Source organism: Oncorhynchus kisutch, linkage group LG3 (genome assembly GCF_002021735.2).
Source record: "Oncorhynchus kisutch isolate 150728-3 linkage group LG3, Okis_V2, whole genome shotgun sequence".
NCBI lineage: Eukaryota > Metazoa > Chordata > Actinopteri > Salmoniformes > Salmonidae > Oncorhynchus > Oncorhynchus kisutch.
Window position 1 is genome coordinate 19,510,305 of NC_034176.2, and position 144,179 is coordinate 19,654,483.

At 43.2% G+C, this 144,179-nt stretch overlaps 5 protein-coding genes across 10 annotated transcripts in view; 3 read left to right on the forward strand and 2 right to left on the reverse strand.

Annotated features, from left to right (window-relative positions):
- Window positions 1-2,407, forward strand: part of LOC109876851 (AN1-type zinc finger protein 5-like) — a 9,353-nt gene extending 6,946 nt beyond the window's left edge. Inside the window, exons 6-7 of one of the 2 annotated variants that reach the window (XM_020469220.2) lie at window positions 262-375; window positions 772-2,404. In XM_020469220.2, the coding sequence (XP_020324809.1) occupies window positions 262-375; window positions 772-920 (263 nt within the window). In that variant the 3' untranslated portion in view covers window positions 921-2,404. Of the gene's footprint in view, window positions 1-261; window positions 376-771 lie in introns of both variants that reach the window. The other variant, XM_020469214.2, reaches the window with a different exon arrangement.
- Window positions 2,408-6,066: 3,659 nt separating this feature from the next.
- Window positions 6,067-26,808, reverse strand: LOC109876868 (guanine deaminase). 2 transcript variants are annotated; one of them, XM_031818521.1, is made up of 15 exons: window positions 26,705-26,808; window positions 25,325-25,472; window positions 21,703-21,791; window positions 21,408-21,579; window positions 19,155-19,242; window positions 16,705-16,810; window positions 13,353-13,380; window positions 13,051-13,158; window positions 12,801-12,908; window positions 10,256-10,353; window positions 9,764-9,831; window positions 7,536-7,682; window positions 7,030-7,151; window positions 6,798-6,825; window positions 6,067-6,599 (listed from the first exon to the last, which is right to left on the reverse strand). In XM_031818521.1, exons 4-15 carry the CDS (start codon window positions 21,567-21,569, stop codon window positions 6,529-6,531), a joined length of 1,134 nt encoding a protein of 377 aa, XP_031674381.1. In that variant the 5' UTR covers window positions 21,570-21,579; window positions 21,703-21,791; window positions 25,325-25,472; window positions 26,705-26,808; the 3' UTR covers window positions 6,067-6,528. The 2 variants fall into 2 exon arrangements, with proteins under 2 accessions (XP_031674381.1, XP_020324816.1); XM_020469227.2 differs by lacking the exons at window positions 25,325-25,472; window positions 26,705-26,808 and adding an exon at window positions 22,415-23,301.
- Window positions 26,809-26,833: 25 nt separating this feature from the next.
- LOC109871545 (uncharacterized protein C9orf85 homolog) lies at window positions 26,834-38,741 on the reverse strand. The gene is made up of 4 exons (XM_020462436.2): window positions 38,398-38,741; window positions 38,078-38,184; window positions 30,141-30,254; window positions 26,834-27,240 (listed from the first exon to the last, which is right to left on the reverse strand). The coding sequence occupies exons 1-4, from the start codon at window positions 38,497-38,499 to the stop codon at window positions 27,030-27,032; spliced, it is 534 nt and encodes a 177-aa protein (XP_020318025.1). The 5' UTR covers window positions 38,500-38,741; the 3' UTR covers window positions 26,834-27,029.
- A 132-nt stretch (window positions 38,742-38,873) lies between these two features.
- On the forward strand, window positions 38,874-55,034 carry LOC109876887 (alpha/beta hydrolase domain-containing protein 17B). Of its 2 annotated transcripts, none has more exons than XM_020469240.2 (4): window positions 38,874-39,288; window positions 43,571-44,049; window positions 52,449-52,628; window positions 54,032-55,034. In XM_020469240.2, exons 2-4 carry the CDS (start codon window positions 43,583-43,585, stop codon window positions 54,255-54,257), a joined length of 873 nt encoding a protein of 290 aa, XP_020324829.1. In that variant the 5' UTR covers window positions 38,874-39,288; window positions 43,571-43,582; the 3' UTR covers window positions 54,258-55,034. The 2 variants fall into 2 exon arrangements, with proteins under 2 accessions (XP_020324829.1, XP_020324835.1); XM_020469246.2 differs by having other exon boundaries at window positions 43,574-44,049.
- A 17,070-nt stretch (window positions 55,035-72,104) lies between these two features.
- On the forward strand, window positions 72,105-119,229 carry LOC109876907 (cell surface hyaluronidase). 3 transcript variants are annotated; one of them, XM_020469253.2, is made up of 24 exons: window positions 72,105-72,319; window positions 78,306-78,642; window positions 78,885-79,025; window positions 79,219-79,786; window positions 88,466-88,635; window positions 89,396-89,584; window positions 91,341-91,510; window positions 92,829-93,038; window positions 93,461-93,666; window positions 96,706-96,775; window positions 97,742-97,870; window positions 100,899-100,987; window positions 101,560-101,691; window positions 102,081-102,116; window positions 102,242-102,397; window positions 113,241-113,418; window positions 114,827-115,042; window positions 115,165-115,376; window positions 115,619-115,801; window positions 116,219-116,441; window positions 116,567-116,668; window positions 116,948-117,093; window positions 117,386-117,492; window positions 117,713-119,229. In XM_020469253.2, the coding sequence occupies exons 2-24, from the start codon at window positions 78,318-78,320 to the stop codon at window positions 117,904-117,906; spliced, it is 4,152 nt and encodes a 1,383-aa protein (XP_020324842.1). In that variant the 5' UTR covers window positions 72,105-72,319; window positions 78,306-78,317; the 3' UTR covers window positions 117,907-119,229. The 3 variants fall into 3 exon arrangements, with proteins under 3 accessions (XP_020324842.1, XP_020324845.1, XP_031674411.1); XM_020469256.2 differs by having other exon boundaries at window positions 72,119-72,319; window positions 78,309-78,642; XM_031818551.1 differs by lacking the exon at window positions 72,105-72,319 and adding an exon at window positions 76,443-76,493.
- Window positions 119,230-144,179: the final 24,950 nt, after the last annotated feature.

Genomic DNA, 144,179 nt, shown 5'->3' on the forward strand with positions numbered 1-144,179 from the left:
CTGTCTCGAGCCATAAACATATATTTTTTTAACCGGTTTCCCCTTCATCTATGAAGATTTAACAAGTGACATCAATAAGGGGTCATAGCTTTCACCCGGTCAGTCTTTCATGGACAGAGCAGGTGTTCCAAATGTTTTGTACACTCAGTGTATTTAGACCCTGACTTAGTCCTTGCACTAGAGTGCTAACACACAGGAACTCTTCATTTGAATCTCCAGACTGAAGTGTATATTTAAGTGCTTTTCTGTTTTCTCCTTCAGTTGTGACTGAGCCTACTGCTTCTAGCCCTGCCACTGGTGACGAGGCTAAGGGAGACACCCCCAATCCCAAGAAGAATAGGTGCTTCATGTGCCGCAAGAGGGTGGGCCTAACAGGTGAGCGTGCCATAGCAGAACGTGGTGCTTTTTTAAAGAAATGGGATGACAGGATTGAGCAATGTGTACGACGTAATGCCGTTTTTGCTGAAGAGATTGGCCATGTTCCAGGCCTCATACACTGCGGTCGCACATATGGACTATTGATGGGGTTCATGCAATGTAAAACACTACTTGTACATTTGTGATGGTCTCAGATCTTTGACTGTATATGTAGTGTCTGTGGCAGGAACCCCATCCATGTCACGTATTGATCTAATAATCTGCACAAGTCAAACTGCAATGTAGGCAGTTTAGAATAACTCTTATTCCTGTGTCTGGTCTTAGTTTTTTTTGTTGGTGTTTGGTTCCTACAGTGGTTTCCCTCTAATCTCTGACCTTTTAACTCTACCCCAGGGTTCGATTGTCGCTGTGGGAACCTGTTCTGTGGGGTCCATCGGTACTCCGACAAACACAACTGCCCTTACGACTACAAGGCGGAGGCAGCTGCCAAGATCCGCAAGGAGAACCCTGTAGTGGTCGCCGACAAGATTCAGAGAATATAGGGTTAAGAACCATCCACACAAAGACTGAAGTATGATTGGACCCTCGACATGAACATTGGCATGAGTGGCAAAGGGATATCGGACTCATTTTTAAAATCACAACCTTGAGAAAAGTGGAAGAGACCTTGCCTGAGGGGGAGATGCATGAGCGATCACTATTTGTCTTGTTTTTTTATTTTTATAATATATTGTTTGTTTTTCCTGTATCTTTGCCGATATTCAGTTTGTCTTTTTAAAAAGAAGCCCAGGGTACCTGTCGATGAGACTTAGTGAATGTTGGCGATGGATAGAAATGAAATGAATATAGCCCCTGAGCTGTTTGGCCACTTTGTTGCCAAATGGACATTTTGTCAGAAGTTGTATTCACGTGCAGTATCCCCACGTGTTCAGTTGTTACCATTTCTCCTCTCCGTTCATATCAGTTGGTTGGGTCAGTTGACTGAAAGGTATGACCTCTCGAACTGCAAAGCTGTTCCAAAATGCATGTGGTTATTGTTTCAGAAACTTCTGTGACTGCTTCCTTGCCACAGTGCTCTCACAGCTGCTACCACAGCGTGCATGCAATTGCAAACATATTCATGGGAAAACAGCTGTTCACTAATGTGTTGAACACAAAAGGCTACATGGAGGAGGGCTCTGTCTATACACGGTGTTGTACCCTTGCATGACAAAGACACGTAAGCTTCTCAAACAGCAGCAGGACATGTTTCTCCTTATCGCATTGTGCGTGTGTAGCCTGCTCTTATCACTCTGTTATTGCCAGGTGAGGGGGTTACCTTGATAGGCCATTTTTTAGGTAACCTGGTCATCGGGCACCGTATCCTTTTGACTTTCATTGTAAGAGGTGTGAGAACGGGGACAAAAACGCATAATTAACCAGCTGTCATGTGGAACTGAACTTTATCAGAGTCTCCCAACTGGCTCTCATGCAGACGGTTGCGGACCCTGGTGCACTACCAGTATTTTATCTGATATATGGGGGTATGAATGGGATAGCGCAACCCATGCAGTTATGTAAAATATCTGACTGAATTGCCATCACTCGACTAGTGCTAGGTCTTTATTTTTTATCCTCAGACATTTATATTTACTGACATTAGCACATTCAGTGTAGTTGCAGAGTTAGGCTATGTGAGCCAGCCATGCTTGTGTGTGTTAAGAGCGAGTGAACACATGGTTGTCAGTGTGTGTGTGTGTGCCCCCCCACCTTAGTCTGAAGCAATATGGGTTAAACAGCACAAGCTACAGGAGCATGCTAGAGCTACGGTTTGAAAAACAGATTCCAGAGTTAGACAACTTCTTTTCAGCTTTCTATCGACACAGACCCATAGTGGATCTTATTCTTGTTCTCCTGTAGGGATGTGAGGTCTACTTTTCCCCCCTTTTGATTGTTTATATGCAAATTTGTACAAAACGTATTACATATCTTGCTACCCAGCATTACAGCAGCATTGTATCATGTAAATAAAGACTGTACAGAGACAATACAAGGCCTGGTATTGGTGGTTTGGATTAGAGCTTCACTTGTTCAACGATGTCATTTGGATCAGGATCCCCCATCAGTGTATCTGTTTCCTATTGCTCCCGTGAGCTCAACTTTGCTATAGCATTACAAGTAGAGGTTGGTTAAGGAAACATGATTGCCTGGGTAGAGGTGAATGTGTGCCAGTCACTGTTTGGAGGCACACCTGTCACATGCTTGGGGCAGTGTGTTGGCAGATGGTGTCACGCTGGCAGCTGAGGCCGGGAGAGGGTGAGTAAGCCCCCCCCCCCCAGTACCTCACCGTCACCCCTCTGTCTGAGCAGGGAGGAGGACAGCTGATATGGGACAAGAGCGTCAGAACCAACGTTCTGTTCAACCTGACTCGGGAACAGCTGGGGAGGTTCCGTAGCCTCCCTCTGAGGGTTGGGACAGAGACCCATCTACCCCCTGGTGAACCCCTAATGTCTTGTCTGTCACTTGCCATGTGTTAGTGTGCACATGTCTGGAAAGCTGGCTCAGTGTGACAGATGTGGATTTAACATGAATGCACCTTAGTCTGTGGGGAGTTAAGAACACTGAGGGGACAAGGGGAGAGCTAGGGGAACTACGGTAGGAAGGAGATTGTTCCAAATCAACCCCTAGCAGTTGATAAGCAGTATGGTAATAGCTTCATCTTGCATTTTAGATTAGAAGCAATATGACATTTCCACACGGCTATCTATACAATCCTCTCAATTCTACAGGAGGGTTTAGGGATTGGATTTTAATCCAGGGTGAGAGCAAGCTCACAAGGAGGGCAATAGGGGGAAGTGGCAGGCCTTTGATAGGGCGAGCTCACGTGAACGTAGGGAATGGACATGTTTGAGATTGGTTGACCCAAGGTACCATCACTGAACTCTGAGCCTGGTCCTAACGATAACACTCCCTTACCATACAGAACACTAAACAAACAGTAATACTTGCTCACTGCCCCATTCATCCTTTTGAACCTGTTCTACTTCCTCTCCCTTAACAGGCATCCCTCACTTTTGCCCAGGATGGATAAAGAGAAAAAGGAGAGGGAGTCATGAGTTTAAGCATGCTATTGACCCAGGTTTAACATTACGTGTCAGTAGCCATCTAGGAAGCTTCCTTTCAGTCACTGGGAGAATCTGTTGCATTCTCGCCTCCTAAAAACCCATTGGGTGAGAGCCAGATGTCCTTCCTCTGACCTCCAATGGGGTGAAGAGAAGACTACGCAATTAAGATTCTCCAACTGAAATTATAGGAGTGGTCACAGGATGTGTCATTGAGAGAGAGAGAGGGGAAGATTGACAAAAGGAGAGCATGTAGACAAATCAGTGGATGAATGATTGAAGAGTTGGTATGCAGGAATGGGGAAAAATAACCAATTCTGAAAATCAAGTGTTGCATTAACATGATTCAGAGGTCACAGCTTTTCACTGACTGGGAAATAAAGGAACGTGCTATTCGTCTTGACATAGGGAAGATCTCAATTGCATACTCATCTCCTCAAAACCCATTGAATGAGGTCTGACCTTATCCTCCAATCGGTTTTGAGAAGGAGATGACGCAAGGATATTGCATTTGAGATCTTCCCTAGTTTTACATTACTACCTTTGAAACTGGTAACCAGGGTTGGGGTAAATTCCAATTCTCTTCAATGTGGAAAAATTGGAATTCGGTTTACTTTTGAATTGACTTGGAGTCATGGCAGCAGCGAAAGTCAAGTAATAAACCACCAAGTCACCAACTTTAAAGGTGAAAATATATTTGAATGTATTGTAGACTCAGTGCAGTATTGTCATTTTAGAATTCAATTTCATGCAATATAAATGAGTCATTAAAAACCTACGACAAAGAAAATCTTGTTTAAAAAATGTATTTTTATAACGAACTATAGTGTTCAGTGGATATCTACAGTATTCTATAACAGTGGTTCCCAAGCTTTTTTGGTTATCGTTAACTGAATTTTGCTCTGCCCTGAAATATGGTCTGAGTCTTAAGTAACCCCTGTGGATAGACCAAGTACCCCAGGTTGGGAACCACTGTTCTACAATATAACATAGTATGTGTGAATGAGGGTGCCTGTTCGATGTAAACACATGTCCAAGTGATGATACGTCGCCTCCTGGTGTCTATCCTCTGTAACTCTCATCTTGTCCGGGCTCCCTGCCCAGCAGCCGCTCAGTTCCAGGCTGCTCAGAAGCCTGCTGGCGGTCATCAGGCCCGACGCCGTCTCCATAGAGACCACTACGGGACCAGGTTGAGGTGGCAAACTGGTCAAATCGTGTGCACATTTAGAAATTAACAGATTTGGCAGCATACACAATTGCTTCCAGTTCCCGTGATACTCACGCAGCAAGTTAAAAGGGGCCCAGGATGCATCTGAAGGAGTACTGATCCATGTAGTTGTTGGCATTGTCTTTGACCCATACTTCCTTCATGTTCTCCGCCAGGTCATACCTATGATAATCTAGACACAGCTGGGTCAATAGGGGAGGGTGATCATCATCCTAGTCCTCAAATCTTCCTCACTCCCCGTTTCTCAGCCCTGAGCTCGATCATGGCACGGAAGAGACCTCTAACTCAGCTGGTGTTTCGCTGATTCGAGAGATGTCATCTAGAATAATGGCACTTGTGTTCTTGCAGGTATTGAAAATATATTACTCTCTAACAGCATAACTTTCCAATAAATCTACAGTTTACACAAACACCTTTCAATAGCCTTACACATTACTTCATACAGACAAGTCCATAATATAACACGTATCAACTGTAGGCTACAATAAACTTTTGACTTTAGGGCTACCGTTGCCAACAAACAGCACATTCATAGACCAAACCTACAATTAAGTGATAACGCCCAAGAAGCCAGTGTTTGGAGGAGCTAGACAATAACACAGCTAACACACTTAAAACTGGGCCCAGAAAGACTACAAACTGCACTTTAGTTTCATTTGACTTTTTTTTTTTTCAATCTACATGTATTTGTACTGTACATATCCATTAAAAGTGCCAGCTGATTCATGATTTCAACTGAGAAACGCTGTCTGTCTCATCCTGACTCCGTTCATTACTATGGGACAGCTGGAGCTCGAATTTGAATATTGAAACAATGTTGCACATGTCAGAGACAGACTGCAAAGTTTATACAATATATCTGCTGTTGAAAACGAAATGTTAGTCTAAAGGAAATGTGGAGATTAGTGGATTGCGCAGTCGGATAGAACAGAGTAAATAGGCATTTTAACGTCAGATTTAGCTGGTGGTAACTGGTGGAATAGACACCAGCTGGAATGCGGTTTTAACCAATCAGGATTAGACCCGTTGTAGGCAATAAACTGCTTATTTGTGGGTGCGAAATTCAAACCCACTATCCTTGCGTTGCAAGTGCCATGCTCTACCAACTGAGTTACACGGGACCAGCCTCTCTGCAGGTGGGTCTGGAGGCATTGTATATTTTAATAGAATGTATTGTTTTATTATGGGGAACTTATCAATAATGTGTTAAATGTAAAGAAACAAGAGACAAATTTAGACTTAAAATCTTGCAAATACTCTAATAAAATATTTCTAAAATCTTTTCCCTTTCTAGTTTGTAGCTTTTGTTACAAAACTCAGCACTGTAGCACAGAACAGCAGTGACACAACAACATAGGATAAAACCAAGTACATAAAATAAATATTTTAATACAGTCAATGATCATAATCAACAAGGATACATTATACATTTATTAGAATGTCTCCTAAAGCTACATTGTGGGTTTTAGGTTTAAGAAGAATTTAAACTGGACACATACAAAGCTACACACACATTCAGGAACACACATTTTCCTCGACTTAGAAATGTAAAAAAAGACCCAGGTGCATGGGAAACAATGTAACAACTTAAAAGAAAACCATAACCTGCACACTGCTTTTGCAAGTATCACTTAACAGCAATACCATCTATTGGATTGTACTGTATGTAAGTACATAAGATGATTGAACACGCATCATAATAATCCCTCAGGTTGAACACATTTTCAAATCACCTCGTATCATGTTACAAAAGCAGTCAGGTAGACTGGTAGAGGGTTCTGACTGGGACAGATGACAACAAGCCAACAACAAATCCCAAATCTATGGTCTCTCTACGAATGGGACCACTCGCTTCCCTGCCACGTACACCTCCACAATATTACGATCATCCCCTGAAGAAGGAATAGAAAGGGGGAAATAAAAAAGACCTTACACTTAAAAACCTCATCAAGAGTTTTGGAAATCAAGGACCTAGTTTTTAGACCCGGATGGGGCAATACTTCCATGGCACGTTATAGCCCCAACTACCAAACTCTGAATACATGCAACCTATTGTGTGAGAGAGACAGTAACAGAGATGAAACACTTACCCAAATTCAAGAACTTCTCCAGGAGCACCTGAAATCACATGGAGCCAAGATGAATGTCATGTCCAGTGAGTGAATCAGTCACTGAGTTGTGGAGTAGAATCCTGTCATTTGGATTTAAGTCTGATACGAGTCACACATTTAATAAGACCTGGTTTGACTTGGTTTAGATACAATGACTCAATATGTCCACACCACTGGAGGCCAAAAGATTGCTCTATGTATTGGTCTCTACCTTAGGCCCCTCCCCGTGATTGATGAGGTCAATGGGTCCTCCTGCCGCATCCGTGTTCACCCGCAGAGCGTCAAAGTCTTTTCCCACCTCAAAGTTTCCTGTATTCTCATCCAGGGACAGGGCTACAAACCAAACAATCAAGCCAGAGCTCAGAATATGAATACATTATTAATAATTGATCAATAATGAAACAAATAAACCATTGGGTGCATTCAAATGTTTGACTGTAGCGCAAAGTGGATATACCTGCACCGTCATATTTCAGAAATGTCTCCTATGTATTTTATTGCAGTTTAGATGATTGCAAACAATTGTTTGCTTGACGTCCCCCTGCAAGACAGTTTGTCGATGTAGCGATGCTCCAGCACAGGCTTTTGTTGTAAAGTAACTTTTGAGCGGATGCATCTGTATTAATTCATAAATCATGTATCCGATCATTCATGTATTGATTTAATGACGGTGATAACAGCCCTTCCACCTCACCCCCCTCCAGACAAGTCTCCCACCTTGGCTGCCTCCCAGTGTGGCCAGTCTGAAGACCTCCTCGAAGGTGAGCGTGTGGTACTGGGTGTCCTGGATGGTCAAGGCTTTAGAGGTGTCCAGTGTTCTCCGCACAGCATCCAACATAGAAGGAGAGTATCCTCCTGCCACATCTACAAGGCCAGACATAGATACACGCACGAGTGCATAGACAGATATAAGCATGTTTTCTTAAAACTATACTAACGGGAGATTACATGCACCTGTGTGCTAAAATAAACTATCAGATCAGTCAAACATTAGTGTCAAGCCAGTTTGATAACAGAAATCGTCAACTTTCGTCTAGGTTCTCTAATGCCGAATGTAAAAAAACAAATTGTAAGAATATGAGCGTAAGCCTATATTTCATAAAACGTTTAATCAAAATAATCTGTCACTTGAAAAATAAATCTTGAGGAGCACTTGGACACATCAGATCATATAACGCAATCACGATTGCCTTGATTTAGTTGCACATTTCTAACATGGAAAGTTCAGGTACAGTTGAAGTCGGAAGTTTACATGCACCGTAGCCAAATACATTTATACTCAGTTTCACAATTCCTAACATTTAATCAGAGTAAAAATGCCATCTTAGGTCAGTTAGGATCACCTCTTTATTTTAAGAATGTGAAATGTCAGAATAATAGTATAGAATTATTTATTTCACATTTGATTTTTCATTACTTTCCCAGTTGGTCGGAAGTTTACATACACTCAATTAGTATTTGGTAGCATTGCCTTTAAATTGTATAACTTGGGTCAAACTTATCAGGTAGCCTTCCACAAGTTTCCCACAATAGGTTGGGTGAATTTTGGCCCATTCCTCCTGACAGAGCTGGTGTAACTGAGTCAGGTTTGTAGTCCTCTTTGCTCACACATGCTTTTTCAGTTCTGCCCACAAATTGTCTATCGGTTTGAGGTCAGGGTTTTGTGATGGCTACTCCCAATACCTTGACTATGTTGTCCTTAAGCCATTTTGCTACAACTTTAGAAGTATGCTTGGGGTCATTGTCCAGTTGGAAGACCCATTTGCAACCAAGCTTTAACTTTCTAACTGATGTCTTGAGATGTTGCTTCAATATAGCCACATCATTTTCCTCCCTCATAAAGCCATCTATTTTGTGAAGTGCACCAGTCCCTCCTTTAGCAAAGCATCCCCACAACATGATGCTGCCACCCCCGTGCCACCCCCACAGTTGGGATGGTGTTCTTCGGCATGCAAGCCTCCCCCTTTTTCCACCAAACACCATGGCCAAACAGTTCTATTTTTGTTTCATCAGACCAGAGGACATTTCTCCAAAAGCGACGATCTTTGTCCCCATGTGCAGTTGCAAATCGTAGTCTGGCTTTTTTAAGGCAGTTCAGGAGCAGTGGCTTCTTCCTTGCTGAGGGGCCTTTCAGGATATGTCGATATAGGACTTGTTTTACTGTGGGTATAGATACTTTTGTACCCATTTCCTCCAGCATCTTCACAAGGTCCTTTGCTGTCGTTCTGGGATTGATTTGCATTTTTCGCACCAAAGTACGTTCATCTCTAGGAGACAGAATGCGTCTCCTTCCTGAGCAGTTTGACAGCTGGTGGTCCCATGGTGTTTATACTTGCGTACTATTATTTGTACAGATGAACATTGTACTTTCAGGCGTTTGGAAATTGCTCCCAAGGATGAACCAGACTTGTAGAGGTCTCTAATTGTTTTCTGAGGCCTTGGCTGATTTTAGATTTTCCCACGATGTCAAGCAAAGAAGCACTGAGTTTGAAGGTAGACCTTGAAATACATCCACATGTACAATTCTAATTGATTCAAATGATGATAATTTGCTTATCAGAAGCTTCTAAAGCCATGACATCATTTTCTGGAATTTTCCAAGCTGTTTAAAGGCACAGTCAACTTAGAGATGTAAACTTCTGACCCACTGGAATCATGACACAGTGAATTATAAGTGAAATATCTGTCTGTAAACAATTGTTGGAAAAATTACTTGTGTCATGTTCAAAGTAGATGTCCTAACTGACTTGCCAAAACTAGAGTTAACAAGAAATGTAGAGCAGTTGAAAAACGAGATTTAATGACTCCAACCTAAGTGTATATAAACTTCCGACTTCAACATTGTAATAGTTTTTTGGGATACAGTACACAGATTTTTTTTTGTAACTATATAGAACACTGTGTTCTCAGGTAAAAGGAAAATTATCTGTTTTGTCATGACTCACCTGTGCCAAGCCCTAGCTTTACTTTGTGGTTCAGAACCCTGCGGACATCTAGCATACCACTGCACAACCTGGAGAGGAAAATTTAGGGAAATGAGAGAGAGAAAAAAAGAAACAGAATATGGACAGGTGAAAGACAATGGTTGAGGATTTATAAATAAATCAGATTCTTATTTTATATAATTTTACCCTATGCAGTTAAGAACTCAGCAGTGATACTCAATATCATATCAGCACTCAAGATAGCATCAGAGTTATCCTCAGTGAACAAGTTTCAGATAGATACCAAACATGGATAATATAGGATTATTCAATAGTCGGTCCTCTGGATACTGCAACTGAGATACATTTTGGCCCCTCAGGGCGAAGGGCTGACTACCTTTGCCCAGGAGTACAAGGAAGACCAGGGACAACTTCCCATGCAACTTCAGGTGTCAGAGAGCACCTAAATTAAGGCCGAGCCTAGACTTTAGGTGTGGAAGGAGAAACACTTACGAGATGTTGGAATTGGGACAGTGAGCGATGGACGCCCCCGTCTCCCTGAACAGCTTCAGCTCTCCATCGGTCAGGTGACAACCATGAGCCATCACCGTCTGGGAACCATCATCATCAATATCATCATTATCCTTACTACCATTACCACATCATTACACAGTGCATTGGAAAGCATTCAGACCCATTAACTTTTTTTTTTAATGTTGTTACGTTACAGCCTTATTCTAAAATGGATATATTATTTTTCTCATCAATCTACACACAATACCCCATAATGACAAAGCGAAAAACAAGTGTCTTTTTTCTGTTTTTACAGAAATACCTTATTTACATAAGCATTCCGACCCTTTGCTATGAGACTCAATTTAGCTCAGGTGAATCCTATTTCCATTGATCATCCATGAGATGTTTCTACAACTTGATTGGATTCCACCTGCAGTAAATTCAATTGAATGGCACATGATTTGGAAAAGCACACACCTGTCTACATAAGGTCCCACAGTTGACAGTGCATGTCAGAGGGGAAGAAAACAAGCCATAGAGCTCCAAAACAGGATTGTGTCAAGGCACAGATCTGAGGAAAGGTACCAAAACATTCCTGCAGCATTTAAGGTCCCCAGGAACAGTGGCCTCCATCAGTCATAAATGGAAGTTTGGAACCACCAAAACTCTGCCTAGAGCTGGCTGCCTTGCCAAACTGAGCAATCGGGGGAGAAGGACCTTGGTCAGGGAGGTGATCAAGAATCCGATGGTCACTCTGACAAGAGTTCCAGAGTTCCTTTGTGGCGATGGAAGAACCTTCCAGAAGAACAACCATCTCTCTGCAGCACTCCAACAATCAGGCCTTTATGGTAGAGTGGCCAGACGGAAGCCACTCCTCAGTAAAAGGCACCTAAAGGACTCTTAGACCATGAAAAACAAGATTCATTGGTTGGACGAAACCAAGATTGAACTTCTTCGCCTGAATGCCAAGGGCAATGTCTGGAGGAAACCAGGAAATGCTCATCACCTGGCCAATATCATCCCTACGGTGAAGCAATGTGGCAGCATCATGCTGTTGGGATGTTTTTCAAATAAAATTGTTTTTGTCACATGCCAAATACAGATGTAGACCTCAGTGAAATGCTTACTTACAAGCTCTTAACCAACAATGCAGTTAAGAAAATACCACGAAAAAAAGTAAGAATAACAAATAATTAAACGAGCAGCAGTAAATAACAAGTGTGGCTATATACAAGGGGTACTGGTACAGAGTCAATGTGCAGGGCCACTGGTGTCGAGGTAATTGAGTTAATATGTACTTGTAGGTGGAGTTAAAGTGACAATGCATAGATAATTACAGAGTAGCAGCAGTGTAAGAGGGGGGGGGGTGCAATGCAAATAGTCTGGGTAGATATTTGATTCGCTGTTCAGGAATCTTATGGCTTGGGGGAAGATGCTGTTTAGAAGCCTCTTGGACCTAGACTTGGCGCTCCGGTATCGCTTGCCATGCGGTAGACAGATCAGTCTATGGCTAGGGTGTCTAGAGTCTGACAATGGGCCTTCCTCTGACTCCACCTGGGATAGAGGTCCTGGATGGAAGTAAGCTTGGCCCCGGTGCTGTACTGGGCCGTACACACTAGCCTCTGTAGTGCCTTGCGGTCGGAGGCCCGAGCAGTTGCCATACCAGGCAGTGATGCAACCTGTAAGGTTGCTCTCGATGGTGCAGCTGTAAAACCTTTTGAGGAAATGAGGACCCATGCCAAATATTTTCAGTCTCCTGAGGGGGAATAGGTTTTGTCGTGCCCTCTATGGCAGGGACTGGGATACTAGTCAGGATTGAGGGAAAGATGAACAGAGCAAAGTACAGAGAGATCCTTGATGATGTCCTGCCCGGTCTGGAGTAAGGTTATCAGACTGGGGCGAAGGTTCACCTTCCTACAGGACATCAACCCTAAGCACACAGCCAAGACAATGCAGGAGTGGCTTCGGTACAAGTCTCTGAATGTCCTTGAGTGACCCAACCAGAGCCCGGACTTTAACATCTCTGGAGAGACCTGAAAATAGCTGTGCAGCGATGCTCCCCATCCAACCTGGCAGAGCTTGAGAGGATCTGCAGAGAAGAATGGGAGAAACTCCCCAAATACATGTGTGCCAAGCTTGTCGCATCGTACCCAAGAAGAGACGAGGCTGTAATTGCTGCCAACGGTGATTCAACAAAGTACTGAGAAAAGGGTCTGAATACTTATGTACATTTGAACAGTTTAAAAAAAATGTTTAATACATTTGCAATAACTTCTAAAAACCAGTTTGTGCTTTGTCATTATAAGGTATTGATTGTGTGCAGATTGATGAGATTATAAAAAAAAAAAAATGAAAGGCTGTAACATGGAAAAGGTGAAGGGGTCTGAATACTTTCCGAATGCACTATTCATCATTATCATTTTCACCATCACCAATATCATAATGATCCTTAGAACTGTCGCCCCCATCATTATCATCATTAGCAATATTATGGTTTTCATTATCAATAGAATGTCCTCGTGGTGAGGTGGTGTGTGCTAACCTTGTCTGTGAGAAGGTTGTGTCTGTGGTAGACATCGGTGTAGGAGTCGTAGTCTGGGAACAGCTCCTTCACCAGACTCACCTCCTCCTTTGTCTCACTGATGTGACTCTGAGGATCACAGAGAAGATCAATTAATTGTTTGAATGCTCAGGTGATTATCAATGTGTATGAAAGCAAGAGAAAGGTAGACAAATAAAGTATCTTCAAAGCAACACTCCATGGGATCCTCTTGACTCGGAGCAAGGCTCACCTGGATGTGCAGGTCGTTGTTCTGGGCGATCTCTCCCAGGTGGCCCAGCAAAGTGGCGGAGCAGGACGGGGCGAAGCGCGGGGTCACCACTGGCCTCACAAGGGGGTACTGCCCCAAACAAGACAGAAATACACCCAGCGAGAAACACCATAAAAAAGCTCCTTTTACAGATTCTGATCACAAATGTGCTTGTGCCATTTTGGTTTTGTATTGAGGGAATGGGATACAATGCCTACATGGGTTTGCCACTGACTTGTACATGTTCTCTTAGATTATGTTCTAGTGAGGTAAAGGAGTCTTACCTTCTTCTTCAAGAGCTCACCAATGAACCTAGACCAACAAAACAATATATCAAAGTGTTTTTCCTTCCTCAAAAGAATGCTGTATTCAGAGACACCTTGGTGTTTACACACCAAGTAAACACTTGCCAGGAGTTGAGACTGCTGAGGTGTAGTAATTATGACTTGAGACTGCTGAGGTGTAGTAATTATGAGTTGAGACTGCTGAGATGTAGTAATTATGAGTTGAGACTGCCGAGGTGTAGTAATTATGAGTTGAGACTGCTGAGGTGTAGTAATTATGAGTTGAGACTGCTAGGGTGTAGTAATTATGAGTTGAGACTGCTGAGGTGTAGTAATTATAAGTCGCGCAAATGTTGCACCGTTGCAAAATTGAAAAATCTTCGACCATGAGAAAAAAAATGGTGCATCATACACCAATTACTCCAAACGGTTGTTGTTTTTACAACAAAAACATGTTTCTATTGTACAAATTCAGGTAGGTCCCTCCCTCCCCGTTTCGTTCGGTTTGCTTCCTAGGGGGAAATCTGACCCAAGTTAAGCGTGCGTATATGGAACCTAATTCCGTTTTTCTGAATTTAAGCATGAGAAAATGAACCATCTATTTGTTTGAGGTGGAGATCAAATAAATTGTGTGGCGGAGGTGTGTCTACAGATACACCGTATTCTGACCGTAACTTAATTCCCTCATAAATACCCTACCTTTACACACTATGAAACAATTAATAAGGTCTAGCAACCTGTCGGTTACAAGCGGAACATCTTTTTTTCTGATATCAATTTATAAGTTGCACTGCAATGGTGTTATTTCTAATATATATTGATGAGAGCTAAGTAAATGAGTAAACTGTTTGGATAATGGGATTAGAAATATAGATGAATTGTTTTGGATATATTTGACCGTATGATCGCTGGAGACTAATGTGAAACCAGTCATATTGCAGCAAACTGAAGCATATCAACATACCACCTCTTCCACAATAAAGTCTATGAAATGCTGGACTAATAACTAGGGAAAGATTTGGGAGACCCACGCTATAGGCTTCTGTAGCCATAAGCAAATAACAGTATAGCGCCAAACCTACAGAGTTAATTCCTTATTATATCGTGTTTAATATTAGCCACTATTGGTAGCCACCGTCAGTTATACCCACATGCATTTATATCCGTTGTGACTTTAGTGTTAGTTTCCTTACATTTTGCATCATTCCATTACACTGTTCATTTACCTTTCTTTCCTCTGTCACGTTCGTGTGGTTGTTCTTGAGGATCGCTAGCAATAGTAGATCATATTAGTTGTGCATTCATTTGGGACATGTCGCCTATTTGAATCATTATGCAATGCAGACTGAAGTCAAGAACGAGCCAGCCATCTGACGCAATGATGTTATTCTTAGTCATTGGTTCAATTTTTATGCAAAAAAGGCTTGGAGCATTCAAGAGAAGTACACACAATGTAGGCTTCCATAACCTGCTTATACATAGAATATAATACAATAGAATACAATATTCTAAAATAGTAAAGAAAAAGTTCATCACCCTCTTCCTCCGAGGAAATTATTTTCCGTGACACCTTACGGTTACGGTCTTGAGTCATGAGAGTCAAAAGGCCACTGTGAGTGTTTTTTATTTTGATTAATTTTACTTAACTAGGCAAGTCAGTTAAGAACAAATTCTTATTTGTAATCACTGCCTACTCCGGCCACACCCTAACCCGGACGACGCTGGGCCAATTGTGCGCCGCGCTGCCCTATGGGACTCCCAATCACGGCAGGTTGTGATACAGCCTGGAGTCAAACCATGGTCTGTAGTGACGCCTCTAACACAGATGCAGTGAGTCCATAAACTCTCCCTGTTCTAATCGTTTAGCTATTTATGCATACAGCTTGCCCCCCATTTATAAACTCACTGTCAACTGTGTTTACTTTCAGCAAATTTAACAAGTGTAAATATTAGTATGAAAATAATATTCAACAGAGAAACTGAACAAGTTCCACAGAAATTGAATAATGTGTCCCTGAACCAAGTGTGGGCCAAAATCAAAAGTAACTGTCAGTATCTGGTGTGGTCACCAGCTGCATTAAGTACTGCTGTGCATCTCCTCCTCATGGATTGCACCAGATTTGCCAGTTCTTGTTGTGAGATGTTACCCCACTCTTCCACCAAGGTACCCGCAAGTTCCCGGTCATTTCTGGGGGGAATGGTCCTAGCCCTCACCCTCCAGACCAACAGGTCCCAGACTTGCTCAATGGGATTGAGGTCCGGGCTCTTCGCTGGACATGGCAGAACACTGACATTCCTGTCTTGCAGGAAATCACGCACAGAACAAGCAGTATGGCTGGTGGCATTGTCATGCTGGAGGGTCATGTCAGGATGAGCCTGCAGGAAGGGTACCACATGAGGGAGGAGGATGTCTTCCCTTTAAAGCACAGCTTTGAGATTGCCTGCAATGACAACAAGCTCAGTCCGATGAAGCTGTGACACGCCGCCCCAGACCATGGCAGACCCTCCACCTCCAAATCAATCCCGCTCCAGAGTACAGGCCTCCTTGTAACGCTCACTCCTTCGATGATAATTGCAAATCCGACCATCACCCCTGGTGAGACAAAACCTTGACTCGTCAGTGAAGTGCACTTTTTGCCAGTCCTGTCTGGTCCAGCAACGGTGGGTTTGTGCCCATAGGCGATGTTGTTACCGGTGACGTCTGTTGAAGACCTGCCTTACAACAGGCCTACAAGCCCCCAGTCCAGCCTCTCTCTGCCTATTGAGGACAGTCTGAGCACTGATGGAGGGATTGTTCGTTCCTGGTGTAATTCGGGCAGTTGTTGTTGTCATAATACAATAAAATCCTGTACCTGTCCCGCAGGTGTGATGTTCGGATGTACCGATCCTCTGCAGGTTTTGTTATCCGTGGTCTGCCACCGCGAGAACAATCAGCTGTCCGTCCTGTCTCCCTGTAGCGCTGTCTTCGGCGTCTCACAGTATGGACATTACAATTTATTGCCCTGGCCACATCTGCAGTCCTCATGCCTCCTTGCAGCATGCCTAAGGCACGCTCACGCAGATGAGCAGGGACCCTGGGCATCTTTCTTTTGGTGTTTTTCAGAGGCAGTAGAAAGGCCTCTTTAGTGTCCTAAGTTTTCATAACTGTGACCTTAATTGCCTACCTTCTGTAAGCTATTAGTGTCTTAACGACCGTTCCACAGGTGCATGTTCTTAAATTTTTTATGGTTCATTGAACAAGCATGGGAAACAGTGTTTAAACCCTTTACAATATAAAGATCTGTGAAGTTTAGATTTTTCCAAATTAACTTTGAAAGACAGGGTTTCTTTTTTTGCTGAGTTTATTACCTACCTGTTAGTTTCCCCTTCGGACTCCTCTGGCGTCTCTTTGTAATGTGGGATAAAGTTGTTTGTGTCCATACACACCTTGCCCACAAGGGCACGCTGTCCAAAATCGTCTGCAATGACAAGAAACATTGGCAAAGGTAACCAAAATCGATATGATGAGTAGCACTTGTCATGACTGTATCAGACTGGACTCAGAAGTGACCTTTGTGATGTTGTTCATTAGGCATCGTGGAATAACTTACATAATAAACTAAAGCTAACATGCGCACGCGTGGTCTGGTCAGCATGTTGATTTTGTCCAACCCACACCTTATGCTATCAGGAGACGTAGGTTGACGTAGGTTAATATATCAAAATGAACCTCTGAACCAACAGGTTTGGATAGGTTACTTTCTAAATGTAATCCTTTACAATTACTAGTTACCTGACAAACATTGAAATCAGTAAAGTAACATTGGAATTATACAAACTCAGTAACGTAATCTGATTACTTTGTTACTTCCCCTTAAGAGGCATTAGAAGAAGCCAAAAATTTATATTACCAATTGGACGACATCTATTGCAGGATAAATCAATGTTAGAGTTTACATAGCTTGCCATGGGTTAGAAGAAGCCCATCTTTTTTTTACTAAAGAAAATAATAAGATTAGGCTATATCTTTACATTAAAAACCTAAGTCAGACAGATTTCCAGTAATAATTAATTTATTACCCATTGATCTTCAAGAATAGGACTTGGAAATATAAATTAGCCAAATTGTTATTAGCCTACCCTATTGTTTATATGATCTTGTTTTCATGGAGGATTGATTGGTCTCTGTTTCGAGAAATATTGCTCATAGAATGACATGCTTTGAGCACTACTGAAAAGTGCTATTTGCATGTGAAAAATGTATGCCATAGGCTGCATTTGCTATAAGCCTATTGTTTAAATTGTTTCTTGGTGACACTTTGAATACTCTTTAATTTGAGTCTATCAAAAGGGACCGAGTTTGAGGATCTGTCCGTTAGACCTATGGACATAGGTTTTTGAATCAGCACGAATTAGATATAGCAATAAAAGCCCCACAGTATGGAGCACAATAGCACGGAGGAGTTGGGAGAACCTCCATCAAACTTTTATTCCTAAGGATGGGATCTGCACTATGCAGCTGTTGCAAGAGAGCATTTTTAACTGGCGGTCCACTGGTCGCAAAAACAACGCTTGATAGGCAGTCTGATTCACATCAATGCGCTATGTAGATATCAATAAGTGATATCTGTATCACCAATAGGCTACACCACTGCTGTTGTCCTTACCGCCAAGTGTTCTTTCAAGTTGGATAATCTTTGGATACGGACAGCAGTTGAGCCATTGGAACTCTTTTGGTGTGTCATCATAGTTGTCTCTGACTTGTGGTCAGACTTGCTCAGGCTGAACAAACTTCAACTTTTTTCAATGCTGATTTGGATTTTATTGAAATAAAAATGTTAAAACGTGTCAAAGGATGTTTGCGAACAAATCTTTGATTTTAAATGTAATATATATATATATTTAAGTATCTGTAATCTGATTACAATATTGTTTGCTGGTAACGTAATGGATTACAGTTACTCCAAGCCTGTGAACCAACTACATTCAATTTGGGGGCAATTTGGGGGGTTTATGGCAATTTAGCTAGATAGCTTGCTGTTGCTAGCTAATTTGTCCTGAGACAAACATTGGGTTGTTATTTTACCTGAAATGCACAAGGTCCTCTACCCCTGACAATTAATCCACAGATAGAAGGGTAATCTTTGGACGATTTTTAGGAGGAGCGATGCAACCACCAAAGGATAAACATACAAGGCATACAGTTAGTGGATGAGAAAGTGACAAATTCTACTTACTCTTCCACATACAAAACCCTATGATAATTTCTTGTTCTGAGCTGGTGTTCGTAAAAGTACTTTTCTTTACAGTGGGTAACCATAATGACAGCATGCAGCAAATTAACAAAACGTTCACACTAGATTCCCCTAACTGACAGCTCACACTGACATAAGAAATGAAACATTGCCAATTACTTAACTACAAAACATAAAGCATGTGCGTCAGAGGCTGGCCTAGCGGTCAAGACAGCCGCCTCCAGATGACTTGTATCCTCCTGCAGCGAGTGTTAGAAACCCCACACTGCCATCTTTGATTCTGTCTATCCCCTGCTATCGGTCTACCTACTTTCCTGTGTAAAGAAAACATACGAAAGAGCAGTGCAGTTCAAGTTCCCTTTTAAACAAGAGACTGGGATTGATACTATTTGACATAACTTGCTCAGCGGAGGCATGTGTGTATTCCAGGTACAGTTGTACACTTTGTGACTAAGGTTAATGTTTAGGTCCAGTTCAATAACCTCCTATACGCTAACTATATAACATGCCTGGGTCCTTGTGCAAGTGAGCAGTAGAGTGTGTGTGTGTGCACTGTTTGTGTTCTCACTTGCGATTTGGCCCAAAAGGAGAGAAGCATCGGTGTGTATGGTGGCAAAGTAGCAGGCCGTAGTCGTACCATTTCTCAGGGTTCTTTTCTGAAATAGACAGGTATTGCATTAGTATTCAGACTGTATTCACACCCCTTTCTCACTGCAATGTCACCTGCCCAAGCATGTGTGTAACAATGTATCTGGATTTCAGGTGTTCTATGCCACTGTCCCACTCTGTGAGCTTTCCTTTTGGTAACCAAGGAAGCAACCTTAAAAGGCATAGGGCCAATTCCAACCTGAGTTAAGCACGAGGAAATGGAAGGTAATTCCCTTTTATGCACTTCTCTCTATGCGTATTCTGACCCTAAACTGAAGCATTAGAATATCATGCTATTCACCCGCTATTCGTTTTGGGCGGAGATCGCATAAATTAAGTTGTGGCGGAGGTGTGTCTACAGATACACCTCATTCTGACACAATTCCACCACTTTACACATAAGGAAACCATGGAAAAAGGTCTAGTGAACCTACCGGTTGGTTCCAAGTGTAAAAAGCATCAACCTAATTTTTTTCCAGATAGAAATAACACCATTCTCCATGCACTGTAATTCACAATTTGCTAACAGCTAGGTAAATTAGTAATCCGTTTGGATAATTGTAAATAAAAATGACACTTTTTTTAGACATTTTATCTTAAAGGCACTGGAGACAAATGTGAAACCAGTCATATAGCAGCAAACTTTCCCACATTACATTTTATATACTGTGCTATTACACAGAATAAACATTTTACAGCCTTTTAACTTGCAGGGATGGGCACTCTCGAATGTCTCAATTATAGGCTACCCCGACTTTGTTTCCTACTTCTATCATGTTAAATATTAGCCACCATCAGTATCGACCGTCAGTAGGGCTAATAACCACACACATTCAACTGTGAATTTACTGTTAGTCCCCTTCAGTTGGTATAGGCTATATTTTCATTCCATTTCTTAATTTTCCTTCATTTGCATCCTCTAAACGCCATTACAGCCATGTGGTTTTTTTGTTGCTGAGGATCATTAGTAAAGGTTGATAATAAAACAATTAATGACAGGTAGGCTAATATAATCGGTATGGCGCAGAGGGTAAACTAACAGTTTGAACCCGACGGATGTTTGAACCCGACGATGGCGCAGTACTTTTCATTATGCAATGGTTAGTGCAGGCAATATAAGAGGGTATAGCCTACTATAGTACACTATTCTCCCTATTTTAATTCTATGTACACTAATCTCCCAATATTGCCATGGGTTAAAAAAAACTTGCCAATTTTCAGTATGAATCAAACCACTTAGTGCATAAAGGCTCTCCAAACCAGTTTATGATTCTTAAAGACTTTCCTAACCCTAAATAATCTACAAAACCAGAGCCTTTAAAAAAAAATCGGAGATGAATATGCATATATTTAGATGGTTTTCTTTCATTGATTCCTGATATTCTGAACCCGTTCTCTCCATATATTCTAGTGTCTGTCGACAAACTTCAAACTAAAAGGTATTTAAAAGGGATGGTTTAATTAAGAAAAATGTACTGAAAACCCAATTGAATGAAAACTGAGAAAATATGTTAGCCATCAGGTGGAAGGGTTTACATATATTCTCCTCGTGCAAGTGAACTACATCTGAAAAGCCTGTTACGCACCTTCATAAAGGTAAGTCTGAATACCAAATACTGAGAACATTTAGGAAAGGCGGAATTTCTACGTTGGAATCGAGCCCATAGTGCAGTGATAGTTTTTGCTTCAAAGCTGGTTTGTTAAATAAGCTAAAACTTCACAAAAGTAAACTAATCACGTTATTAACCTTTAGCCATTTGTTATTGGCCTTCCTATGCCCCGACTTCCAACGAATTACAACACGCGCGTGTTCCTCTCCCTGCGCAGCAGTGAATTCCGAAAAGCGAGATAAATGTTTACTGCTCCTGCATGTCCTTTGTCACTGCCATATTAACCTCTGCCACACAAGGCTTTAAAATGATAAAGTTAGTCTTACAAACATTTAGAATAGGAAATGGGAATAAGAATTGTCTAGGGTCTTCTATGCTAATCTGAAATCTACTAGTGGGTTGTGTTCATTTGGATGTGCAATGGCATACGTTGTAAAACATTTAGTGAGTTTCTTATTAGACACGTTCAGGTAGTCCCTTCTCTGTTTGTTTTCTTGCATTCTGAATAGGGCACTGATGACTTCTATGGGCTGAGGTGTGTTCGTGTGGCCCAGACAGCTCACCACAACATGGGTGTAGACGTTGCGGGCGAACTCCAGGTCTTTGTAGCAGGCCTCCACTGGGAAGGTGTACATGTTGAGCCACTGTAGCAGGGGCATGTCAAGGGCTGTGCCTGCATAGCTGTACTGAGATGCGTGGATGTGGGTGTCCACCATCCCTGGCATGAAGAACTCACTACAGACATCGATGACAACAAAATGGGCTTTAGGGTAATAACTGGGATGTGTTCTGTCACAAACGGATGTAGTGAAGTATTTGGAATCAGTGTTACTCTCATAGGAAGGACTCTTCACTCACTGCTGTCCAAGCTGTGTAACAGCAAAGGCCTCAAAACCCCACTTCTGTGACAGACGGTCCACTTCCTTCCCACTCCCAATGAAAGCAATCTGTCAGCATGAGAACCAAACAGAGATTAGAGCAACAGAGCCAGCTAGACTCAACAAGGTGTTCAATTCATTTAAATATAATTTATCCATATACTGTTAAGTAAGCTATTGTAACAGAGGCAGTTAAGAAATGCATTAGATAACACATCAAAACCCTCCATGGGGGGTTATAAAGTCTGACTACATTTCACACAGGTCCTTTGGAGCCTATACATCTCCCGCTCATGGGTAACCCTAGTTATACTCGAGTTAAACATCGTGTATAATAGATAAAAAGACAAACCAGTTTAATTGTAAGAAAATGTTATTTGTGTAGATCACACAATGCTAAATACAATTTTGGTTTGGGGGTATGTGTGTTTGCCAAAGTTTGCCAGAGTATTTTGAAAATATTTCCAGAGCCTATGCATGTTTGTAAAATGTACAGACTCGGACAACAAATACATAATGGATACAAGACTAGAAAAACATTTAAGCGTATTATGTAAATTAGGCTAATCAAGTTTAAAATTCAAGTTATTTATGCCTACATACCTTTGCCTGCCCATTTCTAAATTGTCATAATGTATGCTGCTCGTAAGAGATATTAAAATACAGTTTCACAATTTCCTTCTGTGACAGACCTTTCCCTCGGTGTCGACTCCCAGTAGCCCATCCTCCAGAATTTCCACGGCTGTGTGATAGGTGGCGTGCACAAATGTTCCCCTGTAGACGTGCGCAATTCCCGCAGCGGATTCGTTGGAGCTCATCTTTGTTAAATGGCAAAGAGCAGGTTCGGGCAGTTTGATAATAAAATTAATCGCGTCAAAGCTTTATACTCGCCGATGATAGTGGGCAGTTTTCTGCGCACCAAGGAGGGACTCCACCTGTAGGCACAGTGGGACTAGCCAATAAGCGTGCGCCCGCTAGGACAGTCATAGCGTTTTTTTCTCTCCACATATTGAGGGACATGATTAAGTGCACCGGGCTATGGCCGGTGACAAACGGATAAAAGCGGCGAGGGAGGAGCGCCCGTCTCAAATCGAACAGTATAGGCTAATCTGCTCCACTCGGTAATGTTGTCAACAAGGCAGCATGATGCATTTTTCATAAACGTACATATATTTTCCATAAAATATAATCCCAATGAAAACTAGTTTGAAAATGCTAAGGCAGTTTAAGTGGTTATCCTAAGCAATCTATTTTGCGTGTGAGCACAAAATCCTACACACTCTACAGAACTTTTGTTTTGAGTCGATTTCGCAGTCCAAAACGGGACACCTGGCTCACACCCGGGAGACAAAGCGGTTCCAAAACGAATGCAATCAACGCTAACGCGAATCACCCAGGGCAGAATCCCCTCGTTCGTTTGTTGACAGATCGCCAGGATGTAGTCTCCTTACAATAAACAAATCCTTGTACAATGAGGCTATTAAGACATTACACTCCCAAATCAACATCTAACCTACAACTATTTAGCTTACACCGCAAGAAGTTGTTCAAATTATGTTGATTGTGAAATAATGAAACTTATGCCATTCATTTTGTTATTATTAGCTTATAGCAGGCTTATCAAAATAGGTTATTATGCATGAGCAATGGTGCACTAATCATTTTCGTATCATAGTGTCGCTCTCCAGTCTCCGTAAGCAATTTTTGGAATTGCCTAGACGTGTTCTCCACGTGGTGCGTAGACATGGTAACAGGTGAGAGGAGAGTGAGGTATAGCCTATATACTATAGACTTACCTCGATCACTCCTAGGGACTCGATTTTTTTTTTAAACAAAATTGTAAAATGGGAGGAGAGGTAAAGAAATACCTTGAATAATATTCACCACCTTTGTTGCAGAAGCCTAAATTAGTTCATTAGTCAAGTTTGATTTTTAAAATAGGCTTATACCCCCATAATCAACCACAAAGACCAAGGAGCTTTTCCAATGACTTAGGAAGGGAACCGAATGATGTGTTAAAGACATCGAATACCCAGTTAAATGGTCAAACTAATAATTAAATGCCAACTACATAGTTTGAAAAACATCCCAATGGTAGCCACTTGGTTTCAAAAGGATATCACTTATAACTGCCTTGTGAATTTAGTTCATATGACTAAACCCGTCATAACTATACATTTTAGGTTACTTAAACATGTTTGTAAAACAAATTATATTGCTTCAAAATATGTTTGAAACTATCAAGAGATTGGTATCCTACCAATGACTAATAGTACTTGATATGGCCCAATAGGTCATGTAAATTAGCCAATATCTTCAAATGAAATGACACAAAAGACAGATATTAAGCAACTTATGTCATAATCCAGACCATTTCAAACAGTTTCTGGTTCAGCACTAAAAGCTCACTGCTTCAACACTCAATCTCCCTGGGCATTCCAATGTGAGAGTTTGGTCCAAAGTTTGTTTTGGATCTTCTAGGAATTAAATTCATAGAAAGGTTCATTGGGGAGGGGTGTTGGGCATACATTTAAAATCTGCATCCAAAACAATTATTGAGAAAACAATTCAAAGTAGCAAAGAGCACTCAACAAATGTGAGACACTTAGTCAGACTGCTAGGGGGGCCTTGCTGAAATAAATAATTTGCACAAACCTACAAATTACTATATGGGTTCACTAATACTATTAGAAGGCTCAGTGCACTACTTCCAGAGGCTATGCTTGGAGTTTAAAATGTCTAATGAATAAAATAAAAAGGCACTGTTAAGTTCCACAATAACAAAAACAAATGTTACTCCAGTGAAAAAGGGCCACTGACAACCAAAACAAAGCGGGTATGGTTTTAAAACGGCTTGTGAAAGGCATCCATGGGGGTTCCTTACTCACTGGGTGCTGGCCAAGCAAACTCAAGTAGGGTCTTAAACCCCGCCATGGACTCCCACTAGATCTGCATGATAGACGATCTAAAAAACAAAAACATTTAGGGAATAAAAAAACGTGGAGCGAGCCAAACAGGGGAAACAAAACAAAAAAGGCTTTAACTTAAATAGCTATGTAGCTCTTTAAACATCTCTTATGCCAACTGAAGCATGGGCTGTACAGCTCTTGAATATCACCTGTGCCAACCAAACTCGAAATCGAAAACCAAAGCCTGTAACGGTGCCTTTTAGAAACATTGGTTATATTTTTTTATCATTCATAAATGTAAATTACTGTAGTTACTGTAGTGTTTTAAAGCAGACTGTGCTCAAGGAAGGATGGAATTTGCATATTAGACTATGCTTTCAAGGTAAGGAAACAGTTTGTTATTTGGGTCTGTCCCCTTAAGTTAGAGCATGTCACTGGACTTTTGATCATGCGTTTTCGATTACGTAAGTTTGAAAAAGCAGAACAAACCCATGTGAGCATTACTAAAGGCACTAAATAAAACCCACTCTGAGATCATCAATGAATTCTGGTAATAGCACAGTAACAAGTTAGTATGACTCAATGTCCCCATAGCCTTATCCTGAAAGTGAGAGAACTGAGAGACGATGTCCCACCATGGCCAACAGAGGGAAGCAAAGAGCTTAAATAACAATATATAATAACCTCCCTTACCCTCAGAACTGCCTCAATTCGTCAGGACAAGGTGTTGAAAGCGTTCCATTGGGATGCTGGCCCATGTTGACTCCGATGCTTCCCAAAGTGGTGTAAAGTTAACTGGATGTCCTTGGGGTGGTGGATCAATCTTGATGCACACAGAAAACTGTTGAGCATGAAAAACACAGCAGTGTTGCAGTGCTTAACACAAACAGATGCGCCTGTCACCTACTGCCATACCCAGTCCAAAAGCACTTAAATCTTTTGTCTTGCTCATTCACCCCTTGTTCGGCACACATACACAATCCGTCTCAAGGCTTAAAAAGGGCACAAAAAAATATCTACAGCATTGAAGGTCCCCAAGAACACAGTGGCTTCCATCATTCTTAAATGGAAGAATTTTGGAACCACCAAAACTCTTCCTAGAACTGAATGCCTGGCCAAACTGAGCCATCGGGGGAGAAGGGCCTTGGTCAGGGAGGTGACTCTGACAGAGCTTCAGAGTTAGTTTGTGGAGATGGGAGAACCTTCTCTGCAGCACTCCACCAATCAGGCCTTTATGGTAGGTAGTGTGGCCAGACGGAAGCTACTCCTCAGTAAAAAGTACATGCCAGCCCGCTTGGAGTTTGCCCAAAGGCACCTAGAGGACTCTCAGACCATGAGAAACAAGATTCTTTGGTCTGATGAAGCCAAGATTGAACTCTGGCCTGAATGCCAAGCGTCACATCCCTATGGTGAAGCATGGTGGTGGCAGCATCATGCTGTGGGAATGTTTTTCAGCAGCAGGGACTGGGAGACTAGTCAGGATCGAGGGAAAGATGAACAGAGAAAAGTACAGAGAGATCCTTGATGAAAACCTGCTCCAGAGTGCTCAGGACCTTACTGGGGCGAAGGTTCAGCTTCCAACAGGACAACAACCCTAAGCACACAGCCAAGACAATGTAGGAATGGCTTCAGGACAAGTCTCAATGTCCTTGAGTGGCCCTGCCAAAGCCCGGACTTCAACCCAATTAAACATCTCTGAAGGACCTGAAAATAGCTGTGCATCGACGCTCTCCATCCAACTTGGCAGAGCTTGAGAGGATCTGCAGAGAAGAATGGGAGAAACTTCCCAAATACAGGTCTGCCAAGCTTGTAACACCACACTCAAGACTCGAGGCTGTAATCACTGCCAAAGGTGCATCGACAAAAGTATTGAGTAAAGGGTCTGAATACTTATGCAAACGTGAAATTTCTGTTTTAGTTTTTTATAAATTTGCAAACATTTCTAAAAACCTGTTTTAGCCTTGTCATTATGGGGTAGTGCGTGTAGATTTAAGGGGGAGGAAAACAATTTAATCAATTTTAGAATAAGGCCGTAACGTAACAAGTGGAAAGAGTCAAGGTCTGAATACTTACCAAACGCACTCGTTATCTTTTTTCAATGGGAAATGCTGCGGGGTCACCATAATGCTTGTCAATTGTACTTTAAAACACGACAGGATAACGCTTCCTTAAACCTATCAAAACATGACAATTGAAATCCCATAGGACTTATTACAAAACAGTTCATTGAAAGCGGGCTTTGTTCATTTAATGTTCTAACCCCAAATACAAGTAGGCTATTGTATGAGAGTGGTGAAATCTACAGTGAAGAGGCTTCTATGCAAAAGTATGTATAATCAGAGGAAATGTATATTAATACAGTAGAGGTACAGTTATGGTGGTCTTGGTTTGGCTGTCTTTAGTCTTTGAAACTAACATGTGCCACATCGGCGATAGGGGCCTTGCCTCCTGCATTCTCAAGACCTGAGTCACTGGCAAAGTCCTCATAGTCACTGCTCAAGTTGCCAAAATCCTCATTGTCAAACTCATTTAAGTCTTTCTTCCTCAGAGTGCATCCTGTCTTCTTTTGACTGGTGTCTTCCTCCTCTTCCTGCTTCGGTTTGTCAACCCTATTAGGTGAAAGCAGAATGAAAAAAATCATGAAAAATTTAACCCTTTAGATTTTTACAGCCTGAAAGTAGTAGTCCAACAGCACACGTTGTTATATAGATACAAAGGCCTATTGAACTAACAGTGGATCGGGATTAATTGTAACACATTTGTTTTACTTCTTGGTCAGTTGAGTTCAAAATGTGATACTAACAACGAGATTTGTCTGCTACAAATTGATGTACAGTTGAAGTCGGAAGTTTACATACACCTTAGCCAAATTAATTTAAACTCAGTATTTCACAATTCCTCACATCTAATCCTATTAAAAATTCCCTGTCTTGGGTCAGTTAGGATCACAACTTTATTTTAAGAAATGTGAAATATCAGAATAATAGTAGAGAGAATGATTTTCAGCTTTTATTTCTTTCATCACATTCCCAGTGGGTCAGAAGTTTACATACACTCAATTAGTATTTGGTAGCATTGATTTTAAATGGTTTAACTTGGGTCAAACGTTTTGGGTAGACTTCCACAAGCTTCCCACAATAAGTTAGGTGAAATTTGGCCCATTCCTCCTGACAGAGCTGGTGTAACCGAGTCAGGTTTGTAGGCCTCCTTGCTCACACATGCATTTTCAGTTCTGTCCACACATTTTCTATGGGATTGAGGTCAGGGCTTTGTGATGGCCACTCCAATACCTTGACTTTGTTGTCCTTAAGCCATTTTGCTTCAACTTTAGAAGTATGCTTGGGGTCATTGTCCAGTTGGAAGACCCATTTGCAACCAAGCTTTAACTTCCTAACTGATGTCTTGAGATGATGTGGATATATTAAAGCAACATTTCCCTCCCTCATGAAGCCATGCATTTTGTGAAGTGCACCAGTCCCTCCTGCAGCAAAGCACCCCCACAACATGATGCTGCCACCACCGTGCTTCATGGATGCGATGGTGCTCTTTGGCTTGCAAGCCTCCCCCTTTTCCCTCCAAACATAACAATGGTCATTATGGCCAAACAATTAAATTTTTGTTTCATCAGACCAGAGGACATTTCCCCCAAAAAGTACAATCTTTGTCTCCATGTGCAGTTGCCAACAGTAGTCTGGCTTTTTCATGGCGGTTTTGGAACAGTGGCTTCTTCCTTGCTGAGCTGCCTTTCAGGTTATGTCGATTTAGGACTTGTTTTACCATGGATATAGATACTTTTGTACCAGTTTCCTCCAGCATCTTCACAAGGTCCTTTGCTGTTGTTCTGGGATTGATTAACACTTTTCGCACCAAAGTACGTTCATCTCTAGGAGACAGAACGCGTCTCCTTCCTGAGCAGTATGACGGCTGCGTGGTCCCATGGTGTTTACACTTGCGTACTATTGTTTATACAGATGAACATGGTACCTGAAATTGCTCCCAAGGACGAACCAGACTTGTCTACAATTTTTTTTCTGAGGTCTTGGCCGATTTCCTTTGATTTTCCCATGATGTCAAGCAAAGAGGCACTGAGTTTGAAGGTAGGCCTTGAAATACATCCACAGGTACACCTCCAATTGACTCAAATGATGTCAATTAGCCTATCAGAAGCTTCTAAAGCCAAGACATCATTTTCTGGAATTTTACAAGCTCTTTAAAAAGGCACAGTCAACTTAGTGTATGTAAACTTCTGACCCACTGGAATTGTGATACAGTGAATTACAAGTGAAATAATGTGTCTTTAAACAATTGTTGGAAAAATGACTTGTGTCATGCACAAAGTAGATGTCCTAACCGACTTGCAAAAACTATAGTTGGTTAACAAGAAATTTGTGGAGTGGTTGAAAAACGAGTTTAATGACTCCAACCTAAGTGTATGTAAACTTCGACTTCAACTGTAATCATCATTTTAAAGGAAACAGAATGCATAATTTTGTCTCAAACAAGGAGAGTTACAGTATGTTACAATTGACCCTCAGTTGTAACAGTGTTTGTGGTAAAATGAAACATTAAAAAATATCCTATAATTAACACGTGCATTTCAAGAATGAATGCATTTTTATTGAACATAAAACTATTTTGGGAAATACAATTTGCTGAGCGTGGCAGTGACTTGCCTCTTCACATGACTTTGTAACTAAAGTGAGCATGTGCACGGTGAATCACATGATTCTAGCTCGTTCCTGATTGGCGATATTGAAACTGACAGGCTATTTCCCCGGTTTTCCCTACGCACTCATATTATTAGGGATTACTACTAGGTTACATTTATTAACAGACCATTTCAAATGCTAAGATGTGTTTGGATCTGATAACATGGGTTATCAGTCTACTCCGTGACACCCAGAGAACATTAGCATTGTAGCTCTTATTGCTGGACTCTGAAACAACCCTAATTGCTTCATGTCAAGTGCAGTGAAAATAAGTTTAGTAATCGGAACAGAACTTTTTGCCTTCACCCCCATTTATTTATTTTCTATTTGTTAAGCACCTTGAAATGCATTTGTTGTAAGAAATGTGCTATAGACATGCAAATAAAATTTCATTTGATCCAGATTTAAAGCGCTAACATGAGTACTCAAACAAATTCATGAGTACTTGACCACGAAGGGTTTTCACCACTGAAGGCCATTTAAAAATGGCCAGAATTCTCAATCATTTCATAATAATCTGTGTTATCATGACTTATCTGACAAAGACTTCTGTATAGTCGAAACGCTGTAATTATGGTGTTGATAGCGGTCATTCAAAACAAATTACATGCTAAATGAGAACATATTCATTGTAAGCTAAATAATAACTAAAGGTAAATGTGTACTATTTGTTTTCACCCAGTAGACGGCAGTAGAAACATACATCCCTGTTCCCAAGCAACACCTCTGCCAGCTTAGCCCACTACTTGTGGGCTTTAGACTCACACATACACCATAGTGTAGGAAGTAGGAACACTCACGGAATTACGATGGTCTCTTTCTTCCCACACTTGGCACAAAGCTCCAGCTTCAGGGCACAGGGTTTACAAATGACGTGATAAGCATCCTTCACGGTCTTCTGAGAACATTTCACACTGAAACACATAGAAACACTCCCTGAATACCCATGTCCTCCTCTCACACCCCTTCACTAGCCAACATTCCACCCATACATATCCCCAAAAGCTTCCCTTGGTCTTCCTACTAAAACAATTAAATTGGACAGGCATGTTTGGTTTTGATTTGGAGTGGTAGCATCTAACAAGTGCATTTAATTCTTTCATGGGCACTGCAAACGACGACTTTCCAATCAGAACCGTCTACAGATATACCTTCCAACACGGGACGTGTACTGGTAAAACAAGTAGTCATTTGCTGAGTACTTAACTCCAACACTTGTGTCCTAAGACGGAATGTTACTGTTACAATAACAGTAAGTACAGTTATTAAGTACCACTGGTATCCTTGCAGTTAAGAGTGTTAGGCCAGTAACCGTAAAGTAACTGAGTAACGGTAAGGTAACTGGTTCGAATCCCCGAGCCGACTAGGTGTAAAATAACCCTAAACCTTGATCTAGGCACTTAACCCTAATTGCTCCTGTAAAACGGTTGGGGTAAGAGTGTCAGCTAAAACTAAAATATAAAACAATCAACTGTACGTCGAGCTTTGTAGGGCTAGATATGTATGGAACGCCGTTTGGGTCTTCGCGTGTCAAAAAAATACACACGTCAAATAACTGTTATTTGACGTGTCAAATAAGCTTTTTGACCAATCAGGACCTGAATATTTGTTGGTCATAACAATTCATCAATACGTATGCTACGATGCTGGTGAAGTTCTCTCGCGCACGTTCTTCCCCAAAAACATAGCAAAACGACACGCTGTTTCAGTAGCTTATAGTTAGCCAGCTAACCATATAGCTAGGTGTCATCTAAAGTAACCCTAATTTATAAGACAGTTCATATTTGATTTAATTTTAAAAATGTTACCTTTATTTAACTAGGCAAGTCAGTTAAGAACAAATTCTTATTTTCAATGACAGCCTAGGAACAGTGGGTTAACTGCCTGTTCAGGGGCAGAACGACAGATTGTACCTTGTCAGCTCGGGGGTTTGAACTTGCAACCTTCCGGTTACTAGTCCAAGGCTCTAACCACTAGGCTACCCTGCCTAGTGGTTAGACCCATCTATGTGAAGCTAGCCACAATAGTAGACTTTGCAGTTAGCCTTTAAAATAAAAGTATGTCATTGCCAGTGATGCAAATGAATATAAACATAATTATGCCATAATTGAATAGATCATAATAAAGGTTGGAATGTTATATAAAAATCAACCAAATACTATTTGTTCATTTGACAAAAAAATCTGTTGAAATCACACTGGATGTATTAGACTTTGGAATTGTAATGGGGGCATACTTATTTCACTGTACAGCCTTACCTACAGATTGTGGATCTGATAACATGGGTTATCAGTCTACTCCGTGACACCCAGAGAACATTAGCATTGTAGCTCTTATTGCTGGACTCTGAAACAACTTCACCGAGTCACATTTGTCAACCTACTAGGTGTATTGAACATTCGTTTTCAACTCTCCAGAGACAGACAGCAGGAGCGGGAAGAGATGCTATGAATGATCGGCTATGAAAAGCCATCTGACATTTACTCCTGAGGTGCTGACCTGTTCTACCCTCTATAACACTGATTATTATTATTTGACCCTGCTGGTCATCTATGAACATCTTGGTCATGATCTGTTATAATCTCTACCCGACAGTCAGGAAAGGACTGGCCACCCCTCAGCCTGGTTCCTCTCTAGGTTTATTCCTAGGTTCCAGCCTTTCTAGTAGGGAGCTTTTCCTAGCCACCGTGCTTCTACACCTGCATTGCTTGTTGTTTGGGGTTTTAGGCTGGGTTCCTGTACAGCACTGTGTGACATTGGCTGATGTCAGAATGGCTTTATAAATAAATTTGATTGAGCCCCGATGAAAAACAATACTGCATGTTTGAGTCTGATAACTGAGGACGTTGGGAAAAAATATCTTGGGTATTGAGTAGACTGATACCCAATCCTTAGGTAAAGCTGTACAGTGCAATATGAATGTCAATACACACAATAAACTGACTGGGGAGGTGATTTCACACAGTCACAGTCCCACGATAAGTGCTACAACAGTAAAATTTGGATAAACTCTTCACAGTTGTGTTCTGTGGGTGTCACCAAGTAGACTGATACCCCATTTCATTGCTTCACATTCCAACCTGGTTTTACATGATCTAGTCTAAATATGGCATGACTCCACCAATTGTAAAATTCTGCATCACTTTCAAAGAGGTGCTTTTATTCAGAAGGCAAACTGCAAATTCCACTATTGTGCCTACTCCTTATTGTGGCTAGCTTCACAACATATAACCCAGTCCGGTCAGCCTCACTAGCCAGATGAAGCTAGCTGGCTGCTTATAATGTTAACCATGTTGCCCAAAGCTAAGTAGTTGGCTAGTTATTTATTTTTATGAACCGAAGTTCAATTTCAATTGGCGAACAACAAATGGCTACCTATCTAATACTTACAAGGATTCCTAAATCATTGCTAAGAATATTGAAATGACTGCAGTTTCTACTGGTCATTGTTTTCAGGCTGGTTGTATTGGTGCTAGCTAGGTACCAAGCTAAAGCTAGCTAGCTACCCCAGAAGTAGCGGTGGAACAAATAATGCCTTATTACCACCACGGTATTGTAAACATTGTTCGTGGACCAAGGTAAAGACAGATTCAGGATGGATATTCACCTGTAGTTTCCTTATGTCCACCAACAGCAGTTAGGGACTGTCAACATAGTGACAAATCACATTATTCAAATTGCAATAGCTCTAACCATTACTCCTAAAACTTTCAAACTGGTTCTAGCTAACCCGATCGCATAGACACACATTGCACACACTTTTTTTGTTGATTTACATCTCACACTAATTGAAATAATTTATTTAATTTTTCAAATGACAATAGCTCCTTGGTCATGTGACCTACTGACGTCAAACAAGGTTCAGAATGTACACTCAGTGGGCCTACACATTTCACACCCTTTAGTTTGTCCATTTTCATCTCATGCAATTTCACATGAATTTAATGATATTAGAAATATTGAAAAACAATAGCTCCTTGGTCATGTAACCTACTAACTTCAAACAAGGTTCAGAATGTCCACTGACTACACTTCTGTATTACAAACCCTTTGTAGTTTGTCCATTTATCTCACGTTTTTACATTAATTTCTCACACGTTTTAATTTCAACAGCTCCTTGGTCATGTGACTTACTGACCTCAAACTACTTTCAGAATGTCCACGGACTGGCGGGTTGAGGCATCTAGTGAGGTAACATGACCAATCCAGGAGAAGCTGACGGGAACTCCGGGTAGAGTTATTTTCTTTGTGAAGGGCAGGGCGCCCTGGAATGGTTTTGCCCCAAGAGAGGGGTCCATGCCCTGGAAAGCGTTGTGGTGTCCTGTGAGCTCTCGGTCCTGGAATATGGGGCTTTTGGTCAAGCATGAAAATGTGAGGGCGGTTCCACCAGACAATGATTTGCTGTAGGGCTCTTGTAAACTAATCCTTACCTTGACAGGAAGCCAGAGAATGATGGCGCGAACGCATCCCTGGCTTTGGCTGGGAGGGTGGAGTTAAGTCCTGGGAGACTGAAAGTGTACTACTGACATCAGTCAGATCACAGAGTAGCTGTGGTGAAACATTTAAACACACGTCCCCTGTATACCTAGCTAACTCTAAACCGCAAAGGTTTGAATCCAACGTTGGTTTCGGCTGGTCCCGCTAACAGTGGAGCACTAAATAGAGATGGAATGTGCTTAGCAGTTATGAACACTGCCAGGTCCCAGGTCCGCCTGGGTGTGGGACTCTACACATTCTATGTGGGAGCTCTCCTCCCACACTCCTTGGAACATGTAGTGGAGATGGCATGTGCCTTACCATTAGCTGACACTACCAGGCCTCAGGCTTGCCTGAGTGCGGGACACCACACATTGTAGGTGGGGAGGTCTCCTCTACGCTCACTAGACTCGAGGTGGAGACTAAACACATTGGCCCCGCAGTGATAGGGCATTGCATAGATCTGGCTCATGCCCTACGAAGTGGGGAGAGGTATCTCCAGCTTGAGGGAGCCCTACGCCTGATGTGGGTAGTACCATCCACACCCAGCGATTGTTTTTGTGAACCCAAAAAATGGATGGAAGAAGCCTAGGTTCCTACTGGGCATGGATCACTGAATGTCAACTTGATTACATTCAAAAGGAGCGTACTCACCTGTCGCGGTCGGACTCAAATCACCCATGAGGTGACTGTGACCCCCTCATGTGAAGTGAGGAATATTGATAAAGTGCTGGTAAAGGTGGTTCCTATGGCTGTGTCCCAGGCGGCTGACTGGGAAAGTAAATGATTGAAAGGGGATGATTATTTTCTGTTGCTTCTTCCGACAGACGGTTGATGGTGCCGCTAGATACTGCGACGGGTATTTGGTTTTCAATCCTATAAGTATTGCACTGGCACTTGATGTCGATTGGGAGTATAAAAAAAGAAGAAGTTAAAGTCCCCTGAAGGTTTGTAGCGGCAACTGATGTCCAGTTTGTAAGACAGAAAAGCCTCTGATACCGCCGGACGTGATTCGACTGGATGTCAATTTGATGCTGACTGTTGCATGCTACCCTTCGCGGTCACACTCACACCACCTTCGGAGTGTAAACAGAAAGACATAATTAAGAGTCTTGAGGTAGCCAAATGCCTTGTCATCTAATTAGTGACGCGCATGAATGGATGAACGAGATTCCACTGTCCCTACCTATTATCTAGCGAAACCACAGCCAAGGGAACAGGCGTGACGGAATCAGCGTGGAAAGAAGACCCTGTTGAGCTTGACTCTAGTCTGGCACTGTGAAGAGACATGAGATGTAGAATAAGTGGGAGGCCTCGGCCAGCGGTGAAATACCACTACTCTAATCATTTTTTCACTTACTTGAGGCAAGCCCTGAGCGAGCGCTCGCTTCTCCCCACTCCGGGGATAGTCACAGGTGGGGAGTTTGACTGGGGCGGTACAACTGTCAAACAGTAACAGGTGTCCTAAGGCGAGCTCAGGGAAGACAGAAACTTACCATGGAGCAGAAGGGCAAAAGCTCGCACGATCTTGATTTTCAGTATGAATACAGACCGTGAAAGCGGGGCCTCACAATCCTTCTGACTTTTTGGGGTTTGAGCAGGAGGCGTCAGAAAAGTTCCCACAGAGATAACTGGCTTGTGGCGGCCAAGCGTTCATAGCGGCATCCCTTTTTGCGCCTTTGATGTCGGCTCTTCCTACTACTGTGAAGCGGTATTCACCAAGCGTTGGATTGCTCACCCACTAATAGGGAACGTGAGCTGGGTTTAGACCATTGTGGGACAGGTTAGTTTTACCATACTGATGTGTTGCTGCATTAGCAATCCTGCTCAGTACGAGAGGAACCGCAGGTTCCGACATTTGGTGTATGTGCTTGGCTGAGGAGCCAATGGTGCGAAGCTACTATCTGTGGGATTATAACTGAACGCCTCTAAATCAGAATCCCCCCTAAACGTAACAATACCGTAGAGCCGCAGATCTTCGGTTGGCCGGGGACAGCCTGTCTCTTTTGGCAGGTGAGTAGAGCCGCCCGTGACGGGTTGGGGTGTGGCCGGATGAGTTGCCGCCCCTCTCCTGATGCGCACTGCATGTTTGTGGGGAACCTGGTGCTAAATCACTCGTAGACGACACGATTCTGGGTCAGGGTTTCGTACGTAGCAGAGCAGCTCACTCACTGCGATCTATTGAAAGTCAGCCCTTGATCCAAGCTTTTGTCGGGGATGGAAGGCCTTTTCCTCCACCTTTACTTACGGGTTACCAGGTTCATGCAGAAGGTCCAGGGGCCAGACAGAGTGTGAGAGCTCAGGTGGGTAGAAGGTGTAAGACATTGGGCTCTGGATAGATAGGGGGCTAGGTGGTGGTCGCCCATCCACCCGGGCCCGTCCTCTGGTGGGAATGTGACTCAGGTTGGGACTCGCTGTGGAAGTCAAAGTGTCACCAGGTGCACGAGGAGGCCTCCCAAGGCGGGGGGCACTCACGAGTCCTGGTGACACTTTGACTTGGACTACCTCGGACCTCAGACTCGGGGGGCTGTGGAGGTTGGAGTGGGGACTTAAGTCTCTGAGCGGGAATAAGCGGGCGGATTACCAGGAGCATGTGGTTCCTGACAGCGGGACTATAGATGTCTTAGTAATTCCAGGGAGAAAGCTATACTCAGGCTGACCACACCACTCGCGCCGCGTGTGCATTGCCAAGGGCTAAAATAAAAGTATATTTCTGACACCGATCACGCTTCAAGTACTGCCTTTCCCCTTCTCCTCATTGGTTTATAGAAGCAGGTACCCACATGCCATCTCCTCATTGGTTATACCCACGTGGGTGATTGAAAGACAACTGTGTTGCCGGTCGGTGTAGTAATACTATGAAAGTTTAGATGCCAATCACCATATAAGTTCAAAGATGAAAAAGCCTGGAAGGAGAGATGACTAGAAACGATTCGGTTGACCGTTTATGTGTGGATTCATTGTCAGAATAGAGGACCTTGTGCATTTCAGGTAAAATAACAACAATGTTTATATCCCAGGACAAATTAGCTAGCAACAGCAAGCTAGCTACATAGGACATATTAGCTAGCAAGTGCAAGCTAACTAAATTGCCATAAATGTTTAATGCTTTTTGACCTGTCCCCAAATTAATGTAATTGGTTCCGAGTTCATTTTGATATTTTTACCTGCGTGTCGTGATCGCGTTTGGTGTAGGGGGACAAAATAAATGTATGCACGATGGCGCACGGTTTGGGGTCCGTGTAAGGCCAAGGGAGAGGGGTGTTGACCGGGTAGGGAGAGCAGGTGTGGAGGTCTATAGTTCCAGGGAGTAAGCAAAACACTCAGGCTCAGGGAAAGGGCAGGAAGTGTAGGCCTAGAGGCCAGGAGTCACCAGGTCAATGGGGCCCTGCCTGGAAGTCAGGAAGGCCTCAGGGAGAAAGGCCCAAGTGAATAGGGGTGTAAGTGACACTGTCCTTCAGGGGAACAGAGCAGGCAATTCATGTAAAATTGTGTGAGATGAAAATGGACAAACAAAAGGGTGTGCAATATAGAAGGGTAGTCAGTGGATATTCTGAATATTGGTTGAGTCCAGTAGGTCACATGACCAAGGAGCTGTTGAAATGACAAAGTTTGAAAAATTAATGTAAAAACATGCAAGGTGACAATGGACAAACTAAAGGGTGTGCAATGTGTAGGCCCACTGAGTGTAGATTCTGAACCTTGTCAGAAGTCAGTAGGTCACAAGTCGCCCAAGGAGCTATTGAAATTAAAATGTGAAAGTTCTCACTTTGTTTACACTCCATAACCAATTCAACTGGGAATACAAAATGCTGCTCACATTTCCACATGTTTAACAGATTTGGAAAGGAAATTAATGTCCAAATCGTGAAAATAAGACCTGTGCGATGTTGTGCACAATTTTTCCAACTGTCATACTTATTTGGAGTCTGGCTCAAGTGTGAATATCCAACCTGAAAACAACCAGCGTGTGCTTGTTTGTACAGCGTTGGCAGTGCTACTGATAGTTGTTGTGGCGCTTGGCTTGCACATGCAAATTCAGCACACACAACATTCTATAATAGAATTGTGTTATGAGTTATATTTTTTGACACGCAAAGACCCAAACGGCGTACCATAGATACGTGGTGTAAATGCATGCACCTTGGTACATCCTACCTCGATTTGGCTCTATTGGATCAAAACGTTCTCAAACGATACTGAGTGCATATATATTTTGTGTGTGTGTGTGTGTGTGTGTGTGTGTGTGTAACGTACTAACCATGTTCGGGGTTGGGTGAGGGATTTGTATTTGCTGTACTTGACTTTCCACTCAATAACTTCCTTGCAGCGTTGGCACAACCCGTCGTGGACCTTTGAGTTTGCTATCTGCAACAATATCAGCACCAGATTTACACAGGGAAAAGTAAAACAGACCTAAAATCAGCCCAGCATTATCAATACGGATGGTAGACATAGTTGACAGACAGAATGAAACCAAATGGTTTGCTAGCTAGCCAACTGTTTTGCTAACATACTGCCATCATGTCTTGTACTAATGACGGCGCTATTTAACGTTAGCCAGTCAGTCATAGACCGTACCTTTACTTGAACACTTGCTCCATATTTGTCGTTCTTGTAAGCAGTCGTGTTTTGGTGCTTCTGTCCTCGCGAGCGAGAAGCGTTGCCTTTTTGAGAACTCATTTTGCTAAAATCAGAACTCAGATCCCACAACACATGGCACGACAAAATAACCCGGAAGAATATGCCTCGTCATGAGTGACGTCGAATAAAGAGTTACAATTTAACTTTGCAAAATCTCAATATCAACGTTTGATAGCATAAACATCCACATGTGAATATAGTATTGTTTTAATTGAAATATCGTATTGACACTTTCTCTTTTAGATAACGTATTTCCCTTATCCCAGTCCGCAAAAAAATAAATAATTACGTCATTCTACACCGAGGTAACCGAGGTAACGCCTTGAGCAATCTGAGAAATCTGATTGGCCTTTGTTAGAAAATAGTCGTTTCTAATTGGCTTTCTTATAAGCCAATCCAATCATACTGGCGTCACTACGGTTTCGATGTTTTTTTTGTTCCGTTTTCCGTACAGAAGACAGTCAGCAAGCAACAGTGGTTTAGCTACAAGTATTGAACCTGTGACTGAAGTCAACATTATATAAGATATTTGGTTTACATGTGTCTTGTGGAAGCATTTAAGTTAATATCCGGACCACATGGACAAGACTGAGTGTCAAATATTTGGAGCTTGGTTTGGGTAGACAGTAGTCGTGTGTAAACGTCAAGAAGATTCATAGCTACCCTGCTAACCAGAGTGGACGAAGGGAAGATAAGCTAAGGCATTTTCGAGTCAACCTGCCTGGTTAACGTTAACTACTTGTACGTGTTATCTGTCTACGGCAGTTAGCTAGCTAAGTTACTCGCCAGAATCATCGAAATACTAACTACAATCCGCAACATTACCAGGTATGTGTGTGATCCTCTTCGGGTAGCCTAGCTAGCTACTAGCAAAAATGTTCTATCGACTATTAGCTCATTAATAACGTCAATTATTGGCTGTTAGGAAGTACTTCTCTTTCGTTTAAGGGTGTGGCGTAAACATATTTGATATAATGCATCTCAATCACTTCGCGTGAAGAAGGGGGAAGGAGTTCCCACAAGTCGTTTGGCGATCCGTTACTTTACTCAGAGCAACGATTACATCCGTAACACAACGACGTGTTTGCTGTACCTTTGCCGACCACTGTTTACATTTCAGTCATCATAGGCTGGTAAAGATGGCCCTACGATTTATTTTCTTTAACGTTAATATATAATCGTTACGAATCATTTCTGGTAAGCACCCCCAACTAGGAAGATTAATCAGGCGGTATATACCAATTAATTTTGTATTACAGCCTGATTAATCAGACTATTTGACAGGCGTTGATAAATCTCCAGTACCACCGTAAACTAACGTTGTAGCTAAATGTATCAGGATGTCTATAACCAGGCCTTTTGGATAGTCTCTAAAACAAACCCTAGCTGATGTGTAACGTTATGGGGTCCCCTAGAATCGGAATTGCTTTTATAGATGTGTTGGCTGACTAGTCATGAAAAAGATTTGTGCGCTTCCATGGGGTAGAACTTTGCCTGTTCTGATTCTGGATGGCCAGATTGCTTGCAAGAAAGACAAGTGAGTGCTAGGGGTGGTGCTGTGGGATAATTTAAAATACCCCCCTAGGAGAGAAAGTCAGTTTTGTCAGTGTGGAGAGCCTCCTTGACACAGAGAAGAGCAGTTTCGGTTGAGTCAACAGTCTTGAAGCCTGACTGGTTAGGGTCAAGAAGATCGTTCTGAGAGAGATAGCAAGAGAGGTTTGTCAGAGACGGCATGCGTTTTTGGAAATAAAATAAAGATGTGATACCGGTCTGTAGTTTTTGACATCAGAGGGGTGGAGTGTTGGTTTCTGGAGGAGTGCCTCGGGCTATTTTGAAGTAAGAGGGGGCATAGTCATTGGTCAGCGATGGGGAATGGGAGAACGTCTCCAGACATGGTCTGGAAGAGTGGATGAGGTCAAGCTGGCAGGTTGTCGGGCGGCCGGACGTCACTAGTCGCGGGGGGAGAAAGAGTTCAAGGCGTAAGGTAGTTCTGTGTGAGCAGGACCAGTGGACTCAATAGGCTGAGTGAATGAGGAGTGGCTTTCGCCAACCTTCTTTTCAAAGTAGTTGACAAAGTTGTCTGCAAAGGGATTAGGGAGGGGATGGAGGATTAAGAAAGGAGGAGAAGGTGGAAAATAGTTTTCTAGGGTTCGAGGCAAAAGCTTGGCATTTAGAGTGATAGAAAGTGGCTTTAGCAGCAGTTACAGAGGAAGAGAAGGTTCCTCCATTTTCTCTCAGCTCCTTGCAGCCCTGTTCTGTAAGCTTGCAATGAGTCAATCAGCCACGGAGCAGGAGTGGCGGGGACAGTGCAAGTCATAGGATGAGGATAGTAGGGTCGAAAAGGTGAAATCGGGGAACAGGGGGGAGAAGGATTTAGCAGAAGAGAGAGATGGTAGGATAGAAGAGGAGAGTGGGAGCAAAGATTGTGGTGGCGCATGACAACCTGAGTGGCTAGGAAGGAGATAGAAAAGGAAACAATTTAGTGATCTGAGACCTGAAGGGGGGTTGCCGTGACGTTAGTAGCCGAACAGAATCTAGTAGAGATGAGGTTAAGCGTATTGCCTGCTTTGAGTGGGAAGGGACTGGGAATGGGTGAGGTCAAAAGAGGCAAGGAGGAGAAATAAAAAGATGAAAAGAAATGAGTCGAAGGCAGACGTCAGGAGGTTGAAGTCGCCCAGTACGAAGAGCGGTAAGCCATTGTCAGGAAATGAGCTCAAGCTCGTTAAGGAACTCTCTCTAAGGGCACACAGTGGGTGATAGATGACAACAATGTTAAGCTTGAGTGGAGAAAATAGAAAATCTCAGCTTAGGAGGAATGAGCAGCCCTGTGCCACCACCGCAATGACCAGATGCACGCGGACTATGAGAGAGAACTAGCCAGATGAAGCGAGAGCAGCTGGAGTAGCAGTATTCTCTAGGGTGTTCCATGTCTCCATCAGGACCAAAAAGTCTAGGGACTGAAGGGCAGCATAGGCTAAGATGAACTCTGCGTTCTTGACCACAGATAGGCAGTTCCAAACGCTGCCGGAGACAAGGAATTCCACATGGGTATTGCGCGCAGGGTACACTAAATTAGAAGGGTTGCAGCCAAGGGGTGGGGAGCATCTGTAAAGCCTACAGGGAGAGGAGCAAACTGGGATAGAAAACACACACATAGTTGCCAAAGCTACAATGGAGCAAAATGGGATCTGAAAGTAACTAGGTAAGATATTCAAGTGAGGGAGTGGTGTGGAGCCTTCCTCTCTTTCTCCTATAACTCAGCAGAACTGTCTTCGTTTCGGCGACGGTCTTAGTTTTGACGACGAGACAGCCTCTGTCACTGATTACCTAAACCACAACAGTCACAAATTGCCCTGCCCCTTTAATTAGAGGTCAACCGATTATGATTTTTCAACACCGATACCGATTACTGGAGGCCAACAAAAAGCCACTACCGATTAATCGGCCTTTATTAATAAAAATAAAAGTTTTTGTAATAATGACAATTACAACAATATTGAATGAACACTTATTTTAAATTAATATAATACGTCAATAAAACGTCTTCATACAGTTCGCAACGAGCCAGGCGGCCCAAACTGCTGCATATACCCTGACTCTGTTGCAAGAGAACACCTAGTTAAAAGAAATTCATGTTAGCAGGCAATATTAACTAAATATGCAGGTTTAAAAATATATGCTTGTGTATTGATTTTAAGAAAGGCATTAATGTTTATGGTTAGGTACACATTGGAGCAACAACAGTCCTTTTTCGCGAATGCGCACCGCAACGATTATATGCAACGCAGGACACGCTAGATAAACTATTAATATCATCAACCATGTGTAGTTAACTAGTGATTTATGATTGATTGATTGTTTTTTATAAGATAAGTTTAATGCTAGCTAGCATCTTACCATGGCTTCTTACTGCATTCGCGTAACAGGCAGGCTCCTCGTGGAGTGCAATGAGAGGCAGGTGGTTAGAGCGTGGGACTAGTTAACTGTAAGGTTGCAAGATTGAATCCCTGAGCTGACAAGGTAAAAATCTGTCGTTCTGCCCCTGAACAAGGCAGTTAACACACCGTTCCTAGGCCGTCATTGAAAATAAGAATGTGTTCTTAATTAACTGACTTGCCTAGTTAAATAAAGGTGTTAAAAAAAAACACAAAAAACGGCCAAAATCGGTGTCCAAAAATACAGATTTCCGATTGTTATGGAAACTTGAAATCGGCCCTAATTAATCGGTCGCCCTTTACCCATAATCCTATTTGATGTGTCAACGATCAACAGACAGTTCTGTGCATTAGTTCACACACCAAGTAGGCTACTGGGAAGACAGGCAGCACTTCAAGTAGATGGCCCTAGCTAGCAAAAATATAGTACTAGACAACAACAGATGAAGTCAAAAAATTATACTTATCACTCCTGGAGAAAGCAGAAGTCCTCTAGCTATAGAATGAAGCATTCTATAGCAATGGACCGAATTTAGGATTGACACTTTGAGGCAGACAGAATAAATGTTTATCAGTGCTATAGCTGTCGAATGATCTCAGGGCCAAGGGAGGCCATGCATGCAGAAGGGAATCGATAGTGTATGTAAAAAACCAGCTCTGTGTTAAGGGCAGGCCTAAGAGGAGTTCATGTGCATTTCCCACTTGCCCATATGTCTAAACACAGTAATGATATTTTCTAGCTTTTTCTCTCGCTCGATTCCCGAAGCACTAACACATTTTTAGCCTCAATGTGTTTAGATAAGACTATATCTGATAAGGAGTTTCTGTTTAAGCTGAGGTGAAGTCTGGTTATAGGCTTTAACGTATGTGGCTCAGTCTGTTGGTCTGTTTGTGGGAGGCATGCATCAGTGGTCGAGACTGCCGTGAGTCGCAGCTGTGTGTCGGTGTGTGTCTGAGCATATTTTTCAAAATGGCTGTCAATAACTGCGGGGGCTGGAAATGAGACAATTAACCTAACCACACGTACAGACCGCACACACATACCTTAAACCCTCTTTCATTTGTCCTCAGTCTTGGTGAGATCAAGCTAATGTAGGCTATTGAATGTGCCATGTCAATAATACCCTATTAGTAATAGTGAATGGTAATGTCTCCTCTCATTCCCCTTCCCCCAGTAGTGTTTGAGGATGAACCACCTGTCCCTGAGTGAGCTGTGCTGCCTGTTCTGCTGCCCTCCATGCCCCAGCAAGATCACCTCCAAGCTGGCCTTCCTGCCCCCGGAGCCCACCTACACCCTCATGTGTGATGAGAGCGGGAGCCGCTGGACCCTGCACCTGTCTGAGCGCGCAGACTGGCAATACTCAGCGCGTGAGAAGGACGCCATCGAGTGCTTCATGACGCGCACTTCACGCGGCAACCGCATCGCGTGCATGTTTGTGCGCTGCTCACCCAACGCCCGCTTCACACTCCTCTTCTCACACGGCAACGCGGTGGACCTGGGCCAGATGAGCAGCTTCTACATCGGCCTGGGCTCACGCATCAACTGCAACGTCTTCTCCTACGACTACTCGGGCTACGGGGCCAGCTCTGGGAAACCCTCCGAGAAGAACTTGTACGCTGATGTGGACGCCGCCTGGCATGCACTCAGGACACGGTGAGTAAGGGGACGAGGGAGGAGGGCAGATGTGATAGTGGAGGAGTGAGATTGCAAGTAAGTGGCTGTTTGTGACGTTGATGTGTCCTACCAAGAGTTGCTGACTATCGTTCCACCCAAGCTCGCACCATGACTTAAACATCCTTGGTTGGAAAGCGAAGTGGAGAAAGCATTTATTTTTCGTTACATTAAATGATGTTTGAAAATGTGTAGGCTAGGGGCTTTCTCCTCAACCTTCTACCCGGCCGCCCCCAAGGCAATGGTTTTCTGTTCATCAGATCCTCTCCCCACCCCTCTGGCCATCCCATCCATCCATCTATCAATGAATCGATCCCCACATAACCTCTAGTTCTCCAACACTCCTCTCTCTCCCTCTGATCTCGCTTCTCTCCTCCATTTGTCCTCTATGACTTCCCCCTCTCCTGTTTTATTTTCTCTTGCTAGCTTTTACTGGCAGCTCTGCTCTAGGTCCCAGGTGGGGTTCCAGACACACATAGACAGACACACATAGACAGACACACATAGACAGACACACATAGACAGACACACATAGACAGACACACATAGACAGACACACACAGACAGACACACACAGACACACACAGACAGACACACACAGACAGACACACACAGACACACACAGACAGACACACACAGACAGACAGACACACACAGACAGACAGACAGACAGACACACAACAGACAGACAGACAGACAGACAGACAGACAGACAGACAGACAGACACACACAGACAGACAGGCAGAGCAAGTGAGTTTCCCTCTATGGATTCTACCCTTCCCCTCTGTCCTGTCCTTCATTCTCAGCTGAGTCTTTTATGTGTGTGTCCGAGCGTATGTGAGATGTTTAGGCTACGTATTGTTTATGCACAGTTTTGGGGATAAAAGTGAATCCAGACTTATTTCCTGCATCATGACAACAAATCAAAGGGACAAACAAATGAGTCAGAGAAAGGATGGAACATTCAAATACACAAACAGGAAGAGGATAACTAAATTGCCCACTGTGATGACATTGACTAGAATAAGTGTTTCTCCATACAGTAGGCCCCTTTGCCCCCATGGGACAGGTCTGAGAGTAAAGTTAAACAGGAAACCATTTCCATACAGGGACTAGCCGACATACAGACAGACATACTGTAGCTGGGGCTGAGAAACATGTATGCCTGCTACCATCTGTGTGGTTCTCCTGCAAATCTCATATCCATTTGACTGTAGCCATTCTCTTCTGTTGCTGATCTCCCCCCTACACATATTACCTGTGTGTGTGTTGTACCATTTTCCTCGTCTTAGCCTACTTGTTCCTTCTGCACACACACACACAAGAAACAACCACAGTCCTGTGGAAACACACACACACTGTCACCCGTGACTGTTTCAGAAAATCAGATTTAAAATGTAATTTCGTCAAAGCACAACAGAATCAGGCTTGATCTAATTATCCCACGATAGAGGATGCATGTTGTGGGATGGGGGTGGGGTTAGAGAGAAATGGGGGTGGGGTTAGAGAGAGATGGGGTGGGGTTAGAGAGAGATGGGGTGGGGTTAGAGAGAGATGGGGTGGGGTTAGAGAGAGATGGGGTGGGGTTAGAGAGAGATGGGGTGGGGTTAGAGAGAGATGGGGTGGGGTTAGAGAGAGATGGGGTGGGGTTAGAGAGAGATGGGGTGGGGTTAGAGAGAGATGGGGTGGGGTTAGAGAGAGATGGGGTGGGGTTAGAGAGAGATGGGGTGGGGTTAGAGAGATGGGGGTGGGGTTAGAGAGATGGGTGGGGGTGGGTTTAGAGAGGGGTGGGGGTGGGTTTAGAGATGGGGTTAGAGGGGTGGGGGTGGGGTTAGAGGGAGATGGGATGGACGTGGGGTTAGAGGTGTGGGATGGGAGGGTTGGGGTTAGAGAGAGATGTTAATGTTTTTTATCCAACTATTCCATCTTCAGATGATTTCATTGGATTGTGAATTACACAATAATTTTATTGCTATGGTAGACAATAGTTTTTGTATCTTGGACACACTGACCTGATTTCTCTCCTCCTCTCTTCATCCCTTTGTCCTCTATGACCTCCCCCTCTTCCCTGCTTTGGAAATCTGATTCATATGCTGCACACTGATTTCTGTTTGAAGCAGCTACTGTCTCTGTTACCAATGAATGGATATTGGGCGACAATTCCATTGACTGATTTTCAACACAGGGTGAAAGAGGTCATCTCAAACTTCTCTAGACACCATTCTCATGATGTGTCATTGTCACAATGTAAGAAATCAACATTTGAAGCATATTTCTTGGACAATTGTTTTTTTGGATGACAGTGTATGAGAACTAAGTTTTAGATATAAGTTTTGTTCCCCAAAAATTGGAATCTGCATTGGACCCAAAAAAGGCATATTGGGTTGTGCTCTGGCTTTGTGTGTGTGTGTGTGTGTGTCCTCTATTTAAAAATGAATACAAAATATGGTTTTTTTCTCATGGCCCAACATATAGGCTAGATACCTGTTAAACAACTGAGGAAGGTGTCAACTTAATATCACATACACAAGTAAATGCCTTTCTTTCAAACCCAACAATGCAATAATCAACAACAATATAATACTAGAAAAACAGGAGAAATATGAAGCCCCCAACAACTTACTATTGGAATGGGAATATGATTGCATAGTGGTTCCATAATGTGATGTGGCTAATTCAGTCGGCCTAAATGACATACAGGAACTAGCCTTAGATATTGAAATGATCACGGACTCTCAGTTCTTGCATCCATAGATTAATTTTATGCAGGCTACACTTTTTGAGAATAGTTACATTTCTACAAGCACCATCCCTCCGCTTTTAACCCAGTGGCGGAACTGCTTTAGACTGAAAAACAAATGAAGGATTGTTATTAACTGTGGCTTTGGGTGGGTTGTCTGGGTTTGCATGGCTGCACTACCATTAGCTATTAGAGGTGTTTTGTGTGCAAATTTTCTGCTCACATTTAATTGTGCAGTGTAGCTACATAGATGGGGATAAAATATTCAGGAGGCCAATATTGAACTCAACATCACAATGTGGCTTATGGCTTCAGACCGTAATGTAACAGTGATCGGCAGAGCTTTCTCTCTGGCAGAGTGTTAAACTGCCCGTCAGTGAGGAGTAGAGTCCCTGCCTGTTTCCATGCATGAAGGCTACAGCAGTTTGGATGTCTGTGGGACAGACTTTGCATTGCAAATTCCATAACAAATCTCCAAGTACGAAGAATGAAGCAACATGAACAGTTATAGTACTGCCGTCCCATCTACCAGCGTCGGCTCACATTGGTTAGAACCAGAGGGGAGAACCGTGAGACAGCACAACATGGGTGGTGGGGTTTGTAGTCCATGTTGATTGACAATAGACTAATTTACACTATCAGGTGAGATGAGGCTGTGCTACTTTTAATTTGGCCCAAGGCTTAGTATAGCCCAGCTCTGTGCCCGATTCGGGTGCTTCCAACCCTGCACGTTTTCAACTGGCCAGGGCTTGGTGTCTCCAACGTCACATACTATTCCACCCAAAATCTATGCCAGGTTCTGCCCCACTTTGTCACCCATCCACTGGTAATCCAAAGATCCATGTCATTTCTGTCCCATAATTGCCAAACTGACTGACACCCTCAAGATAGAAGCTGACCCTAATGGCAGATCCAAGATCATCCCACCCTTCCCAGAAGTATTATATGTAACCATAAAGAGGGCAAAAAGACACCTCAGATCAGCGCAATGGCAAACTTCTACCTCCACCTTGCTGCTTCTTAGCCATGCCACTGCCAGACCCAATTCTCAACGCAGCATGTGCTCCTATTCTCCATTCTACAGGGAGCCCTGGCCTCCTTTATTTAACACTCAAATGGTTCATCTTGGTGCTGTGTTTCACTGCCCGTGTTTGACTTGAATTCCAGAGACGTGTCTCTCCATGGGGTGGCGCACAATTGGCCCAGCTTCGTCCGAGTTAGGGGAGGTTTTGGCCGGCAGGGATGTCCTTGTCCCATCGCGCTGTAGCGACTGCTGCGGCGGGCCGGACACATGCACGCTGCACGGTCGCCAGGTGTACGGTGTTTCCTCAGACACATTGGTGCGGCTGGCTTCCGGGTTAAGCTGGCATTGTGTCAAGAAGCAGTGCGGCTTGGTTGGATTGTGTTTCGGAGGGCACACGGCTCTCGACCTTCGACTCTACGGGAGTTGCAGCGATGAGACAAGACTGTGACTACCGATTGGATATGACAAAATTGGGGGGGAAAGTAAAAAATATATATATATACATATATATAAGAGTGGGGAAACCCATACATCGTTTCTGACACACAGCTTTTTTTCCGCACAAGCCAAACACATCTCATATAGACTATGACCTGTAGTCAGCCACAGGTAAAACAGTCACAGGTAAAACATGACTGTTTTACCTGTGGCTGACTACAGGTCATAGTCTATATGAGATGTGTTTGGCTTGTGCGGAAAAAAAGCTGTGGGCCTACTGACTTTGAACGTGAATTATTTATCATATCTAAAAGCTCTCTCTCAATGTCTCCCCTTTAGCATCCTGCCGCTGTCTGTTTTATGTGAGTGTGTTTCTCTTGCAAGTTAAATGAGGGCTGGAGATGAGGCTGTGGCGGTCATGAAATGTTGTCAGCTGGTTATTGTCATGCAAAAGTCTGCCTGTATCATGGTAATTTACACTTAATTATCATAAAGATGTTTAGCATCTCCAGGCCTGCATGCATACAAGCCATTGATGTGCGCCTTTGGAACGTCTACATTTTAAAAAGTCTAATATACACAATCATAATAAACCCGTGATTTATTTTAGCTAGCTCATACATAGGCCTATGCTGATGCGTAAGCTCTAATATGCATATGGTGTTTTGAATTAGTCATCACCTTAGAAAGCGCTGTCCATTTTAGTTGTTAGGCTTTGAAACAACATGTTTTTCACTCAGTTTCAACCTGTTGTTGAACTTGTTCCTCAAATTGACCAATCACTTTGAGGTGAGTTTTAAAAGCAAGATACTGTTTTAATGATGTGTTTGAGTTTAGGTTGCATTTGCGTTGATGTCAGAGAGGAAAATGTGTTGTGTTTGCACACGCTCGTGTTCCTATGTTCTGGTGCAGGGGGAGGTCCTGTCTTACCTGCGTGTTCAGGTGACTCAATCATGAGTCAGCAGGTGTGTCCCACACCGTCAGCAGACACACTTTATTGGTACATACAGTACTGTACAAAAGTTTTAGGCAGGTGTGAAAAAATGCCCTAAAGTAAGAATGCTTTCAAAAATAGACATGTTAATAAATTATATTTATCAATTAACGAAATGCAAATTTGGTGTGACCACCCTTTGCCTTCAAAACATCATCAATTCTTGTAGGTACACTTGCACAAAGTCAGGGATTTTGTTGGCACATAATCAGGTGTATGATTAAACAATTATGCCAAACAGGTGCTAATGGTAATCAATTCAATATGTAGGTTGAAATGCGATCATTAACTGAAACAGAGAAACAGGGGGAATAAAACTGGGTGAGCAACAGCCAAACTCTGCTAACCAGGTGAGGTTGCTGAAGTCCTACACCATGGCAAGACTGAGCACAGCAACAAGACACAAGGTAGTTATACTGCATCAGTAAGGTCTCGCCCAGACAGACATGTCAAGGCAGACAGGGGTTTCCAGATGTCCAAGCTCTTTTTGAAGAAGCACAAAGAAACGGGCAACGTTGAGGACCGTAGACTCAGTGGTCGGCCAAGGAAACTTACTGCAGCAGAGGAAAGACACATCATGCTTACTCCCTTCGCAATCAAAAGATGTCCAGCAGTGCCATCAACTCAGAATTGGCAGAAAACAGTGGGACCCTTGTACACTCATCTACTTTCCGGAGAAGTCTGGTAAGAAGCGGCCTTTATGAAAGACTTGCGGCCAAAAAGCCATACCTTCGACATGGAAAGCGACTCAACTATGCACGAAAACACAGGAACTGGGTTGCAGAAAAATGGCAGCAGGTGCTTTGGACTGATGAGTCAAAATGTGAAAGATTTGGCTGTAGCAGAAGGCAGTTTGTTCTCTGAAGGGCTGGAGAACGGTACACGAATGAGGGTCTGCACCCAACAGTGAAGCATGGTGGAGGTTCCTTATAAGTTTGGGGCTGCATTTCTGAAAATGGAGTTGGGGATTTGGTGAGAATGATTGGTCTCCTCAATGCTGAGAAGTACAGGCAGATACTTATCCATCATACAATACCATCAAGGATGCATCTGATTGGCCCCATATTTATTCTGCAGCGTGACAACGACCCCAAACATCATTGAGTCTATCTGGGATTATATGAAGAGAGAGTAGCACCTGAGGCTACCTAAATCCACAGGAGAACTGTGGTTAGTTCTCCAAGATGTTTGGGCCACCATACCTGCCGACTTCCTTCAAACTGTGGTTAGTTCTCCAAGATGTTTGGGCCACCCTACCTGCCGACTTCCTTCAAACTGTGGTTAGTTCTCCAAGATGTTTGGGCCACCCTACCTGCCGACTTCCTTCAAACTGTGTGCAAGTGTACCTAGAAGAATTTATGTTGTTTTGAAGGCAAGGGGTGATCACACCAAATATTGTTTTGATGTATGTTTTTCTGTTCAATCACTTTGCATTTTGTTAATTGATAAATAAACTATTAACATGTATATTTTAGAAAGCATTCTTGCTTTACAGCATTTTTACACACACACACACACACACACACACACACACACACAGAGAGAGCACACTATTTGTGGAACTAAAAGGGTTGGGTTTTGTCAGTGGGAACCTGCTGTGAGGGATGTCCACTCAAATAGAATAGTGCTGTTCCATTTTCTTTTCACTTGGATCTGTTCCAGCAGTAAATCCTTCCAAGTCTAATATTGACGTGTAGCCTAGTAACAGATGTCCAATGAGGTTTCAGACAGATACTCACTGCAGCCTCTGCCCCAGGAAGTGAAAACAACAAACTTCCTGATCAATCATATTATTGATTGGAGACAAAATAAAGGTCCCGTCAGCAAACACACACACACACACACACACACACACACACACACAGTAGTGCCCATGGCAACCAACACAGTAAGTAGTTTGTAATGTAATTTGGTATAGTATGGTTCGTATTGAGTGTAACTCGATTTTCAGTTCCGATTGACATGACTGAGGGCAGGAGAGAGAGCAGTGATTAACGTGCTATTAACGTATGTAGCAGCAGGTCCTCTTCAGTTGAAAATATGACCCAGTATAGAACACGAGACACAATTATCTTATAGCCTAGCTGCTTCCCCCTTGTTGACCTCTACTGTCAGTGGTTCTGGTCTTCCCCTATTTCTTCCCTTTCATTTGCTCTTGCTCTCTCCCTCGCTCTCTCTGCGTTATAGATTGGATTGGTCTCGGGGAATAAATTGATGATTGGGTAGTGGAGAGCTTATATAACCATGGAGCGTGCTCAGTGAGGTAAAGTGAGTTCATGCTGAAATTGACCCTAAGTTTGCCTGGATGCACACACAGACACACACACACACACACACACACACACACACACACACACACACACACACACACACACAGTCACTTACATTCACCTGATCCACTAGTGTTACAGTCCCTGGCTGTACTTTATATCATATGTTTTACATGAACTGTTATAAACATTACACACTGTGGTTTGACATGTTAGGTTTTGGCCAACCTGCTATAGCCTGGCTCGCCTGTTTGAGGTAATGCTGCTGCTCAGAACAGTTGCCGGCAAAGAAGAGGCTGAATTTAAAATTCCTCACCCACATTTGAGGATTCTAGTTCTTAATATAGTCTAGTTCCTATGGGCCCTGTGCGCCTACTTAGTCCACTCTGTCATCAGAAGGTTTTGACCTCTTGGGACCTCCTGTGAACCTCCACGCATCATATGTCTGTGCTGTCACTCTCCAACCAGTTGGATGACCTACCCTTGTGTCAGTGTTCTACAGGCTGGGCTAGGTAGAACTGGTGATGTTTGTGTGATCAGTCCTGCAGCGGTTTATAGCTGGGAAAGTCAGCTGACTGACTGTGTTGGTCACATTCTCCATAATCAGCTGTGGAATGCCTTTCTCTCCCTCTCTTTTTCTATCGGTATCTCCTGCTTGTCCCACCACACCCCTCGTTGACACGTCAATGCTCCCACACCGACTGATCCTAGACATAAGCTCCCTCCTGACTACTGGACTTCTGACCTGAGTGGGGTGACGGAATCTTGTTAATAGCGACTGACTGACAAACTGTCATCATCCTTCTCTTGGTCTACATCATCATCGACATCCTACCTTGTCATCGTCCTTACTCATAGTATCAGGAAATTGATGCTGTGTTGCTGATGATAATGTTCTGTGTCTCTGCCCCCAGGTATGGTATTAGGCCAGAGACTGTGATCGTGTATGGTCAGAGTATCGGTACGGTCCCTTCCGTGGACCTGGCGGCACGCTACGAGAGCGCTGCGGTCGTCCTGCACTCCCCCCTCACCTCTGGCATGAGAGTGGCCTTCCCAGACACCAAGAAAACCTACTGCTTTGACGCCTTCCCCAAGTGAGTGACACACACACAGATCATAAAGCAGTCATGTTTGAGTCACTCTTAACTCAAATGATCCATCTGGTGGTCCTTGGTTGCTGCCAGGTTATGGAGAATCGTAGGACTGTGACTGTCATGGAATTTTGGTCAGCCAAATGACCATGGTCACCATTATAACCGTTCAAATAACCTTTGGCAAAGTGCGTATTTAAAAAAGAAAGACATTTTCTCATCTCCTCCACTCCTGACTGCATGTGCTGCCATAGAAATAGGATGAATAGAACAGGTGTCCCCGTTCAAGTCAATGATGGCATAATGGGTGGACTGGTGGCCATTGCAAGTGTACCCATAGAGCAAAGCAGGAAATAAAAGCAGGAAGTATACTCCTCAATGTGTGCTGTGATTAGTTGATTCAACTCAATTGGCATTGCACAAAATACATTCCATTGCATGACCCACATCAGATAACCTCTATGGGATCGGTGTGTCGTCCCCCTCCCCCCCCCCCCCCCCCCATGGGATGGTTGAGCTAACGTAGGCTAATGTGATTAGCATAAGGTTGTAAGTAACAAGAACATTTCACAGGACATCTGCTATGTGCAGAAAGATTAACAAGAATTTAAGCTAACTGCACTGTCCAATTTTCAGTAGCTATTACAGTGAAAGAATACTGTGCTATTGTTTGAGGAGAGTGCACAGTTATGAATTTGAAATTGTATTAATAAACCAATTGGGCACATTTGGGCAATTTTGATACAACATTTTGAACAGAAATACAATGGTTTATTGAATCAGACTAAATGTTTGCACACACACTTATGCCATCTAGTGACCAAAATCTAAATTGCGCCTAACCTGGAATAGTACATTATGGCCTTTCTCTTGCATTTCAAAGATGATGCATTATATTTTACCAGATCTAATGTGTTATATTCTCCTACATTAATTTCACATATCCCCAAACTTCAAAGTGTTTCCTTTCAATTGGTATCAAGAATATGCTTATCCTTGCCAGGCCCTGAGCTACAGGCAGTTAGATTTGGATATGGGGGGGGGGGGGGGTCGGATTCTCAAGAGGTTTTAAAATAATTTGAATGAACATTCTACCTTACCATGGAAATTATTGCATCACAATACTAGGCAGCCATTAATTGTATTTTTTTAGATGGTTATTTTATTTTCATAACCGTTGGCTATACAGTAATTGTGCCAGCCGTAGAGAATTGCACTGTTGACAAGTCTAAAAGGGTAAACTGCCTGCCGTTGAAATTACTACATTGAGTTATTTTAAATCCTATTCCTGTCATCTGTTTATCATTGCTCGGAAATTATACTTGCCTAACAGTTCCCTTCCTCTTTCCTCTGTTCTTTCCCTCGTGTGTGTGGTGCGTCTGCCCATCTAAACTCGCCTCCCAAAGTATTGACAAGATCTCCAAGGTGACTTCTCCAGTGCTGGTAATTCACGGGACAGAGGATGAGGTGATCGACTTTTCCCACGGCCTGGCGCTGTACGAGCGCTGCCAGAGGCCCGTGGAGCCCTTGTGGGTGGAGGGCGCCGGCCACAACGATGTGGAGCTCTACGGACAGTACCTGGAGCGCTTGAAACAGTTTGTGGCCCATGAGCTCGTCAACTTGTCAACTTGACTTCACCCCTCAATCACACACCTGCTGCAACTGTGAACTTCTGAAATACCCACCCTTTTGTTTTTTATTTTGTTTTATAATTTGGAATTGCACTGTGTGTGTGTGTGTGTGTGTGTGTGTGTGTGTGTGTGTGTTGGGGGAGTCGGACGGACGATGGACAGATATGTGCTCAAGAGGATTGTGTGTTTTGTGCATAGAAGAGCAGTGGATTTTGTGTGTGTGTGTGTCACACATTTTCTGCCTTTCAGAAGAATGCGGTCCTGGTCCATTGTAAGGATTTTTGAGCATATCTGAGAGGTTTGTGTGGAACAGCCATGTTGGATGGAAGACTGGACCTCAACCCAGTCCATCTTGACTAAGGAGCCAAGTCTGATTCAATGTAGTCAATGTGGATATTTTGTTATTGTGTATTTGTTTCTATTTTAAGTATATAAAGTTTGCATGTATCACGTGACTGAGAACTGTACGAGACAAGTCTGACATTTACGATGGCAGTGCCAGTGTTGCCAAAAGTTCAGCGTATTGAAGAAAATGGCATGCAACTATATTGTATGTACAACACCCTAGAAATATCTCCAAAGTTGTATAAGCTGTACAAAGTTTTTTGTTATTGTTATTACTATGTTGTTTTTCATGTATTCTTTCAGTAAGCTACTACGACTCCATCGTAGTATGAAGAACAATGTTTTTTCAGACCAGTGACATGCTGGATAGTTCCAGTTAAAGATGTATAATGTACATGTAACATTAATAATAAAGCTTATTTACCAATTCAGAGGAATAGTATTTCTAGATATTTCTTTTGTATACAAACTGCCTGTACACCTGGTAGCTCTTAAACAAGCTACGTCATAAAGAGTCGTGCCACTGATGCCGTAAGAAAGCATTGAAAAACAGTATAAGTCATTAATGATTGATTGGGAAGTGTTTTGATGACAGTTTTACCGAGGACACAACTGAACGATTTCTTCTTTTTGCACACTTTTTGCTTTTGTCTTAACTCATATGATAGCCTGGTATTTTGGAGCCTTTGTTTTCTTTGAGAAACACTTAATGCTGAACAATGTGAAACATTTACCAGTCACATACTTTATTGTATTAGTAGGGCACTGACTAAGCCTATAGAAGCAGATGTTAAGTGCTACTGCATGCTATAATAGGCTATAGTTTTCTTACTTTTAGCTGGGTAAATGCTGTCTAGCTTAAGCCCATGGGTGCTACTGAAAACCTCCAGGTCTGATGAACTGAAATATTTTGATTGGGTGTTGTTACTAGAGTAATCAAAGATTGTTAGGATTGGTTGTTAGTACTAATACTTCCATCCATTTTGACTTTATAGATAATGTTTGTACTGGACATTGTATTTCTTTCACTAGCCTCTGTAATATGTACATGTAAGTTCTTAGTACTTTAAGTGTTCATATGAGAATTAGGCATCCATCTGTGGTGAGACCATTCTGAATTATTCCGATGACTGTTGAACTCAATCTGGTCACCTAGACCAATGTCATTTATTATTTTCTAAGAAGATTCATTACTGAAGGAAATTATATAATATGTTCTTGATAATAGTTATAATAAAATGGATATAGACAATAAAAACAAAACAAAAAATATGCCTGCTCTTTTTTGCTGGTGAACTGAATGGGTAGATGGCAGGTTTCAAGTTTATTGTCCCAGGGGACACTTTGTTTTTCAGCATAGGAGCATAAATAACAACATTGAACATACATAGCCCACCTAAAATTTAGCCCAAACAACTACCTCTTTCCCAACTGTATTTAATTTTTATTTATTTATTTATTTTGCTCCTTTGCACCCCATTATTTTTTTATTTCTACTTTGCACATTCTTCCATCGCAAAACTACCATTCCAGTATTTTACTTGCTATATTGTATTTACTTTGCCATCATGGCCTTTTTTTGCCTTTACCTCCCTTCTCACCTCATTTGCTCACATTGTATATAGACTTGTTTATACTGCATTATTGACTGTATGTTTGTTTTTACTCCATGTGTAACTCTGTGTCGTTTTATCTGTCGAACTGCTTTGCTTTATCTTGGCCAGGTCGCAATTGTAAATGAGAACTTGTTCTCAACTTGCCTACCTGGTTAAATAAAGGTAAAATAAATAAAAAAAAAAAAATATAGAATCCACATAGATCACAATGAGACACAGTTGTAGGTAATACAATGGGCTATTCCATCAAGTCATCTGCCTGACAGCCAATTATATACAGTAGACTTCTAGTGATCGACATTAGCAGCAGTGCACAAGTATAACAATCAAAAGTTGCCTAATAAGTGAAGTGCTCTGTGCATTCTTCGATCTTCTCGTGAACAATGTGTCAATGTACTGACAGAAAGAAAAAACATCATCCTCCTCATCCCTCACCTGCCTACCTCTCCTCTGTCTTCAAAAGGGCAATGGTCATAGGGGTAAAGGAGTGCTTGGGCCTGTTAGTCTTAACAGTGGGGAATCTAAACCAGGAGCCAGACCTGGAACTCATGGTGTAGGGGGGTAGGCATAGTCAGACAGGATGAATTCTGCCTTTCTGTTGTACAGATCAGACAGACTATTCTGCTGGACTCCTGTGATCTTACTGCCCACTTTCACTATTTCTAGCTAGCTATTTTTTACTTTTACACCAAGGTTGCCGTACCAGCAAATAAAATAAAATGTTAAGACAGACTCTATGTACGACTTACAAAAGACTCCTTTCTACCTGGAACTTTGCCAGTTGTCTGAGACAAAAAAAGGCGTTGCTGGCCCTTACACAACATGTCAGTGTTAGACTCAAAGTTATTATCAATAATTTGTGCCAAAATACTTGTAGTTGTCTACAGCGTTTACCTTCTGGCCCTTGATGATAGTGTTCTGAGGGGTAGGGGGTTGACACCTGAAATCAATACACATATAATTGTTTTTTGTCACATTCAGTTGTAAGAATACACTGTCACACCCATGTACAAAATCATTAACAACAGGGCCATGTGCAGTTTCCTTATCATGAAGGAGACTGACTATTACAGAGTGGTCCGCAAACTTCAGGATGTATCTGTTCTCGTTCTGGCTACGACAATCATCAGTGTACAGGATATATTGTAGAGGAATGGCGAGAGGACACACCCCTGGGGTGAGCCTGTTTATGATGATAGCTCCCCTGACAAGCACCCATTCACCGTCCTTCACCCTCTGGGTTCTTCTGTTGGTTAGAAAGTCAAGGATCCAGCCCACTATATGAGTCTACACCAAAATTATTAGTGAGTTTGTTCACTAACAGATGGGGCTGAATGGTATTAAAAGCAGATGAGAAATCAACAAATAACAGCTTGGCATGAGTTTTGGTGCTCTATATGTTTGCATAGAAGATCAAGTAGGGTCTCAAGTAGCATCCTGTACACCCAGCTTAGCCCTATATACAAACTAAAACGGATCAAGATGGTGCTGTGTCTTGTCCAAAAGCCTTCTTAATCAGTTTCTCAAAGGACTTCATTACCAAGGAGGTCAAGATGACTGGTCTGTAGTCATCAAGACTAGACAGACTCACAAGATGACGTGCACCATTGTGTAATAATGCTTTAATCACTTATTGAGCTGATTGTGACAGCTGGTGGTGCATGGCACACTGACTGTGATAGTCGATGCATGGCACACTGACTGTGATAGTCGATGCATGGCACACTGACTGTGATAGTCGGTGCATGGCACACTGATTGTGGTAGTTGGTGGTGCATGGCACACTGACTGTGATAGTCGGTGCATGGCACACTGATTGTGGTAGTTGGTGGTGCATGCCACATTGATTGTGATAGCTGGTGGTGCATGGCACACGGACTGTGATGGCCGGTGCATGGCACACTGATTGTGATAGCTGGTGGTGCACGGCACACTGACTGTGATAGTCAGTGCATGGCATACTGACTGTGATAGTCGGTGCATGGCACACTGATTGTGGTAGTTGGTGGTGCATGCCACATTGATTGTGATAGCTGGTGGTGCATGGCACACGGACTGTGATGGCCGGTGCATGGCACACTGATTGTGATAGCTGGTGGTGCATGGCACACTGACTGTGATAGCCGGTGCATGGCACACTGACTGTGATAGCCGGTGCATGGCACACTGACTTTGATAGCCGGTGCATGGCACACTGACTGTGATAGACAGTGCATGGCACACTGACTGTGATAGCTGGTGGTGCATGGCACACTGACTGTGATAGACAATGCATGGCACATTGACTGTGATAGCCGGTGCATGGCACACTGACTTTGATAGCCGGTGCATGGCACACTGACTGTGATAGACATTGCATGGCACACTGACTGTGATAGACGGTGCATGGCACACTGACTGTGATAGCCGGTGCATGGCACACTGACTTTGATATCCGGTGCATGGCACACTGACTGTGATAGCCGGTGCATGGCACACTGACTGTGATAGCCGGTGCATGGCACACTGACTTTGATAGCCGGTGCATGGCACACTGACTGTGATAGACAGTGCATGCCACACTGATTGTGATTGCTCAATGAAAGCCTATTGTAAAGTAGAGATTTTGTAAGATGGGTGCCACACCTCATAGGGATAGAGTACCACAGTATTAGTCATAATACCCATCAAACCTAGCAGTCAAACAAGGAAATGGTTCCAATTGTTTTTACATCATTAATTTTAGAAACATTTTAAATAAGTTCTGTGTTTCGTGTAGGCTTACCTTGACGTGACGTTTTGATAACCATGTATATCTAATTAGCTGCTTATGTGGCAATCATAAAGTACTGCAAATGACATGATGATTTGAATGAGACTGCCGAATCGAGGCAAAGGTAAGAATCTCTGGATTAACTATCTAATGTTAGCTAAATTTAGTAATTAATAAATTGGCTACATTTCAGAAAAATTGACAATTCTGTGAACCGTCTTATGCAAGTTTTAAATTGACATAATACCTTTTAGCAAAGGTGTCAGCTAGAGATGACGAGCAGGAGCTTGCAGGGATTTGTAGTCTTGCATGATGTTTATTTTGATGCTAATTAGCATTTTCGAATATGAGATGAAATAAGTCAAATATATTGATAAAAGTCTCATTGTCTGAGAGAGATTTATATGGTTATCAAAATGTTATGTCAGGGTAAGCCTACACAAAACACAGCCCTTATTTTAAGTGGTTCTAAAATCCCCTATGGGAAAAATGAATGGTGTAAAAATTATTGGAACCATTTCCCTGTTGACCGCTAGGTTTTATGGGTATTATGACACCACTGTGCAACTCTATGTTGTCTACACTGGGGAGCGTGAAACTTAGCCTGATTGACACATCTGTTCAGCTATTACATTCCACTCCTTGCCACTCCTGTCATTTACCAAAGATTTGGAAAAGACTGGAACCCAGACTACGTGGTGGCAACCATCTTACAAAATAAAGGTTGAATATTTTTTTTTATAAACACATCAAGGAAGGAGCAGTTTTTCCATGAACCTTTATGCATGAGTAAACAGCACACAACTGACAGGAACGACTTCTGGGTTGTTTTCCTGATATGTGGACCCAAAACAAGGGATGGGATGTTCTGATGGTATTTGGTAGTCTGAGAGGGATAGTACATGGAATGTTTTGCATGGCACACTAATTGGGAAAGCTGATGGTGCATGGCACACTGGTTGGGATAGCTGATGGTACATTGCACACTGACTAGGATAGCTGATGGTGCATGGCACACTGATTGGGATAGCTGATGGTGCATGGCACACTGTTTGGGATAGCTGATGGTGCATGGCACACTGTTTGGGATAGCTGATGGTGCATGGCACACTGTTTGGGATAGCTGATGGTACATGGCACACTGTTTGGGATAGCTGATGGTGCATGGCACACTGTTTGGGATAGCTGATGGTGCATGGCACACTGTTTGGGATAGCTGATGGTGCATGGCACACTGTTTCTGATAAAACTCTCCGGCCACCCATGTCATATATTGTTCTCTCTGCTACTGCACAGCAAGCGGTACTGATGCAATCTGGGACCAACAGGACCCTGAACAGCTCCTACCCCCAAGCTATAAGACTGATTGGAAGTTAAGTTACTTAGTTAGTTAAATAGTTAACCAAATAGCTACCCAGACTATCTGCATTGACCCTTTTTGCACTAACATTTTTGACTCTTCACATACACTGCTGCCCACTACTTTTTATTATCTATCGTATTGCCTTGTCACTTCATTCATAGTTACATGTACATACAGTGCCTTGCGAAAGTATTCGGCCCCCATGAACTTTGCGACCTTTTGCCACATTTCAGGCTTCAAACATAAAGATATAAAACTGTATTTTTTTGTGAAGAATCAACAACAAGTGGGACACAATCATGAAGTGGAACGACATTTATTGGATATTTCAAACTTTTTTAACAAATCAAAAACTGAAAAATTGGGCGTGCAAAATTATTCAGCCCCTTTACTTTCAGTGCAGCAAACTCTCTCCAGAAGTTCAGTGAGGATCTCTGAATGATCCAATGTTGACCTAAATGACTAATGATGATAAATACAATCCACCTGTGTGTAATCAAGTCTCCGTATAAATGCACCTGCACTGTGATAGTCTCAGAGGTCCGTTAAAAGCGCAGAGAGCATCATGAAGAACAAGGAACACACCAGGCAGGTCCGAGATACTGTTGTGAAGAAGTTTAAAGCCGGATTTGGATACAAAAAGATTTCCCAAGCTATAAACATCCCAAGGAGCACTGTGCAAGTGATAATATTGAAATGCAAGGAGTATCAGACCACTGCAAATCTACCAAGACCTGGCCGTCCCTCTAAACTTTCAGCTCATACAAGGAGAAGACTGATCAGAGATGCAGCCAAGAGGCCCATGATCACTCTGGATGAACTGCAGAGATCTACAGCTGAGGTGGGAGACTCTGTCCATAGGACAACAATCAGTCGTATATTGCACAAATCTGGCCTTTATGGAAGAGTGGCAAGAAGAAAGCCATTTCTTAAAGATATCCATAAAAAGTGTCGTTTAAAGTTTGCCACAAGCCACCTGGGAGACACACCAAACATGTGGAAGAAGGTGCTCTGGTCAGATGAAACCAAAATTTAACTTTTTGGCAACAATGCAAAACGTTATGTTTGGCGTAAAAGCAACACAGCTCATCACCCTGAACACACCATCCCCACTGTCAAACATGGTGGTGGCAGCATCATGGTTTGGGCCTGCTTTTCTGCAGCAGGGACAGGGAAGATGGTTAAAATTGATGGGAAGATGGATGGAGCCAAATACAGGACCATTCTGGAAGAAAACCTGATGGAGTTTGCAAAAGACCTGAGACTGGGACGGAGATTTGTCTTCCAACAAGACAATGATCCAAAACATAAAGCAAAATCTACAATGGAATGGTTCAAAAATAAACAAATCCAGGTGTTAGAATGGCCAAGTCAAAGTCCAGACCTGAATCCAATCGAGAATCTGTGGAAAGAACTGAAAACTGCTGTTCACAAATGCTCTCCATCCAACCTCACTGAGCTCGAGCTGTTTTGCAAGGAGGAATGGGAAAAAATTTCAGTCTCTCAATGTGCAAAACTGAGACATACCCCAAGCGACTTACAGCTGTAATCGCAGCAAAAGGTGGCGCTACAAAGTATTAACTTAAGGGGGCTGAATAATTTTGCACACCCAATTTTTCAGTTTTTGATTTGTTAAAAAAGTTTGAAATATCCATGATTGTGTCCCACTTGTTGTTGATTCTTCACAAAAAAATACAGTTTTATATCTTTATGTTTGAAGCCTGAAATGTGGCAAAAGGTCGCAAAGTTCAAGGGGGCCGAATACTTTCGAAAGGCACTGTATTTACCTCAATTACCTCATACCCCTGCACATCAACTTATTACTGGTACCCTTTGTATTAAGTTATCATTACTCATTGTGTATTTATTATTACTTTTATTATTACGTGTTATATTTGTTATTTTATTTGTCTATTTTTGCTGCATTGTTAGGAAGGGCACGTAAGTAAGCCTTTCACTGTTGGTCTACACCTGTTGTTTATGAAGAACGTAACAAATATAATCTGATTTGATTTTGATTGTTCCTTGGTGCATGGGACACTGATTGTGATCGCTCAATGAAAGCCTATTGTAGAGTAAGTGTGGTAACATGTTACATCTGCAATAGCTGCAGATGTAATGCATTAGAAGACATCATGAGAACAACCTCCCTTGTAATGCTTTCTAATAATGGGCCTGACTCAGTACCAGTCAATTTTTGTCAGTTGAAATGTTGATACATAGAGAGACATATCATAAGCCTCACCATAAGACATTGAAGGCTCATACATGCTTGTAACAATTTATAAAGCATTATATCTGCAGGCTTGAGGTAAAGCGTTGCCATAAGGGTCAATACAAGAGACTACACCACCCTCTACTGTTGATGTGCACATACTGTATTCACTTGTAAATGAAAAAGGTGTGACTTCAGCAGTGGCGTAAAGTACATAAGTAAAAATACTTGAAAGTACTACTTAAGTAGTTTTTTTGGGTATCTGTTTTTCACTACAATCCTAAAGAAAAATATGTACTTTGTACTCTATACATTTTCCCTGACTCCAAGTACTCGTTACATTTAGAACGCTTAGCAGGACAGGAAAATGGTCTAACTCACACACTTATCAAGAGAACATCCCTGGTCATCCTACTGCCTCTGATCTAGCGGACTCACTAAACACATGCTTCGTTTGTAAATGATGTCTGAGTATTGGTGTGCCCCTGGATATTCATTAGAAAAATAATAATGGTGCCGTCTGGTTTGCTTAATCTAAGGAATGTGAAATGATATACACTTGTACATTTACTTTTGATACTTAAGTATATTTCAGCAATTACATTTACTTTTGATACTTAAGTATATTTCAGCAATTACATTTACTTTTGATACTTAAGAATATTTTAAAAACCAAATGCTTATAGACTTTTACTCAAGTAGGATTTTACTGGTTGACTTTCACTTTTACTTGAGTCCTTTTCTATTAAGGTATCTTTACGTTTGCTCAAGTGGGTACTTTTTCCACCACTGTACTTCAGTAAATAGAAAACTCAACTGTTGTTTGTGTTAAAAACGTTTCTATCCCTTTCCAAGCACTCTACAAAATACCATCAGAACACCCTATTCCTTGTTTTGGGTCTGCATATCAGGACATTTACCCAGGAGTCATTCCTGTCAGTTGTGTGCTGTTGGTAGAGCATGTTGCTTGCAATGACAGGGTTGTGGGTTTGATTCCCATGGTGGACCTGTATGAAAATGTATGCACTCACTGCTGTAAATTGCTCTGGATGAGAGTGTCTGCTGATTGACTAAAATGTACTCTTGCATCAAAGTTAATGCCAAACTGATCCTTCCTGGATGTGTTTAGGCCTACTACCAAATATCATCATCCCATTTCTTGTTTCGGGTGCACAAATCAGGCCCTCGTCAAGAGGTTCAGTTCTCTTGGCGTAAAGGCTTAGGTGTTGGGTTGACAGTTGCTGGACCCGCGTTTGAGTCCTGGTCAGGGCAACCCCCTGAATTCACTAAATTTGTGTTAGAAGTGGGATGGCACTCGTGAGGCAATTGCAGAGGCATGTATACTTGATGTGAGGGACTTGGTATAGAGAAGTGTAGGGACAAGATAGCTCCTGAAGGAAGGGGGTCGTGTAGTGACCTTACCGCAACATCTAGCAACCTTGTCAATGGGGTTGGATCTCTTGGCATAATGGATAAGGTATTGTGTTGACAGTCGGACCTGAATTTGAATCCTGGTCGAGGGGTTACCCCCGAATTTTAATACATTTCAGTATATGATGATAGATGAATAGACTGCATTAGCCTAAGTTGTTTATCTCAAATCTGTCTTCACATTTGGATTAGGGTTGGAAATGAGGCTGCCCTAGGATTAGATTTGGAAATAAAGTTAGGCCTTGGTTTGAGCTCTAATAGCCTAGGGGTTGGAGATGATCAGAGCTAGTGTATGTTTAGTTATGGGTTGAACTGATAAGGCTATGGATAGGGTTTAATATATTGATCTATTCCTCCACTAGACCGTTTAATATTTACCGTTAATTATTTATGAGTTATCACTGACTCCCTGGCCAAGTGCCTGTGCCATGTGCTCTGCCCTCCAATCGCGCTACAGCAGGGAGAAACCCCTGACTGCAGCGTGCAGTTCGGTGCAGGGCTCAATGTGTGTAGAGTCAAACTTCAGGGCTAGGCTAAATGTAGGAGGAGTCAAACGCGTTTAACCCTGAACCCTTAAAGGTCACCCAAGTTTTTATTTCACCTTTATTTAACCAGGTAGGCTAGTTGAGAACAAGTTCTCATTTACAATGGCCAAGATAAAGTTGAGGTAAACGTCGAAAGTATCAACATCAACGAAGCGACTCTTAATCGAGCCTAACCTACATGGATAAAAATATAAACCATGGAAGTAAATGAGACTGTCATTATGCATAATGTACTTTGTAATATTCATGTTATACCAGGGCAGTGGTATGTTTTTATATGACCAACTACCGCACCGATGTTAGCATATTGATCTATTCCTCCACTAGACCGTTTAATATTTACCGTTAATTATTATTATTAATTTGCACCCTTTTTCACGTGAGCTAGCTAAGTAGCAATAGCACCCTTTTGCATGTGAGCTAGCTAATTGCTTACAATGAGGGAATCTTATTTGGACAAATGTGCCTACTTGAGCAGTAAGCCTCAGTTTACATTGATTGATTTTTTTTGTGTTTCTTCAATATATGCCATGTGTTTGGCTGGCTCTAAATGTGTATCGTTGATGCCGACCGCCATTCCTTAAGTTACACATAGTGAGTCTACACAGCCTAGACAAAGTATATACAATCATGAAATTAAATAGCTTATTTTATGCCTTTCTAATTATCATGCCATTTATGTCTATGCTTATTTTCTTTGATGTATAGAGACATGTTATTGTAGAGCGGAAATAAACTAAATGCTGCAGCAGTCATCTTCATCACTGCCCCTTCTGCACATAAGGCTGAACAATATATGGTCAACAACCACATCAAAGGTCAACAACCACATCAAAGGTCAACAACCACATCAAAGGTCATGCTTCAGTGAGGCACAGAGGTACTATTTATTTATTTGTTTATTAAATATATTTGACGTTCACGTTTCTTTGATTTGACCTATTTTTTTCAGTTACATCAGTGTATTTAGTTTCATTATATAACTTGTTACTTTACTGTTATTCCTATTTTTCAGAGTTCACAATCATAAAGTGGCTTCAGTTGTAGAAATGTGACACACTGTGTTTGCTGCAAACAGCCATGTCACTGCTACTTGGATTCCACCAGCATCATTGAACCCCCTGGATCACTTGCCGGTAATTTCTTTAATGATTCACCCATTTCTTATTGTGTTGGCTATTATTTTTGTAATAACGAAGTACTCACGTTTATATTCAACTATTGTTTTCCTTTCCTTAGGAGAATGCAGCAGGTCAGCAGTGGATTCTTATTCCAGTATGGGAACCTGGACATTGGACAATATGTGTAAGTAAATTTAGTTTTGCCTTTGTTTGATTATTGTAAACCGAAGTTGCTCATTGCCGATCTTATTCTTTGCTAGAATTATAATACGTCATAGCTATGTTTCATTAACCACTACCTCTCTTTTAGTATAAATCCTACAACTTTAAAGTCAAGGTTTAAAAGTTGTATGTCAAAAGGTGTCTGTTTCATATTTGAACACATTTAACAGATACTGAGGCCACAAGCTAGGGAGATTTTCTTTCTAGATCTTTCCATGGCACTGGCTGGAGAGATGAAGGTCGCACCCAACCATTCAGGTTTTTAGGGCACCTTGTTTCATCCCATCTGGATAGTGGTAGTTCAGTTTAAGACCACTTATCCATTTATTTATTTATTTTTATTATCTATGGCTCTGTTTTATTTAAAGTAAAATGTAATATGTCAAATATGTATGTACGATACATAATTTCCCATTCGGTGCATTAAACAGATGGAAACAGAACCATAGATAACATTATCAGTTGGGGCAGTTGTCTTTGAACCCATTGTGACCCTCCCCCCCAAAAAATTGGTGTTCGAGCCTCTAGGCTAATTCAGTTCCAACTGTGTTCAAAACTGTTATGCATGCAAAGCTGTTGAATTGTACTTTTTCTTTACTTTCACATACACTGTGTTCACAGAAACATTGCTCTGATCTTGTCCCCTGGACCCTGGAGGACTTTTGGTGTGAATGATGTTCAGGTTGGATATTCCTTTAAATGATTCCACTGAACTGTACCATTTGATTGTCATTCCTGTATTGAAAATGGTACCTTGTTCACACCACAGGATCTACCAAAGCAAGGTTTCTCAAACAACTGTAGGGTGTTTGTTGTGATGGTAAGATGCTATTCAGTATATTATATTAGTCCTATTTTCTGTTATAACATATGAAAAGTTAGTAATATTTCTGTGCTTTCAGCAAGTAAAGCACACTATTGTTATTGCTCATATTTTTTCTTGTTTATTATTCCTGACACTTTTTGGCACCTATTTCCTACAGTTTTTACACTACACAATTCATACATCAAACTCCTGCAGAGTGTCACGTTCTGACCATAGTTCTGTTATTTTATTCTTTGTTTTAGTATGTAGTAAGTAGTATGTTTTAGTATGGTCAGGGCGTGAGTTGGGGTGGGCAGTCTATGTTTGTTTTTTTATGTTGGTTTTTGTGTTCGGCCTAGTATGGTTCTCAATTAGAGGCAGGTGTCGTTAGTTGTCTCGGATTGAGAATCATACTTAGGTAGCCTGGGTTTCACTTTTGGGGTGTGGGTGTTTGGGCCGGTCGGTTTTCGTTTTGTTCACATTGTTTATTGTTTTGTATTTCAGTGTTCAGGTCATTTTGAATAAATCATCATGAACACTTACCACGCTGCGCTTTGGTCTGATCCTTCTTTCACCTCTGAATGCCGTTACAGAAACACCCACCAAGAAAGGACCAAGCAGCGTGGTAACAGGCAGCAGCAGCAGGAGAGGCAGCGATACCTGGAGAGATGGACTTGGGAGGAGATATTAGACGGCAAGGGACCCTGGGCACAGCCAGGTGAATATCGCCGCCCCAAGGCAGAGCTGGAGGCAGCGAAAGCCGAGAGGCGGCATTATGAGGAGCTAGCTCGGCAGCACGGCTGGAAGCCCGAGAGGCAGCCCCGGGGAGTGTGGCGAGTTCAGGTAGGATACCTGCGCCAACTTCCCGTGCTTCCCGGAGAGCGAGAGAGACCGGGCAGGCACCATGTTATGCGGTGGAGCACACGGTGTCCCCGGTGCGTGTGCATAGCCCGGTGCGGTACATTCCAGCTCCTCGTATCGGCCGGGCTAGAGTGGGCATCGAGCCAGGTGCCATGAAGCCGGCTCTACGCATCTGGTCTCCAGTGCATCTCCTCGGGCCGACGTACATGGCACCAGCCTTACGCATGGTGTCCCCGGTTCGCCAGCACAGCCCAGTGCGGGCTATTCCACCTCGCCGCACTGGCCTGGCTACGGGAAGCATTCAACCAGGTAAGGTTGGGCAGGCTCGGTGCTCAAGAGCTCCAGTGCGCCTGCACGGACCGGTCTATCCGGTGCCACCTCCACGCACCGGTCCTCCGGTGGCAGCCCCCCGCACCAGGCTGTCTCTTTGTCTTCTCCCTACAGGTGCTCCCTCCTGTCCAGCGCTGCCAGAGCCTTCCTCCTGCCCAGCGCTGTCAGAGTCTCCCGTCTATCCTGAGCCGCCGGAGTCTCCCGTTTGTCCTGAGCCGCCAGAGTCTCCCGTCTGTCCTGAGCCGCCGGATCCGCCAGCCAGCCAGGAGCCACCGGAGCCGTCCTTCACTCCGGCGCCGCCGGAGTCTCCCGCCCGTCCGGCGCTGCGGGAGTCTCCCGTCCATTCGGGACCCGTGGCGAGGGTCGTCCCTCATAAGAGGGCAAGGGGGCGGTTGAGGAGGCGGACAAAAACTGTGGTGAAGTGGGGTCCACATCCCGCGCCAGAGCCGCCACCGCGGACAGACGCCCACCCAGACCATCCCCTATAGGTTCAGGTTTTGCGGCTGGAGTCCGCACCTTTGGGAGGGGTACTGTCACATTCTGACCATAGTTCTGTTATTTTATTCTTTGTTTTAGTATGGTTAGGGTGTGAGTTGGGGTGGGCAGTCTGTTTGTTTTTCTATGTTGGTTTTTGTGTTCGGCCTAGTATGGTTCTCAATCAGAGGCAGGGGTCGTTAGTTGTCTCTGATTGAGAATCATACTTAGGTAGCCTGGGTTTCACTTTTGGGGTGTGGGTGTTTGTTTCCGTGTGAGTGTTTGGGCCACACGGTACTGTTTCGGTTTTTGTTTTGTTCACATCGTTTATTGTTTTGTATTTCAATGTTCAGGTCGTTTTGAATAAATCATCATGAACACTTACCACGTTGCGCTTTGGTCCGATCCTTCTTCCACCTCTGGATGCCATTACACAGAGCTGGATGCTGATGTGACATGCTGTGACTTCTTGGGGGGGGGGGGGGTGTCTTCTACATCCTGAAATATATTCCTGGAGGGGGTATTATTATTTACTATTATCATCATTATTGTTATCATGACTTTCAAACTTAACAACCTACTCTTTCTTAACTTACACTACACTGTGTACATTGCAATGTAAGCACAGTGTGATTTCACTGAGGTATGTATAAATTATGAATTTCTCATCACTAGTGGATATGTTTTTTGGGATAACCATTCGATTGTGTGATTTTCTTTTTCAAAGGAAAACATGCAGCAAATTAGGCAACGGGGGTGCCTAGTTCTCCTGCAGAACGTTGTAAGTCGTAAGTCTTGAACATTATAAAAACGTTTCATTTGCATCCTTAAAATCTCTTTCACTGCAGCCAGACTGACCTGAATATATTTTCATATCGAATGCATGTAATATATGTCATTCACTCACTACAGTCTGAAGAAGAGAGGTTGAAAGATCGAAAACGACAGCGAAAACAAACCGCTCTACAGGTAGGAGGTGTCATGATGAGTGGTATAGTCTTAAACCAATGTTTAAAGACTTAAACCCCCCCCTCATATGATGAGTGGTATAGTCTTAAACCAATGTTTAAAGACTTCAACCCCGGCCCTCTCCAATATATTTCAGGATGATGTAGAAGATATCCCCCCCCTCCAAGAAGTCACAGCATGTCACCTCAGCATCCAGCTCTGCAGGATCAGGTACTACGTAATAAGGCTATTAGCTAAATTAACGTGCATTCTTGTACACACATCCCAAGAGGTTCCCTTACATTACTTAATGACCACAATCTGTTTTCTTTCTTTCTTTACAGAAAACGTTTGACCTCTGTCATTGCCAACAAAGGGTATATAACAAAGTATTGAGATAAACTTTTGTTATTGACCAAATACTTATTTTCCACCATAATTTGCAAATAAATTCATTAAAAATCCTACAATGTGATTTTCTGGATTTGTTTTCTCATTTTGTCTGTCATAGTTGAAGTGTACCTATGATGAAAATTACAGGCCTCTCTCATTTTTTTAAGTGGGAGAACTTGCACAATTGGTGGCTGACAAAATAATTTTTTGCCCCACTGTATATGCTCAATGAAATAATATAATTACAAACATTTATCAACACAATTTTAACAGCACATGACATAAATAAGTCTGTTCACTGCAACAATATTTATTTTATTTAACCTTTATTTAACTAGGCAAGTCAGTTAAGAACATTCTTATTTACAATGACAGCCCACCAAAAGGCCTCCTACGGGGATGGGGGCCTGGGATTAAAATAAATAAATAAATTCAATATAAATATAGGACAAAACACACATCACAACAATAGAGACAACACTACATAAAGAGAGACCTAAGACAACAACATAGCAAGGCAGCAACACATGACAACACAGCATGGTAGCAATACAACATGGTAGCAGCACAAAACATGGTACACACATTATTGGGCACAGACAACAGCACTAAGGTCGAGAAGGTAGAGACAGCAATACATCACACAAAGCAGCCACAACTGTCAGTAAGTGTCCATGATTGTGTCTTTGAATGAAGAGATTGAGATAAAACTGTCCAGTTTGAGTGTTTGTTGCAGCTCGTTCCAGTCACTAGCTGCAGCAAACTGAAAAGAGGAGCTTTGGGGACCTTTAACAGAATGTGACTGGCAGAACAGGTGTTGTATGTGGAGGATGAGGGCTGCAGTATATATCTCAGATAGGGGTGAGTGAGGCCTAAGAGGGTTTTATAAATAAGCATCAATCAGTGGGTCTTGCGTATACAGAGATGACCAGTTTACAGAGGAGTATAGAGTGCATTGATGTGTCCTATAAGGAGCATTGGTGGCAAATCTGATGGCCGAATGGTAATGAACATCTAGACGCTCGAGAGCACCCTTACCTGCCGATCTATAAATTATGTCTCCGTAATCTAGCATGGGTAGGATGGTCATCTGAATCAGGGTTAGTTTGGCAGCTGGGGTGAAAGAGGAGTTTAGATTTAACTTAAGCCTGCAGCTTTGATATGTGAGAGAAGGACAGTGCACCGTCTAGCCATACTCCCAGGTACTTGTATAAGGTGACTACCTCAAGCTCTAAACCATCAGAGGTTGTAATAACACCTGTGGAAAGAGGGGCATTCTTCTTACCAAACCACATGATCTTTGTTGTGGAGGTGTTCAGAACAAGGTTAAGGGTAGAGAAAGCTCATTGGACACCGAGAAAGCTTTGTTGTAGAGCATTTAACACAAAATCCGTGGAGGGGCCAGCTGAGTATAAGACTGTATCATCTACATATAAATGGATAAGAGAGCTTCCTACTGCCTGAGCTATGTTGTTGATGTAAATTGAGAAGAGCGTGGGGCCTAGGATTGAGCCTTAGGGTACTTTCCTGGTGACAGGCAGTGGTTGAGACTGCAGATTTTCTGACTTTATACACTGCACTCTTTGAGAGAGGTAGTTAGCAAACCAGGCCGAAGACCCCTCAGAGACACCAATACTCCTTAGCCGGCCCACAAGAATGGAATAGTCTACCGTATCAAAAGCTTTGGCCAAGTCAATTAAAATAGCAGCACAATATTGCTTAGAATCAAGGGCAATGGTGACATCATTGAGGACCTTTAAGGTTGCAGTGACACATCCATAACCTGAACGGATACCAGATTGCAAACCCGAGAGAATACTATAGACATCAAGAAAACCAGTCAGTTGATTATTGACAAGTTTTTCCAACACTTTTGATAAACAGGGCAAAATAGAAATAGGCCTATCTATAAGAGTTAGGATCAGCTTGATCTCCCCTTTAAATAAAGGATGAATTGTGGCTGCCTTCCAAGCAATGGGAACCTCCCCAGAGACAGGTTAAAAAGGTTGGAGATAGGCTTGGTGACGATAGGGGCAGCAACCTTAAAGAAGAAAGGGTTCTAAACCATCTGACCCAGATGGTTTTTTGGGGTCAAATATCAGTTGCTTGTCTCAAATATAACATGAAGCAAAAACACATGTGCTGGTACCACTTTATATAATATCTCTTATGGTCTTCAAAAATGAAATATGTTTGTATTCAACATGTGCCTTGCACAAACGTGTGTGTTTGTATTCAGTGTGTGTATTCAGTTGTATTCAGACTGTCAAACCTCAGATGAACCCCCCAAAACAGTGGGCGTGGTCAAACGTGAGCCCCCACATTGAGCTCCGCCCCGAACTGCACACTGCAGTCAGGGATACTTGACAGCAGGTGGCGGAGGCAGTGGGAGTCAACTCAAGCCCCTCCCATGAGCCCGTACTCTCCGCTCACTTCCTCTCCAAACCGCGCCTGGGACGGGGGCTGGCAGTCTACAGCCCCGAAAGAAAACACAATGTAAAAGTATAAAAAGAACACACAACGCAAACTGTATTTTTCTAAGTATTCGTTCCATGACTTCCGTCAGTCAACGCATCGTAACAACGCTTGCTGTTTGGAAGAGAGCGAATGGCCAGTGAAGGCACAGAGTAATCCCGTGAAAGGTAGGAGACCTCACATTGTTCGGATGGTACCACTATCAGCCCTGGCTATTGATAGAATATTTCCTATAAGTATTTAGCAAACGGTCTGTAGTGTGGCCTAGCTGCTGTGTGATTTAACAAAATAATGTGATTATTGTATGGTAAAAAGAGGTGCTTGGTGCTGTCTTGCTTCTTTGTTGTTGTTGTACCCAAACTCATGTTGTTGAAAAGTTACATGTTGTTCTATATAAAGTCCCACAGTGTGCCAGTAAAGCAGTGTTTAATATTGAAATGTGACCAAAATCCATCCCTACATCTTTCATGCTACTCAACTATTTCACTGTATTTCACTATACTTGGTTGCAGAGGTGTATGATTATGTTAAGGGAATAATGGTTACAAGTTTAACTTTATAAAGATCTTGGGTTGAAACATTGTTGCAATAATATATGTGGTACTGTGCTATGAGTGATAGTTTGTAGGACTTTCCATTTCAGATATTTTATTATTATGTTTACCTCAAAGTTGTACAGTGTTAATGTGATTGTAATAGGCTAACTGGCTAGCTAATTAACTGATGTGGTTAAAGCTTTATTCAGGTTTTGGGACGCTGTTCAATGGTAATTTAAATTCTTAATTGAAACCTATTGATTCTTGAATAATTTATAAATGCCTCATGAGCTTAGCATGTCTGTCATTAACATAACCTAAAATATGAGGTTTTATTACTCATTGTTTACAAACAACAAAATAGGTTTAAAACGATCTGTTAAATGTCATGGACTGTCAGTCCTTGCATATAGAGTGATGTCTATTAATTGTAAGAGGGGTTACAGTTCCTTAACCCCATCCCTCAGCTATATCCCAAACACGTGCCCTGTTATATTTGTAATTTTTATCACAGACTCAAGCTTTAATTGTGAGGTTTACCAGCTTCAATGTAAGGACTGAAAGGCTGAGTCATTATTCCAAAGAGAAGCAGGCTCCTCTAGTCTTGGTGCTGCTCAGAACACAAACTGTGCACCTCAGCTAAACCAGCATGGTTACAAGGGCAGAACAGTGACACAGAGCGATAGGCCTACCTGTGCTGACCTCAGACGATCACTCGACTCTCTCTGTACCTGAGTTGGGTGGGTCACATCTGTGGCCATACTTAGAGGGTGGTCTGTCGGAAGAATTTCTGATAAAAGGAAAGCATTGATTGTATGAAGCATATATTTGGCGCGTTCGGAAAGTATTCAGACCCCTTGACTTTTTCCACATTTTGTTTTACATTACAGCCTTATTCTAAAATTGATTAAATTGTTTCCTCCCCTCATCAATCTACACACAATACCCAATAATGACAAAGCAAAAACTGTTTATTTTTCTAAGTTTATTCAAAATAAAAATGAAATATCACATTTACATAAGTATTCAGACCCTTTACTCAGTACTTTGTTGAAGCACCTTTGGCAGCGATTACAGCCTCGAGTCTTCTTGGGTATGACGCTACAAGCTTGACACACCTGTATTTGTGGAGTTTCTCCCATTCTTCTCTGCAGATCCTCTCAAGCTCTGTCAGGTTGGATGGGGAGCTTTGCTGTACAGCTGTTTTCAGGTCTCTCCAGAGCTGTTCGATCAGGTTCAAGTCCAGGATCTGGCTGGGCCACTCAAGGACATTCAGAGACTTGTCCCGAAGCCTCTCTTGCATTGTCTTGGCTGTGTGCTTAAGGTTGTTGTCCTGTTGGAAGGTGAAACTTCGCCCAGTCTGAGGTCCTGAGCAGGTTTTCATCAAGGATCTCTGTACTTTGCTCTGTTCATCTTTCCCTTGATCCTGACTAGTCTCCCAGTCCCTGCCGCTGAAAAACATCGCCACAGCATGATGCTGCCACCACCATGCTTCACCATAGGGATATCCTCAGGTTTCCTCCAGATGTGACTCTTGGTATTCAGGCCAAAGAGTTAAATCTTTATTTCATCAGACCAGAGAATCTTGTTTCTCATGGTCTGAAAGTCCTTTAGATGCCTTTTAGCAAACTCCAAGTGGGATAGTCATGTGCCTTTTACTGAGGAGTGGCATCCGTCTGGCCACTCTACCATAAAGGCCTGATTGGTGGAGTGCTGCAAAGATGGTTGTCCTACTGGAAGGTTCTCCCATCAACACAGAGGAACTTTGGAGCTCTGTCAGAGTGAACATCGGGTTCTTGGTCACCTCCCTGACCAAGGCCCTTTTCCCCCGATTGCTCAGTTTGGCCGGGTGGCTAGCTCTAGGAAGAGTCTGTGTGGTTCTAAACGTCTTCCATTTAAGAATGATGGAGGCCACTGTGTTCTTGGGGACCTTCAATGTTGCAGAACTGTTTTGGCACCCTTCCCCAGATTTCTGCCTCAACACAATCCTGTTTCTGAGCTCTATGGACAATGCCTTCACCCACATGGCTTGGTTTTTGCTCTGACATGCACTGTCAACTGTGGGACCTTATATAGACATGTGTGTGCCTTTCCAAATCATGTCCAATCAATTGAATTTACCACAGGTGGACTCCAATCAAGTTGTAGTAACATCTCAAGGATGATCAGTGGAAACAGGATGTACTTGAGCTCAGTTTTGAGTCTCATAGCAAAGGGTCTGAAGACTTATATAAATAAGGTATTTCTGTTTTTTTATTTTGAATACATTTGCTAAAATTTCTAAAACCAGTTTTCGCTTTGTCATTATGCGGTATTGTGTGGATTGATGAGGAACGTTTTTTATTTAATACAGTTTAGAATAAGGCTTAAATGTAACAAAATGTGGAAAAGTCAAGGGGTCTTAATACTTTCCGAATTAACTGAACATGTAGAGTTAATATGTTCCTCTCATTGAAAGAAGACAGTTGGATGCTCATGCATGGGACTGGTGCTGACATGGCTGTGTCAGGGATGTGAAAAAGGGAGTTTTGGAGAGGAATGCCACAGACTCGTTTTTAGCAGTGTAATGTCCTCTCTATGTGTGTGCGTGTGTGTGTGCGTGTGTGTGTATGTTTGTGTGTGTGTGCGTGTGTGTGTGTATGTTTGTGCGTGTGTGTGTATGTAGGTTTGTGCGTGTGGGGGCATTTTCCTCTAGCACTCTAATTGGTGCCATCTGTCTGCTATTTTAACATGGCTTCAGAATGTAGAAATCCATTGAAAATCTCCTTCATTACTCTGGACAAAGGCAGACAAGGTCACTCCCTCTAAATAAACAACCCCAGGGGATTGTCCTGGATGGACAGATTCATTGTCAATTTCAGATAAACCCCCCACAGTTTACCTGGGGTAAACAGTAAATGCTTGCTGGCTCATTGCCTTGTTTCCCTGAGTTTAAGACCCCATTATCTATCCACTTTCTCTCTCTCTCTCTCTCTCGCTCTCTCGCTCTCTCAATTCAATTCAAGGGGCTTTATTGGCATGGGAAACATATGTTAACATTGCCAAAGCAAGTGAAGTAGATAATATACGAAAGTGAAATAAACAATAAAAATGAACAGTAAACATTACACTCACAGAAGTTCCAAAATAATCAAGACATTACAAATCTCGTATTATGTATATATACAGTGTTGTAACGATGTGCAAATGGTTAAAGTACAAAAGGGAAAATAAATCAAAATAAATATGGGTTGTATTTACAATGGTGTTTGTTCTTAACTGGTTGCCCTTTTCTTGTGGCAACAGGTCACAAATCTTGCTGCTGTGATGGCACAATGTGGTATTTTACCCAGTAGATATGGGAGTTCATCAAAGAGTTTGTTTTCGAATTCTTTGTGGATCTGTGTAATCTGAGGGAAATATGTGTCTCTAATATGGTCATACATTTGGCAGGAGGTTAGGAAGTGCAGCTCAGTTTCCACCTCATTTTGCGGTCAGTGTGCACATAGCCTGTCTTCTCTTGAGAGCCAGGTCTGCCTATGGCTGCCTTTCTCAATAGCAAGGCTATGCTCACTGAGTCTGTACATAGTCAAAGCTTTCCTTAAGTTTGGGTCAGTCATAGTGGTAAGGTATTCTGCCACTGTGTACTCTCTGTTTCGGGCCAAATAGCATTCTAGTTTGCTCTGTTTTTTTGTTAATCCTTTCCAATGTGTCAAGTAATTATCTTTTTTGTTTTCTCATGATTTGGTTGGGTCTTGTAACGGATCTCGTCCTCCTCTTCTGAGGAGGAGTAGCGAAAAGGATTGGAGGACCAATTTGCAGCGTGGTAAGTGTTCATGATTTAATGAATCAAACTGAACACTGAAATACAAAAACAATAAAGTGAACGAACGAAAACCGAAACAGTCCTGTCTGGCGACATACACAAAGACAGAAAATAAACACCCACGAAAAACAGGTGGAAAAAGGCTTCCTAAGTATGATTCTCAATCAGAGACAACTAACGATACCTGCCTCTGATTGAGAACCATACTAGGCCGAACACAGAAACCAACATAGAAAAACAAACAGACTGCCCACCCCAACTCACACCCTGACCATACTAAAACCAAGACAAAACAAAGGAACTAAGGTCAGAACGTGACAGGTCTAATTGTGTTGCTGCCCTGGGGCTCTGTGGGGTCTGTTTGTGTTTGTTCTGTTCACTGAGCCACAGGACCAGCTTGCTTAGGGGACTCTTCTCCAGGTTAATCTCTCTGTATGTGATGGCTTTGTTATGGAAGGTTTGGGAATCGCTTCCTTTTAGGTGGTTGTAGAATTTAACAGCTTTTTTCTAGATTTTGATAATTAGCGGGTATTGGCCTAATTCTGCTCCTCATGCATTATTTGGTGTTTTATGTTGGACACAGAGGATATATTTTTACAGAATTCTGCATGCAGAGTCTCATTTTGTTTTTTTCTCCCTTTTGTGAATTCTTGGTTGGCGGTGCAGAGACTGCTGTACCGTATTGATGTCGGCTGGAGGGAACCAGCATGCACTCTGTTGAGGAGAGCTGGCAGATTAGGGTTGGACCGGCAGCTATTCCTCATGAAGCTGGAGGGAACCAGCATGCACTCTGCTGAGGAGAGCTGGCAGATTAGGGTTGGACCGGCAGCTATTCCTCATGAAGCTGGAGGGAACCAGCATGCACTCTGCTGAGGAGAGCTGGCAGATTAGGGTTGGACCGGCAGCTATTCCTCATGAAGCTGGAGGGAACCAGCATGCACACTGCTGAGGAGAGCTGGCAGATTAGGGTTGGACCGGCAGCTATTCCTCATGAAGCTGCTGAGGCTGAGTACAGCAGGTTTCTCAGACTTTTACTCTGCAGTGCTGAGGCCCTGGCAGCTGCAGTGCTGAGGGTCTGGCAGCTCTCTCTCTTTGAGATCGGTTCAGTCAGCCACCCTGCAGAGGCAACAGATGGCAGCGGGTTTACTTAGGCTGGGTGACCTGCGACTGCTTGGAGAGGAGGGGTGGAAATCCGGGCAGGGGTGTCCTTTCTGTGTTATGAGAGAAACTGTGATTCATGTGTTTTCTGTGTGCACCAGGTTAATGCCAATAATGTCTCTGTTGGAATGTCTGTGTGAGAGGTTGGGAGTGGTTTTTACTGTTGGGATGTTTATAATGGGGTAGAGGTATTCAAATAAGGAGAAGGCTAAATGTGTTTTGTTGAATTTTCTGTTTGCTCAGGCAAAGTTGGCTATTTGGCTAACAAGGAGGAACAGGGTCAAAGGTGGGGGGATAACAGACCCTCTGCACACCTTAGGGTAGAATTTAAGTTCTATAAAATGTTAAAAAGTGAGGAGATGTTTCAGGAGATATGGTGTGTTGGGGGGGTTGTCTGTATAGCTGGGGAAGATGTTTTGGATATACGGTTGTAGAAGTGGTGAGGTTATTGTGATGTGTGGTGGTGTTTTGTATCGTGGGGTCGAGGGCAAGGTGAGTATGGTACATGTATGCAGTACAGGTTATATTTTGGTGTTTTATTTTAAGGGGACGTTTAATGAAATGAGAATGTTTCATTAAAGAAAACCAAAAAGTTTCTCGTTCTCTCTCTCTCTCTCTCTCTCTCTCTCTCTCTCTCTCTCTCTCTGTCGGTAGCAGACAGATACCATGCAGATGAGTGATGGCCCCAGTCGCGTCCCCGTCTTTGTGGCCCCGCCCAACGGTAACCTCCGGTCGCCAGGATGCGTCTCCGGCAGGGTCATACCTGTCCGCTCCCCACCTCCGGCCAAGGCCCCACCCCCTCCCCCTCTGAAGCTCATTGGCCCACCTCCTGAGTGCCGGGCAACCTTTAACCTATCAGAGGAGGGCCAGCACCGGGAGCGTGCTCAGGTTCTGAGGAAGAACACCTTCATCTGCTTTAGTGTCTCCCTGGGGGCCTTTTTCCTCTTGCTCATCCTCATCCTCAGCCTCACCAGTGGAGACGTGTTGGACGGTGAGTGTGTGTTTGTGTGACTATAAGGATGTTATGAGCTGTTAATACAGACTTGGCTAAGTTACTTAGGCCCATTGCTCCACCATACTCTTAAGTTATTGACTATAGTTTTCTGTAGTTTTTTTACTATAGTTTTCTATCAGTTTTCTATTACCTGTTTTACTCTGACTCAGAGCTTCTCAATCTATGTGCTGTGTCAGTGATGTGATGTTGTCTTTGATTGGTCCTGTCTGTGTGCACAGAGAACTGTCCAGACCACAGCCCCTCCCTGAGCAGCTGGAACCCAGGTCACAACCCAGAGAAGGCCATGGTCGTCCGAGGGGGAGATCTGTTTCGATTGGACTCTTCTGCTACCTTCTACTCCCTAACCATCCAATCAGGAGGTAGGTTAGGTCCTCTCTCTGATCTGAACACATTTCCACCCCAGAAGTAAATAGAGACAGAGCATGCAGTATTGGGCACTGGGTTCCGAGATTAAGTTGAGAATAATATGGCTTTCTCTAGAAAGTATCACAAAGAAATGGCCTCTGATGAAGTGATTGTTTTATGTTTTAGCCTATTTCTGTCTTCCCACAGGCCGAGTGGTCTTTGCAGACAATACTGAGGGCTCCAAAAACATCACTCTCAGAACGCGTAATGTGCTCATTGAAGACGGGGGTTCGCTGCACATCGGTGCCCCCAAATGCCGCTACCGCTCCCGGGCCACCATCACCCTCCTGGGCCGTTCAGACGAGAAGGCCGTAGCAGAAGTACCGGAACTGGGCCGGAAGTTCATTGGGGTACGTGGAGGCGCAACCCTGGAGCTTCACGGGACAGAGAGGCTGTCGTGGACCCTCCTGACCCGCAGCATCCCCTCCTCAGGCCTAGCCACGGGGGGCTATGCCTTTCAGCGCAACTTTAGCCGTGGCATCAACCTGCGTGTGGTGGACCAGGACACGGCCGCTGTTCTGTTCACCGAGCGCTACGACACATATGACTCACGGAACGACAGCCGGCGGCTTATGCATCTTCTCCAGTCGCTGCCTGTGGGGCGCATCGTCACGCTGGCCGTGGGAGACTCTGCCACCAAGAACCTGCTGGACGAGACCAAGAGGACCATCCAGAGCCTGCTGGGTAGTACCTACGTCCATGACCTCAAATACAGGTAAAAATACAGTTAAATATAATATGAATATTACCAAATTAATAGACAGATAATGACTAGAGATGGAGTCACACACATGGACACAGAGTTCTAAGGCACTGCAGCTCAGTGCAAGAGGCGTCACTACTCCCTGGTTCGAATCCAGGCTGTATATCATCCGGCCATGATTGTGAGTCCTATTGGAAAAGTAGAGCACTTGGTAGTGTAAACCGGTGCTCGACCTGTCGGCGAAAGCCAACATCACCCACGACAGAAAACGGTTAATTATCAAGGGCAATGAATTCCATTATCTTGGCTTTAATGGATTTCACCTTTGAGTTGTCTCGCTGAAATTTTGATTTGTTGACTGGCAGACATTGTGGGCTGGTTTAGGAATTTTGTGTGGCGTCATTGCGTCATGTACCTTCGTTATATAGGCATGCACGTCAGCTTTAACATTGGTTTTGCACCACGGCGTTAAACTAGACATCGATATATCGTGAACATATCGGAATCGGCCGATATTAGCTAAAAATGCCAACATCGGTATCAGCCGATTCCGATATGTTCACAATATATTGTGCATCCCTAATCTGAAGCTGTGTCACTGGAGCGGTGTGTAACGGTTTATACTACCCATCTCATGGGAGTGATTGAGAGGGTTTGTCTTACTACGTCCTCCAAGATCAAGCCTAATCTTTCATGTCATGCCAGCAGAATCTCATCTCCTCCCTGCAAATAATGTCAACACGATTCCAGTGAAACATTCAGAGGCGTTTCTTCCTGTTTTTCCGAAGACCATATTCCGGCAGAAAGTGCATGGCTTGAGGGATAAGCAGGCTTGCTTCCAGGATTTGTGCAAAATGAGCTGACTCTGTACTTTTCGCCTTTGCACAGAGTTCCCGAACAGGTCGAAAACGCACTGTCCCCTGAACACAGAGGGACGAATATCATGTCCATTTGAATACAGATCTTTAGCAATGCCAGTGACTTGTATACTATCACGTTTCAGGTAAGAACCAGATGCAGACAACATCGAAGTAACAACAGTTTATTAATCGAACAGGCAGGTCAAGGGCAGGCAGAGGTCAGTAAATCCAGATAGGAGGGGCAAAGGTACAGGACAGCAGGCAGGGTCAGGGTCAGGGCAGGCAGAAACACCGGGAAAACTATGAAACAGGAACAATCGAGAGACAGGAGCAGAGGGAAAAACGCTGGTAGGCTTGACGAAACAAAATTAACTGGCAACAGACAAACAGAGAACACAGGTATAAATACACAGGGCATAATGGGGAAGATGGGCGACACCTGGAGGGGGGTGGAGACAATCACAAATACAGGTGAAACAGATCAGGGTGTGACAGTATACAGTACAATTGATAATACACCATATGTTCTTTTTTGGTGCTCTGCTGTAAAACCATTCCAATACTCTAGTTTGAGCATCAAACAATTTTAGACCGAGCTCATGAAGCCTTATTCACACACACACACACACACACACACACACACACACACACACACACACACACACACACACACACACACACACACACACACACACACACACACACACACACACACACACACAAACTTAGCCCAATGGAATGGAAAGTTTAGATTTTTAGTTATTTGTTGGGCACTCCTGGCCTTGGCAGCTTTCTGGTCTCAAACCCAAACCACACCAATCCACAGTGTCACATTTCATATGTGGAGTTGTCGCCAAGGCAACGATGCAGTCCCCAGCCCCAAATCCAATCAAACCCATAGCGTGACACTTTCTTAAATGGATCACAATTCAGTCCAGCTACCTAGGCACGATAAACAGGGACGGTTATGCTTTCTGATTACACACTGATTTTGTTTGTGCGTAGTATGTGTGTGTTTCTGTGTTTGTCTGTGTCTAGTATGTGTGTCTGTGTGAGCTAGCTAACAGGGTCCAGGGTATTTAAGACTTGTGTCAGTTACAGTCATACTGTCTTAGTGTGACTGAGGGAGACATGATTGAAAGTACTGGGCACGAGGTCATCTGGGTCGTGTTCATTACGGCACCCAATGGAAAAAGAATAATAATTTGCTACGGAAAACAAAATGTGTTTCTTAAAGGACATGTCCAGGTAGTACCTATTTGTTTCAGTTTTGCGCCTTTTGCCGCTTATTGAACACAACACTGGATGTAATCTGTCTGGGCAGGAGTGGACAGACAGCAGGAGAACACCAGGAACTGCACAAAGGAAATGTTTTTTTACACACAGGAAATGTGTTTGATGTAGGCACTCCCATAAACACACACACTCATACTGTGCCTATGGGCATTCCTATCTCCACCATTCCCCCAGAGTCCTGCAGGTGAACCCCTGAAACAAACGGCATTCATTTCAAGCACACACACACACACACACACACACAAACTCACACACCATGATCAAACACACCCATTCCATATAGTGAGGGTAATGACTAATGTTCCCTCTAAGCTGTGCTCGTGCGCAGCTGCGCAGCTCACCTGGGACTTCTGTGCAGAAGAAATATTAGCTTGCGCAGAGAAGCACGAGATTGAACTTCACTCAACTCTCTAGTTTTTCCCTTTAGTTAACATTATCAACGTTTCCCTCTACTATGGGAATTGCCAATATTAACCACTTTCAGCGCAACAAACCAAAACAAAATCAAATATGAAAAACTTATTATGCAAAATTAACTATACATGATATTTTGTTGTAGGCAGAACATACCGGAATAGGATTATTTTGCAATGACAGGCACCTCAGCCCTTATTCTACAGACCGGTGTGGCATAACCAATAACCAGCTGCAGTATCCCTATATGCAAATAGTCCATTGTCATATATGGATCTGTGCCAAACTGGACAATGTTTACAGCATGAGAGGTCGTGTCTAGATGCGCTTGTTTTAAGATCAAAGCGAGAGCTGCTTATAGCCACACGTACACATTTGTTCATATTCTTTGCTAGTTAGTGAGTTATTAGCCCAGTTATAGCTCATTTCTAGTCAGCAATGGGGGAATGGTTGCTTCCTACAAGAGCACAAAACGTGTGCATTTCTAGACATTTTTGAAAAGCGAGTCAAGTAAATCTAATTTTTTTCTGTCTTAAAGGGGCAGTGTTGTACACTGCTCAAAAAAAATAAAGGGAACACTAAAATAACACATCCTAGATCTGAATGAATGAAATATTCTTATTAAATACTTTTTTCTTTACATAGTTGAATGTGCTGACAACAAAATCACACAAAAATTATCAATGGAAATCAAATTTATCAACCCATGGAGGTCTGGATTTGGAGTCATACTCAAAATCAAAGTGGAAAACCACACTACAGGCTGATCCAACTTTGATGTAATATCCTTAAAACAAGTCAAAATGAGGCTCAGTAGTGTGTGTGGCCTCCACGTGCCTGTATGACCTCCCTACAACGCCTGGGCATGCTCCTGATGAGGTGGCGGATGGTCTCCTGAGGGATCTCCTCACAGACCTGGACTAAAGCATTCGCCAACTCCTGGACAGTCTGTGGTGCAACGTGGCGTTGGTGGATGGAGCGAGACAAGATGTCCCAGATGTGCTCAATTGGATTCAGGTCTGGGGAACGGGCGGGCCAGTCCATAGCATCAATGCCTTCCTCTTGCAGGAACTGCTGACACACTCCAGCCACATGAGGTCTAGCATTGTCTTGCAGTAGGAGGAACCCAGGCCAACCACACCAGCATATGGTCTCACAAGGGGTCTGAGGATCTCATCTCGGTACCTAATGGCAGTCAGGCTACCTCTGGCGAGCACAGCCCCCCAAAGAAATGCCACCCCACACCATGACTGACCCACCGCCAAACCGGTCATGCTGGAGGATGTTGCAGGCAGCAGAACGTTCTCTACGGCGTCTCCAGACTGTCACGTGCTCAGTGTGAACCTGCTTTCATCTGTGAAGAGCACAGGGCGCCAGTGGCGAATTTGCCAATCTTGGTGTTCTCTGGCAAATGCCAAACGTCCTGCACGGTGTTGGGCTGTAAGCACAACCCCCACCTGTGGACGTCGGACCCTCATACCACCCTCATGGAGTCTGTTTCTGACCGTTTGAGCAGACACATGCACATTTGTGGCCTGCTGGAGGTAATTTTGCAGGGCTCTGGCAGTGCTCCTCCTTGCACAAAGGCGGAGGTAGAGGTCCTGCTGCTGGGTTGTTGCCCTCCTACGGCCTCCTCCACGTCTCCTGATGTACTGGCCTGTCCCCTGGTAGCGCCTCCATGCTCTGGACACTACGCTGACAGACACAGCAAACCTTCTTGCCACATCTCGCATTGATGTGCCATCCTGGATGAGCTGCACTACCTGAGCCACGTGTGTGGGTTGTAGACTCCGTCTCATGCTACCACTAGAGTGAAAGCACCGCCAGCATTCAAAGTGACCAAAACATCAGCCAGGAAGCATAGGAACTGAGAAGTGGTCTGTGGTCCCCACCTGCAGAAGCACTCCTTTATTAGGGGTGTCTTGCTAAATGCCTATAATTTCCACCTGTTGTCTATTCCATTTGCACAACAGCATGTGACATTTATTGTCAATCAGTGTTGCTTCCTAAGTGGACAGTTTGATTTCACAGAAGTGCGATTGACTTGGAGTTACATTGTGTTGTTTAAGTGTTCCCTTTATTTTTTTGAGCAGTGTATTTTGAGACATGCTTGAATAATCTAAGTAGCCAATAGGCAGAGGGTAACATAATTTGTCTGATTCTCTGTAATAATGGTATGGGAATATGAATTAACTTTATTTTGTAAAGTGGTTTCTTGCATCAATCAACACATTTTCAATCACCTCCTTGTCTGAAGGACAAGTGGATTAACAGGACAGTGTCAAGCCCTGCATATTTTTTTTCCAAAAGTCAAATGGAATGTGGGCCTACTTTGAACACAACACATTGGCTGCTACTGTAGGCTAAATTATAGCTATTTCCATGCTAAAATGTTATGGGATGCATTGTTACTGATGGTAGGCCACTCTGTTAGGCCTACATTATGATCACATAGCCACAGTAGCCTACTTGGCCACTGTTATAACTGTAACTCAAAGCAGATACAGCCTCAGTGTTCACAGTAAATGCACACCAGAAGTTGCACACACACACACACACACATTGAGTGTAATAGCTGCTGGGAGGACAGGGTGATTTCACAGATGGTTCCTGTTTGTATTTCAGTGGGTAAATGGTAGAGAGGCTCTTTGATCTGCTGAATGGCATATTGGCCCATGATTGTGTCGTTAGGACCAACCTCAACAGAGAGCTGACAGTCGGGCCTACTTCCAGACGTCATCGTATGGAGTGCCCTGTCAGATGTGAAGCCTAAAGAAGGACAGGGGAAAGCTTTTAAAAAGGTAACACAAGGGGAAAGGTTTTAAAAATGTTACCACGCCTGAAAAGGGTACATGATGGTTGAAGATAATGACTGTGTGATTGTGATGAGACAATTCCTGATGATGGGGCATAAAGCTTATTTGATGTTTAAAAGTCTAAGCCATTGTTTTTTTTTTACTAAGCTGACATATGGAATTGTTTTAAGATGGTCATACCATGGATCATTTAACTATTTGATTTGGAATTATAGGACCCCTTTATGAATAAAAATAAATAAAAATAAAATATTTGATAAATTATAGAATTTGGGCTTTACTACTATAGCCCATAGAAACACATTGAATAACATGTTCATAAATGGCAAAAGACCATTTAAAAAAAGAACAAGGCTTTGAAGTGTCTGTCCTATACAGTATCTAGGAGATTTAAGAAGTCTGTCCTATACAGTATCTAGGAGATTTAAGAAGTCTGTCCTATACAGTATCTAGGAGATATAAGAAGTCTGTCCTATACAGTATCCAGGAGATGTAAGAAGTCTGTCCTATACAGTATCCAGGAGATATAAGAAGTCTGTCCTATACAGTATCTAGGAGATTTAAGAAGTCTGTCCTATACAGTATCCAGGAGATATAAGAAGTCTGTCCTATACAGTATCTAGGAGATATAAGAAGTCTGTCCTATACAGTATCCAGGAGATGTAAGAAGTCTGTCCTATACAGTATCCAGGAGATATAAGAAGTCTGTCCTATACAGTATCTAGGAGATTTAAGAAGTCTGTCCTATACAGTATCTAGGAGATATAAGAAGTCTGTCCTATACAGTATCTAGGAGATTTAAGAAGTCTGTCCTATACAGTATCTAGGAGATTTAAGAAGTCTGTCCTATACAGTATCTAGGAGATATAAGAAGTCTGTCCTATACAGTATCTAGGAGATTTAAGAAGTCTGTCCTATACAGTATCTAGGAGATTTAAGAAGTCTGTCCTATACAGTATCTATGAGATATAAGAAGTCTGTCCTATACAGTATCTAGGAAATTTAAGAAGTCTGTCCTATACAGTATCTAGGAGATTTAAGAAGTCTGTCCTATACAGTATCTAGGAGATATAAGAAGTCTGCCCTATACAGTATCTAGGAGATATAAGAAGTCTGTCCTATACAGTATCTAGGAGATTTAAGAAGTCTGTCCTATACAGTATCTAGGAGATATAAGAAGTCTGTCCTATACAGTATCTAGGAGATATAAGAAGTCTGTCCTATACAGTATCTAGGAGATTTAAGAAGTCTGTCTATCTCAATACTTCCATTCATTTGTACGGGTTACCTTCAGACGAGTCCCGTGACACTTGTGGGAAGATAAGCAAAACAGAGAACACCATCGTGTTTATGAGAGTCTCATCTTTCCATAGAGGGGTCATATCCGGGCATTACAGATGGTTTCGTGAGAAGTCCGGTTTTCGGGATGTCTCATTGTCTAACACCGCTGTAGATCGGCCATCTTTCACTGCAGATGCGTAAGGCCGACATAGGCGGATGCAGCCCATACAAAAAAAACATATGATGACGTTGATGCTGACATTTCACTCTACACCCTTCACTGGTCCAGAGTTGCATGACCCCTGCTCCACACCCAAGCCTAGAACCAGGGGATTACTAGACTTATCTCCACTTCAGAGGCAGATTGTGTTTTGCCTAGTGGGTATTGTGGTGTGCTGGACTGAGATATCCACCGCTATCTCGCTCGAATACTTCCTTCATTTTTCTGATGCCAATTCTCAGTCTATATGATTGAGGTGAATGTGATGACCACACACACACACACACACACACACACACACACACACACACACACACACACACACTGACACTATTCATGTCAGTTTGGTCACACAGCAGTCACACAGCTGCTAAATCATACATGAGAATGTTGTCCTGTTGATACTCCCAATGCTTTCTTTACAGTGGTCACTACAGGACTACATGACTACAATAATGTGCAGTTAAACATGTTATGCATACACTCTTAGAAAAGAGGGTTCCAAAAGGGTTCTTCGGCTCTCCCCATAGTCTCCCACGTCTCCCAGTCTCCCAGTATCCCAGTATCCCAGTCTCCCAGTATCCCAGTCTCCCACATCTCCCAGTCTCCCACATCTCCCAGTATCCCAGTCTCCCACATCTCCCAGTCTCCCAGTCTCCCACATCTCCCAGTCTCCCACATCTCCCAGTCTCACAGTCTCCCACATCTCCCACTCTCCCAGTCTCCCACGTCTCCCAGTCTCCCACTATCCCAGTCTCCCACATCTCCCAGTCTCCCACATCTCCCAGTATCCCAGTCTCCCACATCTCCCAGTCTCACAGTCTCCCACATCTCCCAGTATCCCAGTCTCCCACATCTCCCAGTCTCCCACATCTCCCAGTCTCACAGTCTCCCACATCTCCCAGTCTCCCACATCTCCCAGTCTCACAGTCTCCCACATCTCCCAGTCTCACAGTCTCCCAGTCTCCCACATCTCCCAGTCTCACAGTCTCCCACATCTCCCAGTCTCCCACATCTCCCAGTCTCCCAGTCTCCCACATCTCCCAGTCTCACAGTCTCCCACATCTCCCAGTCTCACAGTCTCCCACATCTCCCAGTCTCACAGTCTCCCACATCTCCCAGTCTCACAGTCTCCCACATCTCCCAGTCTCACAGTCTCCCACATCTCCCAGTCTCCCAGTATCCCAGTCTCCCAGTCTCACAGTCTCCCATGCCCAATAGCCTGAAGCCACAGTGCTCTTCTCACAGGCTGTATTTCCCTACATGGGACGTTGCAATCTGTAGGTTGGGATTTTTTACCTGGTTGCATTTATGTTGAACAACACAGCAGCTTTTTGGCATGTTTTGTTATATCTTTATAACAACAAATTGACTATGAAGTTGCCTCTTTTACAATAGGAAATAATGTTTGTTTTCCTCAATTTGTGGGCATGGTCGAGGGGAAATATTATTATGTCAATACCGACTGGGACTTTGGGAGAACCCTTTTTGGTTCCAGATAAAACCCTTTGTGTAAAGGGTTCAACCTGGAACCAAAAAGAGTTCTTCAAAGGGTACGGGGACAGCTGAATGGGACAGCTGAAGAACCCTTTTGGGTACAGCTGAAGAACCCTTTTAGGTTCTAGATAGCAATTTCTTTTGTAAGAGTGTAGAGACAAATAACATAGCAACAAGCCTTATTATAAAACCATAAAAAGGCTCATACCGGCTTATAACAAGTTATAGAGCATATCTGCCTGGATGCTTTAAGTGTTACCTCGATGCCTTAACTTCTAAAGCTCAAACTCTGTGTCTCTGTCCACAGGCAGGCCTGGGCACTGGTATCTGTAATTGGTGGAGGGAACGGCTCGTGTTCCGAGGACGTGCGGGAACATGAGAACCATGACACGGGAGGCAAGGCGCTGGCCCAGAAGAACTTCAGCACTGTGGACGGGGTCGGCTTCTCTGTCACCGCGTACAGCGAATGGAGGAACGGTGGGTGATTTATAACCAGTTTGGCTTTACTTAAACCCTGCAGCTAGAATGGTTTATAACTTGTTACATTACTTATCTTTAAAAATTTCCATAACCGCATTAGTCCATTATACCTACAGGCTTTAAGAAAAGTGTTACCACATTGGTAACCCAATACCACAAATATTGCTTAAGGAGAGCATTATTGTAGGTGCTTGTTTACTTGTGTATGTCATTGATTGTCTGCTTATTGAACAGGTCATATCAGGCACTTCACATAGTCAGGAATGCCACTTAAAAGCAAAGCTTACACTCAGATTCTCTGATCTTGCAGCTTTTCCTGGATGGTGTATGTGTGGGGGGTTCAAGTGGTTAGTGTTTACAGGCTAGATCAATCAGCTGGACTGAACATTCCTGAGCGTGTGCGGGCAGGATCCTTCTGTCACCAGGGCAAACAGCAGCTCCCCAGGAGGGGGTTTGGGTTTGGCACTGGTATGTCCAGTAAGCTGAGATGTTTGTTCTCATACAGTCTTACTCTCACACTTCAATGGTCCACAGAGTCAGTTCAAGATACACTATGGAGGTTTGTTATTGTTTTCGTCCAACTTTTAGCTTGAATGTTGGGTGTATGGTATGGTTCAGGTTTGTTATCTCATTAAACCACACAAATCCTTAGTTTTAGCGAAATTTTTTGTGACTCTAGATCCTGTATTCGCCATTAGTTATTTGGTATGCAGGTAGAAAACTGCTAATCCAATAGATCTTATCTGTGCTCTTCTAGGTTATCCCATATCTGGGTTCCAGGTGGATGCTGTGGACCAGGTAGTCCTCAACCTTCAGGATGATGTACACACCTGGCAACCCGGGAACCATGTTGTGGTTGCCAGTACTGACTATTCCATGCATCAGGCAGAGGAGTTCACACTCCTTCCCTGCCCCCACTGCACCAGCAGACAGGTCAGAGTTCAAGGTGAGTGAAAACGAAGGTAGTGTTTGTACATTTATGGGGGCTTACTTTAATTCTGATATTGAGTATCACTGCTGTGTTTTTAACTGGATATGGTATGATATAAAAATAAGTATCATTATTTATTTATAAATCCTGAGCCATGGTCTTTCATTTGTAGTTCTATAAATGACCCTTGGGAAAAGACAGGTAGTCAGGCTTTTCTCCTACATGGGATGGTGTTGGTCAATTATATCTCTCTGTCTCTCTCTCTCTCTCTCTCTGTCTGTCTCTGTCTCTCTCTTTTCTCTCTGTCTCTCTCTCTCTCTCTCTCTCTCTCTCTCTCTCTCTTTCTCTCTGTCTCTCTCTCTTTTCTCTCTTTCTCTCTCTCTCTCTCTTTTCTCTCTGTCTCTCTCTTTTCGCTCTCTCTTCTCTCTCTCTCTCTCATACTTTATTGGTATGGGAAGTGTTTCCACATACATTGCCAAAGCAAAGATATAGGCACAACAAATCAATGATGACGCAGATAGATAGATAATAATAGGAAAAATAATAATGCTCAATTAGTAGTAACAATTAACAGGACACTACAGTAAGGAATGAATGAGGACAATAATTAAAAAGTGAAAGACATAGCAATGGTATTGTTCCAGTTGGTCGTTCCACTGGCTGTCCCTACGGGTGTGGCAGGAAGATACATATTTTGCAGCTAATATGGCACAAAGGGGAGGTTTCTCCCAATAGATATTGGATTTTCTCCTTTTCTGTTTTGGTTTCAAAATGTTTGTATTTGTTTTCAATTTTGGGAACGAAAATTGCCTGTAAGTCTGTATTGTTCTCAAGGACTCTCTCTCTTTCTCTCTTAATTTCAGCTACACTCCCCATTGGTAAACGGGGGCTCATTGCCTATTTCTCTGAGTTTAAGAAATGAACAGTAAACATTATACTCACAAAATATTACATTTCAGATGTATTTATTTCCCTCTCTCTGTCCCTCCCTCCATCGTCCTGTTTTCTGCTGTGTGTGTGGATGCCAGTCCGGTTTTATAAACTGTCCATGATGTCACAAGCCCAGCGAGCAAAACTGGTTGCAGTGACATCATGGTCAGATTCTATACTGGTTGTAAGGAATTTATGTTCACTTCTTTTTAGCAATAACGACCAAAAAAAAGTCCTCATCTGGTTGTAATCTGACCAGATAACAGCCAAAGTATGATGTCTTGAAGGACATCATAACCTGGTTGGAACAAAGACCAGTTTGTTGTAATCTGGTCTGGTGTTCCACCCTGTGTAGTCCCCTGTCTGCCAACACCTCTGTTTTGTCCCACTGCTCTGATGTCGACACAAGCCACCTCCCTTCCTGGAGCAAGAGCTGTGTATGGTGTATGTCTCTGTCTCTCTCTCTCAATGTTTGTGAGGTGAAGCACACATCCTATGGTTGGCATTGGCAGCAGTTGGCTTGCCATATTGAGAGACGATAATGACAAACCGACAGTCTCATCTCATTCTCTCTAAATTGTTTTCATGGCTAGAAAGAGAGGTGCTGATGTTGCTCTGTATGGGATTAAGGTCACTCACCTGGCCCCATCAAATTATATCCAGACCTACTGTATCGAGACAACCATATATTTGGCCGACTGTTGTTAATGTGAACACTTTTAAATATCATATTACTATGTATGTCTAAATGTTTACATACAACAATTGATTTGTTGCTTTCACTGATTTATGACAATAGTACATGCTATGAAGTTTGTGTACCATGTGTCCCCTCTCCCAGGGAGGCCCCAGTTTGGTCACATGGGGGAGATTGTGGACGGGATGGACATGCGAGCGGAGGTGGCACTGCTCAGCAGGAACATACTCATCTATGGGGAGATGGAAAACACCTGCTATGGAAACAACTGGTGCCAGTTCTTTGGCCACGACACATACGGCGGACACATCAAGGTGTGTGCTTATGTAACCATGTGTAGCTGTGAGTATCGGGTCTGTGTTGAACCTTGAGCCTGCCTGCCCTGTGCATTTCAGCCTGAGTTATATGCTTATCTAATGCCATTCAATCTAGTGTAATCATGTTGAACATTACCATATTGCTGTGGCGGAGGGTCATTAGAGCATTCAGCAGATGCTGAATGACTGAGGACATTCATCATTCACACATGATCTAACAACATGTAATGTTCATTAGGTACTTAATGGAAGAAAACAGACTGAAACAGGGAGGGACTACCTGGCCTTCTCCAATAAGAAATTGGTTGCAAATGGTTTCCGTTGCATGCCCTAATGAACACAACCCAGGCACCACTCAGAGAAAGAGGGAGCATGGATGAGCAACACTCATTACTCTTAATGTTTTGTGTTTCAGTATTGTAATCCTTCTTTGTCCTTTTTTACTCTGTATATTTCACAACCTCACTGAGCACACAGAAAAGTCAAACACCAGACCAACGTCGATGCACACACCCCTCCCTCACACACACACATTCTCTGTATCCAGGATGCAAGTACAATATTTTCCCTGTATAATGTGTTACATACTCATGCTCTCTTCTGATAAATACATAATAACATTCCTCTTGCCTTATGTAAAAGCAGCCCCTTTGCAGTAAATGGAAAAAACCCTTGTTTATTGACTGTAGAGAGTTCTGTCCAAGTGTAGTGTGTGTGTGAGAGAGTTTGGGTGAGTGAATGAGTGAGTTACAGTTAGCTTGAGGGATTGGCCAATATCTCCTTAACACAAAACAGGCAATGTGGAAAAGGCCATATACCTAAGAAAGACCTCCCTGAGTTTACTGCATGTTTTTGTGTCTATTTGCTCATTAGGTCATAATTGTGTGTGTGTCTCTCTCTCTAGCATTGTTTGTGCTCAGATCATCTCAGTTGTTGCATGATGTTCCATTCATCAATAGATGTAACTGTAAAATAGAGCCAGTAGATCAGCAGAACCAGAGTAATATGATGCAACACAGCACAAGACAGCACTCCACAAGACAGCACTCCACAAGACAGCACAACACACAACACAGCACAACACAGCACACAGCACAGTACAACACACCACACAGCACAGCACAATACACCACACCACACAACACAGCACAGCACACCACACAGCACAGCACACCACACAACACAGCACAACACAGCACAGCACAACACAACACACCACACAGCACAGCACACAACACAGCACAACACACAACACAGCACAGCACAACACAGCTTATTCTCTCTCTCTCTCTCTCTCTACCCCATCTCTCCTCAGATATTTGGGAACTTCACTTCGGTGCACCTGTCCCACGTGGAGCTGAGGAACATGGGGCAGCAGGAGCAGGGCCGCTACCCGGTCCACTTCCACCGCTGTGGGGATGTTGACTGGCGAGGGGGCTACCGGGAACCAGCCTACGTGGACGGCCTCTCCATCCACCACTCCTTCTCCCGCTGCATCACCATCCACGCCACCAATGGCCTGCTGGTGTGTGTGTGCTGTATGTGTGTGAACGTGTGTGTCAGGGCTGGGGTCAATTATAATTGATGGCAGTCAATTCAGGAAGTGATTTTAATTCTTTTTTTTATTAAAAAGAAAATACTTTTGAAAAACTTCTCAGTTTATTGATTTATCATTGAAAATAGATGTAATTTAAGTTTACTTCATGAATTGACTGTCTTTATTTCGAATTGACTCCAGCCCTGGTGTGTGTGTATGTGCCGTATGTGTGATAAAACTTGGGGAAATGAGGACCATATGACGCCAGTCATGAAATAAATGAATGTCAAATGCGTTGAGAAAGTGAATCGACCATCATTCAGATAACATGATGCAGTAACTCCAAGCTGCTTTCCTGCTCTGCTCCTGTCATTGGTGTGTAGCGTTTCCCAAATGTTTCTCCTCTCCAGGTGAAGGACACTGTAGGCTATGACACCCTGGGTCACTGTTTCTTCCTGGAGGACGGGATGGAGCAGAGGAACACGTTCTTCCACAACCTGGGTTTGGTGACCCGACCAGGAACACTCCTGCCCACCGACCGCAACGAGACCATGTGCACCAGCATCCGAGACAAAGTGTATAAGAACTATACACCTTCGCCGAGCATGGAGTGCAAGTAAGACACAGGAAATACTTGTCTGGCTGAGAAAGAGTCAACTTTGACAGAGGGGAAATTAGAGGAACAGAATGAAAGTGAAAAGAGGCAGAAATGAGAAAAAAATATAGCTCAAGAAGAAAGAGTAATGGAAGTAAGGGGTGTGGTGTGTCAGGTTTTACTGGGTTGGACAGGCCTACTGTGGGGTGTGGTGTGTCAGGTTTTACTGGGTTGGACAGGCCTACTGTGGGGTGTGGTGTGTCAGGTTTTACTGGGTTGGACAAGCCTACTGTGGGGTGTGGTGTGTCAGGTTTTACTGGGTTGGACAAGCCTACTGTGGGGTGTGGTGTGTCAGGTTTTACTGGGTTGGACAGCCTACTGTGGGGTGTGGTGTGTCAGGTTTTACTGGGTTGGACAGGCCTACTGTGGGGTGTGGTGTGTCAGGTTTTACTGGGTTGGACAGGCCTACTGTGGGGTGTGGTGTGTCAGGTTTTACTGGGTTGGACAGGCCTACTGTGGGGTGTGGTGTGTCAGGTTTTACTGGGTTGGACAAGCCTACTGTGGGGTGTGGTGTGTCAGGTTTTACTGGGTTGGACAGCCTACTGTGGGGTGTGGTGTGTCAGGTTTTACTGGGTTGGACAGGCCTACTGTGGGGTGTGGTGTGTCAGGTTTTACTGGGTTGGACAGGCCTACTGTGGGGTGTGGTGTGTCAGGTTTTACTGGGTTGGACAGGCCTACTGTGGGGTGTGGTGTGTCAGGTTTTACTGGGTTGGACAGGCCTACTGTGGGGTGTGGTGTGTCAGGTTTTACTGGGTTGGACAGCCTACTGTGGGGTGTGGTGTGTCAGGTTTTACTGGGTTGGACAGGCCTACTGTGGGGTGTGGTGTGTCAGGTTTTACTGGGTTGGACAGGCCTACTGTGGGGTGTGGTGTGTCAGGTTTTACTGGGTTGGACAGGCCTACTGTGGGGTGTGGTGTGTCAGGTTTTACTGGGTTGGACAGGCCTACTATGGGGTGTGGTGTGTCAGGTTTTACTGGGTTGGACAGGCCTACTGTGGGGTGTGGTGTGTCAGGTTTTACTGGGTTGGACAGGCCTACTGTGGGGTGTGGTGTGTCAGGTTTTACTGGGTTGGACAGGCCTACTGTGGGGTGTGGTGTGTCAGGTTTTACTGGGTTGGACAGGCCTACTGTGGGGTGTGGTGTGTCAGGTTTTACTGGGTTGGACAGGCCTACTGTGGGGTGTGGTGTGTCAGGTTTTACTGGGTTGGACAGGCCTACTGTGGGGTGTGGTATGTCAGGTTTTACTGGGTTGGACAGGCCTACTGTGGGGTGTGGTGTGTCAGGTTTTACTGGGTTGGACAGGCCTACTGTGGGGTGTGGTGTGTCAGGTTTTACTGGGTTGGACAGGTCTACTGTGGGGTGTGGTGTGTCAGGTTTTACTGGGTTGGACAGGCCTACTGTGGGGTGTGGTGTGTCAGGTTTTACTGGGTTGGACAGGCCTACTGTGGGGTGTGGTGTGTCAGGTTTTACTGGGTTGGACAGGCCTACTGTGGGGTGTGGTATGTCAGGTTTTACTGGGTTGGACAGGCCTACTGTGGGGTGTGGTATGTCAGGTTTTACTGGGTTGGACAGGCCTACTGTGGGGTGTGGTGTGTCAGGTTTTACTGGGTTGGACAGGCCTACTGTGGGGTGTGGTGTGTCAGGTTTTACTGGGTTGGACAGGCCTACTGTGGGGTGTGGTGTGTCAGGTTTTACTGGGTTGGACAGGCCTACTGTGGGGTGTGGTATGTCAGGTTTTACTGGGTTGGACATGCCTACTGTGGGGTGTGGTATGTCAGGTTTTACTGGGTTGGACAGGCCTACTCTGGGGTGTGGTATGTCAGGTTTTACTGGGTTGGACAGGCCTACTGTGGGGTGTGGTATGTCAGGTTTTACTGGGTTGGACAGGCCTACTGTGGGGTGTGGTGTGACAGGTTTTACTGGGTTGGACAGGCCTACTGTGGGGTGTGGTGTGTCAGGTTTTACTGGGTTGGACAGGTCTACTGTGGGGTGTGGTGTGTCAGGTTTTACTGGGTTGGACAGGTCTACTGTGGGGTGTGGTGTGTCAGGTTTTACTGGGTTGGACAGGCCTACTGTGGGGTGTGGTGTGTCAGGTTTTACTGGGTTGGACAGGCCTACTGTGGGGTGTGGTATGTCAGGTTTTACTGGGTTGGACAGGCCTACTCTGGGGTGTGGTATGTCAGGTTTTACTGGGTTGGACAGGCCTACTGTGGGGTGTGGTGTGTCAGGTTTTACTGGGTTGGACAGGTCTACTGTGGGGTGTGGTGTGTCAGGTTTTACTGGGTTGGACAGGCCTACTGTGGGGTGTGGTGTGTCAGGTTTTACTGGGTTGGACAGGCCTACTGTGGGGTGTGGTGTGTCAGGTTTTACTGGGTTGGACAGGCCTACTGTGGGGTGTGGTGTGTCAGGTTTTACTGGGTTGGACAGGCCTACTGTGGGGTGTGGTGTGTCAGGTTTTACTGGGTTGGACAGGCCTACTGTGGGGTGTGGTGTGTCAGGTTTTACTGGGTTGGACAGGCCAACCTTGGGAGAAGACAAAGGGTTCATGTCCTCTGTGTGAGAGTGATAGGGCCGTCTTATCCCTGCAATATCAACCACGCCGCTGCATGAGATGTGTTTCTGGGGAGGTTGAAAAGGAGGTCTGTTTGGGGAGCAGCAGGCGCTGTTTTTGGAGGACTGTGTGTGTGTGTGTGTGTGTGTGTGTGTGTGTGTGTGTGTGTGTGTGTGTGTGTGTGTGTGTGTGTGTGTGTGTGTGTGTGTGTGTGTGTGTGTGTGTGTGTGTGTGTGTGTGTGTGTGTGTGTGTGTGTTGGCAGAACCATCCCTGGACAGGATTTATGTGGGAGAGGTGAATTATTCCATGGATAACAGGAGTCACTGTTCTTATTAAATGAATAGATCCTGATATTAACAATCAGTTAGCCTGGAGACATCTCCTCTAATGCCCTTTCATCCTCCCTGTGTGTCTGTCTGTCTGCTCGGTGTGTGTGTGTGTTGTTTTAGGGCAGTGTCTACGTTCTGGATCGCCAATCCCAATAATAACCTCATAAGCAACGCTGCTGCTGGCTCCCAGGTATGACTGTAATAAGCATCTCTGCCTACCAACAAAACTGTTTAATAATAATGAATGAATAAAGATCAGCAGGGGACTGAGACTGTACATCTGGTGACCCCCGCCCAGCTTTAAGGTTTAGCCACTCATAAGGATCTAAGGCTGTGGCTTACCGGTTCATCTCATGTGATGAGGTGATAAATCTGGGGAGATATTGGGTTCTTACTTTTACATCAACAGCAATAAATTATGGCTCCAACCAGGAGATAAGGTTCAACATCAAGACCTTACTGTTCTAGTTCAAGCACAATTGTATCAATGTGCCAGTGCATTATACTCAATGACAGTACTCTCACTGTGCAATACTCAATGACAGTACTCTCTCTGTGCAATACTCAATGACAGTACTCTCTCTGTGCAATACTCAATGACAGTACTCTCTCTGTGCAGTTCTCTCTCTCTCTCCCTTTTCATAGCCGAGCATTCAGAGTTCGAGACAGCAGGTATGAGAGAGCTCTCTCTCTCTCTCATACCTGCTGTCTCGAACTCTGAATGCTCGGCTATGAAAAGCAAACTGACATTTACTCCTGAGGTGCTGACTTGTTGCACCCTCTATAACCACTTTGATTATTGTTTGACACCACTGGTCATCTATGAACATTTTAACATTTTGTAGAACGATCTGGCCTTAATGGCCATGTACTCTTCTAATCTCCACCGGGCACAGCCAGAAGAGGACTGGCCACCCCTCAGAGCCTGGTTCCTCTAGGTTTCTTCCTAGGTTCCTGTCTTTCTAGGGAGTTTTTCCTAGCTGCGTGCTTTTACATCTGCATTGCTTGCTCTTAGGGGTTTTAGGCTGGGTTTCTGTATAAATGCTTTGTGACATCTACTGATGTAAAAAGAGCTTCTAAATACATGTGATTGATTATTACTCCAGGATCATTATTATTTTTCCACTCCATTCACCCCCCCCATGTCATCCTAAAGGATGCTGGGATATGGTATGTGTTCCACAGCTCATCCACAGGGGACTCTCATGGGCTGTTTCCAGAGACCCGGGCAGAACTGACCCCTCTGGGGATCTTCTACAACAACCGTGTGCACTCCAACTTTAAGGTACCACTCACTGGCAGCACTGTGTAAAAGACAAAAACACTGTGGTTCTGTGTGGCTCAGCTGGTAAAAGCATGGTGCTAACAACACCGAGGTCTTGGCTTTAAATTCCCGCAGGGATCACATACACAACGTAGTAAGGGCTCTTCCAATTGTCTGATTTCTCCCACATACAGTATGCCAGCTCTCACTCAAAACCTTACACATGCATGCATCCTTTTTATCCATGCCAAACTTTGTGCAAAACCACGCCCACGAGAAACCTAGCAACATTAAAAGCTGCACTGATTGGTCAGAGTTCGGTTGTTTCCTGTGACGAAGCAAAGGTGCGCGAGAGAAGGAGGAACGTTAGAGATGGAATCCCCACCAAAACAAAACATTGCCATCCATACTTGCATTTTCCCGAATTGCCATTGATTCACTATTACTCACAATCATGTAAAGATAGTTTTCTACAGAGTCACATGTTTCTTTCCTTTCGTTTAGCTCATTTCAAACGATGCTGTGAAACTGCTCGTCTCCCGCAGTCGGTGGCATGGCAGGCACAAGGGAACGTCCGAACTCTGACCAATCAGCATGGCTTTGAATGTTGCTAAGTTACCAGTGGGCATGGTTTTGCACCAAGTTTGGCGTGGATAATACGGGATCGGTGTCCCCACCGCGGGACGGTTGAGCTAATGTAGGCTAATGTGATTAGCATGAGGTTGTAAGCAACAAGCTTAAATTCTTGTTAATCTAACTGCACTGTTCAATTTACAGTAGCTATTACAGTGAAAGAATACCATGCTATTGTCTGAGGAGAGTGCAGAAATATGAACTTGTATTATGAACTTGTATTAATAAACCAATTAGGCACATTTGGGCAGTTTTGATACAACATTTTGAACAGCTATGCAATTTTGGGGTGGCAGTGTAGCCTAGTGGTTAGAGCGTTAGACTAGTAACAGAAAGGTTGCAAGTTCAAATCCCTGAGCTGTCGTTCTGCTCCTGAACAAGGCAGTTAACCCACTGTTCCTAGGCCATCATTGAAAATAAGAATTTGTTCTTAAAACTGACTTGCCTAGTTAAATAAAGGTCAAATAAAAAATGGTTAATTAGATCAGTCTAAAACTTTGCACATATACTGCTGCCATCTAGTGGCCAAAATCTAAATTGCACCTGGGCTAGAATAATACATTATGGCCTTTCTCTTACATTTCAAAGATGATGGTACAAACAAAATACAAAAAAAGGCTTTTTTCTTTGTATTTTCTCTTACTTTTCTCTTAATAGCAAAATTAGGTTAGGTGAACTGGGAGCCCATTGCCCACAAGTGCCTCTCTCATAAGGAGTGAGCTTACAGTCTCAAGACTCTTCAGTTATACACTACTGGTCAAAAGTTTTAGAACAGCTACTCCTTCAAAGGTTTTTCTTTATTTGTACTATTTTCCACATTGTATAATAATAGTGTAGACAACAAAACTATGAAATAACACATATGGAATCATGTAGTAACCAAAAAACAAATCAAAATAGATTTTATATTTGAGATTCTTCAAATAGCCACCCTTTGCCTTGATGACCAGTTTCACCTGGAATGCTTTTCCAACAGTCTTGAAGGAGTTCCCACATATTCTGAGGACTTGGCTGCTTTTCCTTCACTCTGCGATCCGACTCACTCCAAACCATATCAATTTGGATGAGGTCGGGGGATTGTGGAGGCCAGGTCATCTGATGCAGCACTCCATCAATTTCCTTTTTGGTAAAATAGGCCTTACACAGCCTGGAGGTGTGTTGGGTCATTGTCCTGTTGAAAAACAAATGATAGTCCCACTAATCCCAAACCAGATGGGATGGCGTATCGCTGCAGAATGCTGTGGTAGCCATGTGACAGACAGTGTCACCAGCAAGACATCCCCACACCATAACACCTCCTCCTCCATGCTTTACGGTGGGAAATACACATGCGGGGATCATCTGTTCACCCACACCGCGTCTCACAAAGACACGACCAAAGGCCAAATTTCCACCGGTCTAATGTCCATTGATCGTGTTTCTTGGCCCAAGCTAGTCTCTTCTTCGCATTGGTGTCCTTTGGCAGTGGTTTCTTTGCAGAAATACAACCATGAAGGCCTGATTCACACAGTCTCCTCTGAACAGTTGATGTTGAGATGTATCTGTTACTTGAACTCTGAAGCATTTATTTGGGCTGTAATTTCTGAGGTGCAGTTAACTCTAATGAACTTATCCTCTGCAGCAGAGGTAACTCTGGGTCTTCCATTCCTGTGGCGGTCCTCATGAGAGCCAAGTTCATCATAGCACTTGATGGTTTTTGCAACTGCACTTGAAGAAACTTTCAAAGTTCTTGAAATGTTCCGGATTGACTGACCTTCATGTCTTAAAAGTAATGATGGACTGTCGTTTCTCTTTGCTTATTTGAGCTGTTCTTGCCATAATATGGTCTTTTACCAAATAAGGCTATCTTCCAACCCTACCTTGTCACAACACAACTGATTGGCTCAAACACATTAAGAATTAAAGAAATTCCACAACTTAACTTTTAAGAAGGCACACCTGGTAATTAAAATGCATTCCAGGTGACTACCTCATGAAGCTGGTTGAGAGAATGCCAAGAGTGTGCAAAGCTGTTATCAAGGCAAAGGGTGGCTGTTTGAAGAAGCTCAAATATCAAATATATTTTGATTTGTTTAACACTTTTGGTTACCATATGATCCCATATGTGTTATTTCATAGTTTTGATGTCTTCACTATTATTCTACAATGTAGAAAATAGCAAAAATATAGAAAACCCTTGAATGAATAGGTGTTCTAAAACTTTTGGCCGGTAGTGTATACCTATGGTATATACACAGTCTCATTACATTGCATTCACACTTGAACTGCACACTACACTCTTATATCCCGTACATTTGACAATATATCTATTTTACAGAGTTGCTACTGAAGGCTATTACGACACTCGCATGCAAAATATGTAAAACTGTCCGACTCCTTTATGACCATAGTTCCCATACCTGTTTGTGTTACCCAGGCTGGGCTCTTCATTGATAAAGGTGTGAAGACCACCAATGCCAGTGCTGAAGACCCCCGGGAATACCTGTGTCTGGACAACAACGCCAGGTAAGAATACAGGTCAAACTACATTGCATTTACAATTAAATTTCGACATGCAGGAATCAATAATTTGGATCAATCATTGTCTATATATTTACTTGGTCTAGTAGGCTGTGGTTTAGTTAGTATCTATCTCTACAGCACTTACTGTAGATGGTATGTAGTTTATATGGTATGGTCTGTACTGGTCTGTACTGTACTTTGATAGCCTGTACTGGTCGGTACTCTCCTTGTACAGTAGTCTGGAGGGTCTGGCAGGTTTGTGTTTACAGACAAAACAAGGCTCCAATCTGCACCAGTCTGTCCAAATACAAGCCTCTTCTTCAACAGATAGAAAGAAAATAGCTTAGGCCATCTAAGACCACTGCTTACGCTGTGTGTGTTTGTGTGTGAAGGTGAGGACTGAGTGTGTGTTTGTTTGTCTGTGTGCGTAGTGTTTGTCTGTGTGCGTAGTGTTTGTCTGTGTGCATAGTTTTTGTCTGTGTGTATTTTCTAAGAGTATGTGTATCTGTGTGTCAGAGAGAAAGATCAAGAGTGTGTGTGTTTCTATACTCATATTACACATGGGTCTGTTTCAGGTTCCGTCCACATGAGAATGCAGACCCAAACCGTCCCAGGGTGGCTGCTCTCATCGACACACTCATCGCCTTTAAGAACAATGACCTCGGAGCCTGGATACGAGGCGGTGACATTACCATTCAGAACTCTGGGTGAGTGCTGTGATGTCATCTCATTGAGCATGAATGTGGTTACTGTATCCTTGTTCATCAATGTGCTGTGCAGTAGTCACATGTCATCGCTTCTGTCTTCGATGTCCCTGTATGATTCGTACAGAGAAAAGTGTCTCAGAAGTGACTCGGGTTTTACTGTAGCAACTTGCATTAGAATTAGTAGCTAGCATGCTAAGCTAACATGTTATCAAGTGGCCATCTTGGATGTGGCAAAGGGCCAGGAGTTCCTCTTTCTCAGTCCTCAATTCTATGGATGACATTGAACTGGTGACTCCTACACTTCTGGGTTAGCCCTACTCAGTGGAGCTCTCACACAGTGCATGTCTACAATGCAGAATGAATGATACGTTCATTCTCTCTGGTTATAGATTTGCAGACAATGGGGTGGGACTCTCCTTTGCGAGGTATGTACCAAGGCTCCTGTGTCTGTTTCTACACCTGTGTTTCTGTCTGTACATTCCTAACACCCCCACTACACATACACTTATGCTCAAAAACACATCCTGTCCCTTTCCTCTCCCTCCATCAGTGACGGTAGTTATCCCAAGGACGAGGGTTCCAGTCAGGAAGTGACTCAGTCTCTGTTTGTGGGAGAGAGCCGGAACCGTGGCTTCAACGGAGGCCAGAACAAGTACTGGGGCCAGGGAGGAACAGACGGCAAGATGAGGACACTACCCAGGAACAGGTGTGTGTGTGTGTGTTCTCGTGTGTGTGTGCGCGTGTGAAAATACTGTAATAAAAAACTGCAGATAGTGTTGGAGAGGTGCATTGCTCTTGTAGGGGAAGTACTGCTTTGACTAACTTCCTGTAATAGGATAAATGTTTTTTTAATGTTTCTATCACTTCTGTGTTTCCTGAGAACCAATTTCCTCCATCTGCGTAGTAAGCCTCCTTTGATAAACAGTGACTGAAAGGAAAACATGAATCAAAGCGTTGCTTACAGTGACCAATGAGAAATTAGAGTCTGAGAAACAGTCACAGTCACGGCGAACACTTGCGGAAGAGCACTCGGATCAGGGACAGGGAGCAGGCTATAACCCACCCACAGTCAGAGAGACAGTCCTCAGGTTCGGGTTCATTAACCTCTAGCGACGAGCAATCCCGTATCCGGGAGCGTAATCATAGCCTCAAGCGCATTACCATAACGCAACGTTTCCTATTCATGAAAATCGCAAATGAAATAAATATATTCAAACACAAGCTTAGCCTTTTCTTAACAACACTGTCATCTCAGATTTTCAAAATATGCTTTTCAACCAAAGCTACACAAGAATTTGTGTAAGAGTATTTATAGCCTAGCATAGCATTAAGCCTAGCATTCAGCAGGCAACATTTTCACAAAAACAAGAAAAGCATTCAAATAAAATAATTTACCTTTGAAGAACTTCGGATGATTTCAATGACAAGACTCTCAGTTAGATAGCAAATGTAAATTTTTTCCCAAAATATTATTTGTGTTGGCGAAATAGCTCCGTTTTGTTCATCACGTTTGGCTAAGAAAAAGACCGGAAAATTCAGTCACTACAACGCCAAACTTTTTTCCAAATTAGCTCCATAATATCGACAGAAACATGACAAACGTTGTTTAGAATCAATCCTCAAGGTGTTTTTCACATATCTATTCGATAATATATCAGTCATGACAGTTGGTTTCTCAGAAGCAAACGGAAAAATACTGCAGCTGGAGATTACGCAATAATTGCAACGGAGGACACCAAGCGACCACCTGGTAGATGTAGTCTCTTATGGTCAATCTTCCAATGATATGCCTACAAATATGTCACAATGCTGTCGACACCTTGGGGAAGCGACAGAAAGCCTAAGCTCATTCGTAGCTCATTCACAGCCATATAAGGCGTCATTGGCATGAGGCGGTTTTAAAAAATACGGCACTTCCTGATTGGATTTTTATCTGGGTTTCGCCTGTAACATCAGTTCTGTGGCACTCACAGACAATATCTTTGCAGTTTTGGAAACGTCAGAGTGTTTTCTTTCCAAAGCTGTCAATTATATGCATAGTCGAGCATCTTTTCGTGACAAAATATCTTGTTTAAAACGGGAATGTTTTTCATCCAAAAATTAAAATAGCGCCCCCTATATCCAAGAAGTTAAGGTATGCTATGGAAAACATTTTTCAGTAGAAAAAAAGAGAGCATTGAACGTTTATTGGGATGTGTCTTGTCCTTGAGGAAGAACTGAGTGATTTCAGCTAGCTGCAATGTCAAAATTGGCTATATGTAAAAGAATTCATGAGAACAAAAATGTGCTTTTTGGTCTTAATTTAAGATTAAGGTTAGGCATTATTGTTCAATTTTCATCTAAAATGACATACCCAAATCTAACTACCAGTAGCTCAGGCCCTGAAGTAAGGATATGCATAGTATTGGTACTATTTGAAAGGAAACACTTTGAAGTTTGTGGAAATGTGAATTGAATGTAGGAGAATATAACACAACAGATCTGGTAGAAGAAAATACAAAGAAAAAAAAAACCGTTTTTTTTCTTTTTTTTCTACCACCATCTTTGAAATGCAACAGAAAGGTCCCCAATCTAGCCATCACTCTGGTTGTAATTCCTATGGTGTCCACAAGATGGCAGCAGTGTATGTGGAACGTTTCCAACGGATTCAGACCTACATGACATTTAGTGTGAAGTCACCCAGGTACATTTGGGCAAATCGTGAAGGAGACATTTACATTCACATTACATTTTTCTGTAAGAATATCGTCAAATCTGTATACTTGGACTTTGATTGAGCTTTTCCAATATTAGTAGCCATATTATAAGTTCAACATCAAATCCAAATCAAATCAAATCAAATGTTATTTGTCACATACACATGGTTAGCAGATGTTAATGCGAGTGTAGCGAAATGCTTGTGCTTCTAGTTCCGACAATGCAGTAATAACCAACAAGTAATCTAACTAACAATTCCAAAACTACTGTCTTATACACAGTGTAAGGGGATAAAGAATATGTACATAAGGATATATGAATGAGTGATGGTACAGAGCAGCATAGGCAAGATACAGTAGATGATATCGAGTACAGTATATACATATGAGATGAGTATGTAAACAAAGTGGCATAGTTAAAGTGGCTAGTGATACATGTATTACATAAGGATGCAGTCGATGATATAGAGTACAGTATATACGTATGCATATGAGATGAATAATGTAGGGTAAGTAACATTATATAAGGTAGCATTGTTTAAAGTGGCTAGTGATATATTTACATAATTTCCCATCAATTCCCATTATTAAAGTGGCTGGAGTTGAGTCAGTGTCATTGTCAGTGTGTTGGCAGCAGCCACTCAATGTTAGTGGTGGCTGTTTAACAGTCTGATGGCCTTGAGATAGAAGCTGTTTTTCAGTCTCTCGGTCCCAGCTTTGATGCACCTGTACTGACCTCGCCTTCTGGATGATAGCGGGGTGAACAGGCAGTGGCTCGGGTGGTTGATGTCCTTGATGATCTTTATGGCCTTCCTGTAACATCGGGTGGTGTAGGTGTCCTGGAGGGCAGGTAGTTTGCCCCCGGTGATGTGTTGTGCAGACCTCACTACCCTCTGGAGAGCCTTACGGTTGAGGGCGGAGCAGTTGCCGTACCAGGCGGTGATACAGCCCGCCAGGATGCTCTCGATTGTGCATCTGTAGAAGTTTGTGAGTGCTTTTGGTGACAAGTCGAATTTCTTCAGCCTCCTGAGGTTGAAGAGGCGCTGCTGCGCCTTCTTCACGATGCTGTCTGTGTGAGTGGACCAATTCAGTTTGTCTGTGATGTGTATGCCGAGGAACTTAAAACTTGCTACCCTCTCCACTACTGTTCCATCGATGTGGATAGGGGGGTGTTCCCTCTGCTGTTTCCTGAAGTCCACAATCATCTTCTTAGTTTTGTTGACGTTGAGTGTGAGGTTATTTTCCTGACACCACACTCCGAGGGCCCTCACCTCCTCCCTGTAGGCCGTCTCGTCGTTGTTGGTAATCAAGCCTACCACTGTTGTGTCGTCCGCAAACTTGATGTTTGAGTTGGAGTCGTGCGTGGCCACGCAGTCGTGGGTGAACAGGGAGTACAGGAGAGGGCTCAGAACGCACCCTTGTGGGGCCCCAGTGTTGAGGATCAGCGGGGAGGAGATGTTGTTGCCTACCCTCACCACCTGGGGGCAGCCCGTCAGGAAGTCCAGTACCCAGTTGCACAGGGCGGGGTCGAGACCCAGGCTCTCGAGCTTGATGACGAGCTTGGAGGGTACTATGGTGTTGAATGCCGAGCTGTAGTCGATGAACAGCATTCTCACATAGGTATTCCTCTTGTCCAGATGGGTTAGGGCAGTGTGGTTGAGATTGCATCGTCTGTGGACCTATTTGGGCGGTAAGCAAATTGGAGTGGGTCTAGGGTGTCAGGTAGGGTGGAGGTGATATGGTCCTTGACTAGTCTCTCAAAGCACTTCATGATGACGGATGTGAGTGCTACGGGGCGGTATTCGTTTAGCTCAGTTACCTTAGCTTTCTTGGGAACAGGAACAATGGTGGCCCTCTTGAAGCATGTGGGAACGGCAGACTGGTATAGGGATTGATTGAATATGTCCGTAAACACACCGGCCAGCTGGTCTGCGCATGCTCTGAGGGCGCGGCTGGGGATGCCGTCTGGGCCTGCAGCCTTGCGAGGGTTAACACGTTTAAATGTCTTACTCACCTCGGCTGCAGTGAAGGAGAGACCGCATGTTTTCGTTGCAGGCCGTGTCAGTGGCACTGTATTGTCCTCAAAGCGGGCAAAAAAGTTATTTAGTCTGCCTGGGAGCAAGACATCCTGGTCCGTGACTGGGCTGGATTGGGCTGGAGAGCCTGCCTCTTGTGTCTGAGCCGTTGAATTGAGATTCTACTTTGTCTCTGTACTGACGCTTAGCTTGTTTGATAGCCTTGCGGAGGGAATAGCTGCACTGTTTGTATTCGGTCATGTTACCAGACACCTTGCCCTGATTAAAAGCAGTGGTTCGCGCTTTCAGTTCCACACGAATGCTGCCATCAATCCACGGTTTCTGGTTAGGGAATGTTTTAATCGTTGCTATGGGAACGACATCTTCAACGCACGTTCTAATGAACTCGCACACCGAATCAGCGTATTCGTCAATATTGTTATCTGACGCAATACGAAACATGTCCCAGTCCACGTGATGGAAGCAGTCTTGGAGTGTGGAGTCAGCTTGGTCGGACCAGCGTTGGACAGACCTCAGCGTGGGAGCTTCTTGTTTTAGTTTCTGTCTGTAGGCAGGGATCAACAAAATGGAGTCGTGGTCAGCTTTTCCGAAAGGGGGGCGGGGCAGGGCCTTATATGCGTCGCGGAAGTTAGAGTATCAATGATCCAAGGTCTTTCCACCCCTGGTTGCGCAATCGATATGCTGATAAAATTTAGGGAGTCTAGTTTTCAGATTTGCCTTGTTAAAATCCCCAGCTACAATGAATGCAGCCTCCGGATAAATCGTTTCCAGTTTGCAAAGAGTTAAATAAAGTTTGTTCAGAGCCATCGATGTGTCTGCTTGGGGGGGATATATACGGCTGTGATTATAATCGAAGAGAATTCTCTTGGTAGATAATGCGGTCTACATTTGATTGTGAGGAATTCTAAATCAGGTGAACAGAAGGATTTGAGTTCCTGTATGTTTCTTTCATCACACCATGTCACGTTAGCCATAAGGCATACGCCCCCGCCCCTCTTCTTACCAGAAAGATGTTTGTTTCTGTCGGCGCGATGCGTGGAGAAACTCGTTGGCTGCACCGCCTTGGATAGCGTCTCTCCAGTGAGCCATGTTTCCGTGAAGCAAAGAACGTTGCAGTCTCTGATGTCCCTCTGGAATGCTACCCTTGCTCGGATTTCATCAACCTTGTTGTCAAAAGACTGGACATTGGCAAGAAGAATGCTAGGGAGTGGTGCACGGTGTGCCCGTCTCCGGAGTCTGACCAGAAGACCGCCTCGTTTCCCTCTTTTTCTGAGTCGTTTTTTTGGGTCGCTGCATGGAATCCACTCCGTTGTCCTGTTTGTAAGGCAGAACACAGGATCCGCATCGCGAAAAACATATCCTTGGTCGTACTGATGGTGAGTTGACGCTGATCTTATATTCAGTAGTTCTTCTCGACTGTATGTAATGAAACCTAAGATGACCTGGGGTACTAATGTAAGAAATAACACGTAAAAAAACAAGTTTCCTAGGAACGCGAAGCGAGGCGGCCATCTCTGTCGGCGCCGGAAGTTACATTTGCAAAACACCCAGTTTTCATAACTTCATAACTCTCCATATTCTTATAATTTTTGTCCAAAAGGAAAAGGCTTGATGTCGTACAAGGTTAGCAGCAACATTGTGTGACAGATACTGGGTTTCTGCATACTACCGTAAAGCCCAGCTCATTGGTTATTTAGCTAGCTTTGTTTGACCCCAATTGGTGCTTATTTGACAAAGTTACAGTCAATCAAGTGAAGACCGCCCTCGTCATCGGCGTGCCATAAAGGCGTCGCTCTCTGACCAAATTTGGTGTCCTATAGGATATACTACACACCTAATGATATAGTGAAGTCTGGTTACATTCTAGGATCTCGGAGGAATACATACGAACGTGATTTGACTCGTTGAAACAAAGTTTAGGGTTAGATTTTCACAGATTCCTTTCTTTGCAAATGGAACGAGTGGAAATACAAAATCGATTGTGCATGCTATATGGACCTTTTTACGATCTGAAAAAGGATTTTATCTAACAAAACGACACTTCATGTTATCTCTGGGACCCTTTGGATGATAAATCAGAGCAAGATTTCAGAATGTAAGTACACATTTCACCTTCAGAGGTGAATTTATCAAACCTATCGCTGTGAAAAAAGTGTTTTGTTGTATATATATATATATATATATATATATTATATATAAAATCTGTGATCGTGACACACGGCGCTGCATAATTTACAACAAAAAAGTAAGAAACATTTGTTAAATAAACTAAAGGAAAAATAGTAACACAATATAATAACGAGGCTATATACAAGGTGTAGTACTAGTGGTACCGAGTCAATGTGCAGGGGTATGGGTTAGTTGAGGTAATTGATGTAATATGTACATGTAGTTCGGGGTAAAGTGACTATACATAGATAATAAACAGAATAGCAGCAGCGTATGTGAAGAAATGTGTGTGTGTGTGTGTGTGTGTTTGTGAAATATGTGTGAGTGTGTGGTTAGAGTCCAGTGAGTGTACATCAAGCCTGTGCAAGAGACTCGGTGCAAAAAATATATAAAAAATACGATTAAAAAAGGGGGTCAATGCAAATAGTCTGTGTAGCCATTTGATTAACTGTCTTATGGCTTGGGTGTAGAAGCTGTTAAGGAGCCTTTTATAGAGGTCCAGGATGGCAGGAAGCTCATCCCCAGTGATGTACTCCAAGATCCAGTTGCAGAGGAAGGTGTTCAGTCCCAGGGTCCTTCGCTTAGTGAACTTGGAGGGCACTATGTTGTTGAATGCTGATCTGTAGTCAATGAACAGCATTCTCAGGTAGGTGTTCCTTGTATCCAGCTGGGAAAGGGCCGTGTGGAGTGCAATAGAGATTGCGTTATCTGTGGATCTGTTAGGGCGGTATGCTAATTGGAGGGAGCCATGACCGGCCTTTCAAAGCATTTCATGGCTGCAGATGTGAGTGCTACGAGGCGGTAGTCATCTAGGCAGGTTACCTCAGTGTTCTTGGCCACAGGGACTATGGTTGTCTGCTTGAAACATGTAGGTATTACAGACTGGGTCAGGGAGAGGTTGAAAATGTCAGTGCCAGCTGGTCAGCGCATGCTCTGAGTACGCGTCCTGGTAATCACTCTGGCCCTGCGGCCTTGTGAATGTTAACCTGTTTAACCTCTACGGGATCGTTGTCCCCCCGCTGGACGGTTGAGCTAACGTAGGCTAATGTGATTAGCATGAGGTTGTAAGTAACAAGAAAATTTCCCACGACATAGACATATCTGATATGGGCAGAAAACTTAAATTCTTGTTCATCTGGGTTTGCACGAAGTTTGGCGTGGATAATACAGATTCGGTGTCCCCCCCCCGCCCCAGGATGGTTGAACTACCGTAGGCTAATGTGATTTACATGAGGTTGTAAGCAACAAGCTTAAATTCTTGTTAATCTAACTGCACTGTCCAATTTACAGTAGCTATTACATTGAAAGAATACCATGCTATTGTTTGAGGAGAGTGCACAATTATGAAAATGTATTAATAAACCAAATAGGCACATTTGGGCAGTCATAATACAACATTTTGAACAGATATGCAGTGGTTCATTGGATCAGTCTAAAACTTGATACATACACCGCTGCCATCTAGTGGCCAAAATCTAAATTGTGGCTGGGCTAGAATAATACATAATGGCCTTACTCTTGCATTTCAAAGATGATGGCGCAAAAGAAAAATACAAAAAAATTCATGTTTTTTTCTTAGTGTTATCTTTTACCAGATCTAATGTGTTATATTATTTTCAAATTTCCACAAACTACAAAGTATTTCCTTTTCAAATGGTATCAAGAATATGCATTACCTTGCTTCAGGTCCTGGGCTACAGGCAGTTAGATTGGGGTGTCATTTTAGGCGAAATTGAAAAAAAGGGCCCGATCCTGAAGATTGAAAGGTCTTACTCATATTGGCTACAGAGAGCGTGATCGCAGTCATCCGGAACAGCTGGTGCTCTCATGCTTGGTTCAGTGTTTTTTGCCTCAAAGCGAGCATAGAAGGCTTAATTGTCTAGTAGGTCTGCGTCACAGGACAGCTCGCGGCTGTGTTTCTCTTTGTATTCCGTGATAGTTTGCAAGCCCTGCCACATCCGACTAGCATCAGAGCAGGCGTAGTAGGATTCGATCTTAGTCCTGTGTTGATGCTTTGCCTGTTTGATAGTTCATCGGAGGGCGTAATGGGATTTATTATAAGTGTCCGGATTAGTGTCCCGCTCCTTGAAAGCGTCAACTCTAGCCTTTAGCTCAGTACAGATGTTGCCTGTAATCCATGGCTTCTGGTTGGGATATGTACGTATGGTCACTGTAGGGACGACGTCGTAGATGCATGTATTAATAAAGCCGGTGACTGATGTGGTATACTCCTCAATGCCATCGGATGAATCCCGGAACATATTCCAGTATGTGCTAGCGAGACAGTCCTGTAGCTTAGCATCCACTTCTGTGTTGAGCGCATCACTGGTACTTCCTGTTTGAATTTTTGCTTGTAAGCAGGAATCAGGAGGATAGAGTTATGATCAGATTTGCCAAATAGAGGGTGAGGGAGCTTTGTACACTTCTGTGTGTGTGTGTGTAGTAAAGGTGATCTAGAGTTTGTTTCCCCCCTCTGGTTGCACATGTGACATGCTGATAAAAATGAGGTAGAACAGATTTCAGTTTTTCCTACATTAAAGTCCCCAGCCTGTTACGCCTTGGTCATAGTGTTTTGTGTTTTCGTTATATATTTTGGTCAGGCCAGGGTGTGACATGGGTTTATGTGTTGTGTTTCGTATTGGGGTGTTATAGGATTTGGGATTGCTAATGATTAGGGGTGTGTCTAGTTAGGCTTGGCTGCCTGAGGCGGTTCTCAATCAGAGTCAGGTGATTCTTGTTGTCTCTGATGGGGAACCGTATTTAGGTAGCCTGAGTTTCACTTTGTATTTGGTGGGTGATTGTTCCTGTCTCTGTGTAGTGTTCACCAGCCTGGTCCGGGAGGAGCAGTATATCCTTTACTTACGACTCATTAAAGAAAAAATATTCTCCAGTTCAAGGTGAGAAATCGCTGTTCTGATGTCCAGAAGCTTTTTTTCGGTCATAAGAAACGATGGCAGAAACATTATGTTCAAAAAAGTTCAAAACAGCACCCAAAAAAAACACAATTGGTAAGAAGCCTATATGACAGGTTGTTATATCAGAGTTGAGGGTTTGGTCAAATTTTAAACAAACTACAACTTAGAAAGGAATTAAAGAGCATTTATAAAGTCTCCATAAGCACTAAGTTATTGCTTACACATTTATTTATAAGCAAAGTCATACTAAATAAAGGGTGATATAAAAGTTCCTAACATCTGGTGGTTTGCATATCCCCTTCTCTGGCAGCTCCCTCTTTGGAGGCTGTAAAACGTGGTAACAGCTAATTGCTGCATGCCCTGATTTCTCCAGCTGCTCCCTCATTCATGACGGCCCTGTCATCCCTCTCTGGCCTTTTTACACACTTCCTGACCACACTAACGGCTAGTTGTTTGGTCACAGCCAGGCTTTTCAGAGTGAGACAAAACAACATATCCTTCTGTTATCTAGTTAGACTGTTTTTCCCCGCTGATGAGACAACAAGCTGATAAGACAACAAGCTGATGAAGCTAGCAATAGGCCTAATGTTTCTCTCCAGTGTTATAAATAGCTATACACTGAATGTACAAAACATTAAGAACACCTTCCTAATATTGAGTTGCCCCCCCCTTTTGCCATCAGAACAGCCTTAATTCATTGGGGCATGGTCTCTACAAGGTGTTGAAGCGTTCCACAGGAATGCTGGCACATATTGACTCCAATGCTTCCCACAGTTGTGTGAAGTTGGCTGGATGTTCTTCGGGTTGTGAACCACTCTTCAGTAGTGTGGTCAGGTGCCACAAAGAGGGACTTAGGAAGATTGCAGTTGACTCAGAACAGGGCAGCACGGCTGGCCCTTAAAAGTACACGGAGAGCTAACATTAATGACATGCATGTCAATCTTTCATGGCTCAAAGTGGAAGAGAGATGGACTTCATGACCTCTTGTTTTTTGAAAGAGGTGTTGACAAGCTGAATGTACGGACACCCATGCATACCCCACAAGACATGCCAACAGAGGTCTCTTCAAAGTCCAGAACAGACTATGGGAGAGGCACAGTACTACATAGAGCCATGACTACATGGAACTATTCCACATCAGGTAACTGATGCAAGCAGTAGAATCAGATTTGAAAAAACAAAGAAAAAATACATCTTATGGAACAACAGGGACTGTGAAGAGACACAGACACATGGACACACATGCACTGTGATATTGTTGTATAGTGGTATCAAACATTTTTTTAATTTTAGATATGTAGTAGTGTAATAATGTTATATGATGTACTGTTTTATATTTTGATGTAATGTAAGTGCTTTATGTTTGGATCCCAGGAGGAGTAGCTGCTGCCTTGTCTTGCCCATTCACACTCTGAATGGCACACATACACAATCCATGTCTTAATTGTCTCAAGGATTAAAAATCCTTCTTTAACCTGTCTCTTCCCCTTCATCTACACTGATTGAAGTGGATTTAACAAGTGACATCAATAAGGGATAATAGCTTTCATCTGGATTCACCTGGTCAGTCTGTCATGGAAAGAGCAGGTATTCTTAATGTTTTGTACAGTCTGTGTAGATGCTCTGGATCAGCTGATGCTGTCTTGAATGTAACGTGACTTGTTTTGTTTGTGTTAGCTCGGTGTGACTCCAGTCATGTTTGTTGTGTGACTCTCATACGGATTTTTTTAAAGGACATTCCCGATCCGCGGCTTCCAGATCTATGACGGTCCTGTGCGGATCACTCAGAGCACATTCCGAAATTACATCCCGACAAAGGAGCGTTTCACCAGCGCGGTGGGCTTCAACCTAAAGAACACCTGGCAGCTCACACCACGTAACAACCTGTCCAAGCTCAGCTTCCAGCCCACTGTGAGTAGCCATCACATCACTCCACCTTTCATCCTAGAAGTGCACACTCATTCTCTGACCCTCATGCATTGAAAAGCATTGGATTGGTGTAAGCATGGTGTAGGGAGTTTCTGCCATATTCCTTAGACCAATCCTTTCCTTTTAAATCCACGAGGGGGAGTTTACGATTGCACACTTCAGGAGAAGGGCCATTGCCTCGTCTCTGTTGTTCTCAAATACTGACTTAATAATTATGTTACAAACAAAATGTCTGATAAGAATGTGATAATTATATCCGGACTCTGGTCCGGAAGAAAAATTCCTGCAATTCTATCCATTTTGCCATGGGGTTTTGTACTATGTATTTAAATAATATGTTCTAATATTTCTACTACTGTACATTGCATTTTAGTTACACTGTTTCTACACACTGCTTATGTATTTTTATATACTGGATTTTTTACATAGCCCACCCTATATCATTCTTAGTAGATTAATCTGGTGTATATACATATAGATTGCATTACTGTTATGTGCTATTTGGATTCATTGGATTCGTTCTGACATTTCAAGATAAAAAAAATTGTATTATTTGTGTATATGTTTGACATTTTACTGCATTGTTTGGAGCTAGTAGCATAAGCATTTATCTTCATCTGCTATAACATCTTCTACACCGTGTACGTGACCAATAAACTTATAATTGATATGATTTGATAAAGGTCACTGACTGAAACATTAGTGTCTATGGAGTTTTCCTTTGCCAAATCAGGCAAAATAACCATCTGAAACCTCCGTCTGCTTGTTTGCACATGGTCATGATTCCATTCTGATGGGCCTAGTTTAGTTTTGTGCCACTTGTGTTTACATTGAAAGCTTTGATTTGGAAGTGCAGGGATCAGACACTGTTTTCCTGCATGCACTCTTTCCCTCTGCCTGTTTCCTTTTGGCCGTTGGTTTGGTCTTATCTGTTGGAAAAATCTCTATTGTCCTGGAACACAGCAGAGAGCTGAGTTACTGAGTTGGAATTTTACTGGAACCAGTGGTTGGGTGGAGACCCCATGCTGAGAGTCATTCTGAATTGGAGAGCCCTCTAGTGTCGGATGTGGTGACAAGCTCGACTCAACTTTTCAAGCTTGACTAAACTCAAAATGTCCCTTTTCAAAATGGCTTTCAAGGACTTTTGTTGAACGCTCATCACTGACACCTGGGTTGAATTCATTAGGAACGTTTTGCTACAGTCTATATTAATGAATACGACCATAATATACATTCAGCTCAATTCACAAATACTATAGACCTATAAGATCAAAGTTAGAAAACCTGCACAACAAATTGCGCGTCATCACTTTTTAGGCCATACATATCTTTGTAAGTCACTGGTTGTGTTTTGTCATGTCTGTCTTTTAAAACCTATTGTTTGTGACAGGTGAGTCTGAGGGCATTCTTCGGGCGTCCGGGCCAGTGGTTCGACGAGAATGATCTGGACGGGGATAAGAACTCCATCTTCCATGACGTGGACGGCTCTGTGACGGGCTACAGGGACACGTATGTAGGCAGAGCAGACAACTACCTGATCCGTCACCCCGGCTGTGTCAACATCACCCAGTGGAACGGAGTGGTCTGCAGTGGCACCTACTCTCAGGTACGGATGGGACAGTGGCCCTAATGCCTATCACCAGTGACTTTATTCACGGCTTAGGATATACACTGCATAGAATTGACCAAACTCTATTGCTTTATCATTTTCTAATGCGTGTCCTCCAGGTGTATATCCAGACCCAGGGAGCTTCCAGCCTCAGTCTGTCCATCAGTAGAGATGACTACCCTGAGGCTCCTCTGGTGCTGAGGGGTATTAACAGCCAAGGGGCGCTGTCCCAGCAGTACCAGCCTATCCTCATGATGAGCAAGAGCTACACCCTGCATTGGAACGGCCCGGCTCCCAGAGAGATTGTCCTTTCCCTCATTAACTTCAACCAGTGAGTGGAACACTGGGACTGATGAGTGTGTGTGTCTTTTAAGGTGGTTGGTCTGGGTGTTTGTCCACATTGAAACTGGTCTTGGTCTCGTTCCGGTCTCTATACACAGGATTTGGGTCAGGAGGTCTCTGGTTTTTCTGCTGTGTGTTTGAATGTGTGTGCTATAAGAGGATGTGTTTGTCAGTTTGTAAGACAGATCTCTAACCTTCATTGTCACCTGTTGACTCCTCCTTTCTCTCCAGAGGTGACTGGGTGCTGGTGGGTCTCTGCTACCCGTCCGACACCACCTTCCAGGTCATGGCTGACATCAACGACCGCCAGAGTAACATCTTCGATGACATCAGCGACTATGGGCCTGTGTTCTCCCTCGCTGAACTGGAGAAGAGGCTGCTGGAGAGGAAGTATTTCTTTGACCGCAGTGTGGGGTGAGAGTCACTATACGACAGCGTAGCCTAGTGGTTAGAGCGTTGGACTAGTAACCGGAAGGTTGCAAGTTCAAACCCCTGAGCTGACAAGGTACAAATCTGTCGTTCTGCCCCTGAACAGGCAGTTAACCCACTGTTCCTAGGCCGTCATTGAAAATAAGAATTTGTTCTTAACTGACTTGCCTAGTTAAATAAAGGTAAAACATTTTAAAAAACGAATGTCTTATCCATATGGCTATATCTACTGTACCTCTCTCTCCCTCTATAATTTTTACTTAGTCTCCTATTGACTTCAATAGTATGACTAAGTAACATTTTTAAGTGAACATTTTGCTTAAGTTAGGATTCGCCTCTCTGTCTGTCTCGCTCCCCTTCATCACTCTCTCTCAATTAACACCGGCCTCTCTCCTCTCCCAGCTTGCTGTGGCTGTATTTGCGGGCGAGGCAGGGGCGCGATGGCCACAGTTACTGCTCGGTTAAGGGTTGTGAGAGAGTGAAGGTGATGGCCACCACGTCGTCCTCCAAACTGACCTGTAACTGCACGGCCAAGGCCTACCCCAAATACACCAAGACTCCCTCGGCAGTGGTCCCCATGCCCACCCTCAGCAACCAACCATGCAAGGACTGTGGGGCCTCCCAGGTTAGCCTGGTAGTCCACCACACTGTCTTTGTTCCATTAGTATGCAATTCTATTGGAAAAGGAATGAGCTCATGTTGTGCTGTCTGACATAAAAGCCCTGCATTAATCTGTGTGTTTTCTGGTAGCTGGTGTTTTCCAGTGACCCGTGGAACTCCTACCTCCAAACTCAGATTAAATCGCTCAGCAGCAAGGAGCAGCAGACTGGAGACACACAATCCTTTATCACTGTGAGTGCCACAGGTTTAAATATAACACAGTATTACATTAGAGAATAGTGTCCCGGTGCCACAGAATCACAGTGTGCATAATGAGTGTTTGCATGTTGTTGGTGTGCTGTTGTTTAACTTTCATCAAACGGCCATTATAAATGTTTATGAATGAAATACTAATTTATTAATACACTATTGATCAATACAAAAGCACCACCCATATTTTGAATCGGTTTGTGGTTGTAGCATGCCAGCTGTATCTCTTACCCACTTTTCTACAACGTCTTCTTCTCTCAGGTGAACAGTGAGACATTCTCCTTCACAGAGCCAGGCATCTTCCTGGTCTCTGTTGATGCCTGCTCTGGAAAAGTCACAAATAAGAGATTTTTCTCCAAAATGGACTCCAAAATGGAGGAGTATCTTAAAACTGGATTACCAAAGAGGTGAGGGGGAAGAATTAGGCCCTTGCTGGTTGGAGTTAGAACTTGATTGGTGGTCTGTTGCAGACCTGGGTTGCAGACCTTGAGCATTGCTTTAGTCAACCTGGAGTGCCAGTTCGGTGGGGTTTGCGCTTTTGGCACTTTTCTATTGGTTTCATTGCAACAAGGTGCATTTAAGAGAATTGTAAGAGGTAGCATTTCTTCGTCTGGTAGAAGTTCTATCATTTTGATCAGAGGTTTTTGACTTGATGGGGAAATCGATGAATCATAATTGCTTATATTTTCTCATGACTAGGTCAATAGTGCTTCTGGGAACGCGAGGGCAGCCCGATGGCTTGGTCAGTGTTGCACGATATCTGGTCCCCCTGGGAATGACTAAGGCAGCAGATCTACAGAGTAAAGGTAGGTGTCACTCTCAAATGGTTCCCTGTTGCGGGTGCTATTACTGTAGGCCAGGTCTGTTTTTTTTATCCAATTCTCTGTTCCTCGTTATTGTTGTTTTCCTCTTTTCTTCCTGCTGTCTTTCCAACTATGTATTTTCTCTGCGATTGATACTTTTTCTTCTTTCTCTGCTCACCTCATTACAGTATTTTCTACATGACACTTTGTGTTTCTCTCACAGAGAGCCTGGTGTTTTGGGGGTTCCAGGGTGGCTCTGCCCCCCCTCCGTGGGCCTCCATCCTGGTTGGGCAGGGTGAGGAGGGGGTGGGGCTGCAGGAGCGCTACCTCCCCCTGGGCCTGGAGGCCTATGGCTGCACACAGACCAGTACACGCAGAGACCTGGAGCTACTGAGGACCGCCACAGGACCACAATGACAAATGTAAACACAATTTAACCAAAACACAACCAACCAGCAAATGAATGTGAACTGCTGAACTTTTATTTATTATTTTATTGGCAAAGATGTTTAATAATTTGGGGGGTAATTTACTGTGTGTGTGTGTGTGTGTGTTATATTTGACTGGGAATCAACGGGGATGGACCCAGAATGGAATTATAAGAGCAAATTAACAAAGTAAGTAACCACATCAAACTTGTGTGGTCTGACACTTGTATCAGTTACCTGATGGGTTGTTGGTTCAGGCCAGCGTTTGACCTGTCTGCTGCTCACCACGTCCATAGACGAAACACATCATTTAGAAGAAGACTGAATTAGCAAATCAAAGGAAAAACTGTCTGTTTCCTCACTCCTTTTTTCTGCAGTTTTTGCATGTCCCTGGAGGCATTTTGTTCAGCGACTAGATCTGTTAAGGGCAGCTGTATCTTAATGAAAACATTTTGTATTAGATTCCGTTGGGATTGTTGTATTTCCAACAAACCTTTTTTCCCAGGATGTGTCATTTTTTTGTTCCATATTTATTTGATCTCTACACAGTGACACTTTCCCCTAGGGCTGGCTACGCATGCAGCAGAGATGGTTTGTTTCTCTTTTTCTTCTCATTATCTTACCATTGAAACTGCATTTCCAACTAATTTACCTTTTAGTATGGTCATGTATGTTGTTAATTACGTATAAATGCCAAAAGTATGTGTTACGGGGGGACATTTTACAAGGTAAATCTGGCCTTGAAACTAACACAGACTAGTAGTCCATACCAAAACCATGGCTTACTGTACCTCTGTGGCCTCAGCAGGTGATTTGAAAAGGGGCTCCCCCACTGTGCCGGCGATTAGTGACTTTCTGTATGTGATTGGGTGCATTCATTTTAGCTCGCCCGGTGAAGATTTCACTTTAAGATCTAAGAAATGGTCAATAATTTGCAAACTCTGCCTACCCAGTGCCCTGGACGAGTTAAAATGAATGCAACCATTGTGAGAGAGCCTCTGAAGAGAAGGACCTTCTTTTTAACCACTGTTCTGTTGTAAATAAGATGTTTTTTGTTATGCAAATGCTTTTAAGATGCACACTCCAAATTGAGCACTTTGAATAGGGTTGAGTATTGAGGGATGTTGAGAAGCTGTCTGTATACTGTGAGAGTGCCTTTCAATTTGCTCTGAGTTGTATTTGAAATGTTAAATCACTATACTCATGAGAGTTTATTTCTTTAATCAAACCTTTTATATTTGAATTCTCACATCCTCAGTGCTCTTCTGAAATTGCAGAGATGATAACTTTGTGATAAAGTCTCCTGTCATCATTGTCTTGTTATTATTTTAGCTGTATTCAACAAAATCAAGGATGCCTCTAGGATGACTTAATGTTATGCACAAAGGAATCAGATTACTGAAATCTCTGATCTAGCCTATGAGACTAATGGGGCAGCTGTATGGTCGACTTGGGTTATAGTGGGCAAGAAAGTTTAGGTAGGGAGACGATCAAGAACAGTGCATTTCTAATGATGTACTTGCTACTTGACAATCTTACCACTTGAGGGCAGGCTTGTTCTAATAGTTAGGAAGTCCTATCTAACCGAAACCATGCCATCAATCTGTAACATGAGTTGTCATGCTACAGATGTAATATGAAACTCCTATGAAAACTGACCTAAAGACTTAATGTGGGATCATTCATTGTTCAAAACAGTATTCTGAACCTTATTGAAGGTTTCATATTTTAATGATAGTAGGAAAGGAGAGAGGAATAAACGTAGTAGATGGGGCTTGAGCCCACATCGTCAGCTCTACCACTACACAGTTGAAATCAATACATTCACAAGTCAGTCATTTGACTTGCATAAGCTTTACACGTCATGACCTGGCTGGCCTGCAACTCCATATACTTAATTTGTGATTGATGTTCAAGCATTTATCAGAAGCTCTTAACCAGAGTGACTTACAGTATGTAGTGAATACATACATTTTTGTACTGGTTCCCTGTGGGAATCGAATCCACAACCCCAGCAGTGTAAGCACCAGGCTCTATCAACTGAGCCACACAAGAGCTGTGATAATACTGTTTTTGTTGTTGAATAGACAAACAAGAGTTCAATCTAGCGCCAAATGGCCTTTTTGTCACGTAACACGTAACTCATTCGTAACTTCTTTCCGCCCACGCGCACAGCTACATAATTTAGCGCGAACCTCCGATTGCGGATACATCTCAGCACTGAATTGTTGGGAGACCAACAACGTCAGTAAAGGTGAAAATATGTAGCTAGACAGCTGTGTACTTACTGTTTCTTTTCTCTGTATTATGGTTTTTGAGGTATGGCAGTTCTCACTAACTGTCAAAATGGCCACCAATCACAGAAGCAACACCTAGCTGCTGATTATTCGGTCTTCCATTACAGTGGAGCGCAGGTCTAGGCCAAATCATTTCATAGGCAGGCTAGTAGGTTAAACTGATCTCATTCATTTGTAACCCTCATTCATTCATAACCCTCCTAATTGTGAATATTCCGTTGCTAATGCTCCAATTAGGCTTCTAAATTGTGAATGTAATTAGAAGTCAGTTGAAGTCAGAGGTTTACATTCACCTTAGCCAAATACATTTAAACTCAGTTTTTCACAATCCCTGACATTTAATCATAGTGTCAGTTAGGATCACCACTTTATTTTAAGAATGTGAAATGGCAGAATAATAGCAGAGAGAATGATTTATTTCAGCTTTTATTTCTTTCATCACATTCCCAGTGGGTCAGACGTTTACATACACTCAATTAGTATTTGGTAGCATTGCTTTTAAATGGTTTAACTTGGGTAAAATGTTTCAGGTAGCCTTCCACAATAAGTTGGGTGAATTTTGGCCCATTCCTCCTGACAGAGCTGGTGTAACTGAGTCAGGTTTGTAGGCCTCCTTGCTCGCACACACCTTTTCAGTTCTGCCCACAAATGTTCTATAGGATTGAGGTCAGGGCTTTGTGATGGCCACTCCAATACCTTGACTTTGTTGTTCTTGAGCCATTTTGCCACAACTTTGGAAGTATGCTTGGGGTCATTGTCCATTTGGAAGAGCCATTTGCGACCAAGCTTTAACTTTCTGACTGATGTCTTGAGATGTTGCTTCAATATATCGACATACTTTTCCTCCTTCATGATGCCATCTATTTTGTGAAGAGCACCAGTCCCTCCTGCAGCAAAGCACCCATGCAACATGATGCTACCACTCTCGTGCTTCACGGTTGGGATGGTGTTCTTCGGCTTGCAAGCCTCCCCGTTTTTCCTACAAACATAACGATGGTTATTATGGCTAAACAGTTCTATTTTGTTTCATCAGACCAGAGGACATTTCTCCAAAAAAGTACGATCTTTGTCCCCATGTGCAGTTGCAAACCGTAGTCTGTTTTTTTATGGCGGTTTTGGAGCAGTGGCTTCTTCTTTGCTGAGCGGCCTTTAAGCTTATGTCGATATAGGACTCGTTTTACTGTGGATATAGATACTTTTGTACCTATTTCCTCCAGCATCTTCACAAGGTCCTTTGCTGTTGTTCTGGGATTGATTTGCACTTTTCGCACCAAAGTACATTCATCTCTAGGAGACAGAACGTGTCTCCTTCCGTAGCGGTATGACGGCTGCGTGGTCCCATGGTGTTTATACTTGCATACTATTGTTTGTACAGATTAATGTGGTACCTTCAGGTGTTTGGAAATTGCTCCCAAGGATGAACCAGTCTTGTGGAGGTCTACAATGTTTTTTCCTGAGGTTTTGGCTGATTTCTTTAGATTTTCCCATGATGTCAAGCAAAGAGGCACTGAGTTTGAAGGTAGGCCTTGAAATACATCCACAGGTACACCTCCAATTGACTCAAAGGATGTCAATTAGCCTATCAGAAGCTTCTAAAGCCATGCCATAATTTTCTGGAATTTTCCAAGCTGTTTAAAGGCACAGTCAACTTAGTGTATGTAAACTTCTGACCCACTGGAATTGTGATAATGTGAATTATAAGTAAAATAATCTGTCTGTAAACAATTGTTGGATAAATTACTTGTGTCATGCACAAAGTAGATGTCCTAACCGACTTGCCAAAACTATAGTTTGTTAACAAGACATTTGTGAAGTGGTTGAAAAACAAGTTTTAATGACTCCAACCTAAGTGTATGTGAACTTCCGACTTCAACTGTATGTCACATGCAAGCTTAAGTGTGTGCAGCAGCCCCTGCCCCACAACAACACATTTGCACGGAAGATTATGCCATGTAGTATACTGTAACACATATGCACGCACGCACGCACACACACACACGCGCACACAGGCTAGGCCTGTACACTCTTAGAAAAAAGGGTTCCAAAACTGTTATTCAGTTTTCCCCATAGGATAATCCATTTTTGGTTCCAGCTAGATCCCTTTTTGGTTCCAGGTAGAACTCTTTTGGGTTCCATGTAGAACCCTATGTGGAAAGGGTTCTAAATGGAACCCAAAGGGGTTATACCAGGAACCAAATAGGGGTTTTCAAAGGTTTCAAGTATGGGGAGAGCCGAAGAACCCTTTTCGGTTCTAGATAGCACTTTTTTCTAAGAGTGTACCTTATGAACAAAATGGGGTTATCGTTTGTCTTTGCCATTAAGAAAGGCAACCACATGTTTTATGTTAGACTAAACACGGATTAATACATAATTGTATTCATAAAAACGACACTATATATACAAAAGTATGTGGACATCCCTTAAAATGTGTGGATTCGGCTATTTCAGCCACACCCGTTGCTGACAGGTATATAAAATTGAGCACATGCCATGCAATCTCCATAGACAAACATAGGCAGTAGGATGGCCTTACTGAAGAGCTCGGTGACATTCAACATGGCACCGTCATAGGATGCACCTTTCCAACAAGTAAATTTGTACATTTCTGCCCTGCTAGACTTCCCCGGTCAACTGTAAGTGCTGTTATTGTGAAGTGGAAATGTCTAGGAGCAACAACGAGTGCACAGAGCGCCACACAAGCACACAGAACGGGAATGTCTATCCTTGGTTTCAACACTCACTACAGAGTTCCAAACTGCCTCTGGAAGCAACGTCAGCACAAGAACTGTTCGTCAGGAGTTCATGAAATGGGTTTCCATGGCTGAGCAGCAATACGCAGTACCAAGCATCGGCTGGAGTGGTGTGAAGCTTGCCGTCATTGGAAACGCGTTCTCTGGAGTGATGTATCACGCTTCAACATCTGGCAGTCCGACGGACGAATCTGGGTTTGGCGGATGCGGATGCCAGGAGAATGCTACCTGCCCGAATGCATAGTTCAAACTGTAAAGTTTATTGGAGGAGGAATAATGGTCTGGGGCTGTTTTTCATGGTTTGGGCTAGGCCCCTTAGTTCCAGTGAAGGGAAATCTTAATGCTACACAATCTAGACTGTGGCAACAGTTTGGGGAAGTCCCTTTCCTGTTTCAGCATGACAATGCCCCCACACACAAAGCGAGGTCCATGCAGAAAAGGTTTGTCAAGATAGGTGTGGAAGAACTTTACTGCCCTGCACAGTGCCCTGACCTCAACCCCATCAAACACCTTTGGGATGAATTGGAACGCCGACTGCGAGCCAGGCCTAATCGCTCAACATAAGTGCCCAACCTCACTAATGCTCTTGTAGCTAAATGGAAGCAAGTCCCAGCTGCAATGTTCCAACATCTAGTGGAAAGCCTTCCCAGAAGAGTGGAGGCTGTTATAGCAGCAAATGGGAGACCAACTCCATATTAATGCCCATGATTTTGGAATGAAATGTTTGACGAGCAGGTGTCCACATACTTTTGCTCATGTAGTGTATATTATTCTAATTACCGGTAAACTTCTAGATACCTAATTTACATGAATTTACATCCATTTATTGGACATATGATTCAACTTTAAACTATCATGGATACACCGATATATTGCCACTCATATGTGACGATATTCATTGTCATGCCCTGATCTGTATCACCTGTGCTTGTTTCCACCCCCCTCCAGGTGTCGCTCATCTTCCCCATTATCCCTTGTGTTTTTATACCTGTGTTTTCTGTCTGTCTGTGCCAGTTCGTCTTGTTTGTTCAAGCTTACCAGCGTTTGTCCTGTCAGCTCCTGCCTTTTCCCAGCCTCTCTTTATCTCGTTTGCACTTGGGTCTTACCTTGATAACTGCTATTCATAGCTAAGCTATTTCTATACTGTAGGCCAGTGTTTCCCAACCCTGGTCCTCGGGTACCCCCAACAGCACAATTGTTTTTGTAGCCTCAGACAAAAATACCTGATTCAACTTGTCAAGGGCTTGATGATTAGTTGACAAGTAGAATCAGGTGTGCTTGTCCAGGGCCACAACAAAAATATATGCTGTTGGGGAAACACTGCTGTAGGCTGCTAGTAGTGTCTGTATTTGTTGCTAGGTTGTTATGTATGCATACTTGTGAGTGCAACAGGCAGTGTGTTACGAGTTTCCTAGCTGATGTGTGAGGTCCTGAATAATTAAATGGTTCTGACAGCAACACGGGTGTGTTTCCATGGCACCTCCTCACCCGTGGACATGCCACACTGAGGGGTAATGTAAATCTCTTCCCTGCTTAATGTCAGTGGAGGGTTGTTCTCTGGAACAGGGCACAGAATGACATTATGGCAGTCAGAGAACCTGTTGTAGCCAACCCACACAGCTTTATAAGTGTACAATGTTGTAAGACCTGTCATATGGTCAACGCAGAAATCCTGTTATACCCATTACAGATTAGGCTAAATAAACAACTATAAAACAGTGATGTCATGAATCTCAAGATTGATTCTTCAGGAAGTATATCTGCACCGGGAGCAAAATAGAACATCAAATTCACACAGCCATTAACCTTTTAATGCAGTGGGTTAAATCAGGGTCACAGAGTGTTTATTGTAGTCTTAAACAAATCTACTTTGAAACAAAAGTATACACCTCACACGCACGGTTATGGGCTTGAGAAAAATATAGACTTGACATTTACAAAATGTTTTGTTTGCATCCCAATATTACACTTTATATACTACATCACAGAAGACTGAAGTATAACAAAACTGTTTGACATAGATTCACCATATTTTCTGCACAAAAAAAGGAAAAAGGTTAATTAATGATGAAATTATGAAAAATGTTAATAGCATTCCACCCATGAGGCCACTAGAAGGCGCTTTGGTCATTTGACTACAGGAAAGGATTTTTATCTAACTGTCTTAGCTCAAATCAAAGACACATCAACAGAATACTAAATAATATTCGTTTATTGAGTTCTTTGTAATCACAATGTGAAGAATGTTTCAAACTTTCAAAGGAGACTTACATTTACATTTTAGTCATTTAGCAGATGCTCTTATCCAGAATGACTTACAGTTAGTGCATTCATTTTAAGATAGCTGGGTGGGACAACCACATATCACAGTCATAGTATGTACATTTTCTCTTAAATAAAATAGCTATCAGCAAAGTCCAAGCTAGTAAGGGGGAAAAAGTCAAGTGCGAGTGTTAGTTCACAAAATGCTTTTTATAATATTTTTGGGGGGTTGGAAGGGGGGGGGGGGGGGGGTACTGTGTGAGGGGAGGTGCTGTGTGAGGAGCTTTTTAAGATACTGTTTAAGAGGTAGGTTTTCAGATGTTTTAGGAAGATGGGCAGGGACTCTGCTGTCATAGCTTCAGTGGGAAGTTGGTTCCAGGATTGGGGAGCCTGTACAGAGAAAAGCTTGGACTGGGCTGAGCAGGAGCTAGGGAGTGGGAGGGCCAAGAGACCAGAGGTGGCAGAATGGAGTACTCGGGTTGGGATGTAGGGTTTGAGCATAGCCTGAAGGTAAGGATGGGCAGTTCCTCTTTCTGCTTCCACTGGAAACCAGTGGCATGTGGGAGAACTTGGGAAGGTTGAACACCAAGCGGGCTGTAGCGTTCTGGAGAAGTTGCAGGGGTTTGATGGCACAATCGGGGAGTCCAGCCAACAGTGAGTTGCAATAGCCCAGTCAGGAGATGACAAGTGCCTGGATTAGGACCTGCGCTACTTCCTGTGTGAGGTAGGATCATTCTCTACGGATGTTGTAGAGCATGAACCTGAAAGGGCGAGTCACTGCTTTGATGATTGCAGAGAACGACAGCGTATTGTCCAGGGTCATGCCAAGGTTCTTTGCATTCTGGAAGGGGGGCTCCGTTTTGTTGAGTTTGAGCTTGAGGTGGTGGGCCGACACCCAAGTTGAGATCTCTGCCAGGCACGCAGAGATATGTGTCACAACTTGGTTGTCAGAAGGGGGGAAGGAGAATAGTTGAGTGTCATCTGCATAGCAATGATAGAAGATACAATATGAGGATATGACTGAGCCTAGTGACTTGGTATATAGAGAGAAGAGGAGAGGGCCTAGAACCGAGCCCTGGGGGACACCAGTAGTGAGAGTACATGGTGCAGACACAGATCCTGTCCACGTCACCTGGTAGGAACAGCCTGCCAGGTAGGATGCAGCCCAGCCCTGAGAGGGTGGAGAGGAGGATCTGATGGTTCACGGGGTCGAAGGCAGCTAGGAGGATGAGAACAGAGGAGAGAGACTCAACTTTCGCAGTGTCCAGCCTCCGTGACACAGAGAAGAGCAGTCTCGGTTGAGTGACTCGTCTTGAAGCCTGACATGTTAGGGTCAAGAAGGTTGTTCTGAGAGAGAATGCGCACTCAAGTGTTTTGGAAAGTAAAGGAAGAAGGGATACCGGCCCTGACGTTTTTGACGTCAGAGGGGATGAGTGTTGACTTATTACCAGCGTCTCGGTGCGGGTGGAGGCGAACATTCATATTGTCTTTGTATTTTATTGTAGTTGTTTTAAATACATTTAATTCAATAAAAAAAATACAAATCTTGTTTGATTTACACACACATTTGCACTTGAGAGCACACACACACACACACACATACACACACACACACACAAACACACACAAACACACCGTGTGAGAGAGAGAGAGACAGGGCTACTCAATTACCCTTTAACATCAAATGCCTCATCAGTTCCCCTACCCCATTAGCCAGTGCATTAACCTTATCTACCTGCTAATGGAGATGTATTAGACACTCATAGCACAGCCAGTGTAGCTGAAAGGGACTCAGGCTGTTAAATACTTTACCCTGTCCTTTAACAAGATGAGACCAGTTTATTAGGCCAGCAGTAACTTAATACAAATGTAATTTTTTGTCATTGCTCTTTGTCGACAATGCTAAAAAAAGGTTTTTGGGTGATTATCTCCATAAGGACATCTACAGTATGTCACTATTTTGTGTGAATAATGTATTCTACCAACTCAGACATCATATCTGTAAATCCAATCTGAAATTTGAAATTTGAAACAGGAAACCATCCAATCCATGTCCCAATATACCTGTCATCAGCTACACTATGTTTATCCCACACATACACTGACTGAAAATATAAAAGCAACATGTAAAAGCAACATGTAAAGTGTTGGTCCCATGTTTACATCCCTGTTAGTGAGCATTTCTCCTTTGCCAACACACTGACTCAACTCCAGCCACTTTAATGATGGGAATTGATGTAAAATATATCACTAGCCACGTTAAACAATGCTACTTAATATAATGTTTACATACCCTACATTATTCATCTCATATGTATACGTATATACTGTACTCTATATCATCTACTGCATCTTTATGTAATACATGTATCACTAGCCACTTTAAACTGTGCCACTTGGTTTACATACTCATCTCATATGTATATACTGTACTCGATACCATCTACTGCATCTTGCCTATGCCGCTCTCTACCATCACTCATTCATATATCTTTATGTACATATTCTTTATCCCCTTACACTTGTGTGTATAAGGTAGTAGTTTTGGAATTGTTAGTTAGATTACTCGTTGGTTATTACTGCATTGTCGGAACTAGAAGCACAAGCATTTCGCTACACTCGCATTAACATCTGCTAACCATGTGTATGTGACAAATACATTTGATTTGACCTGACAGGTGTGGCATATCAGGAAGCTGATTAAACAGAATGATCATTACACAGGTGCTGGGGACAATAAAAGGCCACTTTAAAATGTTCCGTTTTGTCACACAACACAATGCCACAGATGTCTCAAATGTTGAGGGAGCGTGCAACTGGCATTCTGACTGCAGGAATTTCCACCAGAGCCGTTGCCAGAGAATTGCATGATAATTTCTCTACCATAAGCTGCCTCCAATGCTGTTTTAGAGAATTTGTCAGTACGTCCAAACGGCCTCACAACCGCAGACCACGTGTAACCAAGCCAGCTCAGGACCTCCACATCTGGCTTCTTCACCTGGCTGCCAAGTAGGTGGGCCTATATCCTCCAAGGCTCTCCCATGGCTGCACCCCTGCCCAGTCATTTGAAATCCATAGAATAGGCCCTAATGAATTAGTTTCAATTAACTGATTTATTTATTTTTTCATTTTTTTTACCTTCCTTATATGAACTGTAACTCAGTAAAGTCTTTGAAATTGTTGCATGTTGCGTATACATTTTTGATCAGTATAGTTGAAAAGGATATATTTTCTGTGGCACTAGGTGAAAGACCAAGAAAGAGAAAAGAGCCTACACATGGTGTCGATTATAGGTTCCAGAGCTGGTCAGAGCAGTGACCAGGCTTTCCTGAAGTGTTGGGGTCTCCATCCGGCCCTCCTTCCCGCGGCCCCAATCAGCTCCTAGAGCAAAGGCAATTCAGCCATTGCATCATTTAATTATTCCTAATATTATCTCATCATTATGTTATGGCTAACGGCCATTTGACTGTTCTCACACACAGAGCAACGATTGGCCAGGTTCTCTGGAATAGGCCATTTATTCAACCCTGGGAAAAATATTTTTTCATAACTATGACTGAAGGAAGAGAGTGCAGAATCAGGAGCTCATGTAGCTATCCATGAATTGATCCAAAGATGTAAGGAGTACCGTCTATCTTTTTTATTTATTTATTTTATTTTACCTTTATTTAACCAGGTAGGCAAGTTTACTATTTCTTTAGTGATCATAAGTTACCTCCAAATGTCACCTCTTCTGAATATTTACCCTTTGTAATTTCTGACCATGGACCTTTAGCCCTCGACATAGACCTATCAGGACCAACTCGTATTCCTCTCTGGAGATTCAATTCTCTTCTCCTGTCTGATGCAGACTTCTGTAATGTTATCTCCACTTCTATTGATCATTTAATTTTTTCAAATCCGACAAGCTCTCATTCTCTCTTATGGGAATCACTTATGGCCTATCTTAGAGGATCAATTATTCCTCATTCTTCTCATTTGAACAAAACTCAGAAAGCTAAACTTGAAGAACTCACTAAAGCCATCCTTGACTCAGACCATCAATATGCCCTGATGCCATCCCCAGAGCTGTATAAGCAACGCTTGAACTTACAATCTGAATTCAATCTCTTGTCCATTACATACGCAGAACAGTTATTATTGAATTCACGTGGTACCAACTTTGAACATGGCGACAGGACAAGTCGTCTGCCAATTAAAACGCAGTGGTGCTACCCGTCTGATTCCCCAAATGAACGATTCCTCTCATAGCTTGATTTCTGACCCTACAGGTTCAAATCTTTCTATTCCTCCCTGTATACGTCTGGATTTCCCTCAGATACTGCCAATATGACTACATTTTTGGGTGAACTGGAGACTCCCACAGTTGAGGCTGAAACTGCAGATGACCTTAATTCCCCTCTCAGCCTTAAAGAAGTTATTCAGTCTATCAAGTCAATGCAGAACAGGAAGGCTCCAGGGCCCGATGGGTTTCCAACTGAGTTCTTTAAGAAAGTCTATTCCAAGTTAGCCCCTTGACTTTTATCTATGTATGATGGATCACTTGAACGTGGCTCGTTGCCACCTACCCTAACACAGGGTTCAATAGCGCTTCCTTCCTGTTCTTCATTTAGGCCCCTAAGTCTAATTAATGTGGATGTAAAGGTGCTGGTGAATGTGATAGCGAGGCATCTGGAAGTAGTTTTACCAGGACTCATATCACAGGAACAAACCGGCTTTATAAAGGTTAATTTTTTAACATTAATTGTTTAACATGATTCATTATAAACAATGCTCCAACTCCCCTGAGGTGGTAATCTCCCTAGACGTAGAGAAGGCATTCGACAGAATTGAGTACCTATTTGCTGTTCTTAACTTCTTGGTGACAGGAGGCAGTATTTTCACATCCGGATGAAATGCATGCCCAAATTCAACTGCCTGCTACTCATCCCCAGAAGATAAGATTTGCATATTATTAGTAGATTTGGATAGAAAACACTCTGATGTTTCTAAAACTGTTTGAATCATGTCTGTGAATATAACGCAACTTATTTACCAGACAAAACCCAGAGGACAAACCATTCAGAATTTTTTTGGGGGTCACTCTCTTTTCAATGGATTTTCATTGGGAATCCAGATTTCAAAGGGACCTGCTTGCAGTTCCTATCGCTTCCACTGGTTGTCAACAGTCTTTAGAAATTAGTTGAGGTTATTCCTTTGTGTAATGAAGAAGTACGACCATCTTGAACGAGGGTCACTTGAAGTGTACTGTTAAATAGAGGCGCGTGACCAGAAAGCATGCTTCAGTTTGTTTTCTTCCTGTATTGAACACAGATCATCCCGTCTTCAATTTTATTGATTATTTACGTAAAAAAATACCTAAAGTTGTATTACAAAAGTAGTTTGAAATGTTTTGGCAAAGTTTACAGGTAACTTTGGAGATATTTTGTAGTCACGTTGCTCAAGTTGGAACCGGTGTTTTTATGGATCAAACGCGCCAAATAAATAGACATTTTGGATATATATCGACGGAATTAATCGAACAAAAGGACCATTTGTGATGTTTATGGGACATATTGGAGTGCCAACAAAAGAAGCTCGTCAGGCATGAATTATATTTTTATTTCTGCATTTTGTGTCGCGCCTGCAGGGTTGAAATATGCTTTCTCTCTTTTGTTTACGGAGGTGCTGTTGGCTGGATTCACAACACGTGTAGCTTTTTAATTTGGTATCTTACATGTGTGATTTAATGAAAGTTAGATTTTTATAGTAATTTATTTGAATTTGGCGCTCTGCATTTTCCCTGGCTTTTGGCCAGGTGGTCCCACATATCCCAGAGAGGTTAAAAAAAATTGAATTTGGGGACAAATTTGGCTTATGGATCTGTCTCTTGTATACATCTCCCCAGGCCAGTGTCTGTAACAATGACACCCATTCTGAATATTTTGTCCTGGAACGTGGGACACGCCAAGGCTGCCCACTGTCGCCTTTATTATTTGCCATCGCCATTGAACCCCTTTCAGTAGCTTTTTGGGCAGTCTCCTCTTGCCAAGGTGTAACATGGGAAGGAGTTGAACATAGGTTATCATTATATGCAGATGATTTGTTACTCTATGGAAATAACCCTGTAATCTGTTTACCTTCAATTCTTTCTATTCTGGAGAACTTTGGCTCCTTCTCTGGTTACATGCTGAATCTCCAGAAAAGCGAGTGCTTCCCAATCAATCCAGCAGCGCTACAGCTCCAGCAGACAGACTTGCCCTTTCAGCTTAGCCGTTCTGGTTTCAAATTCCTTGGAGTGAATGTAACTTATTCATTACATGCTCTTTTTTCTGCAAACTTTGCTCCGCTTCTTGCGCAAATGAAAACTGATTTTTAATGCTGTAAAACTGAACAGTTTCCCCAAATTACTATATCTATTTCAATCTATCCCATTGTTTTTATCAAAGTGTTTTTTTAAAGTCAATCAATCAGGCTGTTATCACATTTATCTGGGGAGGAAAGGTACCCAGAGTCAGTAGATCTTTACTTCAGAGATGCAAGTTTAGTGGAGGGTTGGCACTACCCAACATTGTATACTATTAGCGGGCAGCCAACTTTCAGAAATGGCCATTTTGGTTACATGCTCCAGATACACTATGGTGCCACCTAGAGGTACATTCTTGTATTTCTTCTTCTCTTCCTACTTTACTCTGCTCTTCTCTCCCAACATCCCCCTCTCCCAACCTGACCTCTAAATACTCTTTGCCTCCATCTCACTTTTTCCTTTACCTTCAGATTAGGCATTGTCTCCTCTCAATTTTCTGTTTTCCCTGCTCCACCCCCTTCCCAACCCTGGAATGGCATATTGATTCTATTACCTCAACAGAAAGCAGTCATTTCCAAATCTATCTGTTTATTTTGTCATTGGACAAACACTCCACCAACAAAATTAAATCAGCTTGGGAACGGGAAATTAATGTTGAATTTACTCAGGAGTGGTGGGATGAGGCAATTGATAGAGTACGCTCCACTACATCTTGTGCTCGTCTTGGTCTCATACAATTTAATGTTTTACATAGGGTGAATTTTTCCAAATCCAGATTTTCTGACATATATCCAAATGTAAATTATGAGTGTGATAGATGTCATGTCTCACCATGTGACCCTAGTCACATGTTCATTCAACGCTCTAAACTACAAAATTACAGGAATTCTATTTTTAAAACTTTATCTGAGGTGCTTGAAATTAACCTGCAGCCTTGTCCCTTGATAGCCGTTTTTGGTATTCCAGAAGACTTGTTCTCCTTGGACCCCAAACATGCCGATATGGTTGCTTTTACATCGTTCTTAGCTCGACGTAGAACTCTTCTCCAGTGGAAGTCTGCTTAGCCCCCTTTTACTTCTCAATGGCTCAACGATGTAATGTTCTTCCTAAAGTTTGATAAAATTAAATATTCTCTTAGGGGTTGCAATGATACATTTGTTATAAAATGGCAACCATTTATATCATACTTTAATGGCTTGCAGAGGCTCCCCTCTTATGAGATGCTTTAAGGTTTCCCAGTAGGCATTACCAGTAGTCATTACATAATAGGTACTGTCATCAATATAATGCTATCCAGTCCAAGCAAGTTTGTCTAAGGTTTTCTGATCATTTATTTATTTCTGTTTTTGTATTTTGAATCTGTATTGAGTTGTTTGTATTCCCCTGTATTCTTGATTGTTTATTTCTGTAGAATTGTTGTTTTCTAGGACCGAATTGAGGGAGGGAGTGGGATGGGTTGTCTATATCAGATCAGGGTGGGTGGTTGGAAGGGGGTTGGGGTGAGTGTTTGGGAGGGATGGAATCGAGGTGGGTGGACTGAGGTAGGCCGGAGAGGTAGGGAGGGGCTAGTGGGGTTGGGTGGATGTGTTGTATGGAGGGAGGGAGGGTGGTTGGGATATGGTAAAATCTTTGTACTTACTGTACATTGATGTACATTTTTTAAAGCTTGAAAAAAATGTATAAAAAATAAAGTTTGCAGAATGTCATCGGTTCTTCAAATGACTGAAAACAGCATTTACATATTTTCACGGCACTTTACATACTCTTCAAACACTAAACACATCTTAGACATTTTTTCAGTGCTTTATAAATTGAATCTCCAAAATTGTTGCACATTTTAAATATTGTAGTACTTGTATTCGATTATTAAATATTGAATACAAACCTTGAATCGAGTACTTGAGTACCCGACCCTCCCTAGTCATTAATTACCAAGTGTCCAGCAGGCTATCACATCATTGAGCCCACTAGTGAAACTAGATTAAAATGAGACAGTTGTGAGAAGGGAAACTGTATTCTGTAATAATATGTGTGGTGTGCTACAAAGCTGTTTGGGGATTATTTACCCCCACACACTCAAACTCAGGACCCAATCAGCCAGCACTTTAAAGTGGTAAAATGGTGGGTTGTGTAAGGATCCTCATCATCTCTCCTCAGTGTTGTATGGAGGAAGCTGTAATCATGACGTCTTAGAGAGCCACCTCCTCACTGTCGGTTGGGTCATAATTGAATGGTATAGGCCTAATTGTTACACTTCAATGTAGTGTTGTCTGTTCTTTAAGATTTATTCATGGCTTTGCGGTTCTTTGGCAAATAATTAACCTTGTCAGCATGTTTAGACACTAATTAAGGGAGACGCACGCACACACACACACACACACACACACACAAACACACACACACACACACACACACACACACACACACACACACACACACACACACACACACACACACACACACACACACACACACACACACACACACACACACACACACACACACACACACACACACACACACACACACACACACACACACACTTACTTTGCTTGATTGCATCTAAGTCTACTTGTGAAAAGGCAAGAGGAGACTGATTGTCAGTTCTTTGGATAAGGTATCACAGATAAGAGTAAAGTTGTGGGGTTTTAGTGTGTGGTCCATTTGACTTGAGGATGAGTAATGCCTCTAAAGAAGTAGCGTGGCAGTGAATGGGCCTAAGTCTGGGTTCCGGTTGTGACAGGCGCGGCAAATCAGTCTGCTGTGGACCTGTCAGAGAACGGACAGGCCGTGACAATGGAGGGGTGGACGAGAGACAGAAGGAGTGGGCCGAGAAGGAAGCTGGAAAGGAAAGAGGGAGACCGAATAAGAGCGACATAGGATGATTGAAATGTTGGGGGCAATGAGAAGCAACTGAAAACTTCAGCATCAGCAGAAGACAGAGTACAGGACAGGAATTCGGAGAGGTGGTGGATATTGACAAGGGGTTGAGGGAAGAGATGGAGATATATTGACTAGAGGAGAAGAGAGAAGGGGGCCATCATTCCTCAGTATCCAGACAACAGAGCTCTACCCCCCTGGCCTTAAAGTGATTGCATGGGCCCTTCAGTCGCTCTGGCAGACTCCCTACCCCGATGTTTCCCTGGCGTCAGTGGGATCTCGTCATTAATTCATAACGGAACGCAGGCTAAATTAATGCTCGTTAACCTCCTGCTGTTTACTTTATTTTATTTGCCATCATTACCCCCCCATTCAGGGGGAGCTTTATAACTCCCTCACCTAGCAACCTGCACCGGGGAGATGCTCAAAGGATCCGGACTCTTCTGGTCCTCACATCACATCACCCCCCCCCCCTCACCCTGCTCAGCATTCCCCAGAACAGAGTGGTGCCACCGCTGGTGACTCAGGTGCCTCCCCCAATGACGTTCTGCGTGTCACACTCCAGTGAGGTCCAACAGCCAGATAGACAGACAGGAGAAGTGTTATTTTTCTTTATTTTATTCTCGTCCTCTGAGTTCTTTGGCCTTTGTCATTTTTATCTTCAGACAAACGGTTCAATTTGACCAATGTGGGAGAACAGAGGAGATTTATGGTATCATTTAAGGAAGAGTGACAGGATCATCATCATCATCATCACCACCACCATCCTCCTGGGTATTGTCTTCATCATCAGTGTTGAGGAGAAGTGATCAGCTGTTTTCTGTGCAGAGGTGTGCATGGGGTGTGTCATAGTGTTTGGGTTCTAGTCTCCTGGGCCCCAGTGCGGTGTCGTGACCCCACGAAAGAGTGGGTAAAGTCCAGGGTGATAGTGTTGCTATTTTACACACATCTGCGTCATGCCTCACTCACCAGCACGTTCCCAGTAGAAGAGAGGAAATCGAGGGACTACTTACCTGTGGCTCCTGGACAAAGACATCTTCTCACTGAGCCACTCTCTCTATTGAAATTGTAGAGTGGCATTCTTTTTGGGTGGGCCCGATTCCTTCAGCAAAGAAAGTATTCTTTCATAATTATATTCAGAGGTCACTCAAGAAAAGCAGGAAGAAAAGTCAGCGGTCACTCACAGACCACTGAAACGGTAAGAGATGTGCCATTTTGGAAAATACAAGTGGTCAAACATTAGACTACTGTTCATTTGCTATTCTGTTAGAGAAAAATATTTATCTGGGAATAACCACATTGATATATTTTCAGTAGGCTTATTCGTTTTAGTTTATTAGGCTTTCTCATACATAATTCAAGATTGTGTTCATCTGTTGTGATGTGACTTGGCTTTCTGGGCAGTTTAAGAGATCATGGTGGAATTTGGCAAGAGAATCTTTTGGATTGATAAAGTAGTTCAAGGATAGTGGCTAGCCATACTGTGTAGAGTATAGGTTACACTAACTTGCCGTGGCTGTTGGCTTGGTTTATAACTGCTTAAAAGGTCAGAGATGGTGTGTGGACATGAATAGATGCGCCTAGCCGTAAGTTGATACTGTAGCGAACTGTCCTTTATATGACGGTCTGTTAAATGATCATTGTATTTATCTGTACTGTACTTTGTTGTTGTGATGGACTGTTAAAAAAATAGACAGTTGACAGTTGAATAAAATGGACTAAATTAATAACTGTACACTCTTAGAAAAAACTAGAACCTTAAAGGGTTCTTCGGCTGTCCACATAGGATAACCTTTTGTAGAACCCTTTTAGGTTCTTCTTCTTCTTGGTTCCAGGTAGAACCGTGTTGGGTTCCATGTAGAACGCTCTGTAGAAAGGGTTCTACCTGGAACCAAGAAGAGTTCTCCTATGGGGACAGCCAAAGAACCCATTTGGAACCCTTTTTTCTGTGTAGTTATAGGCCTAGCCTGTGTGTGTACTAAATAATGATCATGATACCAAGCAGGTCATGGTAAGACTTGCTGGGACTGCTGGTGTGGTGAATAAATTATAGCTTTATCTAATTTTCCATCTGTTGGTTGTTGGATGGTGAGGCAGCCAACACCATATGCTCTGTCTATATAAATCATTGACAATCCTCTCCTCTCACAATCTCTTTTTTCTTTCTCTCTCTCGCTCTCTCTCTCTCTCTCGCTCTCTCACTATATCTATTTCACAATAATTTTCTATAACAAGCCCTTAAGTTCAAGGAAAATCCACCCAAAACCATTCATTCTTATAACTTACTATGTTAAATAACACTAATACTGTATGTGAGAAAAATGTGTTTAATTTTCTTGTCAACTAAAACACCCACAATGCAATGCTCTCTCTATGGGCTGGCTAGCTTGGTAGCTAGCTAACAAACGTAACTACATACAAAAATACCAAAGTCAATATCAGTATGTGAAGTAGCTAGTTAACTGTAAAATCAACAAAATCTTGCGGCAGATTTTAACCAAGCCAATTTAAAACAAATTATTCCAAAGTATCTCCAACATGTATCCCTCCCCCATGAGAGAAAACAACGTGCTGGACCATGTGTACACAAACATCTGGGACGTGTACAAAGCCATCCCCTGGCCCCACTTCAGCCAATCAGATCACATCTTTCTCTTCTTACTCCCAGCCCACAAGCAGCAACTCAAGACGGAGCCAACACACAGAATAGTGAGGCACTGGACAGAGGAGGCATACTCAATGCTGCAAAACGTATTTGGGAATAGTGCTGAAATATGTTAGAAGATTCACCCACCCACGACTCATTCATCAACATTGAGGAATATACTGTACATCGCCAGTCACAGGCTTCATTATTAAATGTATTGATGATGTTGTACCCACAATAACAAACGGGACATACACCAACCAAAAACCCTGCTAAATCCGTATATCCGACAACTCAGTGGTGTGCAATGCGTACAACGCAAGCAGGTACGAGCTCCGCAAATCCATTAGGGACACAAAAGACGACACAAACTCAAACTTGAATCGATGTTAGACAACTCAGACTTGCAACGCATGTGTCAAGGACTACAGGCTATCACGGACTACAAAGGCAAATCTAGCTGTGTGGTGCCCACCGAAGACTCTCCCCCAAGACAACCTTAATACATTCTAGGCCCGCTTTGAGGCAGACAATACCGAGTCATCCAGTAGGACTCTCGCTGCTCCAGACGACCAGGTGCTTTCACTCTCCAAGGCTGACGTGAGGAAAACTCTCAAATTAATGATTATTCATAAAGCCGCTGGCCCAGATGGCATCCCTGGCTGCGTCCTCAGTGTGCACTGACCAGCTGGTGGGACATCTTTAACCTGTCCCTGTTCCAGGCTGTAGTCTCCACTTGCTTTAAGGAGACCACCATCGTCCCAGTGCCCAAGAAAACCAAGGTGGGTAAGTGTGACTGTCGCCCCGTCACACACACCCCTGTCATCATGAAGTGCTTTGAGAGGCTGGTCATGGCCCACATCAAGGCTAGCATGCCAGGCACACTAGACCCACTCCAATTTTCCTAAGGCTCCAACAGATCCATGGAAGATGCCATTTCCATTGCTATTCACACAGTTGAACACATCAGTCTAACACAAGAAGAACACTTATGCGAGAATGCTGTTCATTGACTACAGTTCAGCGTTCAACACTATTGTTCCCTCCAAACTCATCACTTAGCTCAGAGCCCTGGGTCTGGACACTACCCTTTGCAAATAGATACTGTACTTCCTGACGGGCAGATCCTGTACTTCCTGACAGGCAGACCACAGGGTGTTAGAATTGACAACAACACCACCTCCACACTGACTCTTAACACAGGGGCCCACCAGGGGTGTGTCCTCAGCTCTCTGCTGTACTACCTGTTCACCCCATGACTACGTGGCTTTGCATGACACCAACTCCATCAAGTTTCCTGACAACACCATGGTTGCAGGCCTGATAACCAACACCGATGAATCAGCCAATAGGGAAGAGGCATGTGAACGGGCATTGTGTTGCCAGGACAACAACCTCTCCCCCAATGTCAGCAAAACAAAGGAGTTGATTGTTCACTTCAGGAAGCAGAGAAGGGAACACGCCCGATCCACATCAAGGGGACTGCAGTAGAGTCCACATCACTGATGACTTGACATGGACCAACAACACCACCACTCTTGTCAAGAGGGCGCAACAGCGCCTCTACTTCCTAAGGCGAATGAAGAAATTCGGCATGCCACCCCGGGTCCTCTCCAAATACTACTGCTTCACCATCGAGAGCATCCTGACCAGTTGCATCAATGCCTGGTACAGGAATTGCTATGTCCTAGACCCGCGGAGGGTGAAGACGGAACAGTACGGAAAAGTACTGCTGAACACTTGAACAGGACTGAGCACCTGCACTGACTCTCTGCACCTTAGTACATATACCCTCACTCACTCACTCACGCACACACGCACACACACACACACTCTTACACACATATCACAACTGCTGCTACCAGACTCTTATTTACTATTGCTAATACTGCACAATGTAAACACTTGCCCCACAATCCCCTCTTCCCTGATACATATAAATTGTGCCTTCCTGTATTATACTTGTCTTAAAAAATGTATTATATTCTATAGAGCCATTTACTTCATGTTCGTATTCTTTTCTTGTATTATTTCTTATTGTTGTTGCATTGCTCTAGAAGGGACCTGCAGGTAAGCATTTGGTTGGACGGTGTATACCATGTGTATCACGTACATACGACTAATAACACTTGAAACAAACAAACTATCAATAGCAGTCTACAATCTAACCATGTTCAACCTGCAGATTGTGTGCTTCACAGAGTGGAGTCGGAAGTTTGCAACGAATCGCACCCTGGACTGAAGAGGCAGAAAAATAGGAGAAATGTGGTGGACCCTCTGTTACACTGTAAATGATACATTTCTTGAGAAAGGACTATCGCAAAAAATATAATCAATGGCACATTGGAGAGAATACAACCTCCCTCGTTATGACATCGGCCAGTATTGAAATCTGACATGTATGGTAGACATTTTCACGCCCTAAAAGACATCTTCCTATTAACATTCAGTGTAGTGAAAGCGACTTCATCACAATGCTACGTCCCACCGGCTGTATTTCTGCCTGCATGAACGTGAAGAGTTTCACAAAAACATGAAATTACCCCAGGAGTCAATAGAACATCGCTCAGAGATGCCCAAAAACTATATAACATTCAAAATGGGGGACTCTTTCCTTGGGCTTCAACTAACTTTTTGTCACGCTGCAATTTTCACTATTCTCTTTCCGCTGTTCTCTCCTCTGTTTCCTTAGCAATCACCTTTCTTTTTTCCTTCATTTCATTTTTCATTTTGAGAGGTATATTGGCTCTGCTGAGTTTGATCGTGATCACCTTCAGCAGGGTTGGTTATAATCGATTTTCAATGGAAATGGAAAGAGAGCCTGTGACCCGACTTCCCCTTTTGGACGTTAACAAGGCGACACTCCATCTTAACTCCTCCTCCATATGTACTGTATTGGTTCAACAGTGCAGATCAGAACTTCCCCCGACAGTTATTTATTCTCGTAAGGACCAGAAACAACAATACACCGCTCAGGCGTTTCTTTTATGTCTGCTACGTTAGGTTAGATTGCTATAAACATGTGTCACGGAGCAGGTGACCATCATGCATTAGACCAAACATTAATGTAAAGTGTTTATTTATTTCATGAAAGCACATTTTATATATGATATGTGTTCTGGTAGGAATGTCCTCTCCCGTCCTTGTGAGACCTCATCCATAACAAGGTTTATACATTATGGCATTGGTGACAAATGTATTTTGCAAAGCATCCTCACTGTCAACAAAGGAAACAGAGAAGACCTTCCAAATTTTTTTGGAACAAGGTTTTTTGTTGTGATGACATGAAACCTAAGCTTAGTTGTCAGTGTATTGACATGAAACCTCATGATGAATTCCAGTCCAACAGAAAGTACATCTGCAACATTTCTCAATTTCCGTTGGCTGCATGTCTCTGGCTGCCTCGACACAGATAAGCAATCCCTTGTTAGTGTCTCATAGTGACGGTGAGTTGCATCCACGCATATAGATGCACGCACACCGACATACAGACACACCTATAATCTCTGAGTTTAAAACTATTTACTGTGTCATCAGCTAGTTGTAATTAGAGATGTTGTCAAACAGACCAACTCTCGCTCTATTGCTGAGGGATAAGAGAGTGGTGTCACTGGTAAAAATACTCTGGTGGCTCCTCATAACACTGCCAGGTATGCATCGCACATCAAGGAGTGCAGTGTGACAGCTAGTTAGCTTTCAGTTTATCGAAGCGAAATGTAATCTAATTTAGCTTCATAGGTCTAATGAGCCTCTTCCTTCTATTGTGAAGTCACTTTAGAGATGTTTTGTCAGAAATATTTTTTTCAGAGAAAGTTGCATTCAAAAGTTATTTCAGAGAAATGGCTAAATCAATTGGAGAGGAGAAGGAGGGAGGTTTTAGGCTTGATTAAATACATTTTATTCACACCAAAGAAAACGTGAAAGACAAAACAAAGCAGAAGAAAGCAAGGTAAAAAAAAAAGGTTTGCAGGTGATGTTATAATTGTATGAAAACTACACCAAAAGAAAACAAATGTTATATTTGAGATTCTTCAAAGTAGCCACCTTGACGACAGCTTTGCACACGCTTGGCATCCTCTCAACCAGCTTCACGAGGTAGTCACCTGGAATGCATTTCAATTAACATATGTGCCTTGTTAAAAGTTAATTTGTGGAATTTCTTTCCTTAATGCATTTGAGCCAATCAGTTGTGTTATGACAAGGTAGGGGTGGTATACAGAAGATAGCCCTATTTGGTAAAAGACCAAGTCCATGTTGTCATGACGTGGCCCTCTTTGGATATAGCAATCTCCAACTTTCTCTCTCTCACCACCTCTCTTCTCTCTTCCCCCTACACCCAGGTCTGTTATCTCAGGTTATAAATTCCTGGAGGAGACTCTCTCCCTCATGCAGTATAGAGAGAGAAAGGTTCACAGTAGAACAAAGAAACTTCTTCTACCTCACAGAACTTGAGAACTGAACAATATCCATGTTTTGGAGAATGTGTAACCGGTCGGTGGAGAACTAAAGAGAGAAGAATTTGAGAAAAGGGTAAAAGATAAGTCACAAGGACTAGACGGGGAATTACCGGAAACCAGGTCCGCAGGAATTAACACCCATAGCAAGGATGTTAAAGTTCAAATTTCTCCCGCTCTAATTCGAGACCCTATCCAGGGCCCACTTGATCAAGAAACAAGCCCACGGGCAATGTCTATAGACTCTGATGCAAAGGTTGCGAAGAAAAAGGTCAAACGCTTTGTTGAAGCCAAGCCCACTCAAAATCTGAAAAGTCAATCTGCTTCCACCTTGAACAGAAATGGCACATCACGTCATTGCGAACGACCACTCCACTTTGTGGGGAATATGTCCACTAAACTCAAATCTAAACGCCCATACCTGGAAACAGTCCCGTAGGACTGCTTAACTTGTCATAATTGATTCGGGTATGACAATATCCCTCATCTCACAAACATTGTTCAATGATCTCAAAAGGGCTTTGGAAGCCAACTAAACGTTGGTTAAAAGTGGAACGATGCGACACTACACTTTGAGGGGTCACTCACACTACCTCGCCTCTCACATGGAGAGTCATGCTGAAACTACACTTCCAGGATGTATCACTCGTCCACCCTGTGTATGTTACCAGCCTCGAAACTGTACCCCTGCTACTTGGAGCAGACTTGATGGATCGGTTACTCCCATTGATGGTTTGGAAAACCAACCAGCTCTGGTCACAGGCCACAGTGCTTTCTCCACTGACCACACTATCTTCCCCTAATGCTAGCTGCAACACAGTCATTCACGAGGGGTATCTGTCGAAAGCACCCCTTGGGGAAAAGACATTTAGAAACCTCTTAGTGCAGAATCAGATCCAAGGAGATATTACGATATCTCGACACATTCCATCAGCCAACCTGATTGACCATTCTTTTCATGATTTTGAGCCAGCTGTCTCTGTGAATAAGCAACTTCCCTCCTCCTTGCAGTCATGCAATACGGTAGTTGAGATGAACTTCTCCTGCCCTTCGGACACTTCCGCAAGCACTGAGGCCGTCTCTGCAAGAAAAACATTGATGCTCAGAGTACACTCTTCTTCCGATGATACATCTTCCGCTTTGTGGGGGACTGTCACCCCTTACAATGACACTAATGGCGTCAGTCCAGCAACTGACCCAATGACTCCCACTGGTGAAACACTTTGCGATATCACAGACCCGATATCCTATTCTCAGTTCGCAGGTACTGAAGAGGTTGCCACACGCGGACGCGGTGGTGACTGACAGGCCTTGACAGCCACTGAGCGTTATGAAGCACAAACACCAGGAGATATAGTTGAAAGGTTACAGCCATTCTCATAACAATGCTGATGCTGACAACTCGTACATAGGGTCCGACCTTTTAGTTTGTGCCTTCGACACCAACACCACCTGCTGCTGGTGGGATCCGAGACACAAAGGGGGGGAATAGTAGCCCAGACCCATGATGTGCCTCATCGATGGGGGGGGGGGGGGTCGAGACTACGGACAACACCGTACGAGGCCACCAGAGCATAAACCACATCTAGTTGTAAACTCTTTAAGAACAGTGAGGAGCAGACAGGCCCCTAGACGGGGTTTATCTTAGAACACATCTAAGATAGTACTGAGGTGTACCACACTGGTCGTAAAGGAAGTCCAGTGGACTTGTCCACCTCCAAAACAAATTGAAACAATAATCACTCCTTGCCATGTGTAGGTTCAACTACAATACAACTAGTAAAATGCTCCAATCATGTGTTCCAGTAGTATAATATTTCAGAATAAATCGGTAGGATAACTGGTCCCTTTGTGTACCAGTACCAATACCAGCAACAGTCAGTCCAGCTACAATCAGTAAGAAGGTTAGAGACGTAACCAATCAAATTACCCTTGACAACAGTGACATAGTAGTTAGGAGTCACTCAGAGTGCAACACGGGGAAGGGAATCTCCAGTGCACTCTTCCAATGGTTAACACACATGCCACTAATAAATAGAATCCTCCATTCAGGAGGAAAGTTATTAGATGTCAAGAACCATGGTCACACCACGTATGACTGGTCCAATACTTAAAGAGTACTTCCGTTGTGAGGTTAGCTCCTCCGTGGATAACATAGCTATGAAATAGACTTCTTCATACCTATCGCCACTACAATAGTGGAAGACACAGTGACTTGGAGTAAAACCACGACAGACTCCCTCGACACAAATTCTGACTGACCTCCAGGCATTGACCTGAAAATTACCTGACTACGTCAGACTCATTCTGAACAAGTTGTAATCTGCCAGGGTACTTGGTTTTCTTCCCTTGACATGCACACTTGTGTAAGCATAAACACACATGCACAACGGAACATCCAACTAGGATTTATGCTAGGATCACTTAAGGGTCCGAGCCAAATACAAGCCTTAGTAAAGTTAGTAAACATTTACTTTGAGGCCTTTGACTCTACAGGTACAGTACTCACCAGTTTTCCTCCCAGAAGTCCATAGGTCATCCCTGTAGACTGCCCAAAACTAGTGTCTTACAGCTGTAGACTTATAGTTATCAACTTAGGATAGTGCCTAAGCAACACCCCAAGTAGGAAAACCCGAGATATGGCATTAGAGATAATGCCATGATAGTAATTTTGCCAGGACATTGG

Excerpts from the sequence above, each read along its gene's own strand:
- LOC109876887 (XM_020469240.2), top strand. The coding sequence starts at position 43,583 with ATGAACCACCTGTCCCTGAGTGAGCTGTGCTGCCTGTTCTGCTGCCCT. Across the intron at positions 44,050-52,448 it reads TGGCATGCACTCAGGACACG|GTATGGTATTAGGCCAGAGA; the intron begins GTGAGTAAGGGG and ends CTCTGCCCCCAG. Across the intron at positions 52,629-54,031 it reads TGCTTTGACGCCTTCCCCAA|TATTGACAAGATCTCCAAGG; the intron begins GTGAGTGACACA and ends CGCCTCCCAAAG.
- LOC109876868 (XM_020469227.2), bottom strand. The coding sequence starts at position 22,540 with ATGAGCTCCAACGAATCCGCTGCGGGAATTGCGCACGTCTACAGGGGA. Across the intron at positions 13,159-13,352 it reads GTGAGCTCTTGAAGAAGAAG|TACCCCCTTGTGAGGCCAGT; the intron begins GTAAGACTCCTT and ends TGTTTGGGGCAG. Across the intron at positions 9,832-10,255 it reads TGTCCCAATTCCAACATCTC|GTTGTGCAGTGGTATGCTAG; the intron begins GTAAGTGTTTCT and ends TTTCCTCTCCAG.
- LOC109876907 (XM_020469253.2), top strand. The coding sequence starts at position 78,318 with ATGCAGATGAGTGATGGCCCCAGTCGCGTCCCCGTCTTTGTGGCCCCG. Across the intron at positions 78,643-78,884 it reads CAGTGGAGACGTGTTGGACG|AGAACTGTCCAGACCACAGC; the intron begins GTGAGTGTGTGT and ends CTGTGTGCACAG. Across the intron at positions 116,669-116,947 it reads ACACACAATCCTTTATCACT|GTGAACAGTGAGACATTCTC; the intron begins GTGAGTGCCACA and ends TTCTTCTCTCAG.
- LOC109871545 (XM_020462436.2), bottom strand. The coding sequence starts at position 38,499 with ATGAGTTCTCAAAAAGGCAACGCTTCTCGCTCGCGAGGACAGAAGCAC. Across the intron at positions 38,185-38,397 it reads GAGCAAGTGTTCAAGTAAAG|ATAGCAAACTCAAAGGTCCA; the intron begins GTACGGTCTATG and ends ATATTGTTGCAG. Across the intron at positions 27,241-30,140 it reads AAAGAGACCATCGTAATTCC|GGTTGACAAACCGAAGCAGG; the intron begins GTGAGTGTTCCT and ends TTCACCTAATAG.